The sequence below is a fragment of the Tenrec ecaudatus genome, chromosome 4 (genome assembly GCF_050624435.1).
Source record: "Tenrec ecaudatus isolate mTenEca1 chromosome 4, mTenEca1.hap1, whole genome shotgun sequence".
Lineage (NCBI taxonomy): Eukaryota > Metazoa > Chordata > Mammalia > Afrosoricida > Tenrecidae > Tenrec > Tenrec ecaudatus.
Genome location: NC_134533.1, coordinates 73,428,669 through 73,572,847, shown reverse-complemented (window position 1 = coordinate 73,572,847; position 144,179 = coordinate 73,428,669). Strand labels below are relative to the sequence as shown.

General features: G+C 43.0%; 1 protein-coding gene and 1 pseudogene across 11 annotated transcripts; both read right to left on the bottom strand.

The window, feature by feature from the left end:
• Nucleotides 1–10,717: 10,717 nt before the first annotated feature.
• LOC142445923 (MICOS complex subunit MIC26 pseudogene) lies at nt 10,718–14,532 on the bottom strand (annotated as a pseudogene).
• A 15,016-nt stretch (nt 14,533–29,548) lies between these two features.
• Nucleotides 29,549–115,275, bottom strand: EMSY (EMSY transcriptional repressor, BRCA2 interacting). 11 transcript variants are annotated; one of them, XM_075546304.1, is made up of 22 exons: nt 115,073–115,274; nt 112,646–112,754; nt 102,530–102,629; nt 101,070–101,144; nt 99,745–99,786; nt 96,154–96,329; nt 94,401–94,550; nt 92,547–92,806; nt 81,077–81,356; nt 73,792–74,046; nt 67,328–67,477; nt 63,690–63,860; nt 56,970–57,106; nt 54,506–54,679; nt 52,661–52,859; nt 44,470–44,634; nt 42,599–42,754; nt 41,516–41,557; nt 38,970–39,121; nt 36,692–37,252; nt 35,051–35,551; nt 29,550–32,407 (listed from the first exon to the last, which is right to left on the bottom strand). In XM_075546304.1, the coding sequence occupies exons 2-22, from the start codon at nt 112,713–112,715 to the stop codon at nt 32,213–32,215; spliced, it is 4,011 nt and encodes a 1,336-aa protein (XP_075402419.1). In that variant the 5' UTR covers nt 112,716–112,754; nt 115,073–115,274; the 3' UTR covers nt 29,550–32,212. The 11 variants fall into 11 exon arrangements, with proteins under 11 accessions (XP_075402425.1, XP_075402427.1, XP_075402419.1 ...); XM_075546302.1 differs by lacking the exon at nt 115,073–115,274 and adding an exon at nt 113,953–114,108 and having other exon boundaries at nt 94,401–94,553; XM_075546301.1 differs by having other exon boundaries at nt 29,551–32,407; nt 94,401–94,553; nt 115,073–115,273.
• Between the last annotated feature and the right edge of the window lie 28,904 nt (nt 115,276–144,179).

Here is a 144,179-nt window from a genome sequence, read left to right as displayed (position 1 = left end):
GTCTTCGGGGGTTGGCATGGGAATGATAACATCAGCCAGGTGTGTGCTGCACCCCCACGTGGCACACCTGACTCGCCGTCAGATACAGTGTCTGTGCTTGGAAGTCCTCGGGTCGAGCACCATAGTTGGAATGCGTCGCTTCTTCCTGGAGCTTCCTTCTTACAACTTTGGGACCCTGTGGGAGCGTGCTGCTCCCTCTGGAGGGTTGCGATGCGTTGAACTGACTTGAGGGCGTTGGGGTTGCTTTGTGGTTTGGGTCAGAGGGTCTCTCGACCTCCCTGGGGCTACACGGACTGAGGAGAGGGCAGGAACCCTGTGCACGCGGCCCTCCTGGGCTGATCCAGTCCACCCACCTGCATCCAAGTGGGCACCGCCAAAGCCAGCAGATGCCAACCAAGTCCAGTCAGAGCCAGCAGGCATAGTGAGCTACCCATTGGGCTGCTCACCACAGGGTCACCAGTTCAAAACCACCAGCTACTCCTCGGGGACAAAAGATGAGATTTCCTACTCCCCTAAAGAGTTACAGACTGGGACGACCACAGGGGCAGTTCTACTGTGTCCTACAGGGGCGCTATGAATTGGCATCGACCTGGTGGTGGTGAGTGAGAAGAAACCTGTCACAGCACGGTGTGAGATCTTGAACCAGCTGGAGCAGCGGTTTTCAACCTATGGGTCATGACCCATTTGGGTGATGAACGACCCTTTCATCTAAGACCATCAGAAAACACATATTTCCGACAGTCTTAAGAACTGAAACACCGCTCATCTATCTGTGTCCAGGCGCCCAAATGCAGATACACCCACCTACGAGTACTCGGCGTGAAGACTGTTAACCATGCTACATCATGCTTCAAGACAAAATTTCATTTATTTGTCATTAGAATAAATATTTCTCTCTCTTTTTTAATCATTTTACTGGGGGCTCGTACAACTCTCATCACAATCCATACATCCATCCATTGTGTCAAGAACATATGTACATTTGTTGCCATCATCACTCTCAAAACATTTGCTTTTTACTTGAGTCCTTGGTATCAGCTCCTCATTCTTCTCCTCCCTCACAGGTCCCCTCCCTCAAAAACCCTTGATAATTTATAAACTATTATTATTTTTCATGTCTTACACTGTATGATGTCTCCCTTCACCCACTTTTCTGTTGTCCGTCCCCCAGGAAAGGGGTTTTATATAGATCCTTGTGATCAGCTCCCCCTTTCTATCTCACCTTCCCTTCACCCATCTGGTATCACCACTTTCACAGAAACAACTATTTCACAATATATAATTACATGCTGTTTTGTGATTAATCGCTATGCTTTAATTATGTTCAGTTTGTAACAATGAAAATACATCCTGCATCTCAGATATTTACATGATGATTCATAACAGTAGCAAAATTACAGTAAAGAAGTAACAATGAAAATAATTTGATGGTTCGGGGGGAGGGGGTCACCACAACATGAGGAACTGTATGACAGGGTCGTGGCATTAGGAAGGCTGAGACCCACTGGGCTAGAGCAGAGCCCTGTAAGCTTCGGATTCTTCATCTGTAAACCGGGAAGTGATCATCTCCATCGCATCTCAAAGGGCAAATGGAAGGGCATTGATGGAGGTGCCTTGTCTGGACTCAGGCTCACCCTAATTTCTAGTCCTCTCTCCCTGGGGAGAGGAGGCTGACAGGCCTCTCCGGGCTTGATGGTCCCTCCGGGACAGAGTTGTGTCATACACCCTGAATTCCCCAGGCCACCGTCACTGCAGTCGCCCCATCCATGTCACCATGTCTGAGAATGTGACCCTCCGGAAGAGCAGCCTGACACCCAGAGAACGCCAGTCGCCCAGGAGAGCAGTGAGGGGCTTCACGCTCCTGTCGCTGCCGAGCCAATGCTCCACGCCAGGGGGGAGGGCAGGACGACCCAACGGACTTCTCCCCGGGCGTCCAGCCAGGTCCTCTGCGCTCTCTTCCCCCTCTTTGGAGTTTGGCCCCATTGAGATTCAGAGATGTTTATTTTTTTGTGTGGGAAACAGAGTGGGGTAAAATATGTCCTTGCGTCTAGAAAGCTATTTTGAGCCAGGCCAGCCGGCTGACGCTCCTGGTGATCGGCACTGGTTGACCCGGGCGGGGCCCCTGCCTTCCGGCCTCTCTCCCTACACAGGCCCTGAGTCCAGACCACCATTCATCATCCAGCAAGCTGGGGTTCAACCCCAACCCTGTGACTCTTGGAAATCCCCAAGGGGAGACCGATGTCTGTACTGCCCCCACCTGGGGGGACTGAAAGAGGAACTCACACTGTGGTAGAGATCTCCACGGCAGGCGTGAGGACGTCTGTGTAAGGCCGCAGACTCATGGGGAGCAGCTGACATCACACACCGCCCCGAAGAGAAGCAGGCCCAGCCATCCTCACCTGAGGAGTGAGTTCCCGAGGGTACTGTTGGAAATATCCTCAGGGCAGGGAGAAGGCTCCCCACCGACGACATAGGGACAGGACTTCCACAGAGCCTACCCAGCACCAGGACCCAGAGGGAGGGGTGGTGAGAGCGCCTTGTTGAGGGCCCCCCAACACACTCCCCCCACCCCCAGGCCCCACACACCTCGCAGTGTGCCTTCGCCCATCGCTCTCCAGCCACGGTTTCCTTCTGGAGAACCCACGTGGCTTGGCCCCCACTTGCTTAGCCCTTCACCATCCCCACACTTCTAGAACGAAGTCCATGTCCATTGGAGGTCTGCAGACACCACCCGAGCGGGAGCCTTTTCTGCTTCCCTGCTCGGAAGCCAAGTCAGCCCTCTACCCGCCCCACAAGCCGTCGATAAGTCACAGAGGCATTTCATCTTATTTCATCCTGAAATGACCCCTGTCGGGTAAGGGTCCCTGACAGGGCCAAGGATCGACGGAAGTGATGTTGGGAATGTCCCAGCCACACAATAGGCCCTTAATAAATGTCACTTTTCTTCCTTCCTGACAGACACACACCCTCTTTTTGCGACAAAGCCCCAGTGGCATCCACGTAAATCTCGCCTGGCAGACGTGGGTCCCAAAGGGGCAGAGGGGCGGGGACAGCAATGCCCAGGCAGCGAGTCCACAGCGTCTCAGCTGGGCGCGCACCCTGGGGAGCTGGCACTCTGAGTAAAGCGCTTGAGTCCCCTCAGCAGACAGGGGGTCCCAGCCCCTGTCCACAGCTGTGGACCACCTCCTGAAAGCAGGTCCAAGCACCCAACAAGCAAGGTATGTACAGATGTACTCATGCTTACTCACTAATCTGAAATGAACAGTTCCACAAATTTTTTCACATCAAAGATTCTGCTTTCAGTCAAAATAATAATAATTTATAAATTATCAAGGGTTCATGAGGGAGGGAGAGTGGGGAGGGAGGCGAAAAATGAGGAGCTGATACCAAGGGCTCAAGTAGAAAGCAAATGTTTTGAGAATGATGATGGCAACAAATGTACAAATGTGCTTGACATACAATGGATGGATGGATTGTGATAAGAGTTGTATGAGCCCCAATAAAATGATTTAAAAAAAAAGATTCTGCTTTCAGTCTGGCTCAATCGATCTCTCTCCAAAACCCACAGCTCACAGGAAGCAAACCTTTTTACAAATTTACCATCCCCGGCAGGGACGAGTTCCCAATAAACACAGGCAACACTGTTAGATGAGTAATTACACAGGTAAATGAGTCAGGTTATTAGCTCATCTGAATAGGTCATTAGCTCATCACCTTGAAAACCCGGTGAAACCCATGTGAAATTGTTCTCTACAGATTGGTAAGCAAGCGCAAGTAAAACCCAAAACAAACGAGTCAATACTGAATCGGTTAACAGTCAACAGGTAACCTACTACGCACCTGTAAACCCATGGAAATTACTTTGCTTACTGGATCACCTGAGCCTGAAGATGAGGTAGGAGGAGGGGGAGGGGACAGGTTCACTGAAGGGAGGACACATTCCCCCATGAAAAACGTCAGGAGCTTGAAGATCGTCAGGTAGAGAGGGTGCGTTCAGGAGGAAGGCATCGTGAACTGTCAACCACAGGGTCAGCGGTTTGAGCCCTCATCTCTCTGGGAGAAAGACGAGGCTGTCTGCTGCCATAGAGAGTTACGGCTTCTGAAACTCAGAGGTAGTTTCACTGGGTCCTATGGGATCACTGTGAACCAGGGTCCGACTGGATGAAGTCTGAGAACAACGTCACACATGCCTGGCCTGGCCACCTTTGGGGTCGCTGGGGGGTGGGGGCGAGGAGCAGGAACATAGACGTGGGGGATATGTGCCCTGCGCACCCCTGCCCCACTGACGCGGAGCCTGCCTGTCAGGGAGATCGCAGGAATTCACAAGCACAGCAAAGCCAGAGAAGCACCGCGCTTGGCTGTTTCCTCATTTCCTGATCAAGAAGCAGAGGTCCTGAGCGGAAAATCCCTGCCCAGGGTTCCACACAAGGTGAAGCCACCCTGGCCCCCATCCCTATCACCCAAGTCCTCCAGGCAGGAAGCTGTCTTTCCTCCCTGACGAACTCAGGGCACAAAAAGGTGCTGAAATTGGGGGAGAAGAACCCCCGTTGGGAAGGCAGGCCAGTCCCAGTTTTATTCCCAAGTTCAAGAGCAACCTGCTCTCTCCTCAGGGCCTCAGTTGGCCCCGTGGTTCTCTGAGATGAGCAGGGATGGGGATGTGCCCGGGCATCACCGTGAGGCAGGGAGGCCGAGCAGCACCAGCCCCATCCTACAGAGAGGGACACGAGGTCTGGCCAGCAGTGGGCTTCCTTCCCCGAGGCTGCCGGCCCAGGCTGCCTCGCACTGCCCTGTGCGGCGCAGGTGTCTCAGAGCTGTGCCCCTCTCTAGGGGGTTTTTTCAGCTCCTGTCAATTATCAGGGGGCCCTGGCTCGGCTGGCAGCCAGCGTGTCTGCTGGGCTGCATGGATGCCCGCATTCCTGGACTGTGACGGGAAGCACCGGAGCCCCGGCTGGGGGACCCAGAGGGGTTCCGCTTGGCTGCAAATCCTGGGGCCTGGCTGTCTGGGGAGTCACGAGGCAAGAACTCTGCGTCTCAGGGGAAGGGGTGGGAGAGGGAAGCGTGACAGGATGCTGAGGATGGAAGCGGCTGGATAGAGTAGAGTTTAGCAGGCCCTGCGGAGGCGAGGCCTGGCTCTCAAGTCTGGGGAGCGGGAGTGGGCCAGGGGTCACTCTGAGCAGAGGAAAGCAGATTGAGGAGCAGGGTGGAAAGCCCTTGGGCAGAAAGGTCGCCTGGCCGGGATTTTCTCCAAGCGTTCTCCCCTGAACCGTGTGATGGGGGGCAGGGGGAGCTCTGGGCCTCCCTGACACTCCGTAACAGCACCTGCGGAGTGTTGACGCGGTTCCGGGGCCCACGTGGCTGGCCACGTGGATGGAGCCTGAGCCATGCTCGCCTGTGCCTGCCTTGCTGCTAATCTCCTTTAGCTCCGGAGGACACAACACTCGAACGCCATGCCGGTGTGCTTCCTCTCCCCACCCATGGACTAGGGGGAAACTGCAGGGTCCCTCAAAGGACCCCCTCACTCCTGCTGAGGGAGGACAGTCGGGTTAAAACCCTGTGTCCTGCCCACTTATTAAGCACTCTTATTTAAAGATCAGACAGACAGGAACGCGTGAGCACGCATAGGCTTGGCCTCACTCCTGTCCGCTCCCAGGGCTCGATCTCCCGAGGCTCGCTCTCTAAAGAGGGCCCAGCCGTGCCAGTCGGAACCTGTCACTCTGGGCCTGAAGACTGGAGTTGAGGGAAGGCAGAAAGGGACCGGCCAGATGGCGCGAGAGAGGAGGGGAGTGTGGGCACAAAGGAAGCTTGGTCTCTTTATTAAGAACGCTCAGGGGTGCACACCTTCATATGATTGAGTCATCAAACCGTAGGCTAGGTGAATTATATGCCAAGAAAACGATTGTTATTTCATTTTTCTAAAGAGGACAGGAGGGAGCTTTCACAACCGCCTAAGATGTGGAAAGCTGCAAAGAGTGTGCCTCAACTGTGTGCTGCAAACTGTGTCTCAACTCACTACAAACCACGACTTTTTCTGAACTCATCAGAGATCTGAGGCCACCAGACAACCACAGATCTTGAAGCACAGGGAGGGACAGATGGCTGCGTGGATGCGGTGTGAACCGAAAGCCACAGAGTTCTTCAGGCGTGTATAGACCTCGTGGGAGTCTCTAAGAAGAAAGAGTAGCTCCTTCACATTTTGACTTTTATTCCATTCAGGTTCCTATGATTCTATAGCAATCCTTTTGGACTTCGCGTGGTGCGCGTCTAGGATCTGGAGATCGTTGCACTCATACAGAAATATTTCTAGCATTATTTTCGTAACAACAACAAACTGGAACCCAGTCATCCTCAGGGGGCTCAAAGCATATTCTTTGTAAATGTTCTTTGGTGGCTGCGTGAGTTGGCACCCACTCGGTGGTGGTCAATTTGGGTTTTAGTTTTCAAAACAGAGAGAAGTCTGAAGGGCAAGGTGGATGGGGAAAAGTTCCTGACAGTTCTCGGAGAACAGCCTCGGAGACTGAGCAAGGGCATTGTCTTGATGGGAAAAACTCCCCTGGCCTTTTCTCACCAAGCAGCCTTCAGTTTCCTTCAAACCTCTTTCCAATAAGCCCCTGTCCTGGTTGTCCTGCGAGACAATCTTTTGAAATTACATTTTGGGAGTTCCCAAAAGACAGGCACCATCCCTCTCTGAACTGGCCTCTCTGTCTTGACTTTACTTGACCAACAGATCCCCTTGCTGTGACTGGCCACTTGTTGTGAAGGCACCCTAGGGAGAAGAGGCAGGTGTGTTTCTCAGAGGGCTTGTGGGTGGCCAGCCGTGCACGGAGAGCAGACACAGGCTGCGCCCAGCTTGTTTGGATTAACCTACATATGTGTGCATGCATTGGAAAGCTAGGGGCAGGGCTTTCTGACTCCTTCTTTTATACAGGCATGTGTCACTTAAAGTCCACAGTAAGTTCTGTGCAATAAGATATTATATTATTTGGATGTTGAGTGAATGCCTGTGCCCGTGAGGGGGTGGGATCGGGGTGTGTGTGTCCTGTGCAAACCGGTGCTGGGGCAGCTGGGTCCTGCCCAGTTGCCACCACCTTCCCTGCTATGTCAGCTGCAGGGAAGGCTGACTTGCCTGTGGGGACTACCCAGGGAGGGGTCAGTGTGGATCAGGGCTAGACACTTGGGGTGTATACCTGTGTATCAGCACCCCCAAGCGACTACTGCTGGATGGAGGGAGCTAAGGGAACCCGCTGGGAGTCTGGGCCTGGACCCCAATTGCTGCAGACTAGGGTGTCTCCAGGCAGCACACAGCAGCTTGGGAGAAGCAGGGTCCAACCTCTGGAGAGGTGTCAAGCGTGGTCAACCCACAGGTATATATGCAGTAGGGTCTTGCCCAAGATGTTAATTGCTACAACATACATACGAGTAGCATGAAAAAATGGAATTAAAAGCGAATAGATTTTCCCCCACAAATGTTTGAAGCATATCTACATCGTTGCCACACAGTCTGTGACAGCTCTTAACGACACCATCGGACAGGGCAGAGTTGCCCCTGAGGGTTTCTGAGCCTGCAGCTCTGTACGGAGGTAAAAGCTTCATCGTTCTGCTGCCAATTCAGTTGGCAGCCCAACATGTAACCACTACGCCACCATGACTCCTTGTTTATGTGTGTGCATATGGATGTACATGCATGTAAATACACATATGTGGGTATGCATGTAAACTCAGATTCTCCAACTACCTCCTTAGATGCTCTGAGAAGTTGGATCACACGAAGAAGAACGTGGCATCAGGACGGGAGGAAGGCCTATTTACAACCTGCAATGTTCAGACAGCACAACCTCCCTGCTGAAAGTGAGGAGGACTTGAGGCACTTGCTGAGGAAGAGGAAGGATCGCAGCCTGCATACGGATTGCAACTCAATGTAAAGAAAACGGAAATTGTCGCACCTGGACAGACAGGTAACATCAGGACAACTGGAGAAAAGATTGAAATTGTCAAGGGCTTCATCCTGCTTGGGTCCATAATCAATGCTCACGGAAGCAGCAGTCAAGAGATCAACTGATACAGTGCATTGAGTAAATCTTCTGTATAAGACCTCTTTAAAATGTTGAAAAACAAGGACATTACTTTGAGGACTAAGGTGCTCCTGACCCTGGCCGTGGTGTTTTCAGTCGTCTCATGTGCATGTGGAAGTTAGACACTGACTAAGGACTGAAGAAAAATCCATGCATTTGAGCTATGCTGTTGGTGAAAAATATTGCAAATACCACGGGCTGCCAAGAGAACAAACAGATCTGTCTTCGAAGAAGTGTAATCAGAATGCTCCTTCGAGGCCAGGATGGTGAGGCCGAATCTCAAGTACTGTGGCCATGCTATCAGGAGCGACCAGTCCCTGGAGAAGGACTGCATGCTTAGCAGAGGGCCAGATGGACTGGCACCGTGGCAGCAGCAATGGGCTCGTTCTGTTGTGCACAGGATTGGTGTGAGTCGGAGCCACCTCGCTGGTACCCATAGCAACAACATCTAAGCACAGTGGGATGGATGGATATGGGTGGCATTTATTGATAAGGGGAAGGTGATCATTCAAATGTGTGGGGAGGAGTCAAAACCTCTGCTTCCACCATGTGAAGTCGGAGGTTGGTGGTGGAGTTGGCTTTTGGAAATGAGCCTTCAGCTACATGATTTGCAAATATTTTCTCCAAAGATGTAACTTGCCTTTTCATTCCCTTCACAGTGTCTTGTGAAGAGTTGAGGTACAACTTATCAATGTTCTTCTTTTAGATTTTCTTCTGTTGTCATACCCAAGAAAACTTTTGTCTGATGCCACGTCACAAAAATGTTCGGCTATATTTTCTTCTAGAGGTGAGAGAGGTTTAAGTTTTACTTTTATGTCTATTAAGATTTTGAATTAGCTTTTATGTGTGGTGTGAGGTAAGGGATTGTGGGTTGCTTTCTGCATCTCTTTTGTGACGTATTGAGCCAATGGTGGGTGGGGGCCAGGTTGAGCTGGCAGGGGATTCTCCTTCCGTGTGAAGAACTGGGAAATGAGCCCCTTTTTTTCCCTTTCTCCTAGTACTTGTGTAGCATTTGTATTTTCCTCCTCAAATATTTGGATTCACCGGTATATCCATCTGGACCTGGATTAATTTTGTGGGAATATTTTTAGCGACAAATTCCATTTCTTTACTACACATACTTCAGGTTTTCTCTTGCTTTGTACGTGAATTTTGTTAGCGTGTATCTTTCAAGGACTCTGCCATTTCATATCAAATTTTCCCTATTTAATAATCATTACTTATTAGTTACAATAATTATATTCTGAAGTGTATGACTACACTGGCCCGTCATGGCTCCTTATTACCCTTCTCACACCTGTGCAATCTCTGTCTTTCCCAATATTGAACATTTGTGTTTTGAATACTTTGACTAGAGCTTTATTTATGTTGTTGTCTTCAATGAGCAGTGTTTGCTTGTTCCGTGTGCTCTGGCAAGTCTCTGTTTCCTGTTTGCCTGGCTTCTGCTCTGCGTTTCAGCATTCTGTTTGTGTCTGTCCTGGGCAGCACGAGCAGTGAGCTGCTCGACACTAACTGAAAGGCTGGAGGTGGGAACCGCCCACGTCACCTCAGGAGACATGGTCCTGGAGGCTGCTGCCTAGAGGCCTCTCAAGTCTTTTTGTTGTTTCTTTAAGCTGGCGCCTTTACTTGGAAACCGTTGTCTTGTTTCCTTTAGGGCTTTTTCTGAAAGGCCATCTGCTGCCATCTCCATCTTTATGCCTTTGTATCTCTGTGTCTTCTTTGTTCCATCCCCCTTATGCTCCCAAGATGTGCTCCTTGTCCCTGATGCTCAGCAACTTGACAAAGAATTGTCGAGGTGTTGTCTTTGAGTTTCTGTGCTTGAGTTTGCCAAGTGTCTTAGGAATGGAGGTTTCTTGTTTATTATCAAATTTGGACAAATACTGGCCAATATTTTAAGCTGTTGTTGTTTTCTTCTGTTCCTGCACGCTTTCCTTTTGCCTTCTGGGGTCTCCAAGTACAAGTTAGAGGTTGTCTGGAAAGTAATTTTCTGTTCATGTTTTTTAGATGATTCATTTTACTATTTCCTTTTGGATAACTTCTGAATGCTTAATCTGAGGCTAATCCTTGCCTATTTGTAAAGGTTAGGCGTCACCGTTTCTCTGCTAGAAGTTCCATTTGGGGGATAGTTTATATCTTCCATGTCTTCACTGAACGGTCTGCACACATGTAATGGGATTATAATAGCTTTCCATGTTCTGCTTTGCTGCTACTTGTCACACGTGGGTCCATTCTCGCCTGTTTCCCATGGATTCTTCTCCCTGCTGTGGGCTGCATCTTCCTTCTTCTTTTCAGCCAATGATAAACCAAACCCACAACTGTGGAGTCGATGCCGACTCACAGCAGACACCCCCCCCAATCCACCCCATGGTTTTCTGAGACTGTAACTGCTTTTTAAAATTTTCCTTTTAACTTGGAATCTTATTACATGCATAACTAGCAACATGAGAACACGGAGTTCTGAGGCTCAAACATGATCTTAGGTGAAAGGATTCCAGATCGGTCCGCATATAACGTGGTGCCAACTCAAGATGAAGCCAGGTGCAGTCGAATATTTCCTGGAGAAGATTGCCAATTAGCTACGTTCAAGACTGACTGCCACTTTTATGTGGAAGTAATGACATGCAGATGGAGTTCCCAGTGCTGGCCTATCACTGATTAAAATGGTCAGCGAGGGTCGTCTGCTTATTTCCAGGTGGATTCTTCACATTTCCGGGCTTTCAAAAGTTCTTCCCCAAATCTTCTACAGCAATGCATCCTTACAAATCCCAGTCCTACAAGACTTCCCCGCTGGCCTGGGCGAGCTGATGGCTTGTGGGGAATAGACAGAAGCAGGGACTCCCATGAAACCAGGCGGAGGGATCAACTTCTGTATTTTCGAACCTCTAGCGGAGAGGAGTGTCCAACAAGGCCCGCAAAGCCAGTGACAGCAAGTCTTGGGGGAGATCCAGGAGGTGCGTTTCGGAGGTAATCACAGTCCTCTACCCCACCCCCACTGAGCAACAGTTTGTGCCCTGGGCTTGATGTACCTTTCCTGACACCAACTTACTTATATTCAGCTCACAATGCTTTCTTCAAGGGCAGTCCGTGCCTCCTCCGCATGCTTGGAGAGAGCTTCTGGAAGTGGGCGGGTGACAGCTCGTCAACCTCGACAGAATGCTTGGTGCGTGAGTCCTTCTTCAGAACCGCACGGACATTAACGGTGAAGCGACTCGGGCTGGCCCGTCCTCAGGTCCCTGCATTACTTCTTGGGCATGTTGCTGGCAGCAGCAGCTCCAGCAGGCTCCCTCCCGAGACTGTGACTGGTGACCGGAGTAGAAAGCCCCGTCTCTCTCCCACGGGGCGGCGAGTGGTCTCCGACTGCTGACCTTGTGGAGTGTAGCTCAGCATGTCACCGTTCGGCGTGTGCCGCCTTACCGAGCGCTGAACATGTTTGTATTTCTATTAATATCGCTGAACTTTGTTCTGGAGTGCTCTCAAGTCAGATGACAAAGTTGGATCCCACTCGGACTTTTAAGAGCTATCAGGTGGGACTGCACAGGGTTCACTGTGGGGGAAAGGCCAGCCCCCCACCACTAATCAGGGGTTCAATAGGCACAATTGTATGGTTAAATTATATATAGATTATAATAAAGTCGCAGAGAGCATGAGAGATAGAGGAGAGATTGAAATAATAGAGTCAGACACATTTCATGGTAGCATGCTCACCGCAGCCCCACTTGGTGATCCACATGGAGAAGGGAGACCAGAAGGCAGGAGAGAGGGGAGAGGAAGGAAGACAACCGGAAAGGGAACAGGGGAGCGAGGACCAGAGAGAGGAAGGGGGAGTGGAGCCAAGAGAGAGAGGAAGGGTATAGGGGGAGAGAGGATGGGAAGAGCCGAGCTTCTTTATTGCTAACTCAGGCTTATATATCTTGGGGGGCATGCAAGCCCCTTAGTTATAGGTAAAGACATACCTCACAGGAAGGGGTTGCATTATAGGTTTTATAGCAATTAGAGGGGGATGATCTAGGGGTATCCATGCAGTAGGAAGGGGGGGTATTAAGGGTGTACATGTGACAAGATGGGCGATCCTAGACTCGGGATGGCAGCCTAACATTGGATGTCACTGAGCAGGATTGACCTGTTCTCTGGCTCTCCATGGAAACCATTATCAGTAGGGTATGAACCCCATCTACAGGGACCAGACTGATGGTCACAAGCCTTTAGGGAGAAGTAGCCCATGGTCCTTAACAGCAGGGAGTGGGCCCTCTTGTGGTGGACCCACACAGTAGTCTGGCAACTGCCTGCCTTCAGGGAGGATGTCTATGCATCTGACCTCCCACCATATGCTGGCAAACAGCCTCTAATGTTTGGCCTGTCTTTGGGGGAGACAAAGCTGGGGGAAAGTCTCTTTATAATCACACATTCACCTGTGGTTGCTCTTGGGTGCCATCCAGAGAGCCAGCAGTTCTACACTCGGTGTCACCGAGCCAAGCGCCACCCAGGACCGTGCCTCCTCACACTTGGGGCTCTATTTGCACCCCTGGTTGAAGCCACTGTGTCAGTCCATCTTGTTGAAGGTCTTATTTTCCTTCACTGACCCCCTGCTCATCCAAGCTTGATGTCATTCTCCAGGAACACGTCCAAAGGAAACGAGACCAAGTCTCCATCCCCTTGCTTCTGAGGCGTATCTAGCGATAGTTCTTCCCAGGCAGATCTGATCGTTCTGCTGGCAGTCCGTGGATCCTCTTCATCAGCAGCCGAACTCAAGGGCAGTCTTTTCCGGTCGTCCTCACGTACTGTCCGGCATTCGTACACCTGGAGCCAAGATTCTCTACCACCGAGACGAAGCCCTTCGGAGTGCTCTGCCTGAGGCCTTGTGACGTCTGATGTTTCCCAAAGGCACGATTCTTGCTCCTGTGTGCTTGCCAGTTACTGTTTCCTAATCCCGGCTGTTTCTTCGTGCTCTTGCTTACTCTGCTAAATCCTGGAGGAGTCCCTATGCTGGGACAGAAGTTTCTTTCTGGGAAGCTCTCCCCTGTCTAGTTCCTTGTTCTCCTGCACCTTCCAGCTGCTGTGGTCTCTGGTCTGTGCCCAGAGCCCAGAGTTCACTGGGTCGCTCCCTCCCTGGGCAGTAGCTTGAAACTCTCGTCTACTCTTGTTCCGTCATCGCACCCGCCTTGCTTGTTTCCTGTCCATCAAGAATCACTGTCTGGCATCAAAGAACCAAAAATCATGTCACTGTGACTGAGGGGGGCGTGCGACGTGGGGACCCAAAGCCCATCTGTAGGCACCTGGACATCCTCTTACAGAAGGGTCATGGGGAGGAGATGAGCCAGTCAGGGTGCAGTGTAGCAATGATGAAACATACAACTTTCCTCTAGTTCCTAAATGCTTCCTCCCCCCAGTATCATAATCCCAATTCTTCCTTACAAATCTGGCTAGACCAGAGGATGTACATTGGTACAGATAGGAACTGGAAACACAGGGAATCCAGGACAGATGATCACTTCAGGACCCGTGCTGAGAGTGCCGATACCAGGAGGGTGAGGTAGAAAGGGGGAACCGATTACAAGGATCTACATATAACCTCCTCCCTGGGGGATGGACAACAGAAAAGTGGGTGAAGGGAGATGTCATTGGACAGTGTAAGATATGACAAAATAATTGATAAATTATCAAGGGTTCTTGAGGAAGGAGGGAGCGGGGAGGGAGGGGAAAATGAGGAGCTGATACCAAGGGTTCAAGTAGAAAGAAAATGTTTTGAGAATGATGATGGCAACATATGTACAAATGTAGCTGACACAATGGATGGATGTAATGGATTGTGATAAGAGTTGTATGAGCCCCCAATACAATGATTAAAAAAAGAAGAATCGCTGTCCGTTGTAGCTTGAGGTCCAGGGTCTTGAAAACCATTGTTCCATGTATTTCTTTTGTCTCGGCAAGAGAGAAAACCCAGTTACTGTTATCCCCTATCGGCCAAATCTGAGGACCATGGCATGAGGAGGGTCATCTGAGGCATGGTGCAGATCGGAATATTCTAGGAGAAAAGAGGGGCTGTGGAGAGAGCAGAGGGCGAGGGGAATACTGCTGCCTCAGAGAAAGGGGACAACGAGAGAGGGATAGCTCTGAGAACGGCCCCCCCAAAAGGTAGGACGAGGGTTCTGGTGGAAAGCATGAGGAGTTGGAACCCTTGCTGCTTTGGGACCAGAGGAGAGTCCGTATGTGGCTCCAGGGTCAGGAGACCAGTGGCCGGGTCAGGAGAAAGGTCTCCATTAGACTCCCCCAGCAGGCACTGGGACGTTCATCCAGGAGCAGACTCGGGGAAGCATCAAAACATGGGTGGGGCGGGGCGAGGCAGAGGGGGAGGCCGCGGATCAAGGCGCATCATCAAGTCAGTTACCACTGTGGGCGCCCTTTGGGGGGAATTGTCCACTCGGGACAAAGGAGCTGGGCTTCCCACATCCGCTCCCCCAGTCATGGTGCAAGCACCCACAGCTACGCACCTCTGCCTATGCTGCATGGGGCGGTTGCTCATTGACAGTCTGTCAAGGATGCGGTGAAGACGTGGGAAGAGGTGATATCAGCCTCTCTCAGTAGGTGCCGCAGCCGCTAGTGAGCATGAGTCTTCTTCACCGGGCACATGCATGTGTGGGCATGGAACTGGTTTCCTCCACAGCCTTTTCTGCCGACACAGACACACAGGAGGCCAGTGGGTGAGGGGGATAGGAGGAGCAGTGAGAAGAACGCTGAATGGGGCACCCGAGCCGTGGGCCCTCGAGCTGTGATGGCAGGAATTGGTCTGCCTTCTGGTTAAAGGGTGCTAGCCAACCACCCAGGACCACTGTGCGAATGGAAGGGAGCCCGGGCCGTGAGCTCCCCTTTAAGAACTGCTGCATGCCGGAGGGATGACTAGATCCGAGGCCACCGAGGACTTATGGAGGTACTTCAGGGACGGGGTCGCTACAGATCGACAAACATCCCACGAAAAATCCACACATGAGGACAAGCGACACCTCAGGGAGTCTGTGAAAGACTTGGTGGTGGTCCACGTCTGGCCTGCGGACCGGCAGCCTCGGCTGGGTCTGGGATCTTGATGGAGGTGTGGAGCTCAGATCCCAGGCCACAGCTCCAGACTCAGACGTGCGTTTTAACGAGATGCCCCTGTGTGGCAAAGGCGCCGGGGGCCTGAGACCCCCGACTCGGTGACGGGGGTCAGCTCAGCACCCTCCACGCGGTCTTGCGCTCCAGTGTGGAACCGATCCAGGGCCAGCCCGTGCCTGCCTCCCAGGGGACAGCCTTAGAGGCCACCCTCCTCTGACTCCTTAGCAAGGCTCTCCGCTCTCAGCGCCCAGCTGGGGTGTTGTTATCATGATGCTCCCAGGCACGTTCCCTGCGGAAATCCGAGCTGGTGGGCTCACGCTCAGGAAGGCGTGACAATGTGGTTCTGAGACGGGGCCTCCGAAGCAGCTGGAAGTAACAAAACGATCCTGTGGCTTAATTTATTCGACCTGTGGCGATCCGGAAAGTTCGTCAGCGTAACATGACTCATGCCGGAGGGTTCTGAACCAGATTCCGAAATCACCACCCATGGTTTTCCTGCGCTTTGAAGTGACAGGACAAATGGCAGCGGCGCTGGGCACTGTCCCCTGAGTGCAGAGCGGCTGGTCCACAAACACCTCACAGCAACAACATCCTCCGTCTAAAAACAGCCCGAGTGCTATTTCTGGGGTTCGCGGGTGCCTCTGGGTAACTAAGCTTTTGCACACCTGTAGGCAGAGCCCCGGGAGCAGATGGTCTGGTGGAAGAGGGTGGCGGGTCAGTGCAGTCGACCAAGTGCTTGTGGGTCTCTCTATGTTCTGGGGACAGAGAATGAGCCCCACCCGCAGAGCAAAACCCTTGTTGAGTAAAAACTGGAATACCAGCTGAGAAGAACCCTAAAGAAAATAGGGTGGTGGATGAGAGGCAGGGGGCTAAATTGAGACAAGTATCCAGGTGAGCTTGGAGATAAAGGGTCCGGTGTGGGGGGAAGGAGGTTGATCCACAATCAAAGGAGGTTAGTCTGTGCACAGCTCAGAAGGGGAAAGGACCCCACTTCCAAGCGGGCAACAATCCAAAGATAACGGGAGAAAAGCTGGAGACAAATAGTCCCTTGTCTTGCAGAACCAACCATGGGTAAGAATAGGAGTCCGGAGAATGCCCTGTTAGCATCTGGGTGCACCACGGCCTGCAGGCAACTGCTCGGAGCTCTCCGGGCTCCAGCCAATTTCCCAGCTCTGAGAGCCTTCTTCTTTACCTCCCTTGCCCCTGGGACAACAAAAATCTATTCACCTTCCAGGCTCAGTTCTGGGGCTACCGTTTTCTCCACAAAAACAAACAAGCAGGCTCCTCCTCTCCTCAACAGGGATGGGGATGTCAAGGTCAAGGTCAAGGGTGAGGTCCAGGGCAAAGGATTGATCTTCCTTTGGAACAACTGGAGGCTAAGGTGTTTCTACATTCCACATTCCCACATTCCAGGTGAGAATGTCCCAACACACTGGGGTATGTGAGTGTGGTCTGGGGGTGGGGGAGAGCTATAGCTAGGGACTTGGGGAGTCATCAGAAAATAGAAGCCAATGTATCTTCCACCAATCTCCCTGCTTCTGTTCACACACATCTTTCCCTGCGCTCACTGGGATCTCCTCTCCTCCCCCCTCAAGCCCAGAGCACCCACCACTCTCTCCAGCATCATGGGTTTCTCCTCACCCCAGGATCCATTCCACCAGGAATTCTAAATCCTCTCAACAACAAACAAGCAAACATTTGAACCTTTTGCCCTTCCAGCAGCTTCTCCATTTCTCTGCTTTCTCTGCAGCAGTCTGTTGAATTATCTGTTCTTTCGGCTTCCAATTCTCTCTTCCCACAATTCTACATTGTTGTTGTTTTTGACCTTGCAATTCTACCAAAAGCGTTCTTCTAGGGGCCTCTAATGACATCCCCCTGATGGCTGACCCCGTGAGGGCTCCTGTCACTTAGTAGCAGAAACCGTTTCCTTGGCTGTTCCAAGACACGTCAGTGTTGTTTTCTTTCCATCCTTCTCAGTCTCTTTTCTGGTTCTGCCTCATTTTCTGGAATGAACCCTCCATGCTGGACAGCCCCAGGGCGCAGTCCTTGGACCTCCACCTGTCTAATCGATTCTCTACCTGCTGCCTGTAGGCATCCTGTTAATATCCCCCAAACCAAGCCCTTCCTCTTCTCCCACCAAAAGACATCTTCTCACACCCCTTCTTCCATCTCCATTCCTGGCCATCCTAGCTTCTCAGAGCAAAAACCTTGGTGTCATCTTGGCCCCAAACCCTCTGATTCTCTCATCTTCCTTATCTTGGAAACCTGTTGGCCCTTCAGAGTCTCTCCAGAATTCTTTTCTTATCACCTAGCTATCATCACCTTTGGCCAAACCCCCTTCTTCTCTAAAAGGCCATCATTGCACCTGCCTCTGCTTTTCCCTGGTTCCTCCCCGCCCTATAGCCCTGTCTCAACATAGCAGCCTGAGATAGTTTGAGTTTATTGTGCCAACCTGGCCGATAAACACACGTGGGGTTAATTGAAGGGCCGAGGGATAAATGGCTCTGTGAGCCTCCCTTTTCTAGTTCTCGGGTCTTTTGCTTTCTGATGGTCAGACCAGGGTACAGCTGCCTTAGCCAGTTCCCTGCTTTAGCTGGCAAGGCTCACTTCCTGCAAGACATCCCCAAGGAGAAGCTGCATGGATCTACCCCAATGCAGCCCTGGGTGCTGAAGCAGCCATGTGGAGGGCCCTGCCAGTGCTGAGATGCTTACACATTAACTGATTTGGCTTTCCTCCTGCAGTCGGCATCATTGCATGTGTTTTGTGAGATGGAGGAGGACTTTGAGGACTGGTGTCGGACATATGGGCTAATGTTGGACTTGTGGGCTTGGGCAGCACTGGGTTGGGATGTTTTCTCGGAGTGCACTTAACCTTTATATAAAACTCTCTTTATACATATGCGTTTGCCAAGGAACATGGAAGCTGGAGGTTTGAGTCCATCCAGAGGTATCTTGGGAGAAAAATCCGACTATGTCCTTCCCCCAAACCAGCCATCACACCCCCAATTGACACACGCGGGCTTGACATGAGTTGGAACCTACGTGGCGGTGACTGGTAACTTGGTATAAAAGCCCTGCTTGTCTCAGGCTCCAGATCGCTCTGACGTTGTAGCCTACTATGCCCTTTCTCTGCTCGAGTGCCCTCCTGTCCCATGACTGTTCACTGAACAGGGCGCCTCCAGGGCTTTGCAGCTGCGACTCCCTCCACTGAAACAGGCCCGAAGATTCCCTCACTCCTCATTCACTTCAGTCTTCTGTTTGACTTGTGTTTGTTTGTTTGTTTTTAGGTGAGCTTCTTAGTCTTCCCTGTCCACTTTATCTCAAATGTCACATCCAAATCCACGGGCATTTCCTTTTACCCCTTTCTGTATCTTCCCCTCCTTATTACTTTTTATTTATTCATTCACTGCTATCAGGTTGATTTCGACTCATAGCAACCCTGTGGGCTAAAGAGAACTGCCCAGGTGGGTTTCTAAGGCTGAAATCTTTACTGGCGCAGAAAGCCTCATCTTTCTCCTACGGAACGGCTGGTGGATTCGAACTGCTGACCTGTGGTTAGAAGCCCAGCAAGTCAACACTCTCCCGCCAGGACTCCTTCCTGATCACTAAGATATTATAGATGGTCTATTTAGAGCTATTGCTTACCTCAACACTCAGACTCTAAGCCCCATAGGCACGTTTTGTTTTCGTTTATTTCTATATCACGGTTTATTTCTATATCCCAGTGGCTAGAACCGTGCCTGGCACATCACCAGTACTCAACGGAGCTGAGTGAGCTGAAGGAGGGAAAGGCTGAGGATGTAGGTGGAAGTTGAGCCCAGAGCATAAATGGATACTGGGATGGCTGGCGCCAGAGGGAACTGGGTTAGGCCAGATTCTTTGTGGTTGTGCGGGTGTTTCATTGTGTGATCTGGTGTGAGCGGCCATTCAGTTGAAAGAGCGGTTTCCTTGGGAGAGTTTGACGTGCATCCAAAATACATGGTTGCTCTGGCAATGTTCATCCCCTCTATCCTGCTAGAGGTCACCATTCTCTGACCTCCATCCAGATCCTGGGACAGCAGTCAGCAGCCTAACCTCTGATGTGCTGATCTGGGGAGTTTGTCAGCTGTGTAACCATGTGAGTCAGGAGGAACCTCCAGCCTGATACCTGATCCATGGGTTTGGGATGAACAGACTCCACATCTGCCATGTCCTTGACCTAAGTCTCTCTGCCCTCCCTCTCCCTTTCTCTCTCTTTCCACACACACACACACACACACACACACACACACACACACACACACACACACACAGACAAGTTAACCCTTTCAAAGAACTAATTTCTTGTCCTATTGCTTCTATTGCTTTTAATTCTGATTTAATCCTTCTTTTATCCTGTGGTTGTAGTTTATTTTGCTGCTTTTTAATTCCTGTTGGATATATTGGGTTAAGGTATTGATTTTGGCTCATCTACTTTTGATGTATATTATTAATTATTATAAACTGCCCTCTAAGTACTGCTTTGGTTGTGTCCCTAAGATTTGGGTAAGTTGTTTTTATTCTTGTTTGAGTCAAAGAATTTAACATTTTTTCGCTATCACTCTGTAGTTTTTAAGCAATGTTACTCAATTTCCATAGATTTTATTTTTTTCTCCCCTTGATTTTATAGTTGATATCTAATTTTAGAGCATTGATCTGAGAAGATGTTTTCTAATATCTCACTGTTCTTAAATTTATTGAAGCTTGCTTGTGACCTAACATATGGCTTATTCTGGAGAATGTTTTGTGTAGAACGGATACGGTGCTGTGGATGGGTAGAATGTTCAGTGTACACAGGGATATCTGGGTTGTTGGACAGCCCCAAGCTTGAACTTTCCGCTGCTTGAACAGCAAAAGTCTGGGCGGGGGGGGGGGGGGGGCGAGGGACCCGCTTGGTATTCATAACTTTGTTCAATAGTCAAACTGAAACTCTGACTTGAAAAACACTGTATGGGTCTAAGCACCATTCTTGCTCAGACAACATGTAGTGTTCATGTTAGTGTGTTAAAACATTCATCATTGTGCCTTTTTGTGTTCTTTGGTAGAGGGAGATTTTATTTGTGTAAAATATCAAAACTATGGCTGCTTAGAAAGTTACCGTTAGCAGCAAGAAAGCTAAGGTAAAAACCACAATAAAGTTAAGGAAAGAAATCATTGCAAATTTTGAGTTAGAGCTCTGCTTGTTCTGATTTGGTGGCTAAATATAACATAGATAAGTCTACATTATTGACATTTTAAAAAATCAATGTGATTAAAGCAGTTAATGTAGTGAAAGGTGTGAAATTGTTAAGTATAAAACAAAAATCTCAGACCATGGAAAAGGTTGGAAAGTTACTGCTAATTTAGATAAATCAGAAACAACTCAATGGTGATAGTACAGCCAAGACAGTGATATGCAAGAAGCCTACAAGCCTTTATAGTGATTGAAAGTCCTGGAAAAATGAATTTATAATTAATATGGGGGCCTCAGAACCAATTATTTGGTTTTCCATTATTTATGAGAAAACTAAGTTCAGTTCTTGAACGTGTTATTTGAATATGAATTTGGAATGAATTGAGTTCAACAAATTATACTGTAGTTATAAGATCTAGTTGGTTGTGTGGCTTAGTTGCTCTGTTGTTTTCTTCTGGTTGTTCAGTCTTTCATCAAAGGTGATATGTTAAAGTTTCCTGTGATTGTTGTAGAGTTGTCTATTTCTCTCTTCAATTCTATAGGAATTTCATTAATATAGTTTGAGTTTCTTTCATTGAGTACTACAGGTTTCTTGTGATAGCTTAGCTCCCATAGGAACATGTGGGTGGAGTTTGGACTGTCAATCAGGTCAGAGCTTTATTGGAGGGTGACCAAGGAAAATGGCTTTCCAAGGCAGGCCTCCCTCTCTCTTTCTCCTTGGTTATCGGACCAGCGCACTGCTGCCTGAGCTAGTCCTTGCCTCAACTGTGTGCTGCACTATCTGTCGGGCAAGCCAACTCATGGATTTTGTCGTCTTGCTGTGCATTGCTAGAGCTTGAGGCTCCCTCGGGACCTGCTCCCATGTTACTCTGTGCTACTGGCCTCTCTATGCCTCAACTTCTTCCTGCTGTTGCCGCCCCACCCTGCTACATCTGTTGCCTAGGGGATGACTCTGTTCATCTTGCCTGAGGGCAGATTCTGTTGTCTGACTCCCTGACCTTGGACCAGCAGCTATTGTGAGTTGAAGGACCTTCAGTATATTAACTGCTTCCACAAAAGTGAGCTGAACTGAGCCCTCTGTACAGACTAATTAGCTGTTGTATTCCTTCTCGCTATATAAACCTATCTATCTATAAAACCGTAAGTGTCCTGGTTTGTTTCTCTAGAGAACCCTGCCTAACACATGTACCTATTTATTATGATTAACTCTTGTTCAATTGGCTCTATGATTATAAAATGCCCTTCTGTGCCCCTTACGTTGAATTTGGCCTTAGCCTAATTTTACTTTTTTAATTGCCTTTAGCTTGAAATATTTGTTCCATTGTTTGATTTTTAGTCTATTTTTGCCATTGGGTCTAAGGAGTGTCTCCTAGACAGCATACTGATAGGTCCTGTTTTCTTATTGAGTCTGCTATGCTGTCCCTTGACTCAGGAGCCTGAGTGGCATAATGGGTTACGCATTGAGCTGCTAACCAAAAGGTCATCAGTTTGAAACTACCAGTTGCTAAGAAGGAGATAAAGGAGGCTGTGTTCTCCCATAAAGATTACATTCTCAGAAACCCACAGGGGGCAAGTCTCCTGTGTCCAAATGTTACCACGGGTCCAAAGTGACTCCCTGGCAATGAGTTTGCTTTGAGTTTGTTCTTTAATTGATGCATTTAATCCACTGACATTCAGTGTAATCATTAATCTATATGACTTTATTGCTGTCATTTGGCTGTGTGTGTTTTGTGTGTGTGGTATTCATGAGGTGTGTTAGTTTCTTTATTCCACATGACTTTCTAGGCTGAGAGGCTTTGTTAGTGAGATCTTTTTCATAGAACCTTTAAAAGCAAGACAGTCTGGGTGCCTGAAGGGTGCCCAAACTGCTGTTTTGATGCGCTGTAAGTTGAAGGATACAGTCTTTATTGAGGGTGACAGTGGTGGAAACCCCAGCTTCAGCAGCATGTAGCCCTTAACTAGCTCCCTACCATCTCGTCACTGCCAAGGCATAGGAGCCCCATAGGACAGGGCAGAACCATCCCTGTGGGTTTCCAACACTGTCACTCTCTGTGAATGTAGAGAGCATCATCTTTCTCCTGTGGAGTGGCTGGTGGTTTTCAATTGTTGACCCTGCAATTAGCAGCCCAACACATAACCACTAACTACCAGGGCTCCTAATACATAGACTTAGACAGAGGATATGCTAAGAAGTAATAGCTTCATACTTTGATGTATTTAATAACAGTTTCTATGATTTTGCGGCAATACTTTTTTACTTACCCTCATATTTCAGTGTGCATGTGTGTTTCACTGACTCTCCACATCTAGAGAACCCAACCTAAGACACACGGTCAGGAAAGCTGTGCAGAGAGAGAAGTGGTGGGGGTTGAAGGCAGACTTCAACAGACACCACCATGCAACGAGGGCCAAACTGGAATGCTACTGAGTTGAATGATTGTGCGAGTGAATCTTATCAAGGTTACCAGTAGCCTGATTCTTTTATAAATATTGTCTTGGGCTTAAATTCATGGCATCCAAGAAAAATAATGGAAAAACACAACACTTTTCCCTTTAGCTGAACAGTAGTTTAGGGTGACTCTCTAGAATATTCCACTTTGAGGACGCAAAGAGGGGCACATTGTGGGGTGTTCCAAAAGCACTTTCATATCACGGGCACCTGGAATTCTTACCAAATAGTACACAAGGAAGTTGGAAACTTTAAAAAACCACAAGTGAACCCCAGACAGAGGAGTCTCATCCATCTAGAGGAGCAGTTCTCAACCTGTGGGTCGTGCCCCTTTCACGGGGGTTGCCTGATTCCTAACAGTTGCAAACTTACAGTTATGAAGTAGCAATGAAAATAATTCTATGAGGGAATGGAGCAGTAGGGTCCCCAAGGAATGCTGAAGGTGGACTTTGGGACCAGGGCGTGGTGCCCAGACTGGACTGGAAAACACTCCTAAAGGCCAACAAACAGTTTCTGAACTAACTACAAGCTTTTCTTTCTTGTGTTTTTTGGTCATTATTTCGTTGTATATTGTTGCTTGGTTTTGCTCTGTCTTGTTTTTGTGTATGTTATTATCTCCGCAGGTCTGTCTAAATAAGATAGGCTGGATGGACAATCTAGAGGAGAAAACAACGGGACCGACAGTCCCAGGGGGACATGGGAGAAGGGGATGTGGGGGGAAAGGAAGTGGTGTTAACAAACCCAGGGACAAGAGAACAACAAGTGATCCAAATCGGTGGTGGGGAGGGTGTAGAAGGCCTGGTAGGACGTGATCAAGGGTAATGTAACCAAGAGGAATTACTAAAACCCAAATGAAGACTGAACATGACAGTGGGACAAGAGGAAAGTCAAAGGAAGTAGAGGAAAGAACTAGGAGGCAAAGAGCAATTATAGAGGTCTTAATATGTGTACATATGTAAAGGTTTAGTATCAAGGTAGCAGATGGACATTGGACCTCCATTCAAGTACTCCCTCAATGTAAGAATACTTTCTTCTATTAAACTGGCATTCCATGATGCTCACCTTCCCGACCGACACAATCGCTGAAGACAAAGCAGGTGAATAAGCAAATGTGGTGAAGAAAGATGATGGTGCTCAGCTAGCTCATGGTCATGAGGTGCCGAAGGGATCCATTATCAGGCATCAAAGAACAAAAAATCCTATCACTGTGTGCTCACCTCCCTGATACCATCGCTGAAGACAAACGGGTGCATAAGCAAATGTGGCGAAGAAAGCTGATGGTGCCCGGTTATTAAGAGAGATAGCATCTGGGGTCTTAAAGGCTTGAAGGTAAACAAACGGCCATCTAGCTCAGAAGCCACAAATACCACATGGAAGAAGCACACCAGCCTGTGTGATCACGAGATGTTGAAGGGATCAGGTATCAGGCATCATCACAACAAAAATTCTTACCACAGTGAATGAAGGGGGGGGCGAGTGTGGAGTGGAGACCCAAAGCCCATTTGTAGGCCACTGGACATCCCCTTACAGAATGGTCTTGGGGAGGAAACGAGCCAGTCAGGGTGTGATGTAGCAACGATGAAATATACAACTTTCCTCTAGTTCCTAAATGCTTCCTCCTCCCCCACTATCATGATCCCAATTCTACTTCACAAATCTGGCTAGACCAGAGGATGTACACTGGTACAGATAGGAAGTGGAAACACAGGGAATCCAGGGTGGATGATCCTTTCCAGACCAGTGGTGTGAGTGGCGATACTGGGAGGATAGAAGGAGGGTGGGTTGAAAAGGGGGATCCGATTACAAGGATCTATATGTGACTTCCTCCCTGGGGGACGGACAACAGAAAAGTGGGTGAAGGAAGATGTTGGACAGGGCAAGATAAGATAAAATAATAATTTATAAATTATCAAGGGTTCATGAGGGAGCAGGGAGGGATGGGTAAAAATGAGGAGCTGATGCCAGGGACTTAGGTGGAGAGCAAATGTTTTGAGAATGATGAGGGTAACGAATGTACAAATGTGCTTTACACAATTGATGTATGTATGGATTGTGATAAGAGTTGTATGAGCCCCTAATAAAATGATTTTAAAAAAAGAGAATAATTCTATGGTTGGGGGGGTCACCACACGAGGAACTGTATTATAGGGTCGCGGCATCAGGAAGGTTGAGAACCCCGACTCTAGAGTCCTTATCCACCAAAACAGACCACCACTGAGTTGATTCCAACGCAAAGCCATCCTCTACATTATAGAGTCTGGGAGTGTCCAGGGTGGCAAACCTTTGCAGAAGCAGACGGGCTCCTCTTTCTCCCAGAGCCGCTGGTGGGTTTCCCAAACCAACTTTGAGGTCAACCGTCCCCGGCTGCTCCATAGCACCGCCAGCTGCTCCTTAGGCACCTCAACTAGGCCGTGGGTCACCGAAGGTGAACACCAGGGCAGCATGCATGGCTTCCAACATGCCAGGGGAGCACTGGTAGCGGGGGCGACGTCTCCTTAGAGAGCCCTTAGTGAAGGAGGTGGCGTTCCAGCTGGACTCGGCAGAGCACCATCACTGTGCCGTGGCCGGGGAGGCTGGCAGCAGACCGCCTGGGTGGAGAAATGGGATTTGAAACTGGAAATGCAGGTTGAGGCCACGGCTATAGAAGCTAAGGGAACCACTGCAGACATTTGAGAAAGGCATCAAAAACCAGAGACTCGATCCATGTATCGGTTCAGTTAGCCGGCTCCAAATGCTGAGGGCTTGTCAATGCCTTCCCACTGCTCTTAGAACAAACATCCCAACTTGTATCATAGCCCGCAAGATCCTGAGAACTGGGTCTCCTCTTTCCTCGGCTGCCCAAACCCAACCCTCAGCCATCCTGGCTCCCCAGTCTCTGACAGCTGCATGCTCTCCCGGCTAAATGCCTGGACAGTTCCCTGTTCCCCCATCCCTTGTCTCCAAGTGAAACTCACTGCCTTCAAGTCAATGGCGACTCCTTGTGACCGAATAGGGGAGAGAACTGCCCTCATCTGAAAGCATCCTCTGTCCCGTAGAACCTCCTCCCGTAGGGCAGCTGGTGGTTTTGAACGGCTGGCCTTGCGGTTACAGCCCAATGCTTAACCACTGCACCACCAAGGCTCCTTGCTTAGTTAACTCCTAATTCTTCCTCTTCCTTCAGAACACAACTGGAGCATTACTTCCTGAGGAAAATGTCCTCAGCCTCCCAATCAATCTGCTACCCGGGCACTCTCATTGCTCCATCATGGTACTTAGCACACGTCACTCACTTCAGTTGTGGCTCTGTAATAGGTCGATCTCCTTTCGAGGCTGAAAGCTTTTGCCCCACCCCCACCCTCAGCTGACATCTGTATCGCCCAAGACCCAACACAGGAAATGCTCGATTAACTGTTGGAAGGGAGATCAGGATACCAACTAAAACCATTGGTGGAGGGGGGAGGGTGTGTCCAGTGGGGAGGGAGTCTGCAAGTCAGTCATTTTTAAGACTAGAAATTAAATCATAAAGTTCTAGAACCTATCACTCCATCTACTTTTTCAGCTTCTAGAACTTGTTCAAGGCCACACAACCGGCCAAAATTCAAACCCCAACCTCAAGGGCTTAATTTTCTTTTTTTAAAGCATCTGTGTTTTCAGTGGGCATGAGCAAGGAGGGAGGGGCATACCCTTCTCACAAGTATAAATCCGACCCCACTGCGTTTGGGATTTTCTCTCAGTGTTGGTCAGCACGGCTCACTTCAGCTCCGTAAAGCTGCCCGCCGATATGGAAGTCTAGTTTCAAGTTCTTTTCTGAGAAAGGCCTTCCTTTATGCGGTGCTTGGCCACTGTTTACTCTCCCATGGGATTAGTGGCCCACAAGGCAGCCGGAAACAGCGGCTGTGCTGAGCACCTCTGCGTGAAGCCACTGAAGGTTTGGTGAAGAGATCGTGTTCCAGACCAACACCAGGCTCCCTTCCCCGCCCTGCCAATAGCCAGTCCGTGTTTGGCGGCATGCACGCACCCTTTTTACAAAGTGGCAACTCCCTGGTTCAGGGTGACGCCTGTGAGCCTTCTGTCACACAAGCCCTGGTTCATCACTTAAGAGATGCGCTCGGTGTTTTACTTACAAAGTGGAAGCGAGCTGTGCCTGGCACTCTTCACTGCACGCGTTCATCTCGTCTGCACGAGGATCCCGTGGGCACGGACTTGCGTGACTGGGAGGCCAACTCAGACAAGGAGTGTGACTTGCTAACGTTCACAGGGTTGATAAACAGGAGTTTGGGGTTCCCCTCCAGATCACTGGGCTCCTACTTTGTTGGCACTATGTCTCCCCATCCCTGCAGGTGATTGTGAGACCCCCAGAGAAATGGCTTTGAAATCAAGTGTTCCCGCCTGTGTGATCACGTGGTCCCGAAGGGATCAGTTATGAGGCATCAAAGAACAAAAAATCATATCATTGGGTGCACACCTCCATGATATGATCGCTGAAGACAAACGGGTGCATAAGCAAATGTGGCGAAGAAAGCTGATGGTGCCCGGCTATCAAAAGAGATAGTGTCTGGGGTCTTAAAGGCAAACATGCGGCCATCTAGCTCAGAAGCAACAAAGCCCACATGGAAGAAGCACACCAGCCTGTGCGATCACGAGGTGCCAAAGGGACCAGGTATAAGGCATCATGCAAAAAAAAAAATGTGTGTGTGTGTATATATATATATATGTATATGTATATATATATATATATATATATATATATATATATATATATATACCATAGTGAATGAAGGGGGAAGTGCAGAGTGGAGACCCAAAGCCCATTTGTTGGCCACTGGAAATCCCCTCACAGAGGGGTTTAGGAGAGGAGATGGGTCAGTCAGGGTGTGATGTAGTACCGATGAAGAACACAGCTTTCCCCCAGATCCTGGATGCTTCCTCCCCCCAACTACCATGATCCGAATTCTACCTTGCAGGGCTGGATAGGGAAGAGGTTGTACACTGGTGCATATGGGAGCTGGAGGCACAGGGAATCCAGGGTGGATGATACCTTCAGGACCAGGGGTGTGAGGGGCAATACTGGGAGAGTAGAGGGTGAGTGGGTTGGAAAGGGGGAACTGACTATAAGGATCCACATGTAACTTCCTCCCGGGAAGATGGACGGCAGAGAAGGGGGGGAAGGAAGACTCAGGACAGGGCAAGATATGACAAAATAACTATCTATAAATTATCAAGGGCTCATGAGGGAGGGGAAAAAAAGAGGACCTGATGCAAAGGGCTTAAGTGGAGAGCAAGTGCTTTGAAAATGATTAGGGCAAAGAATGTACGGATGTGCTTTATACAATTGATGTATGTATGTACATACACCAATAAGAGTTGTATGAGACCCTAATAAAATGTAAAAAAAAAGTTAAAAAAAGAAAAAGAAAGCAAGTGTTCCACTGTCAGGCTCCACAGGTTTAGTGTATTAAGCAACGGGTTACACGACAGAGAGAAGGAAAGAGAACTTAGTAAGAGTTTCAAGGTGATAAACTGATGAACAGAAAACAGCTTTTCTTAAAAGCATTTGTTATACTTCAATTGTTCTCAATTTAAGTAATACAATGATCCAATTAAAAAATGGACCCAGGGCCCGAATAAATGATCCAAAGACGATAAAGAAGTGGCCATCAGGGACATTCAGATCAAAAACACATTGTGGTATGTCACGCCCGTCAAGACAGCAAAAACCAAAAGGCAGGTCTGTTGGTGAGGATGTGGAGCAACTGGGGCTCGTCTACCCTGCTGGCAGCGATGTCAGATTAAACAGTTGCTGTGGACAAGTCTGGTAGTTTCCTCTACAGCAGCGATTCTCAAACTGTGGGTCTCGACCCCTTTGGGGGTGGAACGACCCTTTCACAGGGGTCGCCTAATACATCCTGCAGATCAGATATTTACATTACGATTCGTAACAGTAGCAAACTTAGTCATAAATTAGCAACGAAAATAATCTTATGGTTGGGGTGATCAGCACAACATGAGGAACTGTATGAAAGGGTCGCGGCCTTAGGAAGGTTGAGAACCACTGGTCTACTATAGTTTAAACAGTAGTACCGTTGAGACCCATGGCCAAGGCAACGGAAAACTTAAGTAAAACTTGTATCCAAATGCCCAAAGCAGCATTGTTCATAATAGCAAAAAGTGGAAACCACCCATCAACTGACAGATGGAGCGAGAAAACGTGGCAGAGCCATACAAAAGGAATGGCTTAGAGACACACGCTGCCACACGGACAGACCTTGGAAACACCACGCCAAGGGCAAGGAGCCAGCCACGGAAGACCAACTGTGTGGTGTGATCCAATTGTATCAACTGTATCAGAAGCAGATCTATAAGCAGGAAGCAGATTCGTGGTTGCCTGGAGCTGGCGATTTGCAGGGTGGGTGAGTGGTAGGCTGGAGCATGGCACCAAGGGGCCCAAGTCAAACTCACTGCCATCGAGTCGCTCTGACTTGGCGTGGCCCTCCAGGGCACAGAACTGCCCCTGTGGGTTTCTGACGCAACCAGTCCTTCCAGGAGCAAAGCTTCGCCTTCCTCCCTCCAAGTGGCTGGTGTGCTCTAACTACTGACCTGGGGGTTAGCAGCGCCACACAGCGTGGGCGGCATAACTCCACGGAGCGGAAGGCTCCTGCTATGGGGAGAAGGCTTTCTCCGAGGCGGTGACAATGTTGGAAAACTGGGATGGTTGCACACCTGTGATAGACTAAAAGCCACTGAATTATATCTTTTAAATAAGTGTATTAAGTCATATTACATTAAGTTATATTAAATTGTTACATAAGTATATTGAGTTATAAATCATAGCTGAATAAAGCCTTTTAGGAAAAGGTATATCTGTGATCACCATAATCTGTGTCAGTACTACAACCTCCTTGCCCAGTCCATCCTGACTCAGGGCGGCACTATGGGACTGCTCCTCAGGTTTTCTGAAACTCAAGTTTACAGCCTGGGTGGTTTGAAGTGCTGACCTTGCTGTTAGCCCCTTACGACACCCACTGCACAACCCAGGCTGTCTGCAATGCTGAGTGCTTAGGAGAATTACTTCATTAGGCTCAAGCATAACAACAGATGTGGAGGGTGTAGGACCGGGAGGCGTTCAGCTCTGCTGTCCGTCCGTCTGTAGGGTCACGATGACTTGGAGCTGGCTAGACGGCACTTATCATCATCGAAAGCCACCAACAGTAGAGCTTGCCGTGAGAGGGGCTGCGGAGCTGTTCACGGACTCGCCGCCCAAGCAATTACTCGAGCAAGAGTCGAAGCGCCAGCCTTGCTTCCTCCTTCCTCGTCCCTCATAGCCATTTCATCAGCAGGAAGCAACAGGCTTTGCTCGAGCGCTCTGCGGGGACAGAGCGGCTGGTTCACGGGACTGGAGGGTGCTTCATACACACGAAAAAACTTCACGCCCTCATTATTAGCACCTTCAAATTCCCCTCCCTGGAGAACTTGTTCATATCTGTGATAGTGGTACGAGCGACAAAGCACAGGGGGTGGCAGCTCCCTCTGTCTGCCATGCCATTGCTCAAGATGACGGAGGTTCTGCGAGAAACAGCAGGATGGTATGCCGCCAGTGTACAACATCATCATTTTATTCAAGTTTGCTCTCGTAACCTCATCCATGAGTCTTTAAAAGGTACTTTATAAAACTTACATCCGTACGGGATGAACAGCCCTAACAGGAAGGCTTGGCCTAGAACACATGGATAGACCTGGGGAGCCACAAGCCCCTAAACCTGTTGGCAGAGCTCTCACTCGTATGTCAGAAAATGCATCTTTTTGGTGAGAGAGTTCATAGTTTAATCAGATTTTCAAAGAAGCCTCTGACCCAAGAGAAGTTAAAAAAAATATTTAACTAGAAATAGAGTCACAAAGTTGTTGAAACATGAATCTGTACAATGAAATAATAACCAACAGCTCCATCTAAGGGTAAGTCATTATCACAGAGCAGAAACACTGATGATCCCACAGGTGGGTGCATCTTCTGAGCGCACGGATCTCAAACTTCAGTGGTCCTCTGGTTGGAATTCATGAACGCTAACGTCACAGCTTTTCTTGCTCGTTTCTTAGATGTAGATGCAGAAAACTGAGGAGACTGTTGATGAGTTCTACTTACAGTACTTCAGCACCAAAAAATTGGGCAGTTAGGCTGATAATATGTACATACAGTTCCATACCTGTCAGTCTTAAAATGCTTATTTATAGTGAAATCTATATAAAACCGTTAAAAACTTTTCTATTTACATTTTTTAAAAAAATGAAAAGTATCGTTTCCTTCACCACAGCTCGTCAAACTGACCCTTCCCGGCCCCCCCGCCCTCGTTCTACTCATGACGAAGCGGTGAGCACAAGACCCAAACATACTGCTTGAACAAACTGCGTCCTAAAAAGGTAGAAGGCTTAAAAACATTACATGTAGGGCTTTAAGTGAGCCTTTTACACAGTTCAAAGGGGTTAAACACAAGTATATAAAAATTACTTCAAAGTCTCAGTCCAACATAAATGTGCAATTTCAATGTAAGAAAGCATCACGTGAATGAATCATGTTTTCCTTAATATCACTGAACATTTCCTTTGGGCCAGAAAATGTTTCTTTTCCTTGGTTTCACACAATGAAACAGTTTTCTCAAGTGTTTTAGAGGGGGTGGGGTGGGGTGGTCGGGGAAGGGTGGGGAAGAGAGGTGGAGAGAGCCGGCAATCCTGCTCTACAGGCAATGTGCCAGAAGGTACCGGACAGCCTTGAAATTTTTACACTTCAATAAATAAGAGGCAAAGTGTGCTGTCGAAAGCACGGAGAATGAACACAATAAGTTAGCATACAACTGGCGAGAATGTACAGGCCACCCAAAAAGCACTTTCCACTGGTTAGTCATCCGCTTTCCACCATCCAACGAGGATTCTTTAATGCCAGCATTTCTATGTATTTTAGAAATTATAAACTGAGCAAATGTCAAATGCCAACCTGTCCAACACTTGCAAGGATTTGCAAAAACATATAAGGTTAAAAAAAAGTTCCTGACACACCATTTCAAAGTACAAACTAGTCACATTCTTCTCTTCTGATGTTTTGCTCAGTAGAAACCAATTGGGAAACATTCACAGGAAAAGTCTCTTTCTACCACAAGACAAACTTTTCCATCGGCCATTGTCCAACAGAAAAAGAACAAAGTCTTAAGTCACTGTAGATGTGCATTTTTTTTAGCCTTTTTTCTTTTTTTTTTAAAAAAGTACATTCTCCCGGGAGTTTATCTTGTTTTAAATGCTGCTCCTGAAGCAATATCTTGTTGAAATGCGGCTGTTTCAGCGTCCACAGCCTACTAATGGGCAAAGTGCTCTCTTCAGACATCAAAATACAAGGGTTTCCCTGGGCTCCTGGTAACCACGCAGGTTTTAAAGTGCACTCCTGTGTCCCCAACACTAGGACCGGTCCACGGAGCTCTGAGAGGGGCTGGGCTCAGTCCCATCCTCCGTGCTGCTGTCTACGTCCTGCTCCATGGCCGTCTCCTCGTCGTCCAGCTGCTGACTGGTGAAGTTGTTGAGCTCCAGGAGCCCACTGGGTTCGACCAGCACGTTGGAGCTGGAGTGACAGGGAATAGCATACTGGGGAATGGCCTGGAAGAGAACACAGGAGAGCAGCTTACACAGGGAGGGGAGGAGCCGGGAGGACTCCACCCACACCGAGGGAGGAGAAGCTGGACCGGCCCCTGCGAACAATGACCGCCTGCTGCGCCCTCACAACTGCCAAGGAAATGCGAGTTCTCCTTTACAAACGAGGGACCGGACACTGAGGGGCAGGACCGAGCCGCACAGTTGCTGGGGGAAGAGGGGGGTGCAGCAGGGCTCCCATCCAAGTCTGTACAGATCAAAGGGGCTCTTTTTGTCCAGAGCCTCTGCGCCAAAGGAGGCTGGAGCTGTTGTCTAATGGAGACAGACTTTCAAGGAAATTTCAATTTTAACATTAAGCAAAGTTAAAGGGAATTTTAGTTACATTTTGCATGTTAACACCTGCAAGCTGAGTAATTAGTTTGCTGATACCACCAAGCAAGTCCTTCTTTAACTCTGTGGTGGTCTCTGAGGGAAAGTTATTTGAATCCCACACGACAATTTTGATTGAAAATGAGAGGAGTGAAAGTAGGCAAGTACAAGAGAGGACAAAACCATCGTTTGAAAAATAAAAGTGTCCGTTGATGAAGGCCTATTCTGGGCGTATTCTCTTATCAGATTCTCTTCATTACACAGATCTTTGTAAAAAGCAAATCAGCTCATGTCATACCTTTGCTTAAAACTATGATTAGATACTATTGTACTTGCTATAAATCTCTGACTCCTTACCCTGAGCCCGGCCTCTGCCAAAACACACTTGCACCTTTGCCGGAATCCTTCCCCTCTACCTGAGACACTCTTCCCCCAGTCTTCGCACAGTCGGCTCGCTATTGTCACAGGTGTCTTGGCTACAGCTCAGAGAAGCCTTCCATGACCCCAAAACCAAGCTTTGCTTCCATGACATCCGGAGCCATTTTCTTCATGGCATTTCCAGCTCTGTGTTCCAGGGCAGGCTCCACGAGAGCAAGGGCCAGACACAGAGCTTGACTGTCCTGGTCAGTGCTAGAGGCCCAGAGTTTGAAACAGGATCGGAAAGGCACTTACTGAACGAATGGTACATTTTAACATTAAAAACTCCAAAGTCAACATCAGCACTTTGCAAATATACCATGCCCAAATAACATTTGCTGGGGAGGAGCTTAGTTTGGGTACTATCACGATGCCCAGAATCTGATTCTAGGGGAGGGGTTTTGATTTGTTCCATTGGAGTGGCTCACTGGGTAAACAGAGCAGTGTGGGACAAGAACTAGGTGGGGCCAGGAGACGCGGATCCTAGTACTGCACTGCCCTCCTTTGACTTTAGCGTGATCCTGTGTAAAATAAAGAGAGCTGACGGAGAGCTGCTTTAAAGATTCGTGTGTCGCTCTAAAATTCCACAAATTCCATATATAGAGGCTCCTTCAGGAAGGACAAAATATATATCTTGTTTACTCCTCTATTTCCCTCAGCTGGCGCAGTGCCTGAAATACGACAGATAAATAATGCATGTGGAAGGAAGGAAGGAAGGAAGGAAGGAAGGAAGGAAGGAAGGAAGGAAGGAAGAAGTGAGACATATACTGCCCATGGACAAAGACGCTTTCCACTCAGAGCATTTAATGTTAAACATGCTGCGCTTTAATAGATCATTCCATTCTTCAAGGGATTCCAGTGCTTTCATAAGCTTCCTTCACTAAGTAGGTGTTTTCCTGAATTGGTATTCCAGATCAAAGTCAAGCATGACAACTCAGAGCTGAACTGTGGCAGCCATCGATCCCTGATGACTGGTTTCAATAACAGGAGTGACGTTTACTGAGACACGCCCACCCATGTGAGGCGGATCAACAGGTGCTTCGTAATACCTGGTCTTGTTTAATTTCTTGTTTAAAGTGCTGCCCTGATGCGTCCCAGCAAAGCACAGGTGAGCGGAGATGAGCGAGAGAGAAACAAAACACACTTTCCAGGGGCTGGTCTGGACCCAGTAATTCAGTAGCCTTGACCAAAATCATACATGATGCCGAATGATGTTTACCATAAAGGAATGTGAGGTCTAGAATGCATTACTGCCAATAAATAATTCTGTTTGTCCACTAGCCTGTACTTACCGAGGCAGAAAAGTAAATACAATCAGACTTTTACTAGCCATGATTGAAATAAAAAGCCATTTTTATGGTTAATCCCACAGCAGATATGAAAGATATCAGAAACATTCCGGTCAATTACGATCCCACTGTCCTGAGAGTCAGGATTTTGGATGAAGAACAAGAAATGTGTTTTTGCAAAGCAAAGGAAATAACGTGCCACAGAAGCACCATGGGGACATCCTGGGAGTCTGTGAGAAAAAATCAGGGAGCCCAAAGGCTGGACCCAGGAGACTGTGGATCGGAATGACTCGCTGAGATAACCCTTATAAATTCAAGCTCTGGGCCTTGAATATCTCTAAGGAACGCTATGCGACAATATCCGTCACTTTTATAATTCTCTTCCAGAAAAAAGATGCATTTATAGAAGGTTTTGAAACAAGTATGTCACATTCTCTCTCAAATGACAACAAAAAATCTGATGTTTTCATACCGTCTGGGCTTGGAGTGCCTGACTCTATGTTACCCCACCCCTGCCCCTGTCCCACCAAAGACACCCTGACCCAAGACTTCTGGCGCGCCTTCTAAGCCTTACCTGGATGATAATTTCTGCGGGGCTCTCTTCAGCGTTCTTTCGGCCTATATTCTGAATGCGTACGAACTGGCCTGTCGTAGGCACTGCTGGGGCGTCGGTTTTCCTTGTCATAAGGGCGGGGCCCGCAGCAGATGGGCTGGGACAGGACTCTCTACACTTCTGTTGCTGGGAAGTAGAATTCGCCATGCCCGCCACCACCACGTGCGTGGGAGGCAACGAGGCTGCTTCGCCAGGGAGCATGCCAGTGGCAAGAAGCTTCTTTGGGGTATCCACTCCCATATGCTCTACATGTGTGTCAATCTGAGCTTCCATCAAAGACATTTTCAAAATGTCTGACACTGCTGTCTTCTCAGAGGCCTGCATGGGAGACATGCTTGTAACCGGCGATGTCAGCTTAGGTACAGAACTGCCACCAGTTACCTTTGTAACCGTGGGAGGCTGGCGCCCCTCAAAAGTGATCTTTGTAACAGAGGATCCTTGGGTTATAATTGGCTGCTCCACCTGAAAATAAATTGGGGGTGTGTGTGTTACAGCGACATCTCTTTGAGAAAAACTAATCAAACACCTCAGACAGTGCGGCAAAAGAAACATCATGCAGCATGCTAGGATGACATTTCAAAGCTTGGTGTTTGGATGAGGGCGCTGAATGGGAAGTAAATGGCTTCTTTCAAGGCAAAGAGGACGGTTGGGGAGGCCTTTGTTCGGCAGGCCAAGTAGGCTCCCAGCAACAAAGCGAGACAAAGCACAGCAGCCATCTGCTTCTCTGGGACATACAGCTCTATGCCCTACACCTCCAAAGGGCTTCAAATTATTTGTACTACCTTTGGCTTCTTAAACTAAAAATAAGTAAAGATTCCCTCTGCGTCCCTCCCCCACTGAATCTTTTGCTTCAAAATATATTTACATAAGCATATCATATTATAAAAACCAACATCGCTGGCACTGAGCTGATTCTAACTCACAGCAACGCCCTACAACAGAGAACGACTCCACAGGGCTTCTAACGCCCTAAACCCTTTCAGAAGCAGACCGCCACATCTTTCTCGGGCATAGCGGTTGGTGGGTTCGAACTGCCAACCTTTCAGCTACTAGTTCACTGTTTAATGTATGGTGCCCACCTGGGTTCGTTTATCAGCTATATATATTTATAATAAGTATATACACACAGACCGCTCCAATGCTACTGATTTCCCCTAACGTAACTTTTCTTTCCATTCCTTAGGTAAGTAAGTCCTCTTTAATCTCGAGGATAAATTAATTAACTAGATGGTGATGTTGTGAACTACACAGGACGCCCGCCCATGAAGCACCTGGAGAGACTGCCGTTGACTTTGCCTTGCTGCCACAGCAATAAAAGCTGACAAACCTGGAAATCCGTATTTTACAGCTAAAACATAAAAAGAAGCTAGAGATAGCAATTTTATGAACTGCTGTCAATGCTTAAGTGATTCATTAAAAGTGGCTGGAAAGCAGAGTTGAGCGCCATTATGCTTTATTTTGCTAACGTCAGCCTGCTGGTGGGGTACAAGAAGATCAGCGTGACAAGGCGTTGGGGCTTCCTCTTGCCGGGAGAAAGCTCTGCTGTCACGGCGGGTCATGATAGTTTCATTTTTTCCCAAGAACAGAGAAGTGTAACTTTACCTGGCTTGCCGTCTGTTTCTCTGAGGCTGGGAGCGGCAGTTGGCTCTGAGCGGTTGGGGGCTGCACATAGATTTTTGGTTGACTCGGAGCTTGCTGCAACTTTGGAAGCGGCTGCGTGGTTTTCACTGCAAGCACCTGGACTACAGTCTGCGGGGGTTGTGCCACTAAGGCCGGAAGCTGCCTGTCTTTGGCCACCACGGCATGCTGTGTGTGCTGTACATCTGGCTTGGGCTGTGCTTGTTCTTGTTGGAGAGGGGTGAGTTTCTGGTGCCTGATGGACAGCTGGGGCATTTGCGGGAGTTTGTGCTGGAGCTGCTCTGCCTGCAGGTGGATGGTCTGCTTCTGTTTGGTCTGGAAGCACTGCAGAGTTTTCACCTGCAGCTGAGTCTGTTCCAGCTGGGGCTGGCCAAGTTTCGGCTGCTTGCCTGCCTGTGACTGAGTCAGTGCAGAGCGGTAAAACAGACCTGTCTGAGGGTCTAAAGTGTCCATCTCTTCCACCTCACCTTCCTCAGTCCCAAGTTCCTCGCTGTGTTTGCTGAAAGCAGTGTGACTGCTTAGCGCCTAAGTAAGAGAGATACAAAGTGAGAATAAGAAAAACACCTAAACTGCCACCTTTAAGTCAAACACAGTTCCTTACAAGGAAGATCTTAAAGGACCAAGGAACTTAGAAGGGGTTTTAGATGGTGGCTCTTCTAATTTCAACTCTCACATATTAAGTTCTGCCAAAAATCGCGTACTCAAGTCTAGAGGTAAGAGAGATATGGTTGTCCTGCAAACCAGGACAGCACAGACAAGGTGGAAGCTCTCTCTGGATAGCCTATCAGACATTTACCATCTCAAGCACGGACGGACGGATGGACAGAGGCAGCAACCAAAGGACGTCCGGGGAAAAGCTGGGTTCAGAGCAGCCCCTTGAGGGTGAGGGATATGGTCAGAGAAGTGCACCCACAGAGGCCCTCCCTATTGGCCATGGAGCTGGTCCACCACGCTTCCTGCCCTCGGTCCAGTGGACACATTCTGGGCTCTGCACCCCTCCGCTCAGACATCAGGCCCACAGAGACCTGGGTCTCAGGAGGGTGGGAGGCCGGGTGGAGGACAGGAGCATCCCATCAGTGGAAGGAGATGTTGCCTGGGCTCGGTTAGAACAGTGTTGGGGAGGCCTCAGCTGTAAGGGACACGGTTCAGGCTAGCCTGGCTGATCTCTCCAGGTGTCTTGAGAAAGGTCACTGTCAGGACCTGTCAGATGAGGGCTAGACTCCAGGCTGAGACTTGCTGCCACCAATTAATCCCTGGCAGCTGGATTCCCTCGGTGAGGCAGCAACCCCTCTGTCCCACTACCTTGCTGTAGATACAGCTCTACTCTGGAAGCCTCCCTCCCTGGAGGACTTTACCCACACAAAGTTCTTCATTCCGCATGTCTTCACTGCCTCTCAGGAGGCGTGTCTACAATCAGGGTCAACTGCTACCAGCTGAGTTAGGTGATCGACGTGCCTTCTATTGATAAGTCATTCATCCATTTGATATCCATGACATAACGAGCATTTCTATAACCGAGGCAGTACATTTTAGTTTGATCTGGGTTTAAATCCCGGCTTTATTGTCTAGGGCAGGCTACTTAACGTCTGTGAGCATGCGTGTCCTCATTTGGGGGGAAGAGTGGCCCTTCCTTGCGGGATCATAGTGAGAACTGAACAAGTTAAAGTTAATAAAGGTCAGAGCACAGCATCTGACACAAAATCAACTCACAATGCAGTATATCCCCCCCCCCCCCCCCCCCCCCGCCTTTACCCTTGCTACCAGGGGTTTCTGGGTTGTTTTTTTTTCAGTTGACTCTCTCCTTATTGAATCTCTTCTTTCTTAACTGGTTGCACAGTTAAAGAAATCAAATACCTACTTATTCTAATATTCCCATGCAGACTCATCATAGAAACAAGCAAACAAACAAAAAAGCCTAGCAACAAACAGGTTGGCAAGCCGAATGCTATTTCCTTTGAAGTGTACTCCCCTCAGATAACTTCCATAGGACTGGCATACACAGAAACAGCGAGCAGTTCTGATGTCATTAGCTTCCTCTAGACTGCCTCCTATACTGGAAGAGTTCGCTAAACAAGCAAGAACACTTTATTATCTTTAGACCTCAATTCCTTTCCTGTCTTCACAACTCACAAGAGAACTGCACGTTCGGATTCAGCTATCCCCTTCTTAAACAGGAGAAGCAGCAGACTCTAAGCTGAGGAATGAGCCGGTGAGTGCGGTCAGGAGAAAGAGGACGTCCAACCTGCTGCATGATGTGAGTGATGGTCCCAGTGGACGATGCCGGGATGGACTTCACCACCACCGAGGTCTGGGTCGCAGTCTGGGACTGAGCCACATGCTGAAGCAGGGTCCTCTGGGGCTGAGAGGGCTGCTGGGGCTGGGAACGATGGCTGACTGGAAACAGAGAAAGTAATGCTGTTGCTCCAGAAATCACCACGGCACTTTAGCGAGCGGTCATTTTAAACAATTGACCGTGAGTCTGCGTTACAGAGAGGGTGGTTTTGTGAACTAGGAAGACGTCCAGAGTCTGACCACATACAAGAGTGTAACCCTAAGAAAGTCACTTACCGTACCTCAGACTCTGCTTCCTCAGCTGTACAATGGGACTAACAGAGTGAGGATGGGACGAGGAATGTAAGCAAGAGTACGACGACAACTTATCACATAAAAGGAGGAACAAACTTTTTAAGGTTACATCCTCCTGTGAGTGGTACTCACTTTTTCCAATGATCTTTACCCCATGACAGAAATAAAGCAAAAATCAGCCTCTATAATCAAGTCCCAGACTAGTATGTTTAAGAATATTAAAACCATGCAAGTCCTTAAACTCTTGGTCCTAGTCCAAATGTGACAGAAAACGAGAAGCATGCGTTCTTTTGTATGAAGTGGCACTGTCTCGGCCTCACAATACCTGAAGAGGTCACAAGTCAGGGCGCGATTAGAGAAAGGGAACTGAACCAAGAGGCAGGCCCAGGCTCTATGGGCTCTGTCACCAATCAGCCAAGAGAATGTGACGAGGCTACGTAACATTTATTAACCTTTAAAGCTTTGAAGTTTGTTTATTTGTTAAGGGGGTAATAATATTAACAAATTACTATTTTTCCCCATAAGAGGACCAAATGAAGTAATGAGTTTAAACAACAACAAAAAAACCTCTTTAAGTGATAAAGTACTAAGAGAGACATAAGGTTAGTAAAATGAACAGGAAAAAAACAGTTGTCTTTCCATTTCCTCAAATCTAGCTCTGAGATGCAAGGTCTCCTCGAACAGTGAAAACCGCATCCACTTAGATGCCGATGGCTGCTTACCAGCCTCGATTCCAACTTCTGACAAGTCGGAACGTGTACCACTTCTGAGTCTAGAGAAATTTAAATTGCCGATAGTTGCTGGGAAACCAAGCCTCTCAATCCGAGTAAAGCAAATCTGTACATTAACTAAGGATTTTGAGACGATCGAATCCCTCTCACTAATCTCATGTTCATATACCTGGATCTACAATGTCAAGCTTAGAAACAGGCACAGTGTGAGGTCACAGTCACAAGTGGCCCCGCAGAGTAGAAATGCCATCTGTGGGTCATAAAGTCAGCACTTCACACTACCCGGGGAGGTGGAGGCCAAGCTTGTTTACTTCTGTGATGGGCATGGATGCTATCTGTACTCACAGAGATTTCTTCTGTGGGGCATATGCCAGCACAGAGGAAGCTTTTAGGCCAAATTCTCTGCAGTGCCGTACTGTGTTTCACAGTACACGTTTCATCGACATTTTTAATTAGATGAATTCATAAAAATTTTAGGGCCATAAATGCTAAATGCTCAACCAACAGGAAGTCATGATTCACATTAACACAACTATCAAAATCATTTACCATATGATTAGGATAAAACCTAATTAATACTAATATTAAAAATAAGCAAGCAAAGTGATGGAACCATTGTCAGAAATGGACATTTCAAAATTAATAAGATTTTGATTAAATTATCAGATTCAATGGAACAATGTTTATTACCCATATGATTCTATATAATTATATTAATTTTTATTAAGATATGAAATAAACTCAACAGAAGAGCGATTGATACCATTTAAAGAAAATCCTCAGTCAGGATGCTATAAATCTCTTCACAGAAGTCAGGAAGATTAGAGAAAACACCCACTACAGGATGATCCATCCACGTGGCCAGGACCAGACAGTGAACGTTGAAGCAAAAGCAGTTCAATGTCACTGAGTACCGGTATGATTGGAGGAGACTGGTGAAGGTGGACACAAAGTAAACCTTCAGATAACAGTGGAGGTGGCCTTAACTGGGCAGAAAACCAAACCAAGCTCACTGCCACTGAGTCGATTCTGACTCCCAGCAGCCCTGGGCGACACGGTAAAACTTCCCCTGTGGGTTTCTAAGACTAACTCTTTATAGGAGTAGAAAGCCCCATCTTCCTTCCACAGAGCAGCTGGTGATTTTGAACCACTAGCTTTGTGGTGAGAGTTAGTTCAGTACATAACCCACTAGGCCACCAGGGGTCCAACTCTAACTGGGGTATATACACACCATAAAATAGTCACTTATTTCTGTAAACAACTTTTTCTTTTTTCTAGTGTCAAACTGCTTGTGTCTGAAACAGGTTCCCACTATTCTCTGAAAAAGAATAACCTCCTTCCCTTTCAATAAGTGGAGCTTACCTTTCCTCGACCAGAGCAGAGCAGAGCGCATCCATTTTGATGGTGCCACCCCCACCCCCAAACAATGGTTTTTATCTTCCATTATCAACAATGGATGCACACCACTTACCTGGAAGGGGAAAAGCAATCTCTGTCCCCTCATCTGTGCATTCTGAAAAGGATAAGTAAGGGGAGATATCATAGGTCTTTCATCGGTTTACCATTTGATAGTCTACCCTACTCCTAATGGCTAACACTGGCTGACTCAACAGACAGGTCTCTGCTTTAATTAGCTTACTATTAAGTATCTTGTTAAAAACGCCCCAGATGACTTTTCACACACATACCCCAACCTCACCCTTTGGGTCATTTTAACCCTTCAGTCTTAATAATATGTCCTCAAACACTGCCGAAGAATTCCTTTTCCTCTTTGTTATTTATGTCCTTGAAATATTTTTAATTGTTATGTTCTATTTGAATCACTCTTTTATTAAGTTTAAGGAGTTCTTTACTTAGTGCCTCATAAATCATATCTCCTAACCCCTTAATTATTCATGTTGCTAGTCTCTGAACTATTTCAAATCTCGAGGTAATGAAGTGTCAGAAACAGAAAACAGTATTCCAGATGTGGTCTTACCAGAATATGAAGGAAAAAAAGTCTATTATCCTTCCTGTTCCAGTTCTCCATGTGTGCCATCCAAAACTCTCATTAGCATTTTTTGCTGCCAGACCACATTTTAAAGACCACATTTGCTTTCCACCAGACTGCTAAGTATTTACAGATTTAAGGTTTCCCACCTTTCTACTGACACACTAGAAAAGAAGGTAGGATTTTGTACCTTCTTTCTTCTTGACCCATCTGTCCCCAAAGTTTAGAATGCAAATGCATGAAAATACTTCTTCTCACCTGAAAGAAATTGTATCCTCTCTCTACAATTGTTGCCCTATATTCACAGAGGTTAGTTAAAGGCCAGCTTGTAGTTTTATATGACTTGCAACCCTCATAACACCTTGCTGATTTTTTTTTCTAGTCATTAAAGACAGGGTAAACCCCAAGGACAATATGGATTTACTCTGAGAGTAAACTGGAAATATAAAGAAATAAAGAGAAAAAAAATAGTCACATACTTTCCCTCATTCTCCCACAATCACCCCATGAAATCCAGAAAGGTAGCTCTCCTACCTTAATTCTACTTTTTAAGAGGACACCTACCAGTAGTGATGTATTCAGCAACTAGTTCTGACTCTACCACAGCAATTGATGGACTCTCAGGAGAATGTCTCTTTTCCTGGGTCATCTGAATAGGCACTGCCATTTGACTCAAGTCAATAGTGGGTTGTCTTGGTTTAGATTCCAATTTTTCCTTTACTGCACAAAAAAGTCAGGGGAAAAGTTAACTTTTATTGTAAACAGGTACCCAAACCAGAGATGTCCATGGGAATACTGAAGCAGTCCTCTGGGGTGCCACCCTGGCGTGTGTGAGGAGGCAGTGAGTGGGGAAGAAGCAGCAGGTCTGCTCTGTGTGGCTGTACAGTGCCCAGCAGCTTAGCAGAAGGTGCTTTCAACAAAATGAAACCCAAACTACCTAAGACTCATGTAAGAGCTGGCTAAGACTCCCACAACTCTCACAAGGTTCCCAACCAGATTGGTGATCTCCTTGGCATGGATTCTCCTTAGAACAGGTCCTTTACCCTGGCGTTCATGGTTCACCAGCCTGACGACAGAGGGTTGACTAAGCAGTACACAGGAGGGTTTGCTCTAGGGCACATCTACCACAACACACAGTGGCCAGTTTAAGTCGGCCCAGCCAAAATTCAATATAACCACTAAGGAAATGTTACTATGTCTTCAATGACTCTTTCAAAGAATAAAAATATTTGTTGTTTATGGGAAAATGGCCTATTTCTATAAAAATGTCTGATGGACTGGTCTGGAATTAAGAATGGTTTCAGTGGAGAGATTTAATTTCTCATTCCTCCTTTTTATTTTATTAATTTACCCCACCCCCATCCCACCCAAAGAAAATTAAGTCCTTCAGTTCCCACCCTCTAGCTGTTAAACATGTGTTAAGATGACATTGACTACAAGGCATTATTGAAAATGGTTGAGCATGTCAAAGACAAGAAGTTGAAGAATTCCTAAGGCCAAAATAACACTGTTAAAATTATTAACCAAATACTTAAATTATCAGCCCACTGCATGATCAGTCAAATGATTCCCGCCACATAATGTCCCTAAACCACAGCAGCCATTTAAACAAAAAGAGCAGAACTAAACCAAAGGAATGTAAGACTCACCCACAAGAAGAGAAGACATGGTTACTAGGAATCAAAGTACAGGGAGTCTGACTCTGCTATTAATCAATGGGCAACTTCTTCAGATCAGAATCCCCTTCTCCATACAACAAAATAACTAGTGAGATCATTGCTAAGGTCCCTCAAATACTCGACAATTTCTGACCTGTTGTAACAGAAAGATCAATATAACTAAGAATAAATATCTTTGATAGGCTATAGGACAAACCTATAGCTAGAAAAACTTGTAATAGGATCTTGTTATATGAGGACAGCTCTGCATGGAAGCTCACTCATCCTAAGGGATGAATCTAAAGATAAAACTGAACAAATTAGAACGTTAGTAAGAGGACACTGATAATGTCTTATGACCATAAAACTCCTTAACCAATATCAAGACAGAGGGCAGAAGCCCTTTATTATGCCTCCTGCTAGTCTTCAGTAGAACTGGTAACTGTACTGAATTTATCTCTGCTTCAAACTAATGGACCTACTCCTTTCTAGTGGTAAAAGGCAACAGAATGGTCCATTTTAAGCAAGTGGGAAGAAACAGAGGAAGGAGCTCTGCCATATTTTCCCCTTCTTTGATTATAGTCTATCTGCTCTTCAGTACTCCTTAATGAACTCAGTGCATATCTCAATGAACTGACAAAGACACAGACTGCAGACAAGGCCAGAGGGGGGAAATGTGCTCAAATAATAACAAAGAAATTACAACAGTGGTAGTATTTTAGACAACTCATCTCTAGAGAAAACATGCTTCATTCAACTGAGCATGTGAATTCATACCTGTTGTCTGTTGCAGTTCTAACAGAGCTTTGATTGTTGAAGTAGCGGACTGTGATTCACTGGATACATCCTGATAAATAATGGTGGGGCTAGTCTCCATTGCAATCTCATGTTCTGACCAATCCTGACGCCGGGAAGCAATTACATGAACTACAGGCTGGGAATCTGTTTTATATTTGTTAAAAAAAAACAAACCCTATAAACAAAGTTTCTCTTTAAAACAAACCAAAACAAAACGAAAAAAAGCAATTTGTTTTTGCTTTACATATGTATTTATTGTAAAAGTCATGCTTTATCTCCCCAACAAGACTGTAAGCCCCAGAGAACATAAAGGTCTTTCTCTTCTGAACTCACTTAAGCAATGGGTTCAACTAGGTACCTATTTGCTAGACTCTGTGTTTAGCATTGAGGCCACAAATTGTTCAAATGATGATCACAGGATTCTCAAGAAGCACACAATCTGGTGGGGGAGACAGACATGTAACAGGAACAATTACAGTTCAGTGTGATAATGCTATAATAAACACATGTGCATTTGTGTAGTTGGGTGCATGCTGTGTAGAGTAGGAAACAAAACATTGTGGGCGTCGTCTTTACCCCAGAGCACCTGGAAATGTTTCTATATGACCGAATGAACAATCAATCGACACTCATTGGATGGCTGAATCACTGAAAGGAAATCCTGTCCATGAACAGCAAGAAAGGGCAGATGACCCAGGAGTGGGATACAATAGGGCAAGTATGTGGAGTTAAAAGGTGAGGGTTACAATCCCAGCTCTTCCACTACTAACACGTTGGTTCTTTGGGTCTGATTTCATCATTTCCCAAAAGGAAACAGGGAAATTACCTTTCTAACTCATAAGATCTCTGAGGATAAAATGAAGTGACATCTGTAAAAGAGATTTATAAGCTAAGAACATTATCGCTGTTATTATGGCCTGAAATTATTTCTCTATTCTAAGACTCTTTGTTCATTTCAAAATTAATTATAGCCCTAATTCAAGGTTTATTATATTCATTATATACAAGTATGTACATATAAACACTAAATGTACATCAAATCAAGTAACACATAGTTTTCCATCTATAAGTTAGTTAGACTACACCATTGCTAAGTTCCTAAACTCCTTTGTCCAAGATACCATACACAGTCTAGGGTAGAAGATATAAATGTAAGATCCCCTTTTCAAATTTAGATTGCAACAGGAAAAACATTAAAATCAAACAGACTTCTTAAAACAAAATCAATATACCAATGATCTGGAATTGTAAATATCCATTAATAAACTATATTTTTCCCAAAACACTCTGTATTATACATGACACCCCCAAGGATGTAATATTTCCATTAAACTCCCCCCACAACACCCAAATGCTTACGACTGAAGCACACTATCTTACAATATCAAATGCCATGTGATATATTTAACAGTTTATTTTACTCATCCCAAATAGACACACAGAATTTTAAATGTAGGGAACAGACTATATTAGGCAATAGCCCCTTTTATAGAACTTAAGTTCCCAAATCTAACTTTGACTTAAGAACTTCTTGGTTCGGTGAGAGAGCCTATAAATAAAGAGTAACTTTGCAACCCAACTCTATGAGACACACAGAAAATCCAAGAGAAAACACAGATTGTGTTTGCAGTGAGATGAGGAGAAAGGAATTGGAAAGGGAAGACACATTTCCTCAAGGGAGCCCCTATCAGGCCATCCATCAACCTGTAGGGGGTGGAGCAAGTGCGCAACCCGCTTTCTGCCCATGCTCAGCAGCCCGGCTGCTCACCACAATGTACCACTGTAGCCACCCCACAGCTGTGACAGGACAGCAGAAATCCAGAGGTAAAAACCATTCCCTACGTGATTCTCTACCTACTTTTGGCTTACGCTTAATTTCTCTAGAGAAATGTCTGCCCATCAAGCCTGATACTGGATTCAAATAGCATAATAATTGGGACACTGGGAGTCTGATCTCACCAGAACCATCTAATTATGCAGTGTGCATCTATCTGGGATTCTCTACCTCTTTTTAGGGTGGTGACCTGATAACCTTCATATGACTTTCCCCATAAATTATTCAACAAACATCCCTGGATACCTGTTAAGTACTTGATATATACAATTCATTACTGTATCCAAAAGCATGCCTCAATGTGGAAGAATGTGTCCCATGTCTTAACTATAAAAAGTCACTGTCTCACTCACATAGCCTCCTAAGTCCTCTCAGCTAAAGAGAATCTTAAAGTCTGTATAGTGCTAGATCAATTCCAGAACAAAATCTTTGTAACAATAGCCCTACCAGCCTGGAGGCACCAGAGAACTCACCGATTTCTAAGACAGTGTCCATCCCTCTCTGCACATCTAGAAAGGTCTTCCTGTGACTTCTCTCTATGGTTCTAGTGCACACCCAGGTGTCCACGAAGACTAATTACTTTCCCTCTTCCTTGCAGCAGTGCTCAAGGTAACTGCACTCAGGTCCTCCAAAAGCAACTCATCACCTATCTTTTTTTACTCTCCAAGAGATAGACCCTATTTCCACCAGCCAATCTTCACACAACATGATCCTCATATGCCTTACTCGCCCAAACTATTTCTTCTTAACTGAAGAGGTCTATATCCCATCTATGATGTAACATATAGCTGTCCTCTGAAGTACTGTCCTAATGCCCAGGCCTCTCAGCATTTCATTGCATCACCCAAATTGCTCCAGGAGCATTCATTCTGTGACAGAGTTCTACACTGCACAGTCTACTCTTTCATTTATCACAATATATATCGGCACATAAAGTTCTACAAAAAGTTATGTTTTCTTTAACTTGGGGTTTATTCCCCACCTCCACGCTGACCTACTTGTGCACTCAAATACAAGGGGGTACCCTCCAAAACCGGAAAAGTTGTAGTTCGCCTTTTTCCCGCTAGGCGAGCAATAAGTGACTCGCTCTGAGTTAGTGCACCCAGCCGTGTTGCTTGGGAAGGTTCTCTCTAGTCACAGTGAATTTTTTCAAAAAAGCAGTTTCGCTCAAACCTTGTTTTTTGTGATGACTGATTTAAAAGAACAGCATGTGGCTGTGAAATTTTGTTTCCTGCTCAGGAAAAATGCTGTAGAAACTTGTGATGTTGAACACAGCTTACAAGGACAGCACTATGGGAAACTCAAGTGTACAAGTGGTTTTCTCATTTCAAAAAAGGTGAAATGTCAATTGATGATAAACCTCATTCTGGACATCTGACAACATCCTAAAAGGATGAAAATATCAACTCTGTAGTGCATTTGAGTTGATTCCACCAGGCCAGCCTGTCAATCAAGCTTTCTATTTAGAGGCTCTGAAAGATTGCATAACAGTGTGTGATTTTAAAAAAGGCCTGATTTTATGCTAGACGAAAGACTGGTTTTGCCAACTGCTCACATAGCCATCTCAGTGTGCCACTTTTTGGCAAGAAAACAGCATGCCTCTCTTGCCCCACGCACCTGACCTTGCTCTGTGTGACTTCTTTTTGTTTCTGCGAATAAAGAGGGAAATTAAAAGATAGTGATTTGATAACTTAGAAGAGGAGAACAATAAAAAATGAGGGAAGTGATGTCAGCCAGCCAAACAGATGAGTTTGAAAAATGCTTCCAAGAATGGAATCACAGATTTGACAAATGTCTTAAGTGTCATGGAGAGTACTTTGAAGGTGATAAGGTTGTTGTATAAAATAATTTAAATACATACCTTTGGGGGAAAATTTTGATTTGGCGGGGAGGGGGTACCCCTCATAGTGTCATCTTAGAAAGTAAGTTGTGAGCCTACCCAAAGCAATGTCTTTACATGATGCATTTTTGTATTTGCCTCATGTCTTACTCGATTTTAAACCCCTATTCTTGGTTTTCTCTAATTTTCTTCAACTTTACTTAATATAATCTTGTATTTGATTTAATTCTTAAAACTTTTAGAAATAAGGCAGAAATATAGATTTGGTTGTAATCATTAGAAACTGAAGTTGCAGACAGCAAGGTGGGTCTCACACCAGAGGCATCAAGAACTCAATGAGGCTAGCACGTGTGCTGTCGACGTCTTATGACTCGGTAGTTATAAGGACAGCCATGATAGATTAGGCGTGATCACCTAGCTGTCTATCAATATCTACGCAACAGTCCAGGAGTGCAACATGTAAAAGGTCCACCCACAAGGTTCGGGAGAACTCCAGAAAGGAAATATTTGGATTCAGGCAACAAACAGGAATTTATAAGGCTTATCTACTGTTTACCCCAGTTAGGAGAGCTAACGACGCAGTGTTAGCTAACCTTGCTGCTACGTACTACATAGACACAAGTGACCATGACCCATGACCTTGAGAAGCTTGTAACCTAGTTGAGAGGAAAACAATTACAATAAGCAAACCAAAGAAAGTATAAATGATCAATGTTAACACAGCAATACTGGGGACATGATGTGCAAGGAAGGATTAAGCTTCTCAAGGTGATCAAGAGAAGCTTGGCAATAAGTTGACGATGAAGGCTTCCATTCCAGCCTGTGAGGAGACAGTTCAGGACAGCTCAGGGGACAGAGGGGGAATAGAAGAGGAAAGTGAGATGCGATCTTCAGGGATCCGATGGAGCCAAGGGCTTTCCTTGGCATCAAAAGGACCTGTACAGGGTAAGGGATCAGAAAAAGGATCTAAACAAGCAAAGGTCGACTCTTTGTTACAGAAGAATGCCAACTATGATAGGGAGAAAGGATAGACTTAAGAATGGATGCTAAAACTAGTAGACAGATGTTCCGATGAGGAACATAATATTTACACAGTTGCAAAGCATCTCCTCACAAGTGACTATTGCCTTCTAAGGGAACGATTACAACTTCAGTTGATAATCAAGTCCTGCTGAGTGCTTGGCTGTTAACCAAAAGGCCGGCAGTTTGAACCCACCAAGTGTTCCATGGGAGAAAGATGCGGCAGTCTGTTTCCACGAAGATGTACAGCATGGAAGTTTGATTCTACTTCCTCTGTCCTATAGGATCACCATGAGTCACAATCAACTCAGTGGCACTGAGCTTGGGGTTTTGTTTTGCTTTATTTTGTTTTGTTTGGGGGAGAGGGGAGGTAGTTCACTGAGGAGAAAATTGGGAAGCATTTTAGTCAAATGATACAAATTAAAATCATCAATCTCAGCACAAACTGACAGAATGATAAAATTGGGAAGGAAGCGAATCACCACAAGGAATCGTCTGCATAATATGGCTTGTACTCTTCAAGATGTCAGGATCAAAAATCAACAGGAAGGTGGAGGGTTGAGTCCACATTAAAAGGTAATTGAGTCATGAGAGTTAAATGTAGCTAAATCCTGAATTAGTTCATGAAGGAAGATGGGAAGAGAAACCATAAAGAACATTACTGGAGCGCTTATGGCTGAATATAGATCAGAGGACAATCAGATTGAAACGATGTTCTATTTCCTCGCTTTCCCATGCCTGTAATCTTTACAGGAGTAGAGCACCAGTCTTAATTCACTGTGGGCTGGGTTTGGACCTGCCAGCCCAAAGAACAGAAGCTGACTGCAAACTGCTCTCTGACAACTGGGACCCTTTCGTGTGGAGAATAATCTTTGGGGAACATAGACTTAAACATTTAAGGTTTTAGGGCTAAAGAAACATTATGTTTCCAGCTAGCTTTCAACGACATTAAAAACTACATCCAGATAGAAAAAGAGAGAGTTAGATTGTTGGCAAAGCAAACAGAGCACAATGTGTACAAGGCCTGACTCTCGGTGAAGAGGAAGCCCGGGCATTCTTTTTACTCTTTCTTCCACTTAAAAAGCCTGAAATTGTATCCGCAGGAAAAGGTAAGGAAAAAGAGGGGCCAAAAACAAAGCAAAGAAAAGACGAATGACTGTGTAGTGTCTCTAGTGCCTGTAGTATGGTGCTGATCAACTGTAAAAACCAGTATGGTTTTACACCGACCAAAATCCTATCCCCTTTCTCTTTATTTATTTTCTGTATTTTTGGGGAAATATTTTATTGTGCCGTGATCTACGTGAAAGCTTCTATGGCAAGTTAGTATCTCATTGAACAATTCACACACAATTGCTTGGTGACATTGGTTGCTGTCTTTCCCTTTCTCTTGAAACCAGAGCAAATAGAACCCCAATCCTATACTTTTGTGAGGAGCTACACAGGATGCGAAGGGAGGAGTAAACTGAGATGGAAACAAAACAAAACTGGCTTACAGTCCACTATATTAATTATGCCTACACGGAACTGGGAAAATTCTTGGCAAATCAGAATATTTTTAAAAGAAATAATACACAATGAAAGTAAAAGCAGATGAAATTTCACCGATGGCAGAAGAGCGAAAACTTTATAAAACCACTTCTGAAAACAGCCAAACCTTTGTTCCTTTCTTAGAATGAATAAGCTGAAGGCTCACTAATGATAACAACATGTTTGGGGAAGATTTACTGACTTACAGTTCCTTTAGGAAAAGATTAGCAATTTCAAATGGAAACCTAAGATTATGTAGACATAGACAGGTAGGGACATTCGTAGATCAGTAGAAAAAGAAAGGATCTACAGAGCTCTATTGTTTGTATCCCTAATCTATTAGTACTGAATTACAGGCTAACCATTTTACCTGAGTTTATAAAATAAAATTTCTCAAAGGGAGAAAAAAAAAGAAGCTAGAATTAGTCAAAGAGCTACAGAATAAAAAATAAAGGAGGATAAAGTAGCTGGATCTGTGGAACTAAGGAATCTATCTATAAATATAAAATCAGTATATTAAAGAAATAATTACAGAATAAGCATCATTCTACTGTTCCTAGTATATAAATTGATTCATAATCAATATGGAACAATAAAGTGAATTTTAACAAACCAATTCAGAAAACAATGCCAGCATTGATAATATGCTGAATAAAATGATTTACTTTTAGATGAGTGTCACGTTGTTAAAAAACACGAACAGCAGCAATCATTTTCACTGTTTTAACGGATGAGTTCTTGAGGCCCACTTCAAATGCTACCTCCTCCATGAAGCTTTCTCATCATCTCCTCACTGGAGTGTAAACTTTCAACCTCTGGATGGTTTTTGTTTTGGTCTGTTTGTTATTAATAAAATTCTATTTACCACCAGAGTTTCATATGCACATTTTTATCCCCTACTCTAGAAGGCTGCAACTATATTTTATTCCATTTCTGTAAGGTCTAGCACAATGTACACAGTATAAACTAGTAAGCAGTTGTCAAGCTGAACTAAAGGAATAATCAGCAATTCGACATATGTCAGACCAGTCTGGGAAGATTCTCAGTTTAGAAGTTACATAACAGTATTTGCACAGTATGAAGAATCTGTGCCACGAGTATGATGGCTCAGAAAGCACTCCAGTGAGGGTCATGACGAGGCAGAGAGGAAATGGAATTAGTGAACAATGAGAAAGAAAAGATAAACAGCTTTGCTGAATTGTATCAGAACCCACAGAGCATGGGTACAAATATATCAATAGGGACAATAAGGGCGGTAAAGAGAAGTGACAGATATGAGTACTAGATTTGTAGAAGATCGCAAAACTTATGGCCATGAGTTTATTTCAAGAGACTTCCAGGAAGAAGAATAACATGGTTAAAGAGCACTGAGGACCAAGTGCTTCCCAGCTGGAGTCGTTTCAGAGCCCTCCTTTTATACCGGTGACTATATAGTTCTCATCTGAAGTGGGATAAAAAGGGGTGCCACTAATAATTATGCTATCACAATAGATATAAAACACAACTGTTCCACACAAACTAGAATATATGGTCACCCTGCTCGGTCCATGGACAGGCCAACTCTGACCACTTTGATTCTTTCTCCAGGTTCAACAACAACCATTTAAAAGGCTGGATTCATTTTCTTGCTTATTTTTTCCTCCCTTACCCAAACCCACCAAGAGGAGAATTACCATCTAGTACTCATGGCTCTACCTAGTTAAGCAGTGCCTACCTGGCAAAATCATCACCTGAAGTTTACCAATAATTTAATGAACATAAGCCATGCAGGAAAAGAATGGTAAGCTTTATCAAAAATAAAGCTTCAGCCATAGATCTACAACCAAACAAAAGATATCAACAGAATAAAATAAATGTTTGTTTTCAAACCCCCTAGATGAAACTTCTATTTTGAATTCGGGAAGGCTGTCAGTAGTAAATATGCAAATCAGAAGTAAAAGGGATCTTACCTTGGGAACTCTGGGAGGACTCTGTAGAAGAGGAACTACTGTCTGTGTAACTCTGTGATTCTTCCTTTCCCTCCTGAATGGATGCATTACCCGCCTCTGCGACCCTGGATGCTTGCTGTAATGTTTCGGTTACCAGCTGCCTCGTTTGTTCACTAACAACTGTAGCCTGAAATGTCACTGGTTTGGGTTTAATAAGAACCTAAAAGAAAGCAGAAATATATCAAAATGAAATTTTAGAGCACTGTTTAAAATTCTGAACCTGTAAACTTTTTAAGTAGTACATGCCACATTACATCAGCCACAATTCTGACAAGAGACTTAGCACCTACTTTTTGTTGCCTATAATGATTTGAGCAGCCACTTTACAACCTGTAGAATGTAGGATGGTAGCCACAGCTAGGGGTGACCGAACAAAAAGACACCAAGAGCCTAGATTTCCCCTGGAATTTCTGAGGCACTGTACCAGTCCAGGACTGCCCCCTCTGAATACTTATTGGCACAATAAAAAAGAGAACCCTAATTTTGCTGAAGGCACTATTCTTCAATTTCTTTTTATGAGAAACCAAGTGAAATTCTTAATGGATACAACTGCACAAAGTAAACTTACTGGGGATCCAAGTCTCTGCTGAAGAGAATCTCAGAGGAGCCGTGACTGAGAATTATTAGAAGTAACATGAAGGGCGTGTGGTGGATCAAATTCTTGGCAAAGGTTAAATGAAACCAATAAAATGGGAGAAAATCTCCAAACCGGATAATTCTATTTAAAAATGTGGACTTGACTTCAATTTGGTTCATGGAAGAACATTTTAACTTACCAGTATCATTCTTATTTCTACTACCACAGGATTCTACACCCTCTGGACTCTATTAAGCCACCCAATTCCAAGAACTCAAGAATGAAAATATGGACTCTCCTATGACATAGGGGAAGCCCTGGGAGAGTAGTAGGTAATATGTGGGGCTAACAGCAAGTTCAACAGTTCAAGCCCACTCCCCACTCACTAGAGAAAGATGGCATTTTCTGCTCCTGCAAAGATGTACAGCCTTAAAAACCCACAGGGGCAGTTCTACTCATCTTACAGGGTCATGATGAGTTAGAATCCACGCAAGGGCATTGGGTTTGGTTGTCTGTTCATTTGTTTTTTATTTAATACTATAATCTATGCATGCGATGGGAAAAATGAAATTGCTACACACAAAAATTGACTGGCAATTTGGACAGGTATCTTATTTCTAATCATAAAATATATGTTTTTAGATATATAAACTTTTGGTTATGATTCAAAAAACACAGATTCTAAGTGCAAATGATTAATTTATAGGTAAACGAACTTTTTACAAAAACTTTACTTAAATCTTGAGCCCTACATTTCCATGCAAAAAAGGTTAGGAAGAGTTGCTTTATCTTCTGTTGGTTAAAAAATGAACAAATCTCTAGCTTCCCTGTAATTTATGACTTGTGTGAAGCAGATTTTATTAAGTAAACAGCATGTTTGAAGGCTGTGAGAGCTGGTAAAAAGTAAATACTTTTCTGAGATGCTGAATACCCTTAAGCATCTACTCTACAAACAATATTCTGCATCTTCAGCAGAATTTATTTCAGGGCCATTCTTTCCCCAATTTCTGTTGATGACATGACACTAATATTTAGAAATCTAGAAAAGTGCTGAAGGATGAGATACAGTTTTTGAAAAGAGGAAAGTGCACATTCAATCATAAGTTTTACGTCTGATATGTTCCTTAAGATAACTCATCTTTTCTGTCATATTTCTTCTTTGGAATTTGGGGGGTGGATTTCCACAATACACACAGCCAAGAAAAAAATCAGTAGATTTTACACCTTACCTGTGTTTTCCCTTGCTGTCCATAAACAATCTTTGTTGGGATGATTTTAGCTGCTGGTTGAACTGTGGAACCTATTCCTTTTGGCTGAGTTACAATCATTTTGGTGATGGGTCTTGTAGCAGTAATGATAGCTGGTTTTGCTCCTGTTGGCACTGTCTGAATAGTCTTTTCTCCCTAATTGAAGTCAATGACTACATGAGAAATTAACATGCATTTAAATGATAAATCACTATGTAAATTACTTTAAGAATATAGACTGTTTTTTCTAAGAAAAAGCACCTCAGGTTATATGACAAAGTACAGTGTTTCTGGGTGAACAAAAATCTTAGGCTTGGTTGAAATGACCTTAGAAGTCATTTCAGTGAACTTTCGGTCCAAAGAAAAAATTATTTCCTGATGAGTGAGTTGAAAGACAAAAAAATTAAAACAAAAAGTACTACATATAAGAATACTCACATTACACAGCCCTACTCATACGATATATTTATTAAAAGAGTCAGAAAATTTTGGAAAACCCTAAAATGTTAATAATGATTATTTCTAAGAACATGATAGGTCTCGTACACACACACACACACACCTTTATTGTCTGATTTACCTGAAATAAACATTTATACAATGAAAGACATAATTCTGTGTACAACAGCAGTAGCTCCATGTATATACTCAAAGACAACTCTCCCAGACCCCTAAATATGAAATCGTGAGGATAGTTAAAGTCTTTATGGGGAAACCGCTGGGAAAAGATCAACGGAGAGAACATTCAATGATTATATGAAAATATTATGGAGGAAAAACTTTGAGCTTTCCCATATTTTGCTACTTGTGTGCTAATATTTTTAGTTTACTAATAGACAGCTAAATTCCATTAATTTTTCACCATTTTCATCTGCTTTATTCCTAAGCATTATTTTATGGTCATTATGGATTCAAGTCTTTTTATTTAAACTTAACCAAAGTAAGTTAAAATATAGTGGTTCCTTACTAAATTATTGAAATTAGAAATTTAAGTCTATAAAATTAGGAAGGAAATTAAAAGATCAGAAATATTTCAGTTTTTCCAAATTTTTAGACATCATCTAAATGTGCAGTCATCTAAACTTAGTAAAGTATCCAGTTGAGCTGGGAAAGAGCAGTCACTCTATGAAAATGAACTAAATACACTTACAAACCTTGAAGGTTAAACTACTTGCTGAATTTACCTAGATGAGATAAGAAGTGCCTGCCAGCCATATGATTACTTATTTTCACACCTCTTCTCCCTTCAGGGCAACATCTCTGGTTCATGTGACAAGGGTCACTGGACTGCAAGCAAGCATGACAGTTTGCAGGGCCTGCCCGAGTATGATGCCCCATTCAAAGTTAATCAAAACTGCAGAGCAAGCTATTTTTTAAAAAGCTGCTCTGATGTGTGTGAGAGCATGTACAAGTACACAGTGAGTACAGGTACACATGCATCAGATACATCTAATCATGAGATTATACTCTACTCTTTCATCTATGTGACCACTATAAACCTAGGGCACAAGGCATCCCCTCTTATATATCATGTTCTATGGTTCTGCAAATCACAGTATTCACAATCTAAAAGCTAACCTAAGTTTTAGTTTCAGTTTACTTAGTGAACTCAGCCTAGGAACAATATACAGTTTCCCAGGTAGTGAAAAAAGCTAATGCTGGGTCCCTACCAGCTTTGCAAAGGCGGCGATGCCGAAGAGGCTTTTATATATCCTCTTGAATGAAACATACCACTCTTATTTTCTAACAAGCCAGGCCAGCTAGGACCACTACAGAGTCGGAACAGTAGTTAGGGTAAGTACCCAAAGGAACAGGAAGAAGAAAACTGCTTAAGAACGTCCTCTGTGCAGGCGCCTGTCTAAGCGCTTTCAAAACCACGAGCACTGGCGGAGCTGTATCATCTCCAGAGTGCTCGTGAGGAGATGAAGGGCTACCAGAGGTTGGGAAAAGTGCCTGAAGTCAAACTAGTACTAAGCCTACGTCTGACTAGCTTCAAAGATCTTAATAACTGTGCTCAAATGCTTTCAGAATTACAACCGAATCACTTATTTATACGAGTTCTTTACAACTAGCTCAAAGATGTAAAAATCAAAGAAACTAGCCCCCATCCATTAAACAGATCCTAATCCAATGTAGGCATTTTCTTGTCGAGGCCTAAATTAAATACTAGATCACTATTTGTTGGCCAGAAGCAAGACTGTCCTCCAACAAGGCTCTCCCTGCAGTTCAGTCGGTGAAGGGCTCCATCTGGAACCAAGCTAAGCTTCTAAAGCACGGTCACAAACATCCAGAAATTAAGGTGAGGACGGCCACAATAGGTGTTGTGTCGAGTCAATTCTATCATGACAATGGTAAATCAGGCCATTCTGGCCACTGTGGGGTTTTAATGTCTTTTAGGCAAATATTCTTAAAGTTTGTCTTTAAAATGCTCGTGGACTTTACTTACTCCAGCATTTAGCAATGTTGTGACAACATTTTTGCCCGGGAGGCCTTGAATGGTCGTTCCTTTTCCTGTAGTCTTTTGCACAACAATCACATTGGGCTTGGAAGTCATGGGGATTGTAGTGATTTTGGTGGTTGTTCCTTAGAGAAGGGAGAAGAAAAGGAGGCCTGAGTTAAGGACTGGTGGTATTTGGTTATTTCTGCTTATGCTCTACACACTTAATACTTGGAGTCAGTGTCATCCCTACATGACATGAAGGCTGTCAAGAGGATGAAAACGAAGATGTGGAAATGTAACTTTTAAGTCCTCCCAGAAGAAGAGAATATTAAGAACAAACTCTTGCCTGCACTGAAGTCTACAAGTAGAAGTTGTTGAATGAGAGAATGTTTTGTTGTGCATTTTGTTGCCACAATTAAAAAAATAATTATGATAATAACAATGAGTACAAGGAGAAAGAACATGTTCTACAATTGATTGTGAGAATCACTGTACAACTCTTCTTGATATGAGTGAACTAATAAATTGTATACGTGATAGAAGTGCCAATAAAATTGTTTAAAAAAGGAAAAACAAGAAAGGACTCAGATAGATATCATGCCCAAGATAGAATCTAAAACACCATGATCAATTTCCTCATCAATATTCCTTATCCCCACTAGCTAACTGAAATGAGTATCTCTATTTCATGACAAATATTTTCCCCGAATTTAATACTTTATGAGTACTAAATGATGTAGAAAACATTTTGAGAAAAAAAAATTAAAAAGTAGCAAAATAACCAAAACACTAGACTCTTGAGAGATTTTATACAAAGAAATAGCCATGTGTTTTTGTGTGATTGAAAAGAAGTGAACATGACACTCAGATCATGTCACAGATTAAATGTGTGCATTTGTAATTCATAGCACTCTGAAGGGTCTCAGTATGAAACTAATAGATATTCCAGTCCAACATTTTCAACTATTACATTATTCTACTTTGATCTAGTCATTCAAACATATTATCATCTTGACCTCTCCCCCATGCCGTCTACAATGTGCTCCTAGTCTGCCTATCAAACATTTTTCTTCTAATTTCTTCCAACTGTTCCATTTTCTTCTAATTGTCTGAGTGGGAAATCCTAGTGAAAATATTTCATTTATTCCTTGCTTAGCCAGCTGAGTTCCAGTGCTGGGTGGTGACTGACTGACTGTTATGCAATGATTCCTCGGCGTTTGGCACATCCTCTGGAATCACTGTTCACTGACTATGTGAAAGAATCTGGTTGGCCAAATTTGCCAGGAACATGTCGCTTCTTTCAAAGTATCTCCATGCTGGTTCAGTGTCAAGCCTTCATCCTCTTTGGTATTCCAGACTGTGGTCCCATTTCAAGTTTCTCTACCGTGTAAATAGCTCTAGGGCTCCCTGTATATCAAACATCTTTAAAAAGGTGATTTCATCATGGCAAGAACCCAGAACTTCTGATACCAGTCAAAAACATACCAAATAGGAAAGGTCAGAGTATGTACTCCAGAAAAAGTTCCCTGAGAAATCTAGTGTCGAGAAGAAAAATTAAACAAAATTTTATTCTTTTTCACTGGAACACTGTCTGGGTAGACTAGAGAAACAAATTCATAGACACTCTTATGTATATAACAAAGAGCATTATATACAAGAGCAATTGAGTAATGAGAAAACATCCCAGTCCAGTCCACATCAAGTCCATAAGTTCAATATTAGCCCATATGTCTGATACCAATCTATAAAGTCCTCTTCAGACTCATGAAACACATGCAATGATGTCGAATGCAGGAAGATCACAGGTCAGTGGGTTGGAAATCTTCTGGATCCCGTTGCATTGTAAGCATCTCAGTGCTGGCAGAGGTCTACGTGGCTTCTCCGGCTCCAGAGGTCTGGTTGCACCAGGGTAGGTCCATGTGGCTTCTCCAGCTCCCAGGGCACCATGTGTCTTGGCAGTAGAGTGTCTCTCAGGGAGTGAGCAGAGAGACAGAAGTGTCTTCTGCCTCCAAGGAAGAAATACAGGATTTCCCAGAATTCTGAGGAGAAGGCCATGCCTACACGGAGGCCTCATTGGTTATATCTTGATTGACAGGCCAGGCTCCATCCCTTCACTCATAATCCTCTCAAATTGACACCAGATTATGTAACTTCCACAAAGACCTTAGTATTTCTTATGAGAGTTGTAGAAATAAGATTGCTCTAAGAATTTTCTGGCTATGTATAAATTGTGGCAATGTTTATTACCAGAAAAAGCTTTTATGATATACTTGCCATCATCTGATGTCTTGTCAATCCTGGGTAGTATGCTTGTAGGTTGAAATGAAAAGCGCTTTTCTCTATAAGCTAGCTTCAAAATTATTTTTCCTCCTTCTTTGTAGTCTCTGAATAGTGGGCCCTTAAGAGCTCCCAAGACGAAGCTGCTCAGTATTCATTTATACCAACTTCAATATTTAAATTAACTTCAATCCCTTGTGTGACTGGTTGTATATACACCTCTTGAAATTGAAGCCTCACAAAATATTTGGTTAACAAAAAAAGTGTTTTTATACAGTAAGCATTAAAAATTACTTCAAAGAGTAAATTACACTCTAACTTTACACCAAAGCACAAAGGACTTCTTTCTCTCTTTTTTTTTTTAATGAGTGAATTATATCTACTAGGACAGCGGTTCTCAACCTGTGGCTCGTGACCACTTTTGGGGGTCAAATGACCCTTTCATAGTTGTCACCCAATATATAACAGTAGCAAAATTACAGTTATGAAGTAGCAACAAAAACAGTTTTATGGTTGGGGGAGTCACTACAACATGAGGAACTGTATTAAAGGGTAACAGCATTAGGAAGGTTTAGAACCACTGTACTAGAATATCTAGTCCCTTCTAGTACAGATGTTTGTTGATTTATAAGACAGTTAGTAAGGCAAATTCACCAACTGACAAAATTGGGGGTGGGAGGGCCCTCAGGAAATTTTAAAAAATAGTGTATAATTTTAAAATTTCAAAAACACAGTGTAGAAGCAAGTATAGTATTAAATTAAAATAGAATACAATTTATCACTAAAATTAATAATCATTAGAATAAAAAATTCTGAAATTCCAGTGATCATGTTTCTAAACCTCCAGGCAGTTGTATACTGAAGAAAGAAGTATTCCTAATTTAAAATCGTCCCCTTCTGTGCTCTCATGGCACTTAGTGTACAGTTCTGTTACAATAAGATATATTATAAAATTCAATTGTGTCGCATTCTTTGGGGTCAGAGAATACCTGTGGCACAGACCTAGCACAGTATCTGGCGCATAGCATATCTAAGAACTCATCTACTTAGTCTTTCTTCCAGAAGCAGTGGAACCAAATGCATCACGTTTGTATAATAGGCTGTGATCCTTACACATCCCAGTGATTCCCGTTTAAAAAGATGCCTGTCAAAGTCCTACAATTATGCGAATAGGCTTACAGAGCACAAATTTATTACATCAGATTTTACTACTCGGAGTCTTAAATCACCTTACAATCTTGTTCTTTTGAGGAGTTGGTGGAACGGAGGACAGTGACTTAGGTTGCCTGCCTCAAAGAATGAGCAAATAGAAGAATGAAAAAGTACATAAGCCACTAGCTATTTTTCTGGAGACTGCACTAACGACCAAAATGAAGGATTGTCATTTTCACAAGTTCTCCTAATGCCCTCCAGAGGCAATGAGTTTATCTTGAAGGAGCCACTCTTCATATGGGTGATTCCTCAACTCTCAACAAAGTTCACACAAACACAAAACCCAAATCTGATACTTCTCTCTACACACACATAGAAACACTTGGCTATAAAATATGAGTTCAACAACTGCAAAGATGCCTTATCATTGTTTACTCTGTTTAAAAGAAAAAAAATGGCCTTTCAAGAAAACACTTTGGAAGCATTAACTTGCTTTCTAGGACATTAGGCAAAGGAAGTGAGAATTTCAGATAATTTATATATAACGATGTCCATCACAGGATTATTTACACTGGCAAAAATTGGAAACAACCTAAAACATGCAGCAATAACAAAATGGTTAAATTATGACCCACCATAAACAAGAATATTATGTAGCTATTTAAAGAAAGCTGAAGATGAATAATGATGAAACTTTCTATTCCCATAAAGAGTTAGTCTCGGAAACCCACAGGGGCAGTTCTACCCTGCTCTATAGGGGCTCTAGGGTCTAAAATGACTCAAGTTAAAAATACATTGATCTCATGGGGAAAGTATCAATATTATATGGGAAAGGGAGTTGAACAGATGTTAGATCTGAATTCAATTTCTTAAATCTACATAAGAATTAAAAAAATAAACAATTGTAAAATCTTCTAAATTTTAACACATTTCTCTAGATGCTAAAAAATACAGGTTTTAAAGTTTCTTTGTTGACTTTCTAAATTCTCAACAATGAGAGGGAAAGTACCATTTAAAATGCAAAAAAACAAACAAACCCTTCACGTTTACAGTGAGAAGTCTGAGCGTACTTCAGGAAAGCCACGTTTTTGTTGTGCTGGGGGCCGAAGGGAGACTCTGGAATCCAGCATCTGTTCGTGGGTATGGCAGAGCACCGTCAACCTACCCACCACACACACACACACACACACACACACACACACACACACACACGCGCGTTTACCAACAATCATCAACGAAGGGTAAAAACTACGAGTAAACTGGTAATTCCAGAGAATAGAGACATAATGAGCTCCACGCAATGAGTATAATTGTTTCAACTGTGCACCTAGTCTATCTCCTATGCCTGGAAAAGCTTAAGAATTCCTTTCATCCGTGCTCAGACACTTGAAATCGCAACTAAATATCAGTTACTTTATATTAAAATACAAAAACAGCTATTATGTACACATATCTCTAGGTTCTATCTATCAGATCACCTCTCTACTAGGAAAATGTTGCTGTGCTTTGCTTGCTTTGCTCTCGACTACTACACTACCACTTATCTTGCTGTAACGCTGAAGCTATGCCACCGGCATTTCAAGTGTCATCAGGGTCACCGCTGTGAAGGGGTTCTAACAGAGCTTCCAGACTACAGTCGGTCAGGTAGTAGTTTCACGTCTCAAAATGAAACCGTCTGGACAGCAGTGGCTCCGTGTCTGAGAGCGTGCTGGAAGATAAGCCCCTCAGATCACAACACAGAGGCTACGACAAGGCGCTCACACATGACAATTGTGAGGAAGGTCCACGCTCACACATGACAATTGTGAGGAAGATCCACAACTGGGCAATGGTTCCATGAGGTCACTGTGAGTCAGGACAAGCTAGACAGCCCTGAAGAACAACTATAACAATTGAGTACAAAGTAGTTAAACAAGGACTGAGCTATGGAAACAGAAGCCCCAGGGCAACCAGACATTCCTTATAGCCAAATGGCACTATAAATTCATGTACAAGTAAAGGAAAATCCTGACAGCCATAAAAAGCTACCAAGTAATGAAAAACATGATCACTTTAAAAAAAAGGTTTTTAATTGAATAAGTGTCCTACACTATTTAAAGACATTGTCAAGTAATAAATTATAATTTGAGTTTCAACTGAGTTATTTTAAAAGCTGGAATATGATGATTCTTTCCCTACTGCTTTCACCCTCCCTCCGTTTGGCACACACTGGATTTTCTCACTTACACGTAAAAGTAGAGCCAAAATTAGCAACTTTAAATACAGTCCTTTATGCCAATACCATACCCTGCTTTGCTACTTTTTTCACTCTCTCAATTATCAGCAACATCAAATTACTGCCAGAAATTTCAATCCCTTGACTTAAAAATGTTCAAACAGCTCACATAGGGTATACAAAATATGGCCAGTGTACAAAAATGGTAGATACTTAAAAGTCCACAGGGCTTGCTTGATCAGAGATTATTTACATCATTTTAATTAAAAAATAATAATCAATGAAAACAGATGCCATGTCAATGTTCCACTTCACACTCACAAGCCAAATATTGCAGGAATTCACGAGCCAATAAAAACCTGGTTAACTTCTAAAATACCAATAAATAGGCTGAGTAAAAAAATAAAATAGAAAATTTACACAAACAGTCAACATAAGTGGTAAAAAGCAAATAGAAAGTGGAGAGCAAATGCTTTGAAAATGATGAGGGCAAAGAATGTACAGATGTGCTTTATACAATTGATGTACCTATGGATTGTGATAAGAATTGTATGAGTCCCTAATAAAATGTTTTTTTTAAAAAGCAAATAGAGATGCTTACTTTTAATAAGCTAAAGTGACATTAGTAATTGAAATTATGATATGTCCCCACAGATATACTTAGCTAAATACTAATTCTTCCACTACCTAGTTTGTGTAGCCTTGAACAAGTCAATGTTTGCCAAACCCTCAGCTAGCTTCATCTGTAAACTGGGGCTAACCACTCCGGGTGACGAGGAAGTCTGTGTTGACATATGGGAGAGTACTATGTAAAGAAAACATATGTATGCACATACAAGTTATCCTCTTTCCACTCTGATTCAAAACAATTAAATGCTCTCTAGTTTACATTCTCAACAGCTCAATGTACGAATATTCAATATTAGAACAAAAATCTTCCATTTTATACTCAATCACGAAACATAAAGGCTGAAAGCAAAGCTTTAGATTTCTAAGCAGAAAACAAGAGATCAAACAGAATCCCTCAATAGTTCAATAGCTTGTTTCCTCTTATACCCTGAGCATATTTCGGACAGACCTACCGGAAACTATATTACTACTGATGATCTTGCCCCCCAAGGTCGCCAAGGACTTGGGCACAACCGTAATGATGCTGCCACTGGTAGTTTTCACGTAGGTTGCGGCTCCCGGGGTTGCAGCCATTCGACCTATGGACGGGCTCACTGCTGGCCGAGTATAGGTTGCCTGTGTGCCTACAAAAACGAAAAACTTGTCGGTTTCTAGCAAGATAATCATTTACATTTGACTCTAATTCGACATACTCTACCTTGCTTTAACTTGAAAGAAAGTGGAATTTCAAGGTACCAAGTCATTAATTTACAACTTTACAGTTCATTTCAAATGCATACAGCAAGAACCAAAGCCAAATCAATTTAAATGAATTCTACACATAAAATTTTGCGATCTGTTCCAGCAAACTGCTAACCCACGAAACAGTACAGCTAACCCTGTCGCTCCTTCCACTAGTTCTATGCCAAAAGAAACTGAACCATCATCTTTGCCGCCGGAGCATTTCTGCTATTTTTCTGTCACGGATTGGAAGGTCGCTGCATCAGTTTTATACTATCTCTATGCAAAACCCAGGAAAAGAACTCAGGAAACAAGGCAGCATTGCTTTTGTAAAATGTTACAAACTTCTGCTGGTTTGTATTCTGCTACTTTCTAAATATAATTCCATCTTTTAGAGAGTTATTCCATCATTTTACTAAATATTACGGTTGAAGTTGCCAAGAATTGCCCGGATTATTTCTCTTTAGTCTGAAAGGCTCTTTACATATTTCCTTACCTTTAACTGACCTATAAGAATATTTTCCATCATGCCTCCAAAGAGATTTTACCTTCTTACTTCTAGGACTTTTTTCCTTTTCCCAGACAAGAATTAAAAACTAACCAGATGAGACTGTTACAGTTTTATAGGCCAAAATAGTATTCCTAAACTTAGAATTATTAGTCTTGGAGTGAATGAAAAAAGGAACAAAGATAGTACCTTCTTCAAATGAAAAAAATTTTTCACGATAGAGTCAGAGGCTACAATGATAGTCACTTTCAATAAGCCCCCAAAATAAAAAAATGCCTTCAGAAAGTTCCGAAGATGAGGAGACTGTCTGCTCCTACAATGATTTCCTGTCTTGGAAAACCTAGGCAGCAGGTCAACTCAGTCTTATAGGGTCAATCTGAGTTGGAATTGACTTGATGGCAGTGAGTTTCAGCATATAATCCATGTTCAATATATATGTAATCACTACCCAAAATAGGGGAGGGGAGGGGAGAAGGAGAAGAGCGTAAAGTAAAATTACTGTATTTTCCCCTGAAATAGCCTGTCCATATAAACAACATGCAAGTCACATGATATGTTCAGAAGTCCATTTCAACCTCATTCACCCTCATTCAATACTACTTGTGATGCTATTTGTATAATAAAGGTATATGACATGAACAAGTTATAGACCAAGTTTTATAGTACTGAACCTGCTGCCTTAGCTCTGGGGCAGTTCAAGACTGAGTTCTTTGTAGCCAATCTGAGCACCCCTTAAGTCACACCTTAAATAGAGAGAAGGTCATGTGTGGCCAGTCTGAACCTAGGCTGGTCACACAACAGGAGGGGACCTTGCCAAGTGTGCCTGGGTTCATGAAGCCTGGAAGTACATCAGTGCAGGTGAGGGCACACATTGCTCCAAATCCGCAGGCTCCCCAGGCAGCCAAGTCAGTTGGCCTTGACTTATTTGAGCAAGGGATGAGTGGCTCCTCTACAACCTTGGTTCTTATGCCACGCCCAGGTGTCTTGTAGGGGGAGATTCAAATGGGATGAGTGTAAGTCCCAGCCACCTGGACGGCAGAGCAGAATGAACACAGCTGCAACGCGCCAGCCTTGCCAGCCAAATGGCCTCTCTGGCCCATAGTGTGCAGACTCACACACCTCCTGGGCTGGGGCCAGCTGCCCTGGCAAGGGCTGTTTCCAGAGTGGCAAGAATGATTTCTTCCTGCACTGTAGAAAGTGTGTGTGCAGAGCAGGGAAGGCGCCCTGCCGGGAAGGAGCTGCTTTAGGAACTCACGAGCAGGCTAGTGAGGGTCTGTTGCTGGTGAGGACTAAAGCTTCCAGGTCAACAAGCACTACAGCAGAGAGGCAGGTAACATTACATCCGTTAGCCGGAGAGAAAAAAGACATCATCAGTATGTAAAAAAAATACCGATCTAGCACATTTATGAAAAAATAAGGTGTTACTTTGAAACATGTTATATAATGTGTTACTATATAATGTGTTACTTTGAAAAATAGGGTAGCTTAAATTATTAACACGCATACATCTGGGTCAGAAAAGAGACTCATGTGAAGTAAATATGCTAGAGACACATACTTGGAGTTAGCTGAATTACAACGGAAAAAATTTCAAATTAAGCTTTTTATAAAGGAAAGTACTTACTCTAGCATAGACACATATAGACATATTATTTTTTAACTAAGATAATATTGCAATGAGCAATCATATATATGATATACTGTTATCTATGTGCAAAATAGAGAAAAGCTTGGGGGAAGTATGACAAATATTCAATAAAATTTTTAAAAGCATAGGCTTTGAGGTGAAATAGACTTTAGTTCAAATCCCTTATCTGCTTCTTTCTGTGTAGCCTTGGGCAGGTGCACAGTATCTGTTTTACTGATGGAAATGTAAATAAGCATAAAGAGATGAAATATAATGTTTGTACAGTCCCTTCCATTCTGGTCAATAAAGAGTAGTTCATAACCTGAGACAGGTTATCACTTAACACTATTTAGATTTAATTACATTTAAAAGAATAAACTCAAATAAAACCAAACCCACTGCCATTGAGTCGATTCCAACTCATAACCACCCAATAGGCCAGACTGCAAACATTTACAGGGAGCACAGACAGCCTCATCTGTCTTCCACAGAGTGGCTGCTAGGTTAGAACCACTGACCTAGTGACTAGCAGCCCATCCCCTAACATACAGCACCCCTATAGTAATAGCTAATACCAATATTAACAGTAATAGCTGTTGGGTATTGTGCTAAGTATTTTACCTATATGATTTCCTTTATTATACTATCCTTATGGCATAAGTATTATTATCTCATTTAAAGAGATGATAGAAAAGATTTATGGAGATTCATTAACCCATTTAAAGTCACGAGTAGTCCAACTTAAAGTGGTCTTCACTGTTATTTCCTGGCCCTGGGGCTGATATCCTGGGCTTCCCTCAGTCTCAGAAACTTTTATTCTACTGTAATGTCATCCAGACTCTCAACCTCATCGATTAGTGCCTTGTAGCCTGAGACCACAGTTTCACTCACTCAACAAATCCTGACTAAACACCTCCATGTATGTGGTAAATAAAACAAACATTGTCTCTTGTCCTTGTAGGATTTATGGTAAAAAGTAAAACATGAAACAAGTCAACAAACAATTAGCTAAGCAATGAGAATCTCAGTAAGTGCTCTAAAGGAAAAAAGGATCATGAGCTAAGATAACAAGGCAGGGCTCATTCTAATTAGGGAGAGCAGGGCCAACAAATACCTCTTTGAAGAACCCTCCCAGCCATTTTGATACTCCCAGCATCAAGCACATCACGGCTAAGGAGAGAGAGCACGCTCCACAAGTGCGTGACAAATTAACAGGGATGCGCAAGAACACTTACCAGTTGGAGTGGTTACCAGCTTCGTTGTCATAATTGCACCATTACTGCTAACCACCATTATAGGGGAATTACTACTGGTGGGCAGAGTTGCCGTCACTGGTTTAGGTAAGATTTTACTTGGTTGAACCTGTTGTGTGATGATTTTAACACCTTTGGAAAAAGAAAGATAGAGCTCAATACAAATTATTTTTAAAAACATGTCCCTATACCAACTCAAGAGGGCAGCAGTCTCACATCTCCTCAGTCTTAGCGAAAGAGAGGCCTTCTCATACCAATAAAACTCTTCTACCATTTTAGTCATCTAGTTTTGTCTTTCCTAATTTCTCTTATTTTAGGAGTACAAATAAAAATATTTACAACGTAGTAACAAAATTCTTAAAGAAAAATCTTTCCCCTCTACCTATGAAGTGTTTTATGAGTATAAGATCTATTAAAGCAAATAAAATTTTAAGCTAGCCACTAGACCTGAACTTTCACAAGCAAATGAATAATTTGTCCCATTCAAATAGCTGGGATGAAAGGATGAAGATAGAAGTAAAAAAAAATTAATGTAGCTCTTATATATTCACAACTTCATTAAGGATTTTCCAAGTCCTCTTCAATTATAAAAAGCTGCTAAAAATTACATAGAGCAAACGTATTCTTTTTGACCCTTTCTTTTTAGTTTTCTTCTTTTAATAACTCAATTTATTAAATGCAGAATATGAAATAAAAGATATAACTTCCTACAAAAAATATGCTGTGGAAAAGCACTCAATAGCAATCTATAACAATAAAATGAACATGTTCAACAGAACCGACAGTTCTAGGGGGACATGGGAGAGGGGAAAGTGGAGGGAAAGTTAGTGGTGTTAACAAACCCAGGGACAAGGGAACAACAAGAGATACAAATGGGTGGTGAGGAGAGTGTAGGAGGACTGGTAGGGCATGATCAAGGGTAATGCAACCAAGAAGAATTACTGAAACCCAAATAGAGGCCTAAATAACGGCATGTACATATGTAAATATATTAATATATGAGGATGGGGAAATAAATCTATGTGCATATATTTATAGCTGTAGTAAGAAGGTAGCAGAAGGAAACACAGGGAATTCAGGGTGCATGATCTCTTCAGGACCAGTGGTTGAGTAGCGATATTGGGAGGGTGGAGGGAGGGTGGGTTGGAAAGGAGGAACTGATTGCAAGGATCAACATATAACCTCCCTGGGGTACGGACAACAGAAAAATGGGTAAAGGGAGATGTCGGACAGGGCAAGATATAAGATAAAATAATAATTTATAAATTATCAAGGGTTCATAAGGGAGGGGGAGCTGGGAAGGAGGGGAAAAAATGAGGAGCTGATGCCAGGGGCTTAGGTGGAGAGCAAATGTTTTGAGACTGATGAGGGCAATGAATGTATGTGCTTTACACAATTGAAGTATGTATGGATTGTGATAAGAGTTGTATGAGCCCCTAACAAAATGATAATAAATAAATAAATAATAAAAGTGTTCTGGTGCTAGTGTTGTAATTTTCTTTCTACATTTTCCAAGTTTGTTTCTAAGGTGTTATATTTGGTACAAAACTTAAAATATTAAATGTAAAATTCACAGCTAACTACTAACTTAAGTATTAATAATTTGAACTATGGAATAAAAAAATTAGTTAACACTTCTACCCCCTCCCTCCATCCCTGCCCCCATAAATTCAGTAAAATAATTCATGGGATAGAATATATTGCTATAGAAAACTGAGAATTAAATTACATTTTAGACAGTGACTGAGATTCAAACATTAAAAAGCAGATTAATATATTTACTTAAAGTCTCAATGTCAAACTTCCTGTAACCAACAAAACAAGTTTAAATTACTACGCAATTAGGCATTTACTTAATCTATGTGACAGAATTAATAAAACTATTCAAGAAAATCTCTGAAAATTCAGCAAGCAAATTGAGAATCTGCGGTATTTGAAACCAAACTTTTTTTCTTCTCCCCTCTCCTAGTTCACGAGGTGAGGACTGCACTCGAGAGTCAAGCCCACGGGATCCCTGAGTACAAAAATAATTATTAGGGTGCTAAGTTTTTATTTCAAACATTTTCAAAGATTTTATTGACCGGGTTGTATTTGTTACATGGCCTTTCTGAATGTAAAATGCTAATTTAAAAGAAAATTCCTTCTCACTACTAACAGAGAGGGAAAATTTTGAGGTAGCACATTGGCAGAAGAAATTTGGGGTAACACTTGGCAGGGTCATAGTCTGGGAGGTGAGACTTCAGCATTCCTTACCTTGCTCTTTGTCTGCTCCCTGGTGCCGGGGTGAAGTCCCGAAGAAGTGTGTCTGAGATAAGAGTTTTACTTTCAACTCACCCCCCTACGCACGGAATGGAGGCTCTGCCTTGGATGTGCCATGACTGAGAGCACTGAGACCTTGGTAACCTGCCCTCACTCTGGCAGCAATGGCTGCAAGCAAGGAGAGGCAAACAGAATCTCAGGCTGCTGGCCCCAACCCAACAAACACTCCACTTCTAGTGAAAGGGGGCCATTCCTGACCCCACTCCATGCAACTTCTTTTTGTTTCTGTGAATGAATAGGGACATGAAAAAAAGACAGCAATTTGAGGATGTAGAAGAGGCGAAGAAAAATACGAGGGAAGTGGTGTCAGCCATCCAAACAGATGAATTTGAAAAATTTCCAAGAATGTCAAATTACAGATTTGACCGTATTAAGTATAATGGAGAGTACTTTGAAGGTGATAAGGTTGTTTTGTACAAAAAATTTAAATACATTGCTTTGAGAAAAAAATTCCACTTTGGGGTACTACCCCCTGGTATACCCAACAACAGAACAGACATGTCACAAGGGCCAAGGAACATGACAAAACTAAAGCACATCCTCCGCCAAACAAAAAGAAAGACATGAAAAAGGACACAGCTACAATGGAATAAAACTGTATCTCTAGGAGGCCTAATTGCCTATGTAGGAATCTATGAAAATACTTCTAGTAATAATATGTGAATTCAGCAAAGTCAAAGAATACTTTTGTATATTAGCAGAGAACATGTGGAAACAGATTTAAATTACAATACCATTTTAATCACTCCTATGGGATACAGAAGGGTTTTCCCCCAGTTTGTCCCCCAAATATGCCAAACTTAAGAAGCTGCTTGCAACACTTGGTAAATGACTATACACCTGGAAGTCAACATCAGCTGCTTGGAGGTTATCTCCCTGAAGGTATCAATCATCTAGCGCAATCAGACTCTATAGTCTGTCCCACCCTAAAAAGAGTCCATTCCCTGCTGATAAGGATAGTGGATTGTTTCCCTGAAGGAGAGCCCAGAGACAAGGTCAATCCAACTCAAGGAGGACCAGGGTTAGGCTGCCACCTTGAATCTAGGATACGCCCATCTGGTCACATGTGTACCCCTAGTACCTCCCTTCCTGTTACGTATGTGATTACCTCTAATCAGTGGGGGTTGCACAGCTTCTAAGTATGCACTTATAGATATGTAAGTATATGAGTATATAAGCTGTGAGTAGAAATATACTCTTTCTGTGCGGACCTGGCTGCTAAGATCATGGCCGTCCAAGGTGCGCGTGCTACTATGAAATGTGTCTGACTCTTTTATTCTCTGTCTCCCATCCCTCCTATTCTCTATGACTTTACTATATTCTTTATATATGATCACTGTACAATTGCGCCCACGGACCCTGCAGTAGTGAGAGGCTGGTTTATTCTGACACATTCCCAGAAAAAGAAATATTGTTAGGTGCTAATGAGTCAGTTCCGACTCACAGCGACCCTGTGTACAACAAAAGAAGACACCGCCCAGTCTTGTGCCATGCTCACAACTGTTCATGTCTGAGCCCATGTTGCAGCCACTGTGTCAATCTAACAAACAGATTACCGTATATACTCGTGTATAAGCCGAGTTCAGCTTATACACAGGTCAGTGGTACCCCAGTGAGGTGTAACATCTCACGGGTGATTGCAGCTCCTCTGCTGTTCATTCAAAGCCCCACTGACACTGCAGGGCTTTGAATGTTTGTTTACCCACATCTAACCAATCAGAGCCGTCCTAGGACGTGGACGGCTCCAATTCGCAAAAGCACCCGGAGTGATTCACTTACGCCGACAGCTGAACTGGTAAGGATGTATCTGTGGCTGCACTCCGTCTCTCCCCTCTGGTCTCTGTGTTAATTCACATCCTGCATTTCCCACCCTAGGCTTATACTCAAGTCAATCAGTTTTTCTGGTTTCCCAGGTAATAATTAGGGACCTCGGCTTATACTCGGGTAGACTTATATTCAAATATACACAGTAGGGCTTGTATGCTGAGAACTAAAATATACACATAAAAGAAGCCAAAGTAGACTTAAATAAAACAAATGGAAACTGACAGATGTAATATCAGTACAAAGTCTACTTTTCGCAAATTGGTCTAAAGATGCAATTTCTAGGAAAATCCTAGAAAGGTTTTAGTATACAGATGCAAGCTTATTCTTAAATTCCTATTGAAAGGCAACAGAACTAGAATAGCTAAAAGAATTTAGGAAAGAACTGAGGAGAGAAAAATGACTACTCAAAGTAAAGGCTTTCTCTACAGGTGAGTTTCCAACTCACAACAGGGTTCTGTTCTAATGGCTCGGTTGTTTAAGTCAGTTCTGACATATATCAAACACCTCCTCTCCTCCTAGTTTACATTAGTATTGTCTTTTATCTTCAGTATCTTCATAAATTCATCATAATAATGAAGTCAGGGCTGTTGGGTGCATGCGTAGTTCAACTGTCAGAGTTGAACATGGTGTTATGCTAAGAGCTGAAAACTGCCAACACTGACTTCCCTGTATACCAGACCATAGCAGTGTTTTGAAAAGCAAATCATAAAACTGATCATCTGTGGGTGAACATCTGAGAATGATAACATCAGCAAATTATACACTGCTACAACTAATGTTAAGAAGTACCGAAAAAGAAGACAGTAGTAAGAGTGGTTCGCGTTGATTCGAGTAAGTCATAAGTAGGGGACTACCTGTTTGGCTGCAGTAATCAAGACAGGGTGGTGTTCACACATAATTAACTAAAGGTAGGGGAAAAAATCCTAACTCATTGCCATAAGGTTGATTCTCACTCATAGAGACCCTAAAGGGCAGAAGTAGAAAGGACTGGGTTTATACAAGACCCTTTACGGGAGCAGAGAGCCTCATCTTTCTCTCAGAGCGACTGGAAGGTTTTAACCACTGACCTTGTGGCTAGCAGCTCAATACATAGCCTACTATGCCACGAGGGATCTTCAAATCCATAATAGAGGGATAAAAAACACCACAATGGAACAGAATATAAATAGACCCACAAAAATACTACAAATTCTCATAAAGACCCAAAAGTAATTAATTCAACAGAGAAAGGATGGTCTTTTCAACTCATGTTGCTAAAAAGCAATTTGATATCCATAAACGTGGAAATGAACTCCAACACAAATCTCACACCCTATTCAAAATTAAATCAAATTAGGTCATAGACTTAAATATAAAACATAAAGCTATAAAACTTCTAGGGCCTAGGGCTAGGCTTAGACTTGACACCAAGCAGCAGGGTTCCTAACAGCAAAAACGAACAAACTGAACTTTATCAAGAGCTACATTCGTGAAAAAGACCCAGCCCTATTGCTACTGATCTTTCGCTAATAACATATTCCTTCCCTAACTATGAAGGTGAGAGTACTTAGGACTCGGAGTTGAGGAACCTAAGATTTTGGGACTAAAAATACAGTTAGAGGGCTGGGGCTTTGAATAAATTTAGAAAAGATTTTAAAGTATTATAAACATTGAACCCAAATAATACAAACACATAATATCATTCAGTTTGTATTAGTCCTAATAGATTTTGTAGAATAAATATATATAATAGACCTTCCTGGCTAAAAATTTTCAGGTTCTCTCACCCGATGTTCCAATGAGATGACTGGAAATTCATTTTGTTTTCTTAAAAGATACTAAGCATATTTAAGAGTCTTTTAAATACCCTTTTTCTAGTCAATAAACTCACGATGGTCTATTGACTAGAAAAAGGGTATTTAAATGACCCCCACCTCTGTGTCTCCATATACTGAGATGCTTTGGGGAAACTACTAAATTTATGCCAAACTGGATACTATAAACTCTCTACCACAAGGCTCTCCAGACCAATTTTCCACCACCTACTCTCCATACCTCAATTAGGTCCTGAAGTACAGTTCTCAAATTTGAGGTTATTTGATTGGCTTCCTCCATCCCCCCTGAGACTTCACTGGAAAAACTCTGTTTCACACACTGCTTTTCGTTCTTTAATTTGCCGAGCCCTAGGTCTCCCTCTGCACGAGGGTTTCCAACAGGAGGGCTGCACATGACATTCTGGGATGACAGCTTTGGTGCGTGAGGAAAATGGATGTAAAAGTAAACCCAAAGAGCAGAGCACTCTTCAGAGGCATGGTGGCTACCTGACTCCTGTTTGATTTGGATGGTAGGCTTGATACCGGCTGGCAAAGGAGATTGCTGCGGTGGCTGCTGCTGAGAGACTGGCGCGGGCTGCGCCACTTGTTGCTGTGTCTGCTGCTGCACTTGATGTAACTGCTGCTTAGAAGACTGCTGATGCTGTTTGGGAAACTGGGCAAGAATCTGAGTGGGTGCACCCACTAGGCTTTTGGGGGAAGGAAGTCTGGTTGATGCCATTTTGATTGCTGATGTCGACACACCTGTAGAAGAGTAAAGGAAAGAGAATTAAAGATTAAAGAACAATTCAAGTTACTTCTAAGTTGATAGTTGGAAGATTCAATATGTCAATTACATCCTTGCAGTTTAAGGTGACACTTCTAAAATAAATTCTCTCCTAATGATGACTTGAGCCCTACTACTCGAAGGGGGAATCAGCAGAACCTATAGGACCTTCTTTGGAATTGACATTCTCTTTTGAAATTTTGTTCGTTTATTTTTAAATTGTCTTTTTGTTTCACTGGAACGGTGCTCAGTTTTAAAAGTTAAAAGTCTACTTTTAAAGTCTAGTTTTAAATGTTAAAAGTTGCTTCGTTACAATAAAACTAAATGTGTACACAATAGGTAAATATGTCTATTAAAAATATGACTTATTGAGCAGCTAGGAAATGCCAGATAAAATGGGTAGCTCTTCATATATTTGGTGTTTAGTCCTCCCACTATAAGGGAGCATTATTGTTCCCAAACTGAAAAAAAAAATTAAATTAAATTAACTGATTTTCTTCGGATAAAGAGGCAAAGCATTAGGCAGGATATTCACAAATCTGATTCTCACTAGTCTTTCTATTTAAAATGGAAAATTCTCAAAATCAATCTGAGTTTTGAATCTTAGTTGTAACATTTGCAATATCACTTTTTAGCCATTTTAAACATGGCATTATATAATTCTCCTTTTGAACTCTTTAGCTTTTTAATATCTCAGTTCCCTAGACTACAGTCATGTCAAGTGAACTGAGTCTTTAATAATTAAGTGAACTGTTAATGGGTATATTCGATCTATATCCACAGCAAAAAAAAAATCTTGATACAAAAGATTTTAGGATATGTCTTTTGTGTGTACTACTATGCATGCTCACATAAGTAAAGAGTACTAGTAACTTTACTAAAGATGTATGAGCTTCAGAGAAACTTCCTTTTCACCGATTTTTCACCTGTAATCATATAATTCATCACTATGATACAGGAATGTGATCTATCAATAAATCAATGCTCCAGAGAGGGACCTGGGATAGAATTCATCATATGAACTTTTTGAGCTCTGCTAAATGATGAGGGAAAAACAAATAAGCAGACTAATTATCAAATACCACCAGGATGTTAGTTCACAACTTCTTCCACCATCCACATGGCAATTGGCTTGTACTATAAACCTTTAAAAAAAATAATAACATTATGTCATCCTCTTTGGAGGAGGCTAAATAGAGGAGGGAAAGTCCTTGCAAAGTTACCCTGGCTCTCTGGGCTTCACCTTCCGAATCTGTTGCTTTCTCCCTGCAAATGTCTCAGGGTTGTTGGGTAGGTTGAAGTAAGATCACAGACTAAACAACACTAGACCAGGGACAAAAGGTACTGTGGGAATTGTCTGGAGGTTGCAATAAATTTAGAATGGTAAAAGTAATCCCTATGATATATACTAAGAAAAATTTTCAAACATAGGCAGGGGGGAAAAAAAATCACAAAAAAATAAAGGTGATTTACTATGAAAAATCAACTAAACCCAAAGAAGGGGAAGATAAAGGCCAAAAGGCTTAAGACACAGAGAAATCAAATAGCAAAGTGGCAGAATTAAGTTCTTTATCAGCAATTACTTTAAATTGTGGCTGTACTGAACTCTCCAATCAAAAGTCACTGAGTAGCAGCATAGGTAGGAAACATGACTCAACTTTACATTGTCTATAAGAAACCCATTTGAAATCAAAAGACAGATAAGCTAAAAGTTTAGAAAAAACATTCTACACAGAGAGTCTAAGAGACCTACGGTGGCTATATAAGTCAGACAATACAGACTTTATTTGAAAAATTGTTATGAGAGACAAAGTGTATGACATATACGTAGAGAAAATGTTCGATTCGTCCAAAAGTTCTAACAATTATAAATATATATGCATCACACAGCAGAGCAAGAAGCCTTGGCTGCACAGTGGTTAAGCACGTGGCTGCAAACACAAAGGTAAAGAGTTGAAAACCCTGTGGGGCAGTTCTACTCTGCCTTACAGGGTCAGTACAAGTTGGAGCTGATACCAGAGCGCTGGATTTGGTTTCAGTTTAATAACAGAACCCCAAAATCTATGACACTAACACTGACAGGACTGAATGGACAAGTTGTACACTACCAGTTGGAAGCTTCAACACAAAGCTTCCAATAGAAATAAATACTGCAATACAGACAGAAAATTAATATTGCAATAAGGACCTCACATGCACAATACACCAACTAGTCCTAAACAGGCAATAACAGAATACTCCCCTCAACTACTCAAAAAATCTCCAAACTCAAGCAACCCTATGGGGTAGGTTGATCTTTTTGAAAAATCAATATTTTAATTTTTACATTTTAAAAAATAGAATGTAAAAGAGGATTTTTTTAATGTAAAAAAAATTTTTAAGAGGGTAAAAATCCCAAAGATGGTTTTTTGAAAAGATCAACAAATCTAACAAGCCTCTAGCTACACTGACCAAGAGAAAAAATGCTAGTAACTAAAGTAAAAAATAACTGACAGCATGTGGGGGATTGACACCCGGAACCCCCACATTGTTCAATGATCAAATGTAGTTGCTCCTCCCTGCTTATCAGGCCCAATAAGAATTAAATCAATGTAATAATGTCCTGTGAGAAGTTATTGTCTAGTGCCTTTGAGTTGGATCCGACTCATAGCAACCTATTTACAGCAGAAGGCAACACTGCTCAGTCCTGCACTGTCATGTAAGAGACGAAGTAGATGAAAATCTCTATGGAATAAAGGGAGGGCTAAGGTGGCCCTCCTGAGGCAAGATGATATACTGCTGGACATATCAGGTAAACTGCTCTGGTCATACTTGCAAATTGTTATAGAAAAAAAGTCATTTGCCAGAAAGTGGTACAGCACAGCACCAGAGGCCATGATTTGCTCTAATTAAGGTATTATATCTAGATTTGAAAAGTAAAAACTATAAAACATAGCTGAAATAAATTAAGGAAGACCTAAATAAATGGAAGGACATTCCATGTTCATGGAAAGACTTAATATTGTTAAGATGTCAAGATTACCTACAGCAATCTGTCAGTTTGATGTAATTCCTATCAAAATTCCAGTATCTTTCTGCAGAACTGGAAAAACTAAACCTCAAATTTATTTTATATTGCAAGGGCCTGAAAAGAGCCAACACAAGCTTGAAAAAAAGACCAAAGTAAGATGGCTCATATCACGCAAAACATACTGTGAAGTTACAGCCAAAACAACACTCTGCTTCTGGTACAGTGACAGACATGTGGCGCAACGGGACAGAACTGAGAATGCAGAAATGACCCATACATCTGTGGCTAATTCATCATTGCTAAAGGAGTATCAAATTCTATTCAGGGAGAAAGTAGTTTCTTCCAAAAAATGGTGTTGGGAAAATTCGATTTCAAGATTCAAAAGAATGAAGTTAGGCCCATTCTGAGCACATATATAAAAACCAACTCAAAACCAATGACCTCTATATAAGAACAAAAAAGCGATAAAACTTAGAAGAAAGCACAGGAGCAAAGCTTGAAACCTTTCTCTAGATAGAGGATTATGATCATTTTTTAAAAGTAAAAACAACAAAAGAAAAATGATTATGACTGGACTTGATCATAAAAATTTGTGTGTATTAAGAGATTATCATAAAAATGAAGAGACAATCCAGAATGAGAGGAAATATTTGGAAACCATATACCAAGTAACAATATATGAAGCTTACAAAGAACTCTTAAAAATTCAGCAGTAAAAAATGGGTTAAGAGACATAACGAGCTACCTCTCCAAAGAAGAAAAACAAATGGTGAACAAGTACACAAAAGGATATTCAATATTATCAGTCATCAGCAAAATGCAGATCAAAACCACAATAAGATACCGCTTCATACCCACCAGGATAGCTATTATCAAAAGCAAAGGTTTTGCAACATTATGGAGAAATCAGAGCACTCATACATTGCTGGGGAGAGGAAAACCAGAGCAGCCACTGTGGAAAACAGCTTGGTGGTTCCTAAAATAGTTAAACTAAGAAGAGATACCACTTGACACAGGCGTTCCTTTCCTAGGTACATAACCCCTCCCACCCCCGACCAAAAAAATAAAAAACAGTACACACACACACACACTAATATATTCCATATTTTTCACAACAGTTAAAAGGTAGAAAACAGCTCAAGTGTCTATTAAAAATATATACGGTATAAATACATAAGGTAGCATTATTCTGCTACAAAAACAAAATGACATTCTGATACATTCTACCCTATAAAACATTATGCTAGGTATAATAAACCAGACACAAAAGGACAAATATTCTATAATCTCACTTACAGGAAAGATCTGGACTATGACAATCTAACAAAACAACCCTGCTGGTTCCTGGGGGTGAGGAGGAGTGGCAAATGTAGGGGGAAATAATCATTATCATATCTACTTAAAATTGTCAAATTGTAGTGTATGTGACTTATTCCTCAAGGAACAGTTAAAAAATGCCACATGGAAGTGGAGGAGAAACAAGACTCACATACGTAACACCACTGCATCATGTTTTGTCTTATAGCCACAGACAGAGCTTTGGTATAAAACACATGATTGGTTATTCAACATTATGCCATCAGTTGGATTTGGTTTTGTTTTGAACTTTAGGGGTGGAAGGGTAGGTAGAGGACAGAAGGGATAAAAGAACTTTACAGTGGCAAGATACTAATGAAATATTTTAAGATGATGTATTCCAGGGAGATAAGACATGACATTTAGCAAACTCCACATTTTTAACCCCTTTGATTTGGCAACCCTGCTCCTGAGAGCTGGTTCTAAAAAACAAGGGTTCATTATTCACAAAGATATTCACTACAGGTAATTCTAGAATATCCCAATCTAGAACTACTCAGAATCCCCAATAAGGGATTAATTTGAAAACTATGTAATAATAAAAATTTGAAACAGCACCAAAAATTAGAATAATTATCAAAAACAGAAGATTAATGATGTTACATGACAAATGAATGTCAAATAGAATATAGATTTCCTAATTTTCAATATATAAATATTATATTATATATAAAAATATTATTCACAGGAGTATACACATATATATATAGGTAAAAACATAAAAATGGAAAATGCTTTTGTGGTAGTGGTGGGATTATTGGTCATTTTTGTTCTCTGAGACTGTTTGCAAAGACTGAAAAGGTTGCTAAGTGAGACCCATCTTTGAAGTAAGGTTGAGGCATTTCTCAAGGAAAGGATTTCATCTAAAAGAAATGGGAAATAGGAACTTTACTCCAGCCAAGCTAAGAAAAATTGATAATAAGGCAAAGAGACTTTGAGTATTAGTGGATACATTGCAATTGTATCAGGGTGTTACTTAGGGTGAGGAGGATCAAAGAGGGAAAGTAAAGAACCCACCATGTTAGATGAACAGTTCATGAACTCAACAAAGAACTCTGAGAATGAGAGAGGAGAAAAATCCACCAGAGTAAAAGAACAGACAATTATAATAGGACTTGGTTAACAAAGAGACAAAATAAAAAGCAGAACAGTTACCGGTAATCCAAAACTATCTGTTGCTTGGTCAATGAAAAAGAATCAGATAAATTTGAGAGATAACAAAAAAAGCATTTTTCAAAAACTAGGAAAGAAATAGCACGTCTCCTCCCCTAGAATGACTACCATAAAAATAGTAATAATAATATTAACAGGTGTTGGCAACAGTAACAGAGTAAAGTGAATGAGTAAGAACTGGAACTGTCGAGTGGGAATGCAAAAGAGTACAGCCAGTGTGGCAAGCAGTCCAGCAGCTCTGGTCAAGTAAAGGCTTAGTGTGGCTCTTCTACCCATCTCTCTGTAACTCCCACCAAATACAGGGCGCTGTTGTTGCGAGGTGCCATCAAGTTAGTTCCGAACCACAGTGACCTCTGAAGCCTGTCCTAAAACTTACCAACATGCTAAAACCAAACAAAACAGTATGCTATTTGCCTTTCATACAGAAGAAACACAAAGATACAGTGAGCTAAACTGATTTGGGTTAAGATGGAACTTAGGTTTCCACATTTCCCTTCCTCTGCTGTGCAGCAGCAAGTCCTCCAGCTAAGCACTCCGTTCTCTCAGCTAGCACCTCCATCATCTGCTGGGCAGAATTCTAACTCCAGACACTGAAGCTGGCATGTCCTTGAGACCATCTTCTTTCCTCAAGTTCTGACCACTGAGTAACTTACTTTATAAAGGTTGTATACTTGCTGATTCTGCTGAAGAAGCCATAGTAATAGAATTTTGTCTCCCATAAAAAATTTCAGTATACTTGGCATATGTGCATATCCTTTGAAATTGGGTGTGACAGGATTTAACCTACATTCTGTGAATGGTAATTTCCAAGGTGATTATCTACTGTGCCTTTGTATTTATATTTTAAAACTTGGGGTTGTTGGAAAGGGGGAACCGATTACAAGGATCTAAATGTGACTTCCTCCCTGGGGGGATGGACAACACAAAAGGGGGTGAAGGGAGACCCCGGATAGGGTAAGGTATGACAAAATAATAATTTATAAATTATCAAGGGCTCATGAGGGAGAGGGGAGCAGGGAGGGAGGGGAAAAAAGAGGACTTGATGCAATGGGCGTAAGTGGAGAGCAAATGCTTTTAGGGCAAAGAATGTACAGATGTGCTTTATACAATTGATGTATGTATATGTATGGATTTTGATAAGAGTTGTATGAGTCCCTAATAAACTCTTAAAAAAAATAAAAATGTAATAAAAAAAAAAGAAAATACGGTCTTGGTGAAAGAAACAAAGCTTGAGATTGCATGATAGAATTTTGCAAGGCCAGTGAATTATTCATACCCAATACCTTGTTTCCACAATAAAAAAAATCAACTATAAAAAAAAACAAAAAACAAAACTTGGGGTTATGGGTATCCATGTAAGAAAACTGAGCAACTCAGAAATAATAGCAAGGGACCTTCACACCCAAAACATAAAAGCACACTCAAAATTGAGTGCCAGGGACAGAATTAAATGGTAAATCATCACTCACCTTGTGCTACTGTTGACATGACCACAGATGGTGTGGAAGATACTACAGCTGTTACCGCAACTGTGTTGGGAATAGGTGATGGTGTGGAGCTGCTGCTGCTGCCACTGCTGCTACTACTGAGCAGAGAAGACTGTGAAGCAGTTATAACCACTGGTGGTTTCTGGGTTGTGGAAGCAATGACTGATGTTGGTACCAGCTTGGTGACTGCTGCATAGTTGTGGGATTTTGAGAGGATGTTGGGCACGAAGGTAGAACTTGGTGATGTGGTCACTATAATAACCTAAGAGAGAGAAAATAAGTTATTTCGTGTACCTACTATACTACTGATGTATCTAGACACCCAGTCATATAGAATTTTAAAATAGCTTATGAAACATCAATAACTCAATAGAAAAAAATTGCGAGTTTTCCTTTAGTAGTAATCATCAAAAGATAATGTCTACCTATCAAATATCATTAAAAACAGCATTCTCTGCTGCTGATACAGTGGATGTAAGCATTTCAATGTACTTACAGTATTATAAAATGGCACCTTTTTTCCTCCAGAAAGCAATTTGGATAATCATTCACTGATAAATATCTATTGAGCATCTACCATGTGCCAGGCATGGTTGCAGTTGCTGAGAAGAGGACAATGACCAAACAGACAAAGCTCATACATTCTTGGCATTCATATTCTAGTAGTTGTCTATAAACCGTCAAGAACATCCCAAACAAGAAAAGTCTGAGAAGCATTCACAGCCAAGAGGAGCCTAAGGAGATGTGGCAAGTAAATTAATGTGGGGTCCTGTGTGAGATGATGGAGCTGAGAAAGACAACAGATGAAAAGCTAGTAGCAGGGGATAACAATAAACACAATTTTTAAATGTCATGTAAGGTAAATAGGAGAGAAAACAAGCATAGTAAAGGAACAGACATAATGGAAGTGATGTACAATTTTTAGACTCAATGAATACTTCTCTGATAAGGTGACATTTGAAAAAAAACCAAATGTTGGGATGCAAATCATATAGCTACCTAGGAATTAGAATACCTACGACACTCCAAAATCATCAGACAGATTATGACTCACACATAGCAAAGCGACCCTACAGAACAGAGTAGAGACGCCCCTGTGTGTCTCCGGAGCCGTAAATCTTTACAGGAGCTAAAAGTTTCATCTTCCTCCGATAAAGTGATTGGTGGGTTCAAAGTGCTGACCATGTGGGTAGTACTCTAACACTTAAATGACTGGCAACAGGACTCTTCATCTAATGCCCAGGAGGCAGCAAATTCAAAGGCTTTAAGAAAGAAGTAAACTTGGCATGGTTCAAACTTCAAAGTCAATAAACAGGATTTGAATTTATAAAGTAGAGAGTAGTAGGAGACAACTTTGGAGAAGGAAGGGAGGACTAGATCATGTAAAATCATAGACCTTTGTTTTAACGTGATGACAGTGGCACTTTGCCTCTGTTGTACCTGCCCAATCATGAGATGACCATCAGATAATTCCAGCAGGGGGCATCCTATAAAATACTTGACCAGTATCTCCACAAAACCGTCAAGAACATCCCAAACAAGAAAAGTCTGAGAAGCGCTCACAGCCAAGAGGAGCCTAAGGAGATGTGGCAAGTAAATGTAATGTGGGGTCCTGTGTGGGATGCTAGAGCTGAGAAAGACAATAGATGAAAAGCTAAGAAATCTAAATAAACCATGAACATTAGTGACTAATGATATAGTTATATTGAATCTTTAATCGTAACAAATGTACTACATTAATACAGTACATTCAATATTGTAATAATGATATTAATAATAGGGAGAGCTAGCTATAGAATATATGAGAACTCTATTATCCTTTCAATTTTTCTGTACATCTACAACTATTCTAAAACTTAGTCTTTTTTTTTTTTTTTAGGGCCAGTGGAAAGTAGAATGCAGGGGCAGTGAATCATTTAACACAGCTCCTCTGGTCAAAATCTCTAACTCTCACCCAATGATCTTTTCCTGAATAGGTCTGGCAAGGTGAGGGAACAACATTGTTAAGATTCACCTGTGAGTAAGTGTGAACAGGATTCACTGGACTGTCATTGAGCTGTGTGTAAAACTATCCTCTGAGAAGCAGGAGGGGGTATCTCATATGAATAAGAACACAGAGTGGAAGGTGGCCACCGAACCCAAGATCACTGTAAAGACAACCTCCTGGATCCAGACGACGGCCAAACATCAGAGCACCAGCAGCAGCAGCACCAGGAGCCAGCACGTGGGACAGCGTCTTGGCTTTCCCACAACACGGAACAAGTAAAGCTGAGTGCTTTTGTGCAGGAGACTGGCTTATGGAGTAGGGGTCTCTCCAGGCACTTAGTAATTCAGGGAGCTAAATGTGCTGATCAATGGGGTTTGAGCTGAATGCCTGTGGGTCGAAGCTCCCAATGGAGTCGTATGCCCCTTTGGGTATTATGAGCAGACTTGAAAGACCTTTGTATCATGTCCTGATAGACAACTTGACCCTGAGCCTCTCTCACTGGCATTACAACTCCCCTAATAAGCCTTTCATCATGAATTTTGTATGTGAGTGCTGTGTAGGCATGGCAATGGATATCAGAAACGAGAGAGTAGCGAGCATTAAGACAGCACACAGAGTAGGGAACATTTAGACAACAGTACAGATAGAACCAAGAAAGCAAATTAGGAGGCCCCTGCAATAAACCAGGCTAAGATGATATTGACAAAAATGTGTTTGTGGGAAGTGGTGAAAAGTGAACAGATTCTGAGCATATTATAAAGGCAAAACCAGTTAGACGTACTCATAGATTTAACATGGAGAAACAGCAGAGGAAAGAGGAAAGAAAGAGACTTCAAGATTTGTCTGGTATGGCAAGAGAACTACAGGAAGTCTCCGTCTTATGATCGACTTCCATGCCATAGCTAAACCAAAAGGAAACTCACTGCCCATCCAGTCAATTCTGATTCATGGCAACCCTACAGGGTGAGGTAGAGCCGCCTCTGGATTTCTGAAACTGTAACTCTACTGGAGTAGAAAGCCCCATCTTTCCCTGCTCCAATCAAAAAGCATCGTCACAAGTCAGTTCTGTCATAGGTCAAATACATTTTTTAAATAGTTTTCATTATTATTACCTTTTATCTTTATAAATCCTATCTTTATTTGTCTTTGGGAATAGGAAGCATACATAAACATATAAACTCACAGTTTTATTTTAATACACTCATAAAAACATAAAAATCATAAAAATGTACATGAAGAAGAGTTGGACAATATTGGCATTTTTGTTAGCTGTCGTAGTAATAACGCTACTTCTGGAAGGTTCTGAATCATCTGACTTAATCCCTGAGAATGGGAATGGGTCTCAAGTCAGACAATCATTGAGAATTGTCTGTATGATCATATATATATAGTGGTGGTACATATGTACATATATATTCATATATTTTGTATGAACATCTCATAGTTTCCCATATCTGCTATGGATGTTAAGAAAGCAATCAGCATTGGGGTTCATATTTTCAAGCAACTGAAGCCCTTAGGCTAGTTTTGGGGGGAAAAAACTCCAGTTAATTCTTCACTGAAACATGTGTTGATAACCTCTCTCTCCATTGTTTCTTCATCAACATTTCTTTCCTCTTCAGAATCCAGTAAGTCTTAATCTATCAATTCCCCTTCTTCATGATCTATCAGCTGTTTCACTTCAGGGGTATCAAGTCCTAAAGTTAGTGTTTTAGCCACATGGGCAATTTTCCCACTGGTATCTTCCATCACATAACTAGGCACATTTTCTGATAATTACCGTATATACTTGAGTATAAGCTGGCCCGAATATAAGCGCAGGCACCTAATTTTACCACAAAAACTGCATTTAAAATGTGCTGAAAAACTCGCCTTATATACGAGTATATATGGTGCCTCCCCCCTCCCAGGAAGATGCCATGTTCCAGATACACTAATAATAGTAAATATGGCTCACTGTAACTCAAATGCATCATAAATCAGGGACTACCTGTAATTTACAGGCAAAAACATCCTAGACAGAGGGAGAAGCATAGAACAAAGAACCTAGGATGGTTCCCAAAACAGAAACTCGCGGTGGCAGAAACATGTAGGACAAGAAAAAATTATCAAAAAATAGATTAAATCTGTAAGCCCGGGTAAATCATCTAGATTTCATACTCCATGTAATGGGAAGCACTACATGGACTGGTGAATTAGTAATGAAAATAAAGGGAAGTAAAGATTCAGATGATTTTGAGAAGCAGGATCTTTGATGGGTAGAAATGGCAGGGTTAAGGAAAAGAATAAAATCAAGAAGAGCCCCTAGAGTGACAATGCGCAGGCTTATTTAAATCTCCCGACAGCTTCATGATGTCACTAACCTACAGCCAGAGTCAATTCTGAGTCACAGTGCCTCCTTGCAGGGCAGAGCAGAACCTCTCCAGAGGGTCTCGACAGCTGTAACTCTTTCAAGAAGACGACTGCGTATCTTTCTCTCAAACAAGGACTTGTGGGTTCAAACCACTGATATCTGGGTTAACAACACAATGTTTAATGCATTGTGTCATCGGTATTCCCTTTTCATGATACGGATACCATAATTATGACCACTTTACAGTTAAGAACACAAAAAATCATTTCTAAATCTGTAGCATCAGAGTTATTTACTTGGGGACAGAATACAATGGTGATGTAGTGGTATGTGCCTTCAGGTCAGTTTGGACTCGTAGCAACCCTACAGTTGCAATGTAGTGATACCCAAAACAAAGAAGTTTGTCTCTTTTTGGTTTTTGGAGAGGGTATAACTAACAAGAAAAACCCACAATCACGGCCATCGAGTCAATTCCCACTCATAGTGACGCTACAGGACAGGGAGCGCTGCCCCCATGGGTTTCAGAGACTGGATCGCTCTTTACAAAAGTAGAAAACCTTTCAGACTGCTCGCTTGGTGGCTAGCAACCCCATGTGTAACCCACTGTGCCACCAGGACTCCTCAGCACCTCCCTAGGTCAGGAAGATTGTTTTGAAACAGAAGAACTTAGGAGAGAAATCCTCATTTCTAGATTAGTGCTTAAGAGAGTGTGAAGTTAAATCACTCATCAGCATTTAATGAATATGTGCATATGCAGGACCTACATCTCCCAGAAATTTTGACTCTATCATTACTATTACATATTTTCAGTGTTACAGAGGATTATAAGCTATAAGTACAAATCTATTACTTTAAGGACTTTGTTAACCAAGGAGTCAAGAAATATACACTGCTTCATAGCAGTATCTATAAAGCTGACTAGCATACTTCTGAATAGATGCAATCAATAAACACCTAGAAAAATAACAACCAATTACCATAAAAACTGAGAAGAGGTAGACAAATATGATTAAAAAAGCTCAAGAATCAGATGAATGTAGGCTTAGCATTTTAGCATGATCCTAGCCATGCTAAAATCTCTAGACTTGTATTTTCATCTACAAAATGGCGCTATTTTTTTACCTTGCACAGTCATTACAAGTCTTAAATGAGATAATGATGTGAAGCATCTAACAGTGCTGGGCACATAGTAGGTGGTCAATATTTAGCAGTCAATAAATGGTACTTATTAGTAGCTTATCATTAATTAATAAATGTTAAAGAGGTATCAGTTTGAGGGGTCAGAGGTAAAGTAAATCTAGAAATGCATTTCAATGTCCTCTATTTTTGTTTCATTAAAAGGACCTTACATATATTTTCCCCCAAATTTTGATGTCCCTGAGAATCCAAAGAATGCACAGCTACTACCATAGCCAAAACAACTGTACTACTGCCAATCAGGTTTCACTCTGGTCAGTTCTGAACTAATGGAAGTAGTGCGGAGCACAGCGGTTATAAAACATCTAGCAGCCTAGATGAGAATTCACCCGGGCTAGGCAGGAACGCATGTTATAGTTAATTAGCAATGTCTCTTGTGACAGGGAAGCATTCACACTGTGTCAAACAGTTAGAATTTCACAACTGGAGCATATATGTAGTCTTATAACATTAAGACAACATTTAAGCAAAACACATTTAGAGTCCTTTAGAGCATGTTTTAGGTTATAGATACAAATGATAAAACCTACTTGGAGATTTTAGTCTATAACATGATTTCAACACTGAAAAGTGATTACCCAAATTAGAGATCCACCTCAGAGAAAACCTACTTGCAATTCAAAGTTACTTACTGCAGCAAGGGAAATTAAGGGACTCTGAAACCAAATAAACCAAACAATGTTTATTCAGGCCATAATTCAAATTACTGACCTTTTAGCACTCACAAAAACTCCTTAAGAGTGCTGGGACTTGCACCCTAAGGACAAAATAAAAAATATCAATCAAGCATGTGAAAGCACAAAGCTATATTCTGTTGCTTTGTTACAGAAAAAAAAAAATACATAAGTGCTGTACAGAGGTTACATTTAAAATCATAGCACCAAATTAGCAGAAGTGGACATTTGTCTACTTGAAAGTAAGAAAGATCCACAAATTCATAATTCTACTTAATATAACTGCCATTTGACCTTAAGTAATCCCGAACTTGACTTACGCGGGATTTGTCAGAAATCCAAGGTGAACGTGGTAACTCCAGCAGCCTTGCATAGATTTCCAAATATCCAACTACCCAGCAGAGGAACATAAACGAAACCAAAAGACCAGGAATATCCTACTCTCACTCAGCGTGTCAAAGTCTTAACAAAACTGATGGCATTGAGTATATATGGAGGGATTGGGATTTTTGCATCTGGAACTTAATACCATATATACTCAAGTATAAGCCGATCTGAATATCAGCCGAGGCACCTAATTCAGCACCCCAAAAATGTGCTGAAATGGATCTTATATACAAGTAAATACAGTAGATGCTCAAAAATGTTTGTGGAATGAATGAGTCCGATTTTTCCATATGTTTTAGTTTTTTAAAACATAGCAGGACAAATCTCAGGTTCTGAACCAGAAATTTCATGATAGAGGATACTGAAGGGATCAGTTATCAGGTATCAAAAAACAAAAAAATTCATATCATTGTGTGCTCACCTCCATGATACAGACGCTGAAGACAAATGGGTGCATAAGCAAAGGTGGCGAAGAAAGCTGATGGTACCCGGCTATCAAAAGAGATAGCTTCTGGAGTCTTAAACAACTAGCGGTCATCTAACTCAGAAGCAACAAAGCCCACATGGAAGAAGTACACCAGCCTGTGCGATCACGAGGTGTCAAAGGGATCAGGTATAAGGTATCATCAGAACAAAAATCTTACCATAGTGAATGAGGGGGGAGTACGGAGTGGAGACCCAAAGCCCATTTGTAGGCCACTGGACATCCCCTTACAGAAGGATCTCAGGGAGGAGACCAGCCAGTCAGGGTGTGATGTAGCAACGATGAAAAATACAATTTTCGTCTGGTTCCTAAATGCTTCCGACCCCCCACACTATCATGATCCCAATTCTACCTTGCAAGTCTGGCTAGACCAGAGGATGTACACTGGTACAGATAAAAACTGGGAACACAGGGAATCCAGGGTAGATGATCCCTTTAGGACGAGTGGTGTGAGTGGCGATACTGGGACAGTAGAAGGAGAGTGGGTTGGAAAGGGAAACCAATTACAAGGATCTACATGTGACCTCCTCCCCGGGGGATGGACAACAGAAAAGTGGGTAAAGGGAAACATCGGACAGGGAAAGATATGACAAAATAATAATTTATAAATTACCAAGGGCTCATGAAGGAGGGGGGAGCGGGGAGAGAGGGGAAAAAATGAGGACCTGATGCCAGGGGCTTAAGTGGAGAGCAAATGTTTTGAGAATGATGAGGGCAATGAATGTATGAATGTGCTTTACACAACTGATGTATGTATGGATTGTGATAAGAGTTATATGAGCCCTAACAAAATGATTTAAAAAAAAAGAAATTTCATGATAGAGGTCATAAAATATGCCACTGTTACCAACTGAGCCATGCTCAGTGGAGAATTATGAATCAAGAAAGTTCACACATTTCACTAACAGATAAACCCCAATCTATCATAAGACTTCTTAAATAAAAGCCTACCAAAGAACACTGGGAAGTTAACCATGTTAGATAGCACTGAGCATTCATTATTTGCTCTAAACATTTTCAATCACCTCCTTTAAATTTCCCAATAGCCCTAGGAATTAAGTACTATTTCTGTCTTTGCTTTATAGGGAAACTAAAGATCAAAAGAGGTGATAAAGCTAGGTTTGGAACCAGACCTATTTATTCATTTCTTCACTCATTCTTTAAACCATTCACTCAGTAAATACATCCCAGCACCTACTATATGCCAGGCACTCTTCTAGACAAAAAGGCAGCAGTGAATAAGCCAAAGTCCTCAGCATCTTCTTGATATAAATAGAAATATGGGAGAAATAGGAAATATTTAATATTATGTTAATTATAAGTATAAATCAATAAAAATAGAGGAAGGGATTAGAAGCAGGAATGTATGGGAGATTCAAGATCTTTTACCTACAGCTTTGGTACACTATTTCTCCAATATTTAATTAAATGAGTACATGGAGGTTGATATGGAGTGCTATCAAGTTGGCTCCAATTCACAGCAACCCTATGTATAAAAGAACAAAACACCGCCCGTTCCTGCACCATCCTCAAAATTCTTATGTTTGAGCCCATTGTTGCAGTCACTATGTCCATCTATCTTGTCAAGGGTCTTCTTCTTTTTGTCCCCCCTCTACTTTACCAAGCATGACGTCCATCTCCAGGGACTGGTCTTTCCTGATAACATGTCCAAAGTATGTGACACAATGTTTCACCGTCCTTGCTTTTAAGGAGCATTCTGGCCGTGCTTATTCTAAGATTTGCTTGTTCTCCCATCCAAGTACTAACCAGGTCCAACTCTGCTTAGCTTCTGGGATCCAATGAGATCAGGAGCACTCAGGGTAGTTAGGGCCATGGACAGATGTGCTTGTTCTTTAGGCAGTGCATGGTACTTTCAATATTCTTCTCCAGCACCACAATTCAAACACATCCATTCTTCTTTAGTCTTCCTTATTCAATGCCCAATTGAATAAGGAGAAGGACAGAAACATTGCTGATAAAATCCAGGCTTCTTCCCAAGAGGGAAAAAAAATCAGAAGTAAACATGGAAGTTCCCAGAATATACCAAGCTCAATAGGCCATGGACCACCAGAAGCACAAACAAATCTGCTTCAGAAGAAGCATAGCCAGAATGCTCCTTTGAAGAGAGACAACCAGGTTTTACCTCCCATAGCTTGGACTTGCTATCACAAAGGTGAATCCCTGGAGAATGACAGCATGCTTGCTAAAAGTAGCTCAAGCTCCAAGCTCATGGCCATAGAGTTAAGGCCAGCGTAAAGCAGTCCTATAGGACAGAGCAGAACTGCCCCCTGTGAATCCAAGTGAGACTGTTATTATTGCTGTATGCCATCGAGTTGACTCTGCTGGGAAAATTAGTTGAAAATCTGTTTGAGAAAGATTTAGATTCCCAGTTTCCTCTTCTACCTCAAGGAAAAAGGAAGGTTTACTGTGCTGAAACTCAATCTGATAACAAACACAGTCAAAGGGAAGAAGACGTGCTATAGTGAAACCGAGAGAGGTTAAGTAAAGTCTACTATTGCATGGTGAGGCCCAGCCCCCTTCCTCCACCCCCACCCCACCCCACAATCAAACACTGACAGCCAGGCTTGCACAACCCCAGGCAGACGACTGGAAGCTTCTTCTCTGATTAACTGACCAGCCCAAGAAAAAGCCCTGAAGACACTTACATTGGGTGAGGGTAAAAGACAGCAAATATTCCTCAACACAACACGGAAGTTAGATCAATCTACAATGAAATTTACCCAGTCAGCATGTCCCATCCATAGAGCACACAAGGGCTTTCAACTTGATTGTTTAAAGTCCACTCATAAATATAAGCAATAAGATATTTAAGAAACTCTCCAATAACAGAAAGAGAGATCTAAGCAGATAGATTAAAGAAACTTACAGGCGAGAGAGAACATGGAAGAAGAAACCAGCAAAAAGATTATCAGGAATATGATCAGATAAGAGAATATAATAATTATATTATAGAATGTTTCTATGAAATAGCAGAATGTTGTTTTAAAAAGGAACTTTCAGAGAACAAAAGAGTTACTAGAAATTTAAAGTACAATAGTAAAAATGAAAAATGCCAATAGAAATAGTGAATAACGTTGAGAAAATAATATTGATGTAAACATTTACTTTGTACTACTAGGCTCACTTCTAACAGTTTTATACAATATCCCATTATTCATATCCCAAAGCCCTATAAAACCTCAAAACAATTGCTTTCTCTATTTTACACATAAAAAAACTTAGGTGTAGAGTTTATAGTTTCCCCCAGTCATACAGCAAATACAGGTGGTAACTATAGCAGAAAAAGCAAACAGAAAATAGAGAAAAGATAAGAAAATTAGTGGCTCAATCCAGGTAGTTCAATAACCTGAATGATAAGATATCTAAAAAGAAAGAAGATCCCCAAAATTAAAGAACCTGAGTGTCAAGATCGAAAGTTCCGACTTTAGAGTACTACGCAATGGATCAATAGGTAACACACACCAAGTACTGTTACCTTGAAATTTCCAAACTCTAAGATCAAAGAAAAGTTCCTAAGATTTTTTTCAAAGGGAAAAACAGATTGGAAATTAGAATAGCGTTGGGCTTCTCCAAAGCCAAAATGGAAGCTACAAGCCAAGAGAGCAAAGTTTCAAAATTCTCAGGGAAAATGACTTCCCTCCTGGATTACTTCACCTAAATAAGAATATTTCATCTAAGTAAACCGTAATACTGGAAGGGTAGGATAAGACATTTGTAGTCTATCATACCAGTTTTCAAAGAGTTTACTTTTCATATACTTGTTCAGGCGTTTGGACAATATGCTCCAACAAAATAAGTAAGTCAACTAAAGAAGAGGAAGACAAATCCCAGTGAGACCGGTATACAGCAAGCCTAGAAAGTGAATGGGGTCCAGACTGGTGAGGGAAATCAACAGGATACTGGTGGTTTGAGACTGCTTAGAGGGGAGCTTAGAAATGAAGCAATGATACCATCTAAAAGATTAAATTGCCTAACTCTGACAACTGTGTTACTCTGGCAGAGTAAATACTATGTTTCTGAAGGAAATATCATCTCAGAAGATTAAGATTAAAAATTAGTCAGAAAAAAAAAGTAGTTTTGGTTTTTTATTTTTCATGCAACTAGTATCAACTTTATTAAGCCAATGGAAAATCTCAGGAGTAGATGATCAGCCTCATGAGTAAAAAATTAAAACAACAGCTATTCCAAAGCTTTATGTGCAGAACTGAACAAAGACAGACAGCTAGCCATTTGGGGCATAGTGTCGGGCGCAGAGGAAGCACTCGGGGCATGCTTGTTACATCAGAATCGAGCTGTCTGAGAAGGAGGCAAATAGCGATTGTCGGGCGGCAGCTCGCTCCACCACATACCTTCTGCGTTGTGGTGTTTGTTGTCTGGGTTGACGGTTTGGTGAAGGTTATCTTCACGGGAGACATGTGAGGCGGCAGGGAGTTGGCAATGCTCTGCATGAGGTTGCTCATCTTGGGGCTGCCACTCACAGGCACGGCGATGGTTTTGGAAACGGGAACGACAGTCTTTGGAACTTCCTTTAGGACGACGGGGGAGGAACTCGACGAGTTTGTTCGTCTTCGCTTTCTAGGCTTTTCATCTTCATCTGAACAGCTAACACCTGAAAGGGGATACACACTGTGATATTTATACAAAACCGAGCTTGCATTTATACTTAAAACAAACAAATGAAAATAAACAGCTATTAAAGCCCATCAGCCATCCCTCAGAGAAGTTGTCTCTGCCTGTAGTCTTCTCTTTACCTCGATGGCAAGTACTTCATGCCGTGTCCGTGTGTTAGTAAACCTTCTAAAAGATGTCCATTCGCTCCTCCGTCATACCACCAGTCAAAAAATCTAATTTAATCTCAAATCTTTTAGTAGCTTTTATCTCCCTACAAGATGATACACAAAATATTACCATACCAGCTAATATCTTTGTAAGAATACGGTGCCCAGTTCCACCTAATCCTCTGTACCCCTATAATCTCAGCATGCTAAACTGCTCACCATTGCCCAGAGCCACCTAACCACATTCTAACTATATACTAGTGATTTCTGAGAAATACCAACTAATTTCTTAATCATCTAACTAATACACTGACTAATCTCTTAATCATCCTACACGATCCAGCACCTCATCAGTGAAGGAGAACGAGTGCACATCTCCTCTGATCTTCCGCTCTACACTCGCTGTGTTTCACTTACCAGATGGCGCTGTGACCTCTTGTCAACACACTTCTCATTAGTAAGGGGCTCTTGGAGCACAACAACTGTCTTATCGGTTTGTTTTCCTGGCACAGTGTCTTGTACGTATGAAATGAGGTGAATGAATAACATAATTCCTATGTACTTAATACACAGTTATCTATTCATGTGATACAGTTTCTTCATATTTGGAGTACATTGTCAATGTTTTAAAAGTTATCAAAAATAGAACTCTACAGTATTTCAAAAAACCACCTTGGTTAAATCCACAGAAGTCAAATGTAATAAAATTCCTTATATTTTCACTTGGTAGACTAATTAATTTAAATAAGGCTGACAATGATTTAGAATCATTCTTGTCTAAAACAGCAAACTCTACTTTCAAAGAATAAAATCAAGCTTATGATTATACTGAAGAAAAAGATGAAATATTTAATGACCGCCAATTGATATCAAAAGAATAAAATTAATTAAAATATAAGAAGTGAATTTTAAAATCAAACTACTTCATAGGGTAGAGGCAAAGAATTAAAAATGGTAAAAACAAAACCAAAATAACTTCAAAAAATTACAACCAGTTAGATATATAGAAGATGGACTCTCCAGAATGCTTCAGTGACTCCTAACAATCAGGTGATATGTTACAGAAAATACTACACGTGTGGGAGTAAACACTGAATAAGCACAATCCTTCAGAAGTCTCTGCTCCTTTCTGTTCCATGACCATCTAAACAAGTGAATGCTAGAAGTATAGCACGGCTCAAAGGCAAGTTCCCACGGAGAGCAAAAACGAAGTCATTTCTCAACCCCCAGAACGGATTAAAAAACAAAATATACTAGTCGCATGTAAAGAAAAGAATTCCCTAGAACCATTAAAAAAAAAAAAAGCCCTGCTAATATCCAGACAGTGGATCAATGATTTAATCCAAGAAAGTGGATCTCATCTGAGCCCAGGCTTCAGCATTTAGCCAAGATGGCCCTAGTAACAACACTAAGGGTATCACTTACTTTTGACATAAACAGTACTTCCACTTGGCAAGACAACTACATTGGAGGCAGGACTGGCAGGTCTCGGAGACTTAACCGTTGCTATGCTGCCACTTGGAACAGGGGTAGAGGTTGGGGTTGACGTAGTACTTGTGTAGGAATAGCAAACCACTACTAAAGGAACGATAAAAAAAGTTTGCTGTTAACTTTCACCGAAACTACCCAGGCATATACAGCAGTATTTCTGTTTTATTGCAGGCCAATTTTAACATTTTCATGTGATCAGAAGTTTGCGGCCAGTAATAGGTCCACAAGTGGGAGAAAGGCTAAAAATCATCACTTAGGTGGATTTTCTCCAAGTATTTAATAGCTGTCTACAGGTAGCACTGCTAGTGGAGAGCAAAGTAGTTACGAGTAAATCAAATTAAATATTATATTGAAGAAAATTAAAATCACTTTTCTTTCATGGCAGGAGTTGAACAACAGACAGGGACTCGTATTGCTTTTCCATATTAATAATACACCAGTGTTGAGGTGGTGAAAAATTCCCCCCTCACCGTAGCAATTACCAGCAAGGCTCTTAGGAGGAAACCAAGACAGGGCTCTTTTACTGTTCACCAGCTCTCTAGGCACTTGCAGTTTAAGGAATAAAACAATAATGCAACGAGAACAATGAATCATGTCAATCCTCTTCATTCAACAAAAGGACACAGCGTAACAACAAGAACACCTCATAGCTACAATGTATTGGTTTTGAGTACCATGTGCTATGCTAAATCCTATTTATACATTAACACTAAATCTCACAACAGCATTATCTTCATTTTAAAGACGAGGAACCTGAGATTCACAGAAGCTAAATGACTTGGAGATCACGTAGTTAGGAAATGGCAAACTAGGCTTCACACAGAGACCTGACTATTGGAAATCCTAGATTCTTTCCACTCTACCAGAGAGCTGGTGAGTGGAAAAGTAAAAGTGGGAAGGACAAAAAGATACTTCTGACAAGAAATGAAACAATAATTCCACGAGGGAGACTGCACACTCTCTCTGAAACATATAGTTCCCTTCAGCCTGAAACAAAGCCTGGCATGCATAAAAAGAGTGTCTCCCTGGACTCCACAGCCCCTAGCTAAGCAAAAACAAACAAAGACAATTCCCCAGAGTAACCCCCCACACACACACATGCATTGTTTTCAGCGTCATTTTCATGCAACACCAAACTAAGCTACTGGAGTCGATCCAAATATGCTCTCTCAAATTTAATATTAATCTTAGTGGACTCAAAAGAATTCAAGGAGCTTTAAAGTACATGTCAATGACCAGATTAACTAACAATAAGAAAGCCTTTCCATCTGTGGGGCAATACCCAGTGGATTCAGCACACCAACTAAAACAGAAAAACAGCATAGACTGTTGATTTCCAGAAGACAAAAGCAGAGCAGAATCTCTCTCCAGCAGCTACAAGACTTCTGTTACCTTGCTGATTTTGTCTGGTACTCTTTCAGGGTCTCTATCCACTTCTCACAAATCACACTAATGTCAAAAATTCATTCCAAGGAGGCTTTTGCAATTTTGTGATGAACATACTTCACACTTTCAACAAAAGAGAAATCCAATTTTGGCTTAGACTAAAAACTTGGCAGTTTCTAGTTCTGCAACCAGAAATGCTCCCCGCCCCCCCCAAAAATGATGAAAAATCAGACAACTCTTCTGGAACTAAAATGGAACTGGAAAAAAAAGTCTCTCCACACAGAAATGGTTTTCTACTCACCTTCTTTGCTTCCTGTTTCTGCAGGCACTGGAAGAGACGCATTGTGCTGGATAGCTGCATTGGCCACAGCATTAGCTGTTGCAGTGAAGGCGGTTTGGGGAACCAGCCGAGGCATAAGTGGTACCAACCGACGACCTTCAATGGACCATTCTGAAGAGCTATTAGGTCCAGACATACTAAACAAAAAAGAAAACGCTGCTACAAGTGTTCTCAATCACTAAAAATGATCAAACAAATATAAGTTTTTAAGTTATATAAAGTACTCTTACTGGATAAGAAAGGCTTAAGTAAGCAAGATAAAAATTATGAATAATTAGAATTCAAGGCATTTCATACATTTAGTTTCTTATACATTTTATTTATTCTATTATCTGAATTCTTATAAAGGACAGAATTAAAACAATGAAAATTTCCCCATGATTTCCATCGTCATATAGACTTTGGTCACATTAGTTTAAATCTGGTATCACTAATGAAAACCAATAGGTGTACTAACTTTTAGAACTTAATTTTGTAATGAAAGCAAAATGTACTAATATTAAAAATAGGATTTTCCTCAATAATTAAAAATGGAATTCACAGAAACTTTTGCAAAGTAAAAACTTTTTCATCTAACTGCCTGCATGGTCAGAAGTTCTAAGGCTTTCAAACAAGGGAAACTGAGGCAGTAAACGAGGGGGGACTGGATAGCGATGAAAGATGACTGTATATGTATGTCACAGTATGTGTCACTAATGATGTATTATTTTATTATCTCTCTTGTTAAAAATGGATTAGCATTGATGACACTGGAAGAAACCTGCTACTCATTTTTATGTATTTATAGCATTCTTCACTCTACAATGGATTGAGGCAATCAAATTCGATGTCCTAGCAGACCCTACCTCTCAGTTTTCCTACCCTGAACTTCCTTCTTGAGCAAATTTATCAGGAGTTCAACCAGAGGTTGAAATACTAAAAGGCAGTTGTGTTTTGTTTCTTTACTTGGCTCCTTGAATGACCCTGACTAGTGCTTAGTGTCAAGGTTTAAGCTTTACTCAGAAAGAATTAGTTAATCAAGTAATCAATCCATTCATTGTATCAGGAATCGCCTTTACATACTTTTTCAAAACCAGAAATACAACCCAACCTGGAATTTAAGATTTCAGCCTTACCTAGAATTCACAGAAACCCTTGTTAGTGGATAGTAGAATCAATGATAATGATAGGGTAATGATGACAGTCAACACTGATTAAGCTTACTTTATAACTAGGCTACTCCCATAAAGAGTTACAGTCTCTGAAACCCACAGAGCCAGTTCTACCCTGGCCTATCGGGTAGCTTACGAGTCAGAATTGACTCGAAAGTCATGCTTGGTTTGGGTGTTTGGTTATATACCAGGCACTGTTCTGCATATTTAATTTGTAGCCCTAATTCAAATAAATCCCTCAACAATCTTATGAAGTTAGTACTATGATTAGTCTGTTTTCTATCTGAAGAGACTGAGTCATGGGTTATATAACTTGCCTAAGGTCAGAGTTACTAAATGTCTCCTTCAAAAAGCATACATCATAGTACTGAAACTATTTGCTACATTCTAAGTAGAATTTACAAAAAGTTTCAAATCAGTTGGATATGTCACTTTGCCTCTGACAATGACTAATTGGGTACTGCAGTGCATTTACTACCAACTTTCATTGACTGAAAGAAATTACTTCAGAATTTGAGAAGAATTTAGTTTAACTTCAGTTTGGAAAAAATTTCTAGGAGCTAGGTTAATCTACCTGGATTATGGTGAGATGTGTAAATTTCCTCATGGTTTAGCTCAGTGCTACTTAAAGATAAGGGGGGAAATTTCCTAAGATCTCAAGAACACGAAGAAAAGTATCATTACATAATCTTCATATTTCTTCTAGTTCTGAAAAGGATAATGGTACAAATGATAAGACAAAAAACTTACTAACTTTCAAAAGAAAAAAACCTAAAAGCTATTTAATTCAGCATTGTTGTCCTATCTTTGTTTTACTCATTTTATTAGACTATCACTAATAAGCTTGCACATAGATAATATCTACACTTACCTTTAAAAGTTAGATATTTTTCTCCTGCTATTATCTGATGCATTGTTATATAGTGGCAGAAATTACGGGAGATTGATCACTTGAAGCACATGAACATAAGCTATTGAAAAGACAGGACTCGCAGTGCAAAAGGCACGACTGCAACTTTTAGAAAGAGCCACAAATCTCCCCAATTTCCACTCATGCAAACATGCTCAAACTCGAAGGGAGTGAAAAATTAAATATTATGTTAGAATTGGAGTTTTAAAATGCTACTTTCTCAGTAATGAGGACATAAATATGTATTATTACATCATCTAAAGGGAATTTTATCTATTTCTATAAACATCTTACTACATGGAGTCACTAGCATGCCTTACGCTTCGTGTAAAACGTCTCTCAGTACTGCAGACTAAGGAGGAAAGGGAGGGTGGAGATCCTTGCGCCCTCTCCTCCTGTGAGAAACCTAAGAGAACGGGAATAAAAGTACCTGGGCCTCCCTCTCATCTGTGGGCACCAACAACAAACTGCTGTCAATGTTTGACAGGGAAGGATAAGGAGAGCACAAATTACAAAAGGAATTGTCGTGGAACCAGACCAGTTTAAAACTGTGAAGCCTCAGCTTTCTAATGCAATATTCAGACATAATTCAAATCTGCATTAGAGTATCAGTTTAATAAATGGTATGGTGGCAAACAGTAAGCACGTGTTATGCCTCAAACCACAAACAAGTTTCTTTGATCTCAGACACCCTATGCCTTTTGTTTCCCCAACCCTTTGTGCTCAGCCTGCTTCTTCTGACCCCATTCCTTCTGGCCTAAGCTGCAGCTTTGTGTGGGGGCGGGAAGAGAGAGGAGAAAGGAGATGCAGTCAGTTCAGATGCATTCCTCTCTGCTCTAGTTGTTTCTTGGGCTCCGAGTGTCAAATCTTCTTGTGAGATGATCTAGGGAGCCCTGGTAGCACAGCAGTAAAGCACTGGCTGCCAGTGAAAAGCGGGTGGTTTGAACCCACCAGCTGCTCCACAGGACCATGATGTGGCAGTCTGCCTCCCTCAAGATGACAGCTTTAAAAGCTTAAAATTACACACTGAAGTCAACTCTTACAAAAGAAGTGAAATTCACGGATTAAAGAAATCAGAAAGGAAAGGAAAATAGAAGAAACACAGGCAGATAAAAGCCAACTCTCAATTATCCATGCTAATGGAGAGAGGAGGGAAAGGGAGAGGCCAAACAGATTAAAGAAACCCAAATATAATAATAAAAAAAATTTTGGCTACTTGCAAATTCTTCCACCAAAGCATTTCAAGAACAAGTCACATATGTGTAATAAGGTAACTAGTTAAAATTGTCACCTCCTCTCCCTTCCCACCCTCTGACTACGTACTCCCAAAGCAGCAAAATGGCTCAAGGGTGGCAGCATTAGGGGGGAGAAGGAAAAGCAAGGAGCACGGTTAATTCGGACATGGGATAATGTGCCCCTGAATAATTGAGAGCTTCAATTTTGAAATAAATACAAGAAAGAGCCTGAAATAATAATAACCTATTTGCATACCTGTAACTTGGTCTTTCACCCAAATATAAGGATAAATTCATTCTTGGAAAGGGGGAAAAAAGGAAAAGGAGACTAAATAAATGTTATCCTTTAAGTATGAAACTGATGCATCAACTTATAATTCACAATACTGTTCCAATGCTTCTTCCAAGGTACTCTGCTTTGCCAGTGCCTCTGTGAGCACACTCCCTGTTAATTACTGGGTTGTCCAGCACATATGCTTCCTACCACCAGTTCTCAACTTTGAAGCTAAGCTCACTTATTAATTTTAGAGCACCTCAATTTTGAAGTTTAGACCAAATTACAGAAGGAACACATTAATATTGTAATCTTCTAACCATGTTTACCTGACAACTAAACGTCTCCAATGGAGAATTTCCCAGTTTCAACAGTGCATACCTACTATACTGGAACATGACAAAACTGCAGTATAAACAGCTAAACCTTCCACCTAGGCAGTTTAAAAGGTAGCATCCCATTTTATAAGTTAGGTAAAATGAGGGAGAGTTAAATACAATGTGAAGCTAACAGATCTTTGGGAGTCAATGCAAACATTGCCAATTGGTTTATGGACAGGAGCTATATATATATTTTTCCTTTCTTTAGGTTTATATCACACTAAAACATATAAATATAAAAACAAATGGATTACACTATAATAAATTTTATGAAGTGTTCCCATCATGTTGCATTAGCATTTAAAAGATCATTCCTGGTCTGGGAGACACTGTCTCCAGAGGAGCTCTATTACTGCTCGAGACCAGGAATCAGTCCTCCACCCCCAAACAATCTGCAAACAAATTGATAAGGTTCCTTTATTTTCTTATTTTGTTGACATTTTAAAGTTACAATATAATGCATTTATATTTCTTAAGAGCAAAATGCATATTTCACTGTTTGCTGAATCTCAACATACAGGAAGTGACTAGTCAAATATCAAAAAATTTCTAATGCCTATTTATACAGTAACATACACAACAAATACCATTAAAAAGAGCCTCTAAGGGGCTGTCAAATTTGGGTGGCACACTACTTTGTTGTTAAAACTTTTCTTCCAATAAGTGAATCATGTGCTAAACTGTGCTGGCCTTTAGTTAAAGATTTCACGGGACCAAGATTTGACCTGCGTAGTTAAAGCTTGCCTACCCAAATGCAAAGCAGAACCAACTGAGGAATCAGTGAACACACTAGTCAGGATCCCGGAGTTTAGAGAGGTCACTACTAAGTTATCTGACTCAGGAACCTGCTACACAGTAGGAAGATTTTTTAAGACTATGTTATACTATGTCATAAAAAAATCAGGGGTGGTATGACTAATGGCTTACTTATGTGCAATTGTTGTTAACCGTTCATCGTTTACTGCTCTCCGAACTTCAGCCCGGTGGCGTTCTGTTGAGATGCTATGAAAAAAAATAGCCATTATAGAACTCTGCCAGGCAGGCAGCTCTTTTCTATACTTTTATTAATGTTTAAATCAACATTTTGCTTTGGGGAGGGTAGGAATCAAATTTGATTTGTGAAAAGATATTGATAAAGGCCAATTGCTTTAAAGTCATAGGAAAAAATTGATACTGATTCTGTGTAACTGCAGAGAATTAGTTGCAAATTAGAAATCATAAGAAGACAAATTTAGCTTGATATCACAACAGTATTTCTAAAACTCAAAGCTGTCAAGACCACAGACAAGATTAGCAGAGCTTTCTTTCTATTATCTACAGAAACATTCAAAGCAAAGCTGGCTGACCACCTAATCATCTTTGCTGCGGACCTGGAAGAGCCTTCTAAGGTCCTTTCTAAAGCTTAGATTCTAGCATTTCATTTTGAATGAACATAATTTATTATAATGAGTGGCAAGAGAGTCTTTTTCTTTGAAACTTAACACAACACTTAATATGCAACACTTCAGGTGTGTGTCTTTTACATTACGTTATGCTATCGATAAAGTAAAAATGTGCTCCTACTGATCCTCATTTAGCAAATGTAAACACTGAGAAAAGGCTACATCGATGCCATTCAAAACTACTCAATAAAATGAAAATGGTTAATCAAATTGCTTATGTTAATCTGTACCACAAACCAAAATATTCAGGCTGGAAAGCAGAATTTAGGAAGAATCATAAACAACACAAACTATAAATTGCTAAATATGAAGACAATAAGATTAAGGATTTGGCATAAAAGCATCCCTATATTAATGTTAATTAGTTAAATATAGAAAGAATCTCTTGCATATTTTACTTATAAATAGGAAAAAATTGTTTTAAATGCACAAAGAAAATTCAGTTAAAACAGAACATTTTCTGAGAAAGCTCAAGATGTTACACTGGACCAAGATGAGGTGTCAAGGAACCCCTTTTACTGGAATTTTGTAATGGATTCAAATGCCGAGGTGGGAGGCCAAGGTAAACAAAGTTATGATTATCAAATCACTCCCCACTCATATAAGCTAAGGTAGTACCTCCCTGTACCCAGTACTCTCCCTGCCCCTCACCAAGTGCCATCCTAGAAGTTCATATTCCACTGTAGCAGGTTCTTCTTTTTCACCAGGCCAAAAGTGCCTGCCTCCCTGACTTTTGGCCCAAGCCTAAAACCAAATGACCTTTCTGACTGGACTGCAGAACCAATGGTAAGTTGCATTATTTTCTGTATCAGATCACAAAACTGGACTGGGCTCTCTAAACATCAACCATTCTCTTTGTTCTTCAATTTAAACTGAGAGTAACAATGAGACACTTCAAAATGAAATTTCTAGAATCATAGCTCACAAACTTTTATGGTAATTTACCTAAGCACTTTTGATAGTTCTCCAAGAAGATCTTTCTTTTCCTTGGTGAGATCCCCCTGTGCCCGAAGTGCACTGATAACTCCAGCATATGCCTCCAATTCTAGAAGAAGAAAATTATTGATCAAGATAGGCCTTCAATATCTTACTAGTAGGGCTGCATATAATAAAACTATAGGGTGAGAAACTAAAAATTCAACTTTCAGCAAATTTTTTAAATTCCTTCAAAGAGTTTATCTAAATCCAGATTAAATGTGCCTTTTATAGCTTTATGTTGTTTTGTGTTCGATTGACTCATGGGCGCCATGTAGGTAAAATGTAACATCTAATAGTAAACATTTGCATCTCACATTGTTACTCAGTTGCTACTAACATTGAGTTACAGGCTCCAGGTGATCTAAGAAAGCTGCTCAGAGATGCCTTTAGCATCTTTGAAAGGTACCTTCACTGATCTACCCTTTCAAATGATTCCTTTGCTCTGCACCTAGTTGTGTGACTTTGAGCAAATTCTTTCTCATCTCTGAATCTCAGTTTCCTAACCTAGAAGAAATTTTTAAGGTACTATCCAAATCTAAGATCCACTGTGTGTATAAACATGTGTGTGTGTGTATATATGTATTTTTAATAGAGTAGATTCCAGCTCCAAGTGCCGTATAGGAGCAGAATTATGTTCCACTGACTTTTCAATTCTGAGTTCTTTGGAAGTAGATCACGTGATCTTTCTTCTGAGGTGCCTCTTGGTGATTAAATCGGTTCTAACTCATAGAGACCATATAGGACAGAGAACTGCCTTTTTGAGTTTCCAAGGCATAAGCCTTTTTCCTAAAGAGAGGCCAGTGGGTTTGAACTACTAACCTTGTGCTTAGCGCCCAACACATAACTGACTATGCTACCAGAGTTCTTTCTTATTGATTAGGAAGCAAGAAATATTCTTACAGCAACCAGAACATAAATCTTAAAGCCAGGTAGTTTCATTTCACACTCTTTTTCTATAAAGACAATCATTATGCAATTTTTAAAAGTGAGTCCTTGGTATTGATTTAATTATAAAACTATAAAATCCCCAATGAATGTCTGCCATCTTAGACCTCTTATGTAGCCCAATCCCACACAGACTCTGGGCATGGCACGTGACTTGCTTTATCCAATGAAAGATCAGTAACAGTAAACATGATTTAACCAGAAGCTTGCCCAACATTTGCATTAGGGGCCTTGCTCTCTTAGAACCTTGGGATTATCAAGCAGTGAAGAAACCCAGGATGAAAGGTCACATGGAAAGATGCCCAGGCACCTCAGTCACACCCAATCCCCAACAAAGCTTTCAGTTGAATAGAGCCATGTGGGAGAGCTCCTGGCAAGATCAGCAACCCACCAAAGTGGGAAAAACAATACAATGGCTAGTATTTGAAACCATTAACAACACGAGATAGCTACGTCTGAGCAAACAAAAATGGGAAATAAATGTCCAGACTGCAGTTACTTCCATCCTCAGCTCAATTTCCTATGAGTATTGATTGTTTGCCCAGGCCAGACAATACCTGACGTCACTAAATATTGGTCAAATTAGGAACGCATGTATGTGTACTATATTTCATAGAAACAATACACTAGTAGCACCATTCAGCTCATATTGTTCACAGTTCTGACTGTCCAAAGAAAGTTTTGTAGGAAATAGTGAGCTCACTATATTCAATACAAATGTCTGGCTCACAACTGGATACCGCCTTACAGCAGGGCCGCAGGGAGGAGACGAGTCAGCACAGCAACGATATATACAATAGAAATTGTAATGCTTCCCATTCCCCCAACCCCACTATCATGATCCCAATTCTACCTTACAAATCCGGCTAGACCAGAGGATGTACACGGGTACAGATAGGAACTGGAAACACAGGGAATCCAGGACAGAGGAACCCCTCAGGACAAGTAATGAGAGTAGCAATACTAGGAGGGGTACGGGAAGGTGAGGTAGAAAGGGGGAACCGATCACAAGGATCTACATATAACACCCTCCCTGGGGAACGAACAACAGAAAAGTAGGTGAAGGGAGACGTCGGACAGTGTAACACATGACAAAATAATAATAATTTATAAATTATTAAGGGTTTGTGAGGGAGGTGGGTGGAAAGGGAGGGGAGGAAATGAGCTGATACCAAGGACTCAAGTAGAAAGAAAATGTTTTGAGAATGATGATGGCCATAAATGTACAAATATGCTTGATACGATGGATGTATGGATTGTGATAAAATGATTTTTATTGGACGGATGAACCCCTCAACACCAGCAGTGGGAGTGGCAACACCAGGAGGGAAGAGGGTGTAGAAAGGGAGAAACGATCTTGGAGACCTATCTGGGAGATGGGCAATGGGAAGGTGGGTGAGAGGAGACGCCTGGCAATGTAAGATAAGATAATTATTTATAAACTATTAAGGGAGCAGGGGGAAGGGGGGAGTGAGGAGGGAGGGGGAGGGGGGAAAAAAAAGGAAACCGAGCTGATTCCAGGAACCCAAGTGGAAGGAGAATTTTGAGAATGACGAGGGCAACGAATGTATAAGGGTGCTTTGCTCAATTGATGTATGTATGGATTGTGATAAGAGTTGTATGAACCCCAATAAAAAGATTTATTTAAAAAATTTTAAAAATAAGATAAAGATTTTTAAAAATTTAATTAAAAAGAAAAAAAATGTCTGGTCCAAGGAAATTGCCCAATGTCTAAACACCAGCATGTTCCATTATTTCACATGGGTTCTCTAATAAAGGACAAAAATGCTCTGTAGTGAAAGAAACAGTTTTGGGGAACACATACTTCAGCTTTTGTCTGGAGCTGTGGTAAAATTCCTAGAGGTACCAGGGATAGCCAACTAAGAATTTACTATCCTTTATGCCCCATTAATGGAATTTTGTATCCAACCAATCAGTATTAAGCCCCTATTATATAAGTGAGCGCCGCGGTGGTATAGTCAGCAGTTCAAAACCACCATCCACTCCTCAGGAGAAAGACAGGGCTTTCTCTCTACTCCTGTAAAGACTTACAGTCACGGAAAGTCACAGGGACAGTTCTGCTCTAGCCTAGGGTTGCTATGAGTTGGCATCAACTCGCTGGCTGGTGAGTTTGATTTGGGTTTATATCCTGCCTTGAAGGAATTAACTCTAGAAAGGAACCACAAGTAATCCAACAATTACAGTTTCGTTTACAACACAGTGGTAAAGGCAGAAGGAGAAAAACATCTAGTCTGGAAGTTTAAGCTTTAACCAGAAAGAGAAGGATGTCCCGGCAGGCAGGCAGGCGGTGAAAAATGCAAAGGTTCAAAAGGAATAGAGGGAGTAAGAGGCAGATCATGTTTCACAGAGATATCCAACTCCACTGAGAGTCAGGGACTACATCTGACAGTTCTGCATAAGGGGAAGTAGAACTGTACCTGTACTTCCATAATCACTAACTCAAGTCAAACTTTTAGCTGAACATTACTAGTACAGGTCCCGTGCAGACTATTACCAACACAACAAAGTCCCTATTCTGAAGGTGATTACAATCCAGTGAGGGACCTAGGAAACATAGATATTTACAAACAACTATTATAAAGATTTGTTTCCTACACATAAGAGAATACCTACTACTACGGAGCGTCCATACCAACTTAGAGGGTTTCTGAGACTGCAAATCTTGACAGGAGCAGACAGCCTCATCTTTTTTGTCCTGAGAGCAACTGGTTTGAATCCTTGACCCTGTGATTAGCAACCCAATGACTAACCCATCAGAGCTCCTTAGGTAAGACAACAGGAAATGACATAAATAAAAAAGTCACCAGGGATCAGAAGGAAAAGTGCCTGTAATTCCAGATTAAGTCTCTATTTGATAGGACTCAGTAATTGATTGGATGCAGATGAAGTGACAGAAGGCAAGGAGTCAGGTTTAGCAGTTTGCAAGGTGTTGGGGCAAATGGCAATGACAAAAGAAAAAATGGGGAGACCAGGGAGAGAAAGTAGAGGTTGATAGAGTCCGTTTGGCCAGTGGTGTTTAAGATGATTGAGACACTATAAAGAAATGTGACCAATAGCTAACACAAAAGTTAGATATAGCCAAAAAATCCTATCAGTGGGTCCCCACCTTTCCAAGATGACCACTGAAGACAAATGGGTGCATAAGCAAATGTGGTGAAGAAAGCTGATGGTACCCAGCTATCAAAAGATATACCGCCTGGGTTCTTAAAGGCTTGAAGGTAATCAAGTGGCCTCTAGCTCAGAAGCAACAAAGCCCACATGGAAGAAGCACACCAGCCTGTGTGATCATAAGGTGTCAAAGGGATCAGGTATCGGGCATCAAAGAACAAAAAATGATATTATTGTAAATGAGGATGAGTGCAGAGTGGAGACCCAAAGCCCATCTGTAGGCAACTGGACACCCCCTCACAGAAAGGTCACGGAGAGGAGACAAGCCAGTCAAGGTGCAATATAACAACAATGAAACATACAACTTTCCTCTAGTTCTTTAATGGTTCCTCCCCCTCACTATCATGATTCCAATTCTACCTTACAAATCTGGCTCGACCAGAGGATGTGCACTGGTACAGATAGGAACTGGAAACAAAGGGAATCCGGGATAGATGATCCCTTCAGGACCAGTGGATATCGGGAGGGTGGTGGGAAGGTGGGCTAGAAAGGTGGGCTATTACAAGGACCTACATATAAGCTCCTCCCTGGGGATGGACAACAGAAAAGTGGGTGAAGGGAGACATCGGACAGTGTAAGATATGACAAAATAATAATAATTTATAAATTACTAAGGGTTTATGAGGGAGGGGAAGCAGGAAGGGAGGGGAAAAATGAGGAGCTGATACCAAAAGCGCAAGAGAAAGCAAATGTTTTGGGAATAATTGCGGCAACAAATGTACAAATGTGCTTGACACAATGGATGGATGTATGGATTGTGATAAGAGTTGTCCAATAAAATGATTTTTTTTAAAGTTAGATATAGCAACTTCATGCAAAACTGGGGTGCAGAACGTAACAAAGCTACACAATCCAAGGTACTTTCTCCCCTTCTCTAGAAATGCACTCAGTGTAAAAGAAACCTTTAATACCGTCCCAATCTCCTTCACATTTATTGATGGGCATTTTGATTCTGATTCTCAGATTCTGACCTATGTCCAATTTTAATTTAAATTGCTGGTTTATGCTGGTTTCCATCCTATTTTAGAGTTAGACTGTAATAGTTCAAAAACAAGGCCTCGTGGCTTTGTGGTTAAGGCTTCAGCTCACCACAAAGTCAGCAGTCAGAACCCACCAGCCATTCCTGAGAGATAGATGAGGCAGTCTGCTTCTGCAGACTTACAGCCTTGGAAATCCTCTGGACAGTACTGTGGGTATCCTGTGGGTCCCACAGTATATGGTCACATCCTATACAGCACAGGGTCACCACTGTGAGTGGGAGCCAACAGGACAGCAAAAGGTTTGGTTTTTGTTTTTGGTAATGACACGGAAATATAATGAAATAATAAACACAGGCAAACACCCATGACTGTAGAGTTGCTACTCCACTTTTATAATGCCCTAACCAGTCCATCTAAACAAATTTTGCACTGTTGTCCACAAAGCCCTGCAGTGGAGTTACAGCTCAGAACTGGTCATAGAAAGGAGTGCTGGGGAGAGGCCAGTGAAAAGGAGTGTAGCCTTTACCTATCACTGGTCCACTCCGGGTACCATAAAACAACACCCAACCTCACTTTCAAAAGTTTAACAGCTTACATTACAATGATTTATGCTTATTTCTAAAAGGACAAAACAAAAGGGTTCTTTAAAATACTTTCAACTTTCAAAAGTTTAACAACTTACATTACAATGATTTATGCTTATTTCTAAAAGGACAAAACAAAAGGGTTCTTTAAAATACTTTCAAGCTAGTTCTCACCCAACTTTCTTTAAACTTTGGACCTGTAGCTAGGATGTGATGGCAAATGTCCCATTGTTATGATAATGAGTCAGTGGGTTGGAAGAAAGTCTTTCTGCAAATCACTATCAAGGCTCACCTTTGACAGTGAAAGGTCACAGAAGATGACATTGCCCGGCAGGACATCTGTTTTGTTTTGTTTTGTGTAGAGAAAAGGCTCTCCAGCAGGATTACCTACACAGTTCTGACTAAAATTAAGGGTATAATCTAGACCTAAAGATTATTAGTTTTATATCTATACATTATCTCTTGATTCAAGGTCTAGAAAGTACAGAAATCCCAATTTAGTCTGCTGTATTGGGCTCTATTCCTCTACAATCATATCAGCTATGACATAAACATGATGATTTCAACTTTATCATTGGTAACTGAGTAAATAGTGTGTGTGAAAAATCAGAAACCCTGATGGTGTAGTGGTTACAGGTTGGGCTATGATCTAAAATGTCAACAGTTCAAAACCACCAGCAGCAGCTCCCAGGGACAAAGACTTTCTACTCCCACACAGAGTTACAGTTTCAGAAATTCCTCAGAGGGCAGTTCTACCCTGTCCTACAAGGCCACTTAGAGTCTGCATCCACTCAATAAAGGCGAGTTTCAAGTTTTTGAGTGTAGAAAATTATCCTCACATTAAAAGTATTAGATTTGAAGTAAAAACAATACTTTTATATTTAATGATTGACAAAAAAAACAAACAAACCCAAAACACACTGCTTTTGAGGCAATGGTAAAATATAATGCCAAGAAGTAGTTTAGAAGAGAGAAATCCTCTTTGGAAATGATGATGGCAACATATGTACCAATGTGTTTGATACAACTGAAGTATGGATTATTGTAAGAGCCCCCAATAAAATGATTTCATAATATTCAAAAATAATAAAATAGAGAAATCCTCACAGTGACAGGAGAAATAAAAAGGGCAAATATTGTTAGCTGCCAGGGTCAGAACAGCTTCAACGGTGACTTCCACAAAGGAATCCGCAATAAAGCTTACTCTGAAAAACAGGTTCAATTGCAAATAATGAAGTATCTGGGTAAAAAAGATGAAACACTACTTTCCTCTAGTTCTTACCCCCCACTATCATGATCCCAATTCTACCTTACAAATCTGGCTAGACATTGGTACAGATAGGAACTGGAAACACAGGGAATCCAGGACAGATGACCCCTTCAGGACCAGTGGTGAGAGTGGCAATACCTGGAGGGCGGAGGAAAGGTAGGGTAGAAAGGGGAACCTATTAAAAGGATCTACACATAACCTCCTCTCTAGGGGATAGACAACTGAAGGGTGAAGGGAAACATTGGACAGTGTAAGATATAACAAAATATTGCATTCACACCTTGTGACACTGGGTTGAAGTCTGGTCCCACTTTCCCTGTGGAGATATAAACAATACCCTCCCCTTGGGTGGATTAATGCCCCATGACCCCACTACCCTTTTCTTCCTTGTATTCATCCTTTTGTTTTCCTTTCCCCACCTCCTCCACCATTGTCTACCATGTACATCCCTGGTTTTGGTCTGGTCTCTTCCATACTACACAGTCTTCACCCCTAAAATGTTTGTATACAGTAGCTTTTTTCCCTATGCCACTTTTGTTTTTTTTTTAAAAAATTTTTCGGCAGCTCCGGGAGATGAACATATCTGATCAGAGCACACGGGAGAAGATGAAGGGGCAAGAGGAGAGAGTGGAACACAGCCTGGCCCACCAGGCCGTGAGGATGATGTTCTTGAGTAGAGCAGCCAGTCCACAGAGAGAACAACATGGCTGGCCCCACTATGAGAAATGATGCCAATCAGTGACTAAGGTCGATACAGGGGACAGCACCGAAGACACAGTGTGGGAATTGCATGACCTGATCCCACCACACCGAGGCAAAGCACTGGGGGAGTGCAGCGGAACAGCAAGGGAATGGAGTGGCAAGGTCCCCAGGGAATGCTTAAAGTGGACTTTGGGGCCAGGGCGTGGTGCCCCAACAGACTGGACTGGAAAACGCTCCTAAGGGCCAGCAAACGATCCCTGAACTAACTACAAGCTTTTCTCTTGTGCACTGTTTTGTTCTGTTCTTTGTCAGTGGTTTGTTTTTGTTGTTTTGTTGCCTGGTTGTATACTGTTGCTTTGTTTTCCGATGTCTTGTTTTCATGCATGTTAGTGTCTCCACAGGTCTGTCTGAATAGGACAGGTTGGATGAACTATCTGGAGGAAAAACAACGGGACCGACAGTTCCGGGGGGACTTGGGGTGGGGGGTAGAGGAGGTAAGGAAGTGGTGTTAACAAACCCAGGGACAAGGGAAAAACATGGGACCCCAAATGCTAGAGAAGGGGGAGTGGCAGGCCTGGTGGGAAACGATCAAGGGTAAGGTTGCTTAGAGAAGAGGTATACTCTAGCCCAGGTGGTGATGAAGCATGGTAGTAGGGCAGGAGGAAAGTCAAGGGAAATGGAGGAAAGAGCTAGGAGTCAAAGGGCATTCATAGAGGTCTAGACAAAGACATGTACATGCAAATATATATAGGAAGATGGGGAAATAGATCTATGTGTCTATATTTATAGGTTAAGTATTAAGGTGGTGGAAGGACCTTGGGCCTCTACTCAAACACTCCCTCAATGCATGAATACTTTCTTTTATTAAATTGGAACTCTATGATGCTCACTCTCCTGACACAACTGCTGAAGCCAAAGTGGGTGAACAAGTAAATGTGGTGAAGAAAGCTGATGGTGCCCGGCTATCAAAAGAGATAGTGACTGGGGTCTTAAAGGCTTGAAGATAAACAAGCGGCCATCTAGCTCAGAAGCAACAAAGTCCACATGGAAGAACACACAAGCCTGTGTGATCGAGTGGTCCCGAAGGGATCAGTTACCAGGCATCAAAGAACAAAAAATCATATCGTTGGCTGCACACCTCCATGATAGGATCGCTGAAGACAAATGGGTGCATAAGCAAATGTGGTGAAGAAAGCTGATGGTGCCCGGCTATCAAAAGAGATAGTGTCTGGGGTCTTAAAGGCTTGAAGGTGAACAAGCAGCCATCTAGCTCAGAAGCAATAAAGCCCACATGGAAGAAGCACACCAGCCAGTGCGATCACGAGGTGCCAAAGGGGCCAGGTATAAGGCATCATGCAAAAAATATATATATGTGTGTGTGTATATGTATATATATGTGTGTGTATGTATGTATGTATATATATACATACCACATTGAATGAAGGGGAAGTGCAGAGTGGAGACCCAAGGCCCAAGTGTCGGCCAATGTAGATCCCCTCACAGAGGGGTTTAGGAGAGGAGATGGGTCAATCAGGGTGCGAGGTAGTACCGATGAAAAACACAGCTTTCCCCCAGATCCTGGATGCTTCCTCCCCCAACTACCATCATCCGAATTCTACCTTGCAGGCCTGGATAGGACAGAGGCTGTACACTGGTACATATGAGGGCTGGAGGCACAGGGAATCCAGGGTGGATGATACCTTCAGGACCAAGGGTGTGAGGGGCGATGCTGGGAGAGTGGAGGGTGAGTGGGTTGGAAAGGGGGAACTGATTACAAGGATCCACATGTGACCTCCTCCCTGGGAGAGAGACGGCAGAGAAGGGGGGGAGGGAGACTCCGGATAGGGCAAGATATGACAAAATAACGATGTATAAATTACCAAGGGCACATGAGGGAGGGGGAAGCGGGGAGGGAGGGGGGAAAATGAGGACCTGAGGCAAAGGGCTTAAGTGGAGAGCAAATGCTTTGAGAATGATTGGGGCAGGGAATGTACGATGTGCTTTATACAATTGATGTATGTATATGTATGGACTGTGATAAGAGTTGTATGAGCCCCTAATAAAATGTTAAAAAAAAAAAAAAGAATGGAATCGCTGATTTGAAAAAAAAGATGTTGAATTTAAAGGAGGCTTAATAGCCCAGGACCCTTCAATTACTTTTTTTTCCAGTTAAAATGCTATTTATTAAAAATATCAATTACTCTTATTATGACTATGACTCATGTACCCACTATGTACAAAGTACTGTCAGACGACAAAGCATTAGGCGATGCACTGGGGAAGCAGCAGTGAGTAAGACAGTGACTATACCTTCAAGAAAGTTCTAACCTAGCATGAGCAAACAGTCACGAACCAAAGCAGAATAGGAAAAATATGGCAGGAAGGTATAAACCAGCAAACGTTAAAATCATACCCAATTTTCGAAGAATCCTTTTACACTCGTCCCTACTAAGATCCAAAAGGGTTGGCCACACGACAGGCATTGCTGCTTCCTTCTGGTAGCCCCAGAGAGCTTGCAGTCCCTGCAAGAGAAAAGACACCAGTTCACCAAGGCGCACCTAAGAACCCCTCACCATGAGTTCCACAAGCTAACGGGCGGTTTTTATTACCACACTTTGCCACACCTGACAAATGAACATCGATCCTCTTGAGAAATTATTATGCCAGGGTCAGACTAGGTGTTGGGTCCAGCTTTTCTTACGGGTTGTGTGGCCCTAGGTAAATCCGCCTGTGAGTCAATGTTTCGTACATTTGTAAAACAGGTGCCACTCATTTTGCTGAGATGATTGGAGAACAGTAGCCAGTATGTAATTTAATAAACAGACACTACTATCTGTGTTACATTAAGCAAACGGTTGGCTTTCTTCAGCAGGTCTGCTTCCTTACATACAGTTACATGAGACAGAGTAACTATGAGGGTAAGTCAAAACATGTTGCCACTGGGGTTCAAGTCCATACATGCATGCTTTTATAATAAGCATGTTTAAATATGTGTCTCTGGACTCGGTAGACAGCTGAAGACAACTTCGCTCAGAAATACACCTACTTTGGACTTGTTGGGTTGCCTCCTAAAAAGAAAAAATGTCTAATCAAAGCAGTGCCTTCAGAGGGGATCTGCTGGGCCAGAGTCAAGGCAGAGAAATCAGTCAAAATGTCATGGTGACTGTTTTGGGAGTTCCAAAGAGGTCATCTTGATAGACTGTATTAAAGGGCAGAGGGATGAAGAGGGCCAGGAAAGTTTTGACAAGGAATTGTTTTCCATTATGACAGTGCATCTGCTCCATCTTTGAGTAGCAAGGCCTGTCCCACAAGCATTTCGCTGGGAAACCTACAGCTCTGATGCTGGCCCTCCTGATTTCTTTTTGTCCTTCAAACTCAAAAAAACATTTTAAAGTAATAAGTCTTGAGTCCCTCAAGGATGCCAAACCTGCCCTTTTAATCCAAGAACACCCAATTCTTTGAGGAAGGGTTAGAGACATGGGAACACTCCCTTCAGAAGTGTTCATCAATGGAAGCTCGGTGGAGAAACCGCTTCGTATCTTGCTTATTTTTTTGTTTTGTTGTTTCATCCAAGGTGTCGATGGCTTTGCAGCAAGACCTTGTGACCTACTCTCATTTAGTTCTTAGATGACTACATGGAAATGCAAGAAAGAAATCTCCCTTCAAGTCTGAACAACGAAGTATAAATTTAGACCCTGGAGTCACGCAACAACCATTTACCCAAAGTTTCCTATTGGTGTGCCAGGAGCTGGCTTCGTACTGAGAAGCTCCGAGCTGAGGGACCAAAGGTTACAGCGCCAGACGCCGTGTGACGGCCGTGCTTCAGCTCCCGGGAGACCGGTGGGAAACATGTTCAGCACATCCATGAACGGCGGAGGCGGTAGGTGCGTCGAGTGAGCGAGCGAGAGCATGAACGAGCGAGCTCACGGTCTAGTCCAGCGCCGGCCGTCGGTGGAAAGAACTTGCTATCTCCCTCTGCAGGCGCTGGGGCCGCTAACTCCAACTCGGGGCCCGGAGTTGAGCCTCCCTTCGCCCTGTACTTCCCAGAGTCCTCTCGGCTCAGAACCAACCGAGGACCGGGGGCAGTGGACTGGGCGCCCCAATCGCCGGGGTGACATAAAGGAAGGGGGTGGGGAGGAGGAAGAAGGGGCCGAGCCAGAGGAATCCGCTCCCTGCACGAGCCAGGCCCCTCCTCCCGGCAGGATCTCCCAGGCGCCGGCGACCACGAAGCTGGCGCACGTCACCGCATCCCGACGCGCCCCCGCCGGAGGACCCCCGCGCGGGGACACAGGGCTCGGGAAAGCGGGGCGCGGGGCGGCCAGCGCCCGCCCCGGCACCGGGATCGGGTGTAATCCTCCCCCCACTCAAGTGTCAAGGAGGCAACCGCCCCGCCCCCTCCCTGCCCAGCGCGCTCCCTCAGCACCGCGGCCAGAGCGGGCGCCTGCCCCGCGCACCGACGCCTCGCAGCGCCCGCCCCGATGTCAAGCCCAGCACCCCACACGCTCCGGGCGGCCGGCCAGTGTCAGGGACCCCGGCCGGCGCCCGCGCCTCGCTCCCTCCTCAGCGGAAAGGACCACGGAGAGGGAGAGGGGGCGCGCGGACACCCAGCCAGATGACCCCAGCCTCACCGGGAGGCCCTCGGAGCTGGACGCCAGGAGCTCCAGCAGCAGGCCTGACAGAGACCCCCTCAACCCACCTCAGGTAGCCCCGCGATCCCGTTAGAAGACAACGGGGGATGGGGCAGAGCGCCCCAAGCCGGGCTCCGAGTGCTTGGTCCCGCGCTCCTGAACTCTGGCCTGCCTGCCACCTCTTCCCCGGACCCTGCCTGAGAGTCACCCACCTGCCCGGCCTTTCGGGGCTCATCTAAAAGGCTCCTCCGCCAAGACTAGGGGACACCAGGAATTGGGTTTGTTTGCGGTGCCTCTGAAGGGGCAAGATGGCGACAGGTCTCAAGGCGCAGGCGCAGCCACGCGCTGCCTGTCGGGAGGTGTAGTTCGCCTTTCCCGCCTTTCGGCGAAAGGACACCAGCAGGCCTCCGTTCTCCCTGTCCCCCTTTTCCTCCGCGTTCTGAAAGGAAAAGAGAGGCGCCGCAGGCGGTGCTGGGAATTGTAGTCCTAACTCAAACTGCCTCCTAGTTGGCCCCGGGGGTTGCTGTCTCACGCGCAAGGGAGGCCGGGATTGTAGTTTCTTTGGCGTCCCCTCCTGACCGTCCTCTCTTGGGCTTCGCGCGCCTCTCCTCCGGCTGTCGTAGCCCAGCCAATCGGCTGTGCTCTCTGGCGTCACCCGTAGCGGTCGAAATGGCGTCGGTAGCTGGGACCGGAGATTTTAGGCGACCTTAGGGATGATGGGGAGGTAGCTTTGTCCCCAAATCGGCGCTGAGGAATAGGAACGGATCCCTCAGTCCTAGGGAACAATTATCAGCGGCCCCTGTCCCCCCCCCCCCCATCCAACTTGAACTCAAAGAAAGATAACCCAGGCTAACAAGGCACGGGCATCGTGGACATCGCAGATCCCTGTACCCGTTTGGGGGACTGCAGGGCAATTGTGTGTACCGAAGAGGAGCCGATTGATCAGGCTGAGATTTTGGCTTCAGTGGGACTTTCTCGATTTAGGGTTCCCCCACAGGGAAAGGTTTCTCTGGCAGCTTAGGTCGGAGCAAGTCGTCGTTTTCTTTCTACGTCTGTGGGCAGCCCTTGGAGTTCGCCATGTTTCTTTCATCATTCTCCTGAGTCCAGTAGGTTTTCTGCAAGGGCTCTGGGGTCTGGGCTCCACTCCTGGCTCTTACTTGGGGGTGGGGGAGTTCGTTGCCTCACTTGAGGTCCTGGTGGCATAGTGGTTACGCGTTGGGCCGCTAACTGGAGGGTCAGCGTTGGAAGCCACCAGCTGCTCTGCAGGAGAACGACGTGGCTTTCTAGTTCTGTTGGGAGTTACCGCCCCACAAACTCACAGGGGCGGTTTTACCTTGCCTTATAGAGTCACTCTCACTTGGACTCAACTCGATGACAGTGCGTTTGGTTTATTTTTTTGTTTTTTTAGGTGCCTCTGATCTCATTTGTTTAATCTCTTTATAAACGTTCAGAAAAGATTGAGTCCTCAGGCTAATCCTGTAAGTTGTATCCTGCCTCATTAATTTAACTGCCTCGAATACTGCCTCCTTAAATCAGAGAGGCTAGGATTTATAATTCATAGAATAATCACATTAAATCACAACATGGAGATGATTGCACAGTTATGTAACCACTAAACGACAGCATTACATAACTGCCAAACCGCTGAGAATCATTGCCTCGCCAAATTGAGACATATTTTAAGGGAGACACAATTCAATCCATGAGCCCTCCCCATGGGAATGTTGTGATATACAATGTAAATAAAAGTTGTGAGCCATTGCACAAAGGAGATCTTGTACTTGAATGGAGCTGTAAATTGAACTCCTAGAATGGACTCAGGATCTGTAGGTTTAGCAAGAGACTAAGTAACAGATTTCAGTTTCCTATTTTTATCCATTTCTACAAATACTCTGAAGTGTAGGAAAAGGTTATTGTTGTGACCCGAACCTGCCCCTTCAGAACAAATTAACCGTGAATATCTCGCCACAAGCTGAGCTGACACGGGCTTTCAGAGCAGTTGTTTAAGAATTATTAGAAAGATGCTAAAAGGGAAATTCAATAAAAAATGTTGCCATTTGACATCCATTCTTTGGAGTCTCACAACATCTGTCTCAGTGAAGTAGGTATAATTAAGGTCTCATACTATGGCCGAAGGAGCCCTGGTGGCGTAGTGGTTACAAGTTGAGTTGCTAACCACAAGGTCATCAGTTATAAACCACTCCCCACTGGGGGGCAGAAACACTTACAGTCTGGGAAACCCACAAGGGCAGTTCTTTTCAGTTTTACCCTGCCCTATAGGGTTGCCGTCAGCTGGAACCAAGAGCAGTGAGGTTTGAGTTTATAGTATGGATGAGGACACAGAGGTGTGGAGGAACTCTCAAGATCATTCAGCTAGCAACCCAAGGGAACTGGGATTTGTAACCCAGGATTTATGACCTCCATGAGCTCTTCACAACAAATTCCAAGTTAATATAATGGGCTCAAAATGGGAAGACAAGGAGCTTGTAAAACCAACAAGTAATACGTATATGAGAGTGGAGAATAGCTACTCCTGAGCTTGCTAAGTGCACTTCACATTGCCTTTAGCCCTTAATTTTATGAGGTACAAATCTATAATCCTTAATTATAAATGGAGAAAGAGGCATAGAGAGGAGATTAAATGGCTTGCTGGAATTCACACGTTTTAAAATGTGTAAACTAAAAACAAACCTATTACCATCAAATCAGTCTCAGTGACTCCATAGAGCAGAGTAACACTGCCCCATAACACTTCCAAGGCCATACACCTTTTCCATAACACACTATCACATCTTTTATCCATGTAAGTAGTAAAGCCAGGATTTGAACCTAAGCACTAGGCTCCAGAGTCTGTGCTCTAGACCAGTAGTTCTCAAACCATTGGATCTTATATGAACCAGCTGAGGCTCTAGTTCAAGTGTGACTGATTGGGTAGGCCTGGAGTGGCTTAAGAGCCTGTATTTTTTTTTTAATAAAGCATTTTATTGGGGCTCATACAACTCATCACAATCCATACATACTTCAATTGAGAAAAGCACCCTTATACATTTGTTGCCCTCATCATTCTCAAATTTGCCTTCCACTTGGGTTCCTGGAATCAGCTCGTTTTCCTTTTTTTCAAGAGCCTGTATTTCTGAAAACCACCCAACTGATGTTGATGCTGCAGCTTCCAACCCAACTCCCCTTGCTTTTACCATCAGACCAAATACTCTCTTCTACCTTCATTATCTCACTGTTTCATTGTTAGCTGCCCTGGAGTTGTTTTCAACCCATGACAACAGACCTGTTCAATAGCCTTTGTTGCTGTCATCTTAACAGAAACTGATTGCCAGGCCTTTCTTCCAAGATACCACTGCATGGTTTTGAATCACCAAACTTTGGCTTAGCAATTGACTGCAAACTTAGGAATCAGTTTTTAGGGAGAAGGTTTTGACAGTCCCCTCTCATTAGCTTAAGTGGCTTTATGGTCCCCTCTGCCTTTGAACTCTCTAATACAGTGGTTCTCAACCTTCCTAATGTCGCGGCCCTTTCATACAGTTCCTCATGTTGTGGTGACACCGCCCCCCAACCATAAAATTATTTTCGTTGCTACTTCATCACTGTCATTTTGCTACTGTTATGAATCGGGCGACCCCTGTGAAAGGGTTGTTCGACTTCCAAAGGGGTCACGGCCTACGGGTTGAGAACCACTGCTCTGATAGAACACCTTTCGTCAGCACTGCCATTTGTGACTACATCCTCTATTTCTGCAGAACAGTTCCACTGTTGAAATCAGCAAACAAAGTATTTGCACACTCAAACAAAACTGTTTTACCCCTTGGCCTTCACCAAACCTGCTCTTCAACTTCAGTGAAATCTGCAGGTGTCTATTCTACAAGTTCTGCAGGTCTGTTTGCCACCATTAGCTTCCCTTTCTCCCTGGACTCCACAGTCATTTGTTTTAAACTCAGTCTCTTCATCATCTTCAGGCCCCTTGAAGAACCCCCTGTCCTGCTACAGCCACTCTAAAATAGTCCACAACTTGGGTCAAAATTTCTTTCTCAGCTCTTCCTGTGTTGCTATATCTATTCATTAATTATTGCTGCATAAGAAATTGCCTTAAACTGTCATGGGCTAAAACAAATTCTTTCTGTGTCTCATATCATTTTTGGAGTTTCTGTTTAACACAAATGTTACGAGAACTTATTACCTGGATGCTTCTGTCACCAGGCACCCCAGGAGGTTGCTGTCATTGCAGGCTGGCTGATTTACTGTTAATGTAGCACGCTTAGTCTCTCTCTGTGTGGACCTCCCCATGAGTGCTTGAGCATTCGCACATGATAGCTGGCTTCTAGAGCAAATGGTCTCAGAGCGCAGAAGCTGCCCTTTTGTGTGTGTGGTTTTTGTTTTGTTTTTGACCTAACCTCCAACAGATCATTTCCACAGCCCTGTTAATTAGGATAAGCGTTGAACTGCTAACCATGAAGTCAGTGGTTCAAACCCACCATCCTTTCCACAGGAGAAAGAAGAGGCTCTCTGTTCCAGTTAAGATTTGCAGCCTCAGAAATAAAGTTTATAGGGTCACTAAGAGTCAGAAAGGAGCCCTGGTGCCATAGTAGGTACACATTGGACTGCGAATTGAAAGTTAGTGGTTTGAAGTCACCAGTGAGTTTGAATCAGAGTACACTCAATGGAAAAAGGGTTCTTTTGGGTTGGTCCCTGTGGGAGAAGACTGTACCAGGACTTCCTCACTGCCATCGAGTTAATGCCAACTCATAGCAACCCTGTATGGCGGGGAAGAATTGCTCCTGTGAGTTTCTGAATCTAACTATGGAAGCACAAAGCCCTGTCTTTCTCCCATACCAAGACATAAATTTCAGAAATCCATGTGTATGTATGTTCATATAGGTGAATGTGTTTACATATATATGTGTGTTTGTTTATGCATGTGTGCATATTTGTGTGTGTTTACACAACTCATATGCTTAAAAGGAAGGAATGTGTTCAAAGTAGTAAAACTAGAAGAACTTCAAAGAAAGTAGTTGGAATAATAATAGGGTTTACTGAAAGATATGCACTTCCCCAAGGAGCTCTGGTGTTAATGTGAGTTAGTCATTGGGTGACAGTTAAAATCCAACACCTGCTCCTAGAAAGAAAAATGAAATTGTTTGCTTCATAAAGATTTATAGTCTTGGAAACCCTAAGGAGCATTTCTACTCTGCCCTAAAGGGTGACTGAGTCTAAATCGCCTCAGCTTCAGTAGGTTTGGTTGGGTGCACCTCTCTAAGCTCTTGTTGACCAGGAGGCCCTCAAAAAAGCTTCTAAGATTAGCCATTTATGTACAAACGGCTTTGCAAACTTCAGTGTGACCTTCATCCACCAACTAACATGGTCTGGTAGACTGCAAATCCTTTATGCAAATAAAAATCTGACCAATCCTTGCAAATCAATTAGAATAGCAAGCCAACCAATCTTCTATTAGAATGCAGAAATCAATTATTTGAGAGAATTGCAAACGCAGAGCTAGAAAGGCCACAAGAAAGAAACCTATTGCACCACAACTTAGTAACTGCTGTTCCATTTACGTTATAGCCAAGGAAGCCAGGACTTCGAGTTAAAAGTAACTGACTGAAAATCAGACATCACTACAAGCCCCTTCCCAAGAACACAAGGATAGTAAGGAGTTAAGGTTATATAACAAACCATTGGTGTGGCTGAAATACTTTGCTCCTGGATCTCAGTTCAGAGAGAGCTTACTAGGGACTTGAAGGTTGAGATCTACAATCTTCTGAAGGTTTATTCATTCCTATGATCAGCAGTTAAAGTCACTGCCATCAAATCAGTGCTGATTCATGCCCACCTCTGTGGGTTTCCGAGACAACTGTTTACACGAATTGGACAGCCAATCTTTCTTCTGAGGAACTGTTGTTGACCCATTCAGATTGCAGCCCACCTTGTAAGCACTACACCACAACAGGGCTTTCTACTCCCATAAACAGTCACCGGCTCAGAAACCTACAGGGGCTCGCTAAAAGCCAGCATTGGTTTGATGGCACTGTGTTTGGTTTTGGTTTTTGTGATCAGCAGTTGATATTGGCTGTTGTCTAGAACCTTGCTGAGATGTTGGCCAGAGCGTCTATGTGGGTTCTTCATGGGGCCTTAGCTTTCCTCACAACTTGCTGCCAGATTCCAAGAGCATGTGACTAGAGAGCGAAAGCCAGGAGGAAGCGGTATCGTTTCAATGATCAAGCTATGTAAGTCATGCAACAGCATTTTTTACCAATCGATGAGTTGGAAAAGGGGCCCGGTGATGCAGTAAGCTACGCATTAAGCGGCTAACCACAAGGTGAGCAGTTCATGGCCACCAGCCACTCCAGGAGAGAAGGATGGCACTATCTCCTCTCATGAAGACTTCTAAGGTCTCAGCAATCCCAAGGGGTTCACTCTGTCCTACAGGGTCACTGAGTCAGAATCAACTAGATGTGAATGAGTTTGAGTTTTAGTGGTTGGAAGCAGAGTTCAAACTGGTTCCTTCCAGTTGGACCCCTGGTGAGCATTCACTTTTGCACCCCAAATACACTGAATCAGAATTGACATATTAACAAGATCCTGATACGCCTGGCAAGATTGTTACAAAGTAGATGCTGAGTCAGTATATGGGATGCAACCATTTTTGAAGCCCTGGCCAGACGTCACAACCCAACCCAGGTTCAGGGGGAGGGGAAGTAGATTCCTCCTCTTGATGGAAGAATAGCAGAGTTCTGGGAAAACACGTGGGGCCAAATAATGCTGTGACCATTTTTGGAACAATCTGCCATATGTTCATAATCTACATCTACCTGTGTCCATAATTTACATCTTTCCACATGCAAAATATTCCTTACTCCAAAGTCGTTCCAAAATCTTTACCCATTACTGCAACAGGCTTTGGCTTGAATCTTGACATCTAAACCAGGCCCAGGTGTGGATGAGAGTCTTCAGATGCAGTGTCTTCTCAACCTGAAGACTTCAAAACTAAAGAGACAAATGCTCTTCCCATGCATTTGGAAACAATCATGGAATAACAATGCCTCTCATGTTTAAAAGGAAAACAGGAGGTACATCAGAATCACTGGTCCATAGTTCGTTGATTAGGACTCAGCTGTGCAGCATTTACATTGATACAATTCTCTTAAATATTTAATGGAATTTAAGGAATCCTTTTTTATTTTAATCATTTTATTGGGGGCTCCTACAACTCTTATCACAATCCATACATAGATCCATTGTGTCATGCACATTTGTACATTTGTTGGCCTCATCATTCACAAAACTTTTGCTTTCTACTTGAGCCTTTTGTATCAGCTCATTTTTCCCCTCCCTTCCCAGACCTCTCCCTCATGAACCCTTGATAATTTATAAATTATTATTATTTTGTTAAATCTTACACTGTCCGACGTCTCCCTTCACCCACTTTTCTGTTGTCTATCCCCCAGGGAGGAGGCTATTTGATCCTTATAATCGGTTCCCCCTTTCTACCCCACCTTCCCTCCAACCTCCCAGTATCTCCACTCTCAGCACTGGTCCTGAAGGGATCGTCTGTCCTGGATTCCCTGTGTTTCCAGTTCCTATCTGTACCAGTGTACATCCTATGGTCGAGCCAGATTTATAAGGTAGAATTGGGATCATGATAATATGGGGAAGGAAGCATTTAAGAACTAGATGAAAGTTGTGTGTTTCGTTGTTGTTATACTGCACTCTGGTTGGCTCATCTCCTCCCCATGACCCTTCTGTAAGAGAATGTCCAGTTGCCTACAGATGGGCTTTGGATCCCCAATCTTCACTGCCCCTCATTCACAATGATATGATTTTTTTACTTTGATGACTGATATCTGATTCCTTTGAGACCTCGTGATCACACAGGCTGGTGTGCTTCTTCCATGTGGGCTTTGTTGCTTTGCAGCTAGATGTCTGCTTGTTTACCTTCAAGCATTTAAGACCCCAGATGCTATATCTTTTGATAGCCGGGCACCATCAGCTTTCTTCACCACATTTGCTTATACATCTGCTTTGTCTTCAGCGATTGTGTCGGGGTGGTAAGCATCATGGAATGCCAGTTTAACAGAACAAAGTTTTCTTACCTTGAGGGAGTACTTGAGTGGGGGCCCAATGTCCATCTGCTACCTTAATACTAAACCTATAAATGTATGCACATAGTTCTATTTCCCCATCATCATACATAAATATATTTACCTATGTATATGTCTGTGTTTAGAGTTCTATAAATGCCCTTTGCCTCCTAGTTCTTTCCTCTATTTCCTTTTACCTTCCTCTTGCCTCACTATCATGCTCAGCCTTCGTTTGGGTTTCAGTAATCCCTCTTTGTTACATTGCCCTTGATCTAGCCCTACCAAGCCTCCTACACCCTCCTCACCACCGATTCTGAATCACTTGTTGTTCCCTTGTCACTGGGTTTGTTAACACCATTTCCTTTCCCCCGCCTCCGCCTCTCCCAAGTCCCCCCAGAACCGTCAGTCGCACTGTTTTCTCCTCCAGATTGTTCATCCACCCTATCTTATCTAGATAGACCTGCAGAGATCATGGTTTATTTGTTGGCTTTTAGGAGAGTTTTTGGTCGAGTCTGATGGGGTGCCATGCCTTGGCCCCAAAGTCTATTTTTGGTATTCCCTCGGGCTTCCTTGTTTTGCTCTCCTTGCTGTTCTATTGCATGCTCTTAGTGTTTTGCCTTGGTGTGGTGGGGTTAGATGGGGTGCAATTCCTACACTGTGCCTCCAGTGTTGTCCCCTGTAGTCAGTGAGGGATGTCGTGTCTCATAGTGGGGCCAGCCATATGGTCCTCTCTGTGCATTGGCTGCTCTGAGTAGGGATATTATCAAGGCTTGGTGGGCCAGGAAGTGCTCCACTCTCTCTTCTTCCCCCTTCATTTGCTCCTGTTTGCTCTGATCAGACATGTCCCTCTCCCTGAGCAGTAGCTTCTTTGCTGTCCAGTCCTCTGAAATGAAATCTTATAGGGGAAGGGGCGACTGTCCATGGAGTTGGGATTGGGGCCAGCCCCTCAGACCTATCTACTGGTTCCCTGCTTCATGCTGATACGTTGCATTTATATCTTGAAGATTTTTAATGATTTTTTTTTTGTATTTCTGTACTCTTTTTGACAAAAGCCACAACAACAAATCTCATCAAGAGAAATTCCTTCTCCTAATAAAGACAACAGGAATCCTCAAAATTTATCACCTTACAATACTCTTTGAACTTGGAATTGGAGCTATTGTTGTAGGTCACTTTTTAGCCAAATTTTAGATTGACATACAAAGCATCACCCACAAGGCATGTGCTCCCGTAAACAATTAACTTTATGAGAGCAAGCAGTCAACAGTTACCCAAAAGCAAAGATGGGAAGGCAAGGACAGGAAGGAAAGCCAGATGAAAAAGCAGAGTAGAGATAAAGAGAATGCCGACACATGGATAACATTGTAACAAATGGACCAGGACCATTTGTATGCATACTGTTAAGAGGTAACCTAATATGCTGTGTGAACCTTCACCTATAACAAAATATCATTCTAAAAATAATAAAATAGCAAAAAACCCAAGGTGCAAAAAAAGTGAGTGCTCTAGCATGGTCAGTTTTGTAAGTCTCTTGTTAGATGCCTTTGAGTTGATTCTAACCCAAAGGCACCCCACAGGCAGAGTAGTTCTCTACCCCATCGGGCTTCCTAGGCTACAGTCATTTATGGAGACATCTCCAGCTGGGATAGGTTCAAACCACCAACCTTTTCATAGTAGCCGGATGCAATTTTGAACCAGTTGGAAGGCCTGTAGCCTAGTGCTCAACTGTCGCACTTTCAGGGCTACTCCTGGAAGGTTACTATGGGATTACTTAAGATTCTCTAATGGGGCCATTTCCTTAAGATTCATACAAATCCTACTGTTTAGCAAAGAAGATCTGCAAGGCCTACCTTCCTGTTACTAAGAGGGAGCTTCACAGCCTAGGGCACCACCTGATACGTTCTGAGATCAGAATACCACCTTCACTAAACGCATTGCCATGAGTCCATTCAGACTCACAGCAACGTTAAAGGGCCCAGTAGAACTGCCCCATCAGGTTTTCAAGACTAATTTATGAGGAGGGAAACTCCGATGACACAAGGGGCCAAGCAATAGGCTGCTAACTGGCACTTTAGCGGTTTCAGCCCACCGGCTGCTCCAAGGGAGAAGGATGGGGTTTCCTGTTCCCATACTCATTCACAGACCCTCAGGAGCAGTTCTCTGTCCTACAGGGTCTCTTTTTAAAATTAATTTACACTCTTTTTTATGATTTAGATAAAGCATGCAAATCACCAGTTTTACATGCAACAATTTATACACGTTTCATTGCAACTCTCCAATTTCAATTCCCCTATTGTACCACCATTTACCCCCCAGCAGGTTAGGCTGTGGGGAAGCAGACTTCCGCATCTTTCTCCTTTAGAGTACCTGGTTGGTTCCAAGCTCAGACCCCTCCATTAGCCAAGTGCTTGACCACTGCACCACCAGGGCTCTTTGACATCATCATACCGAACCAGACTCACTGCCATTGTGTTGATTCTGACTCATGTGTATGCGATCATAACAGCGTTTTATAATCATGTCCTTAGCTTTTTGTTTTTTACACTAGATTGTTTAACAACATCCTAGAAGCCATTTCTTAAGTTTAACATCATTTGACATCTGGGAATAAAAGCATTTTACTTTGAAAATTAGCAAGTGCTGACTCTTATTCTAAGTGGGTTATTCCCATCTCTTTTCTTTTGAGAAGCTAGAAGTCAAATGACACATTTAACACTTCGCCTGGGAATGACTTTAACTAGATCATCTAGTTCATTAAATACATTTTATAGTTTCAAATTACCTCGGGTAACAATGTTGCTAGATTTTCCTCTATAATTACATAACATTCCCGGGAGTCGGGGTAGCATAACGGTGGGCTGAGATCTGCATGCTCAGCAGTTCAAAACCACCAGCTGCTCCTTGCAAGGAAATAAGGTTTTCTACTCCCAACAAGAGTCACAGTCTCCTCCCTCCCCCCGGGGGGTGAGGTGGGACGAACAACAGAAATGTAGGTGAAGGGAGACAGTGGATGGGGTACAATGTGAAAGTAAAGTTAATTTATAAATTATCAAGGGCTCACAAGGGAGGAAAGGGGAAAAAAAGGAGCTGATACCAAGGGCTCAAGTAGAAACAAATTGTTTTGGAAATGATGAGGGCAACATATGTGTAAATGTGCTTGATAAAATTGATGTAAGCGCTGTTAGAAAAAAAGTTTTTAAGCTGTAAGATCCCCCAATAAAATGATCTATTCATTTTTTTAAAGAATGAAATATGTACCAAAATTGTGATGATTGTGCAACTCTTCTTAATATGATTGAACTACTCAATTATATGATTTTTTAATTGTATACCAATAAAATGTTTTTGTTTTTTTAAAAAAGAGTTACAGTCTTGGAAACCTACAGGGGGCTGTTTTACCCTGTCCTATAGGCTCACCATCAGTCAGAATTAACTCAATGGCCATGAGCTTGGATTTTGGTTTTATTAAAGTCCTTGGTTGGTGCAAGTGATTTGCACTTGGCCAGCTACCGGAAGGCTGACAGCTCTGTAGAAGAAAGGCATAGCAATCTGCCTTCTTAAAGATAACCGCCCAGAAAATGCTAGTGAGTAGTTCTACCCTTGACAAAGGGGTCTTCTGGAGTTGGGATTGGCTCTACAGCGAAGAGTTTTGTTCTTAATCTCATGTAGCATCGGCTGACTTCCCTCTAGTTCCTAGTTAGATCTTCCTCGCGCTTCTTTCAGCCCTCACACATACTGCCTCCAGATACATCAGGCTTCTGCTAACAGTGTGGTGTGGGCCTTTGGAGGTTCAACTGTCCTCAGTGTCCGCTCTGTCCCAAAGCCCCATGTACCATTCCGTTAGAGCTTTACACTTCTCATACCAAACTCTGATCCAGCTCTCTACTGTTACCTACCCCAGCACCATGAAACGTTCTGGGTGAACACAAGGGTTTATTTCTGCTCACGAGTCTGCAGTTTGGGAAGGACTTGCAGGAACAGTGGCCATTTTTGGAAAACTCAAAGTGCCACAGAGCCATGCCTAGAATTAAACATAGGTCTGCCTCCAGCGCCCAGGCTTTGCCCACTGTAGCAAGCTGTCTTTTTCAATGGGTGAAAAGTAAAGTTAAATCCAGAATAATCTGCGTGCAGAAGAAGGAAGAACAGGTAAGAAGGCCAGTCTGTAAACAAATAAACTAGGAACTGTAGACTAGCTGTACCAATCTTTCAGTGAAAGGAGCAGTTTGGGTAACTGCTCTCAGAAATCGATCTTGCGTAATTCATGAGAGTCATTCTGAAGGTTAGACACGTCTTTGTGCACACAAAAAAAGATGATGTGAATCTGTTAAAGAATTTACATATGAAGTTTGTTTCTTCAATGGTGAGTCCTTGCCAGAGAGACAGATGAATAAGCATGATCACTGCCCCTCAGAAGCTCATAATTGTAATGGGGGAGATGGACACAGTTGATCACACATGATCATACAATATGGTGGCAGTGGTAGAAAGTTATGAGGAAAGGTTTAAGGAGCTATTAACTCTTCCTTGGTCTGGTAAGGGAAGGTTACCAAGGAGACAAGATGTAAGTAGGGCCTTGAAACGCTATCGAAGGCAGAGAAAGAAACAGCAATGGCAGGCTCACAGGTATAAACAGCATGGAAGTTGGGGCACTGCACACACTTCCACTCAGCTAGAAGGAATGGTACTTACCAAGGCAATAGGAAAAGAAAAGAATGGAAAGGTCGCAAGAAGTAAAATGGCGGACCACGTAAAGCCTGTTAGGGTACTTACACTTTATCCCTAGGATATAAAGGTCAAGCCCTCATGGCATAGTGGATTACGTGTTAGGCTGCTGGTCAAAGAGTGGTTCAAACCCACCAGCTGCTCCACAGGAGACAGACGAGGCTTTCTGTTTCCATCAAGATGTACAGACTCAGAAACCCACAGTCCTGCTCTATCCTAGAGGGTCACTATTAGTTGGAATCAACTCGATGGCAGTGCATGTGACTTTCTGGTTTGTTCGTGGTGGGCCAAGAAGGTCTGAGGTGGTATTTGTTGTTGATCAATAAACAATCTGATATATATGTGTGTGTTTGTGTGTGTGTGTATATATATAATGCTCAACCATAGCTGAGTTTAGGGGAGTAACTACTGGGATAGAGCATTAACCTACTAACAAAAATAACATGTTCCCATAGCGAACCTATCGGATAGAGTAGAACTGCCCCCATAAGGTTTCTAGGGCTGTCATCTTTACCAAAGTAGACTGTCACATCATTGTCCCGTAGAGCAGCTGATGGATTTGAACTGCCAATTTGGGGTTGGTGCTTGAGTACTTTCACCAGGGCACCCTTGGGCTCTGTAAGTACATACCCCAGCAAAGTCATTGCCACTGAGCTGATTTGGACTCATAGCTCTGTGTAGGGTTTGCAAGATTGTAAATCTTTTTTTTTAATCATTGTATTGGGGTCTTGTACAGTACTTATCACAATCCATACATACATACATTCTGTCAAGTACATTTGTATACATGTTGCTATCATCATTTTCAAAACATTTTCTTTCTACTTCAGTCCTTGGTATCAGCTCCTCATATTTTTCCCTCTCTCCCCCACCTTCTCTCACTCATGAACTCTTGATAATTTATAAATTTTTATTTTTTCATGTCATACACTAACCGATGTCTCCCTTCATCCACTTTTCTGTTGTCCATCCCTCTGGGAGGAGTTATATGTAGATTATTGTGATCAGTTCCCTCTTTCTCCCCACACCTTCCGCTTACCCTCCTAGTATCTCTACTGTCATTTGTCGCACGCTCAGTCTCGCCAGCAAGAAGGACGCGCCACAACAGGATTCTTCCACAGGCTTTTAATGCGGGTTCGATTTGCAGATGCAGAAAAAGACCCCGAAGTCCCAAACTACTGCTGCTTATATGCACTCTATGGGGACGTGCTGTGCATTGATTGGTGCGTTCGCCAGAACCCTTATTAGCATACTCCAGGGTGGAGTTATGACTACATCCTCTAAGCAGTGCGCATGCTCTAAGTGGTTGTTTACCACTTAACTGGGCCACCGCCCTGACTGCCCGGCGCCATCTTGTAATGGCGGCGAGAGCTGCGGCTTCCCACATCTCCTCCTTTCTTATTTATTTTAGGCCTAATCCATCGATCCACCCCGGAGCCTCCAGCAGCCCCAGGAGATCAAGATGGATATAAGAACCCAAATCTGGTCACCCTGATGCATGCAATGAGCAGAGCTCCGCATGGTGCAAGGGCTGGCCAAGATCCAATTTCTGTCACTCTTCCCAGTGCAATGGGGTCTTCCCCTTGGGGTGCGAGAGCTGACAACTTATGGGGGTTAGTTTTCTTTTAACAAAGAAAGCCAAAGATCATGGGAACCACCGCGCTCAATCGCTAAGAGCGCCTGCGCAATGATGACCTTGTCACGCCTTAGAGCAACCATAGCAACAACACTCCTCCACAGCACATTATTGCAGCAAATGTAAACACCCCCACCCACTCCTTAAAGTAGGAAAATGCAGATGAAAGCCAAGAAGAAAATTTTTCAAGGGTAAGGGGTTCCACGCGTGTTCCATTCAATCGGACAACTTGATTCAGGAGGTCTTCTTGCAGCTGGTTCAACTCTTTGGTCCATTGTCCTGTGAGATACTGAGAAATATTAGCACTCAATGCACTAAAATTATCATATAACACTGGAGTGATGCAAAGCGCTGTGGTGGAAGAGACACAGCTTAATTGTACCATAGTGGTAAGCTGGTTGATTTGCTGCTGGAGCAAATCTGTTTTTTGATTTAATAATAAAATGCCAGAGGTCAGATGGGCATCCACATGCTGACATTGAAGTAACGCTTCAGCGGTTTGAGACACAATACTGTTCTTAATTCCCTGTGCTACCGGGGCCCATATCACCATTAGCGTCAATAGTAGCGCTGGATGGATCGCTGTCCTCTTCATTCTTTCTGCTCCCACGATCTTCATCCTCCTTCTTAATTAGTCTCACCAGTCTCTCTGGCACCCAGATGGGGTTTTCGTCTTCCTGTGGAAAAACACAAATTGCTCCCCTGGACCTGATTAATATGGGGTCCGGGCCATACCATTTGTTGTCTAGGACATTTTTCCACCGGGCCATTTCCTTTGGTGGCTTTGGCCATTGCCCGTGTCTGTCTGCAGCTGATTGGCCTTTCTCTTCCAAATTTAAAAAATTTAGGGTGAAAAGGGTTAGAGATAAAGCCATTTTAGGGGTAGTGACCGTCACGGTCTCTATTCCCCCTTTTTGCTTTGATAAATATTGCTTTAGAGTGCGATGACATCGTTCCACAATTCCTTGCCCTTGGGGATTGTACGGCAAACCCGTGAAGTGCTTCACTTGCAAGCAAAACTGTCGGGACTTGGTGGAAGTGTATGCAGGCCCATTATCTGTTTTTAACATGGTGGGCTTGCCCCATGCACTCCAGGCTTCTAAGCAGTGTTGAATTACTTGGCTGGATTTTTCCCCCGTTAGGGGTGTTGCATGTACAATGCCAGCACTGGTGTCCACTGACACATGCACGTACTGCAACTTTCCCAAAGCAGATACGTGGGTAACGTCCATTTGCCAGATATCGAGAGGACGGACGCCTCGAGGGTTTACCCCGACCGAGGGTTTGGAAATAAATTCTGCACACTTGGTGCACTACAAAACAATAGTGCGAGCCTCTGCGCGAGTAATTGGAAACTTAATGCGTAGGGTGGCAGCAGGCACATGATACAGCTCATGAAAGTCTTTAGCAAGTTCAAAGTGGGATTTAGTTAACACAGGGAAAGCTCTTGTAGCTTGATCAGCCAAATCATTACCTTTTACCATGGGTCCCGGGAGCAAGCTATGAGCACGTATATGCTGAATATAAAATGGGTGTTTTCGTTGCAAAATACATTTTCTAATTTGAGACAAGATGTCTGCTACCTTGCTGGATTGCTTAATGTAGCCAGCAATTTCCAGCTTAGACACCGCGTTGACTACGTAATGGGAGTCAGATATGATGTTAATTGGCTCCGTGAATTTCTTAAAAACTTCTAAGACCACCAAACATTCTACTAATTGGGGTGCATCAGCTAAAAATTGTAATGTAGTCACTTGATCGTTTATTACATAACATCCTTTGCCTGTTTTAGAGCCATCTGTATAAATGTCTAAAGCTTCCTTAATGGGGTTAACAGTGACACGGGGAAAAATTACTGGATGAGCAGTCACAAATTGCAACAAGGAATGTTTAGGATAATGGTTGTCTATTAGTCCATTAAAACTGCATTTAAAAATTGCCCACTCATCCGTAGTGGCACACAGTGTAGACACTTGCTCACTAGTATATGGGACAATGACGCTGCTAGGCTCTCTTCCAAAATGTATAATAGCTGTCTTAACACCCCTTAGGGCCATTGTGGCTACCATAGAAGGGTAGTGTTCAATAGTTTTGGAAGGTGAGGAGTGGGCATGGATCCACAGCAAAGGCCCAGTCTGCCACAAGACCGCAGTAGGCGCACAGGCAGTTTTTAGAATGCACAGCTGAAAAGGAGATTTTATGTCTATTCTATCTAACTGCGCTTCAGAAATGGCCTTTTCAACCTGTTCTAATACTTTCTGGGCTTGAGGAGTGATTTCTCGAGGAGAAGTAATATGGCTTTCTCCTTCCAAGATATTGAACAATGGCTTAAGGTCAGCAGTGGATACCTTTAAATATGGGCGGAGCCAATTGATATCTCCTAGCAACTTTTGAAAATCATTTAATGTCTTTAACTGATCCTTCCGTATAGTCAATTTTTGAGGTGTTATGTGACATGGGCTTATTGTGGCTCCTAAAAACTGTCCAATTGAAGATTGTTGGACCTTATCTGGTGCTATGGCTAACTGATGGGATTCTAATTCCTTAACTACCTCGCTGTATCCCTGCTGCACATCTGGCTCCTCTTCTCCAGTTATTAATATGTCATCCATGTAATGGTAGATTTTTAACTGACCAAATTTTTCTCTGACGGTGCTAGGGCGTGGTCCACAAATAACTGGCACATAGTAGGACTATTGGCCATTCCTTGTGGCAAAACTCGCCACTGAAATCGTTTGTCAGGTTCTTCATGATTAATGGAGGGTAGGGTAAAGGCAAAGGGATGGAGAAAAAACAATCCTTAATGTCTATTATAATGACGGTCCAGCCTTTAGGTATTGCAGATAGCAATGGGAGGCCTTTCTGCACAGGGCCCATGAGTGACATTTGGGCGTTGATGGCTCTTAAATCATGCAACAATCTCCACTTCCCTGATTTTTTCTTAATAACAAATATGGGTGTGTTCCACGGGGACACGGATGGTTCTAAATGTCCTAGTTCTAGCTGTTCCTTAACTAGCCTTTGTGCCGCAATTAATTTTTCTACTAGGAGCGGCCAATGTGGTACCCAAACTGGCTCTGCTGAGAGCCACGGAATGGGTAGCGGCTCTGCAGTGGCCCCTAGGAAAAACCCAGACCTGTGCGATCTTTCTTCACTGCTACCTCTATTGGTTCAGGACGACCCTGTAGGTGTTTCCCAACTCCCTTTCCCGGTACATATCCCATTTTTTGCATAAGTTCTTGACTTATAGGTGAGTAATCTTTGGTTAGTACTAATCCTAGGTCTGTCAACATGTCCCTTCCCCACAAATTTACAGGTAAGGGGAGGACATATGGTTGGAACTGGCCTGATTGTCCTTCCTCAGCTTTCCAGTGCAACCGTCTGGTGCTTATCATAGGCATGGATGCATACCCGAGTCCTTGTAGAGACTGTGAAGATTGTGTTACCAGCCAGCAGGAAGGCCACCATTTGGTGGATATAATGCTTTTGTCTGTCCCTGTGTCTAATATACCTTCAAAGGTTTTCCCTTCAATGTCCAATGTCAAAGTTGGGCGTTAATCTAACTGTACTGAGAAAAAGGCCCCAGCTTCTCCTGATGATCCAAAGCTCATTTTTTCTCTACTAACTTTAGTACTTGGGAACAGTGCATGCTTGCTAGGCAACACCAAGAGCTGCGCGATACGGTCTCCAGGTGAGATGGCATATAGTCCCCGTGGGGAGGAGCACATTGCCTTTACTTGTCCTGTAAAATCCTGATCAATGACTCCTGGGTGCACAATTAAGCCTTTTAAGGTGGTGGAGGACCTACCAAGCAGCAAGCCCACGGTGCCTTCTGGAAGGGGACCATAAAAATTCGTAGGGATGGGCTGGCATCCCTGCTGTGGCGTTAGTACTGCTCTGGTGGTGGCACTGAGGTCCACCCCTGCGGATCCCGCAGTGGCCCTTTTGGGAATGGCCTCCCCAGTGGGCGGAGGCCGTCCTCCTGGATTGCCCCATACATTTGTGGGCCCTGGGGACGAGAGCCCCGCTTCCCGTTTTTTGGCTTCTGGTCATTTTGCTCTAGGGGGCGCCCCTTGCTATCTTTCACAGATCTGCATTCGTTGGCCCAATGTCTACCCTTACCACACCGAGGGCAAACTCCCGGGGTCCTTTTGGTCCCTATCCCAGTTTGACTCGCGGTGCCAGTAGGGCAATGTTTTTTAATGTGTCCTTCCTTACCACACTGAAAGCATTTTAGGGGGCCTCTTTTTTTGGCCGCCAATACTGCAGCAGCCAATCCTGCATTTGTCAAAGGACCGCCAACTTCCCTGCAAGCCTTCATCCATGCCTGCAGTCCTTTGGACTTCCAGGGCTTTATAACTGTTCTACATTCTTTAGTACACTGCTCAAAAACTAACTGCTCAATGAGAGGCATGGCTGTGTCCTGATCTCCAAAGATTTTTCCTGCCGCTTCCAACATACGGGCGACAAAATCTGAGAAAGGCTCAGTAGGTCCCTGTATAATTTTAGTTAAGTTACCTCTAACCTCTCCTTTATTAGGCAAGGTCCTCCATGCCTTGCTCGCGGCAGTATTTATTTGTTGATATACCTGTATTGGGAAGGCTGTTTGGTTGTTAACCCATCTTCCCTGACCTGTCAGCATTTCAAAATTCCATGCGGGTTGCCCTGCCGCGGCATTTTCCCTAGCCTGAGCCATTAATAGGTCCTGTCACAAGGATTTCCACTCCAAATACTGTCCTGTTGTCAAGACTGCTTTTGTAACAAAAGTCCAATCAGCAGGTGTCATAGCATTGCCTGTAAGTCTCTCAATCAGGGACTGAGTATAATTTGCATTGACACCATAAGATCTTACTGCTTCAGCTAAGTCCTTCACTTATTCTGGTCCTCAAATACTGGGTACATTTGTTGTATTGCTCTGCAGGTACCGGGTGGGCAAAAGGAGTATCCACACCCTTTCTGCCTGTTCTCGCTATAAGGGGGTGGCGCGGCCGTCCCTCCTCGTAGCGAGCGGCTGCCTCCTCTAACTGTTCTTCTTCTTCCTCTGATAACTCAAGCTCTAGTTCTCGCCACGGGTCCAAGGGCTCTGAATGGCGGGCACGGCTCTTCTTCTGTTGATCAACTTCCTCTTTTAATTTTAACTGCGCAGCCTCCTCATTTTTAACAGCTTTGTGCTGCTTCCTACGAGCTCCTTGTTCTTCCTCCCGCTCTGTTTCTGACATGCTCTCCTGAACATCTTCTAAAGCCTGCTGCCCTTGGCGCAATGGCTGCTCACACTCTTTGTCCTCAATGCATGCTTTCACTAGCTTCCAAATGGGTCTAATCCCCGGCTTCAGCCGTCCGGCTTCAGCGGCTCGGTCTATGTCTCTCCCTAGCTTATTCCAGCTCGCGGATGTTAGCGAGCCTGTGGAAACAAACCATGGTGCTATCTCATCTATGTTTTTTACAAATTTACACAAAGTCTGTTCTGAAATTTTTAATCCTCTCTTTCTCAATAGGGCATCGAGAGCCGTAACCATAGTCTTTATTGCCGCGTTCCCCATGTTGCCTGCTTATGTATACAAGGACTTACCACACGGGCGCGCACGGATTTATCTACACCCGATTTATGCACGATAAAGAAAAGGTGGCTGGCTGTTCGCCGTTAAAACCGAAAGCGGAAGTATTCACACGCCGACACTCAAGCACCAGCAAGCGGCTTAACAATCATTCAGGCTCATGTCTCTCAGAACTTACCGTTTCTTCCCACGCCGTGCGGTTCTGAATCCTCCCTGATGACAGGGGGTCTCCGCTCGTGCCGGAGGTGGTCGTTCCCGGGTTTCGGCACCACTCGTCGTGCGCTCAGTCTCGCCAGCAAGAAGGACGCGCCACAACAGGATTCTTCCACAGGCGTTTAATGCGGGTTCGATTTGCAGATGCGGAAAAAGACCCCGAAGCCCCAAACTACTGCTGCTTATATGCGCTCTATGGGGACGTGCTGTGCATTGATTGGTGCGTTCGCCAGAACCCTTATTAGCATACTCCAGGGTGGAGTTATGACTATGTCCTCTAAGCAGTGCGCATGCTCTAAGTGGTTGTTTACCACTTAACTGGGCCACCGCCCTGACTGCTCGGCGCCATCTTGTAATGGCGGCGAGAGCTGCGGCTTCCCACAGTCATTATTGGTCTTGAGGGGTTTATCTGTCCCGGGTTCCTTGGGTTTCAACTTTTATCTGTGCCAGTATACATCCTCTGGTCTAGCTGAATTTGTAAGGTAGAATTGGGGTCATGATAGTGGACGGGGGGGGGGAGCATTAAAGAACTAGAGGAAAGTTGTAAGTTTCATTGGTGCTATACTGCACCCTGCCTGGCTCATCTCTGCCACCCTTCTGTAAGGGAATGTCCAATTGTCTACAGATGGGCTTTGGGTCCCCACTCCTCCCTCCCCCTCATTCATATTGATTTGATTTTTTTTGTTGTTGGTCTTTGATGCCAGATACCCGATCCCATCAACACCTCATGATCACACAGGCTGGTGTGCTTCTTCCACATGGACTTTGTTGCTTTTCAGCTAGATGGCCGATGTCTCCAAACCTTTAAGACCCTGAGAATGTAAATCTTTATGGAAGCAGATAGCTTCCTCTTTGTGCCATAGAGTAGCTAGTGGTTTGGGGTCTGTAAAACTTCTTATTATGAATTAGATGGAGGTTCACATTTCACATCATCAATTTTGTAATCAACCACTTATTTATCAAACCTTCCAGTAGAGTGGCTAGTGGTTTTTGTTTGCTTGTTTTTTTAATAGTTTCATTGCAGCTAATGGTTTTGAACTGCTGACCTTAAAGTTTAGTGGTTCAATGTTTACACAATGGTGCCATCAGGGCTCCTCTAAGAACCTACTCAAACTCACTATCTTTTGAGTTGATGCCAACTCATAGTAATCTCCCTATAGGACAGGTTTGAACTGCCCCTGTAGTTTCCCAGACTGTAACTCTTTATAGGAGTAGGACACCCAGTCTTTCTTCCTCAGAGAAGCTGGTGGTTTCAAACTGCTGACCTTGCAGTTAGCAGCCCAACAGGTAACCATGATGCCACCAGGGTTCCTAAGAACCTCTCAGGGTGCTGTAAATGTTCTAGATCTTGAGCTGAGTGTTGGCTATATCAATAGATACATGAATGTAAAAATTATCAAACTGTACATGTATGCTTTGTGTACTTTATATGTATGACTTATACTTAAGCAAAAGGGATTAAGAACCACAGCAACAGAAAAAACCTATCTGTACCAGCTTGGACTGTTTGGGTCAGAAATGAATGAGTGAAATAATTGAAATACTTTAAGGAACAAAGAAAAATTTGAATTCACTTTATAGAAAAGTCCTGGGGCTGGTTCTGGCTTCAGGCACTAATGAATCCAGAGAGTCAAACCAGGCCTGTCAGCCTCTCTCCTTCCCTTGGCTTCTACTGCATGGCTTCAACCTGAGGGTACATGTGATGGCTCCCAGCAACTCCAGGCTTCTAGTACCCTCCCTGCTTACAGTGCAGATTATCTGCCAATCCTAGCAGTCTCTCTTTGTTCAGTTGCTTTTGCCTGTGTCTGAATCACTCGCCCACCTCCAAACTGTGGCCAGGTAAATGTAAGGCTCTAGTTTATGAGGCCTGAACCACACATTACTCACTGAGAAAAGGAAGAGGGATGTGGGTAAAGTTGATGCTTCCCAAAGCACATGGCGAGGGCTTAGTTTCCCTTAGCAAAGCTAGGGTCTTGTTAACAGAAGAAGATGAAAGAACACCACACAGCAAAGCCACAGATGCTCTCTACAATTACCCATGGTGACGTGGAATAAGAGTCATTCAACTGTTCAGGTGTGAGAAAAACAAAAATTGGAAGAAGTTATAGGTACAGAGCTTTTAACTTTATCACTATCAAAAATGTGACAGCCTAATTAACGTATAGTAGGAGAGTATTTCAATTTCCCACTCACTGCCACAGAGTCAATGCTGACTCCTACGGACCCTACAGGACAGGGTAGAACTGCCCCCGTGAGTTTCTCAGACTGTCACTCTTTACAGAAGTAAAAAGCCCTACCTCCCCCCCCCCCCGCCAAGGAGCAGCCCAATGCATAACCACTGTGTCACCAGGGCTGCTCACATATATCCCATACATCTATTCAATGTGTATTTATTTTTATTAAAAGTGACATAATCATATGAAAAGTAGAAAAAGCATATGTGGGTGAATATCTAGGGAGAAAAATGGGCAATTGCTATCGGCTTGTCAAGAGCAAAAGAAGGAAACCAAAGACTTAAAGAAGAACCCAGTCTACAGGACATTAGCCATGGTCTCATCTACCCAGAGACAGCTCACCTACCAACCATTCCAGTCGGGACCACAATAGATGCACCCTAATAGGGTGGAGAGGAAATGTATGAAGAAGAACACAGAAGTCCTCAAAAAGGCAAAAGCATCCCTGATGGCAGGAAGAGCCATGGGGACTTGTAGGATGCACGCCTTCGATCATGAATGCTGAGGACTGAAAGGGTATAAGTATTGTTAGATTTAAGTGGCGCCAGGATATGGATTCTTGAAAGAAACGGGGATTGGACTGATGGATTATAACAGATCCTGCTTGCTACTTAACAGAGAGATACTCATCTACTCTGGGTCCGCATACTAGTTAGACTTGGAACTATTGGTATGGTCTCTCTCTCTCTCTCTCTCTCTTTTGGTGTCTATCTAAGATAGGTAGGATAAGCAATCCCAAGGAGATAGTGGAGGGACCTAAGGTTCTGAGCCAACAATGACAGGGTCAGGGGAATAGGAAGGGTTCTAAACTGGATGGTGAGGAGGATGTTGCGTTCCTGGTCATGTTTGGTCAATTGAAATGTATCTGAGAGGAATTTCTGAGAGGTGACTGATGGATAAAAATGGTATTGGGGCAGGAGGACAGAAAAAAGAAAAGGAAGAAAGTTAAAAGTATCTGTACATATACATATATGTATAATATAGATATGTATATTATGTGTATAATATAGATATGTGTATATATAAATATACAAAGATAGGGGTGTGTGTGTGTGTGTGTGTGTGTGTGTGTGTGTAACAAGGAAACAGATGGACTTTGTCCCTTTACTTAAATCTTACCTCAGGGCAAGGACAGTTTGTTCTAATAAGGTGGCACTGTATGATACCTTTCCAACACAATCACTGAAGACTATGGGTGCATAACCAAATGAGGTGAGGTAAGCTGATGGTACCTGGCTATCAAAATATATATAGTGTGGGGGGTCTTAACGGCTTAAGTTAAACAATTGGACATTTAGCAGGGAAGCAACAAAGTCCATATGGAAGAAGAACACCAGCCTGTGTGATCATGAGGTGTTGACAGCAATAGCTCAAAAACAAGCAATCAAATTGACCTGAAAGGGTGTAGGCAAAGTGGACACTCAAAACCCATCTATAAGATAATCAGACAGTCCCTCTCAGAAGGGCCACACAGAAGGGATGATGTATCCAGGGTGCACTGGATGAGACAAATAACTATCCTCTAGTTCTTTAATATTTCTTCACCTTACTATTATGGTTTTTGTTTCACCTATTAATCTTACGTATGCTCATTTGTATACTTAAGATTGTTAGATGCATGAAAGTCAAGATATATAACCCTTCATAAATAGTAACAGGAGTAATGATTCCCTGAGGGTATGGGAAGAGGGGGAAGGCGAAAGGGGCAGCTGATAACAATGATGACTGTATAAGCTCCATCGAGGGGAATGGATAATGGAATTGTAAGTGAATGGATATATTGAATGGTGCAATAGATGGCATAATAATAAAATAAAAATAAGGGTGAGTGGGGATTAGGGGAGGGGAGAGAGGGGAGAAAGGAAAAACGATATCAAAGAGTCCAAGAAGAAAGAAAATGCTTTGAAACTGATGGTGGTAGCAATTGTACAATTATGCTGGTTCTAATTGAAATATGGATTGTTATAATATCTGTAAGAGCTTCCAATAAAATGATTAATTTTTTTAAAAGGCAAAAACAAAACTACTAGAACAATTGCAACTTGAGGATGTCCTGAGACAATTGCCCTGAAATACTCTTCAAACCTTGAGCTGAAACTAACTCCTAAGCCTGCCTTGTAACTCTGTAACAAAATAGTTTTAGAATAACAATAGATAGTACCCATCAATACAGTGCACCTTTTAAACATCGGTTACTTTAAAACAAAGATGAGGATGTAAAGGAGAAGGGAAATTACATTTGTGGGAGCAGAACAAGAATGGAAACAATGAAGATGGTTGTGACGGTGGCAACCAATGTCAAAACCATAACCGATTAGGGTGGTAGAACTGGGTGGTTCCTCTTTCTTTTCTCCATTTTCTAAGGATCCTTTTAGGTGTTTCTATTTGGTGACAAGTTGATCAAGTATTCTGGAGATGTCCTTAGGACCTTGTTAAGAATCCTTCATTCAGAATAAAGTAGAGCTGCTGCACCCTTGACTGATGATCCTGGTTAAGACCTTAGAATCTTAAATCTAGAAAAAGTCACTCAGGAGCCAGGGGACATGTCTCCTGGCTTCCAGGGCGACAGTCCTTACCAGGATCAAATCAATGTCAGATGCAAACTTTTGTGAGATTGTCTGCTTTCCCCAAAATACATTCCCAGATTCCAATGTATAGCCAATATTCCACAACTAATCCAGATTAAATTGACTATTATTGGGAAAATGCTGTTTTTAAAAGAAAAAAATTAAAGCAGGCTAAATGGAAGTGCTAGAATGGAATTAACATAAACGTTGACACATGGACAATGTGCAAGTGTCATTGCACAAATTGTGTAGAGACAATCAAATGGGAAACATTTGCTGTATAAAGTTTCGGTGAAAGCATGATAAAAATATTATGATTACTCGTGGCGATCTCAGGCTCCTTTGGGCCTTCCTTTAACATCTTTGCACATCACTTCTTTATAAGCATCTCATTGAATTAATGCAGAGGAAACCCAGATCAGGCTAACTTGAGCAGACTCATATGAAGTCCCCTCATTTCTTTGAGTATTAGCTTCCTCGGTCAATGAATGAGTGCCAGGCCTCCGGTCAGATCCCAGATAGAGAAAGATGAATAAATTATAGCTTGTATCCTCCTGTCCTGCATAGTGACCTGGGGTAGACACAGCTGCAGCTGGCTCTAAATACCACACTACTGGTATGGCTCAGAGTGAGAAAAGGATTTAAGAAGTGAGCCCCACGGGCACGTCAGGTAAGCTAACCTCAAGGTCCGTGGTTTAAAGGCTGGGATGCCACATGTGCTCTGTGGGAGAAAGATGAGGCTACCCGCTCACCTCGGAAACCTCTGCTCACCTCAGAAACCTCTGCAGTCACTGTGAGGCAGAACCCACTCGATGGCAGTGGGTTTGGTGTCTTGTTTTTGCTTTGTTTATTTATTGATTTTAAATGGGAGGAGGGTGAACAGAGGTCTTTCTACCACACCAGGCTTCATAGCAGAGGTAGCTGGCCTCCCCAGAGTGAGCATGACTCTCCCAGGCGCCCAGCAATGGCGGCGAAGTGCGGAGAGAGTATCCACGCGGAGGGAAGAGGAGACAAAGGCTGCAGGCCCGAAAGACCAGAGAGAGTAGCAACTTCCAGAAACAAGCTGAGGAACGTTAGGCTCTTCGTGGTCCTCCACCAACAGCACGTGTCCGAATAACCCAGGGAGTTTATGAAATTTCAGAAGGGTGTGATGCACATCCGTGGCTATAATCCTCAGAGGGCCGCTGAGATCTCGTCGAGGCCCCGAAAGCGTCTGGGTCTGTGGCTACCCTAGTCCCTCCTGAGCGCGCACCAGACCTAACAATCCACGTCCTTGCCATTTAACCCCTGTTGGAGGCCCAGTGGGAAAAACACGGTCTGTACTGTGAACAGTGATTTGACACTGATTAATGGTTTGATCATTAGAAAGCCGATGGGAATGGCAAATGAAAATAGAAATAAAGACAGAGTTTCACATATTGACTTCCCCCCCAGCTCATGTTTGGGAAACAAAACAAAACAACAACAAAAGTTTTAAGTTCACCCAAGTGCTAAGAGGTCTCAGGTGAGAAGCTGATAATAACCAGTAATCATCCAAGGTGAGATCCAAGATCCTTCAGAAAGATGGAAATAATAACCCTGTCGGAAATGGAGATCAGCTATCGTGGGGGAGGGGACTATAAATCTAAACATAATATCCAACTTGTCTTCACCTCAGAGAGTTTCCAGCTGTTTGTGACGTTCTGCTGTGATTTGCCAGAGATGAAATACACTTTTCCCCCCAGCTCTGCTCCAGCCAGCTGAAGCGAAAGGCTCTCTGCTGTATTCTCTTTCAAGAAGTGTTGAGTACTGGTGAAGTCTGTGGAGAAATGGCAGAAGGTGTCCATTTTCTTGTCAGTTCCAATCAAGATCTTTTCCTTGTGATGCCAGAGTGGATCGGTATTTTCTATTCAAGCTAATGGAAGAGCAGGCAGGTCTCTCTTGGATGGAAAGGGTATTTGAGAAGAAAAAAAAAGTGAGATACTATGGATTTTAAATGTATCCCTTCCAGAGCAGCGAGTCAAGTCCAAATCCAAGCCTTGATCGAGGCAAAGGTCATAAAGGAGCACCCACTTCTAGAGTCCAGAGCATGTATGTATTGAGAAATGCCTGTGGGAAGCTGATGGTCCAAATAATGCTGTCATTGTGTGTGTGTGCACGCAAGCACACAAGCTCACGTACACACCCTCCACTAAAGCATGCACGGTAAACAGGGTGGCTGGAGGTTCTCTCACCAGACTATGGTTAGGCTAGGGACCGTGAGAACAAGCACTGCAGCTTTCTGACCTCTGCCCCTCCAGCGGCCAGTGCGGTGCGACTGACTGAATGGCATGCTGAATCTCAGAAGACACTGGCCAGGTAGCGGTGGGTTCCTCAGCGAGGCCTTGCACTTCTGTGCACTGCCCTGTGGCTGAACTCCCCTTCTTTCTCTGCCTGGGCTCCCCTGACCCCATCCCTTCCTTCCACTTCTCTGCCTTGTGAAGCTTGTCAGCACCTTTCCCATTATTTATGTTGTTGTTTTTGTTAGGGGCGGTCAGGTAGGCTTTCATTCATAACCACCCTACCAACAGAACAGAATCACGACCCTGTTCTGCTCCATCTGCTCATGTGTAAAGTTTGAGCCCAAGGTCACGGCCACTGGAGTCTCTCATTGAGGTTTTTCCCCTCTTCACCGACCTTCTACTCCACCATTCTTTATCCTAGGTCTCAATTTTCTTTCCGTCTTTTTAAGAATTTTGTTTGGGGGAAGGGGGAGGGCGGTGGTTAAAATTCTCCAAGTACAAATGGTAGCCGGACATATTCATGGACATCAGAGAGTTCTGGATTTGAATCCTACTTCTATGACTTTCAAGTTCTTGGATACCTTATTCTACTTCTATGTGTCTCTGTTTCCTCCAGAGTTTTGGGGGACCCTACATGTGTGAAGTGCCTTAGCCCAGAGACTGGCACAGGCTAAATTGTTTATAAAGACCTATTAGGTTTCTCCCCTGACCAACCCAGCTCAGCATTAACCCCTATTGCCTATCCATTCTTGAACACTTCTTAACTCTTAGACTTCTTTCCCCCTACCGCCTCCCCAACCACCACTCTCTGAGCCTGTAATTGCTCCTTCTTCTGTTCTGTAGCATTTTGTCCCTGCCTTTTTGAAAACACTTATTGCAGGCTGACTGGTTCTCTAACTCATTGTGCTTGCCGCCCCTCCATCAGCCAAGAACACTTCCGAAGGACAGTGTCTCCAGCACCAAAGATAGGAATTAGCTGGGGAAAGACATTCCGCAAATGGTTGTCTAATTGAAACAGCATTTAGCCCCGCTTTCTAGGAGGCAAAGTGAGCGTGGGGCACGTCTTCTCCCAGCAAGCCCTGAGTGATCTAAACAGCAAGGAGGAAATTCCCTGCAATTAAGTGGTTTGGAGTTGATTGCGGTCTGCAGTGGTCCACTTCCAGCCCCTGTGAGCCAGCCGAGGCCCAACTTCCAGATGTCTTTGTTTCAGCACTGCCAGCCCCCAGCCAGGCCAAATTAGCATCCCCATAAGGGTAACTCAATATATCTTTGTTTTATTTTATTTTATTTTATGCTGATCTGATGAGTGTGAAATACTTTCTTTGGAGCAAATGCACGAGAGTCTGTGTGTGTGTGTGTGTGTGTCTGTTTCTGCAAAGGAAAGAAGGTGGGGGTGGGGGAGTAAAATTGAAGCCCAAGGAAACTTTATGGTAACCCAGGAGATGAAGCACACAGGTAACCCACACATTGGGTATCATCCTGCATCAGACCACGAAGGCCTCCAGACCCTTACATTGATCCTAGGAAAGGCGAGAGAAACAACAACAAAACTTCTCTGAAGAAGCACAGAGTTTCTGTCAAGGGTAATGAAGAAATGCATAGTGGCAGTGTTGGTCTAACAAGGTCAACATCATTAAGGGCATTGAATTGTACCCATAAAAATAGTTGACATGGCAAATGTTTTGTTGTATATCTTTCATCACAATAAAAAGAAATTCTTTACAAGCTCCTATGCAGGGGTAACTTGTACCAATGAAAAACTGGGGGGTGGGGGGAAGAGAAAACAACAAAAAACGCACTGCCACTGCGTTGATTGTGACTCATAGAAACCTTATAGGAAAGGGTAGAACTGCCCTGTGGGTTTCCGAGACTGTAACTCTTCACAGGAGTAGAAAGCCTCATCTTTCTCCTGCAGAGTGGCTGGTGGTTTCAAATTGCTGACCTTACGATTAGCAGCCCAAAGCATAACCCAGTATACCACCAAGGCATAACCTAAAAATTCAATTCAAGAAATATTTGCTGAGCTGCGGACAGAGCACTGAAG

Bases quoted from the DNA above. Each gene is read 5' to 3' on its own strand.
- EMSY (XM_075546301.1), bottom strand. From the start codon at position 112,715: ATGCCTGTCGTGTGGCCAACCCTTTTGGATCTTAGTAGGGACGAGTGT. The intron at 102,630-112,645 runs GTATGATTTTAA...TTCTTCTTCTAG, and splicing joins AAGGATTCTTCGAAAATTGG to AATTGGAGGCATATGCTGGA. The intron at 44,635-52,660 runs GTAAGATCCCTT...AATATAAAACAG, and splicing joins GTCCTCCCAGAGTTCCCAAG to ATTCCCAGCCTGTAGTTCAT.